Source organism: Heterocephalus glaber, unplaced genomic scaffold, assembly GCF_053883595.1.
Source record: "Heterocephalus glaber isolate CG9 unplaced genomic scaffold, H.glaber_assembly_v1.0 deba00001481, whole genome shotgun sequence".
In the NCBI taxonomy this organism is placed as follows: Eukaryota; Metazoa; Chordata; class Mammalia; order Rodentia; family Bathyergidae; genus Heterocephalus; species Heterocephalus glaber.
Window position 1 is genome coordinate 37,880,100 of NW_028258317.1, and position 144,179 is coordinate 38,024,278.

The 144,179-nt window shown below is 39.8% G+C and overlaps 2 long non-coding RNA genes across 2 annotated transcripts; one reads left to right on the forward strand and one right to left on the reverse strand.

Moving 5' to 3' along the window:
- Positions 1-5,654: 5,654 nt before the first annotated feature.
- LOC110347756 (uncharacterized) lies at positions 5,655-84,675 on the forward strand. Its single transcript, XR_002392549.2, has 4 exons — positions 5,655-7,177; positions 67,812-67,980; positions 81,478-81,589; positions 82,051-84,675. It is a non-coding gene; the product is annotated as an uncharacterized LOC110347756 (long non-coding RNA).
- On the reverse strand, positions 51,089-54,114 carry LOC110347757 (uncharacterized). The gene is made up of 3 exons (XR_002392550.2): positions 53,788-54,114; positions 52,958-53,208; positions 51,089-51,277 (listed from the first exon to the last, which is right to left on the reverse strand). It is a non-coding gene; the product is annotated as an uncharacterized LOC110347757 (long non-coding RNA).
- Positions 84,676-144,179: the final 59,504 nt, after the last annotated feature.

Here is a 144,179-nt window from a genome sequence, read left to right on the forward strand (position 1 = left end):
CCCAAGTAATCATTGAAGGTAATTATTCGTGATGCTTATGTTTGTGCCATAGTTTAAAACTTTTTATTTACTTACTTTAAAAGCTGTATCTTCTTTATTCCAACAAGCATTGTCTAATGTGGTGTGGTCATTTTCCCCAAATTGTGTGTTCCTAGTCTTCTAATTAAATTTTAAAAAGAGAAAGAAGAATGATTATTAAAGTTTCTTTCTGAGATAATGTCAGAGAGTAATCTAGGGGGTATTAGCATATCCTTTTCAAAAGGCAGATGCTCTTTTGATTAGTAGCCTGATCACCAATGGTTGGCCAAGTTCCTACATTCAATGATCCAGCTGTTACGTCCCCAAAGTTTTAGAAAACTGTGATTTCTAAAGAGCTAATGTGCAAGGAAAACTGAGCTTGATAATACTGTTAACACTTTATCTAGAAAGCTGACCTGGAAGAATAGACCCACTGCCATTGTCAAATATTGAATTTTGTCACATAGAAGAATGATGTTAACTGCTAAGGCTCAAGTGAACACAACTAGGACTAGAGATCAAAACTTAAAAGAAGATGCATTTCCACTAAATATGAGAAAACTCATTTCTTGACTGAATATGAAATTAATGACAATACACCATGCCATTTTTTGACCAATCAAATTAAAGACCTCAAGGTCAAAATGGAAGTGTGCAGTGAGGAGCATCTGAATCGTTGGTTACACCAAATACATTCACCTGGCCAGGCAGATGTAGATTGTACACTGACACCAGTGAGGACAGCACATGATAAGAGAGCATCCATGTCTCAGAGTATCTCATGTAGACGTGAGAACTGTAGAAGAGCCTTAATTGTGAGGTGTTTAGTTGACTTTATTATGATGACAGGAGAAAAGAAACTACTTTTTTCACACACTGAATAGTCATGAAGAGGGCAGAGGGAGATGGCACTAACATTTAGTGATAGCTTTTGAAATGCTTGATGCTTTCCTGATTTTATTTTTCATAGCCATGCTGGAGAGGAGCTACCCACAGCAGTTAGACTAGGGAAGCCCGGGCTCAATAGTGTTTAGTAACCTGCTCAGAACCTCACAGTTACTCAGTGGCAGAAGTAGCATTTAAGTCAAGGTTTGCCAAAGCCTGGCTTATTACAGCTCTATTCTGGTTTTAGGACTTCACTTAGTGAAGAAAAACAATGGTGTGTGGTACTGCGGGTGGAACCCCAGGCCTTGTGCATGTTCAGCAGGTGCCCTGGAACTGAGATCCTGTCCCAATGCCCCTCCAGCCCCATTTTACATATCTGTTTCTTTATACAATATTTGTACTATATTTTTAAAAATTCATCATAAGTGGAAGTATGTCATGGGATGTGCCTGTTAATTAGCTACAGGGAAGCCTCCACAAGGTATATGCATTAAAAGCATCATGTTGTATGTGATAATTATATACAATTGTTATTTGTCAACTAAACTCATCAAAATGAGGGGAACCCTATGTACATATTTTGGGAAGTGATTTACTTAGTATCTAATCTGAGCACCAGGGAGACTTTTCAAAAGTGCTGATAGACATTGTGTACCAGGGAAGGCCCACCCATTAGATATATTTTCCAAGTGAGTCCATTCAAGACAAATGAATAATAGACCAATGTACATCTGCTCTCACATTAGCATTTGGTTGAGTCCTCACTCAACTTCTCACCTTGTATGAGCAGAAACAATCGCTATACTAACCATGTGTGCTGGGAGTGCTTGTGGGCAGTGCAAACCATACCCTCTTCGGTGGTCATGTCAAGGGGTCCCAGGTGTTTCCAAGTCCTGGCTCTGTTACTTCTCAGATGATGAGCTCAAGCAAGGCACCTGGGTATCTCCCTAAGGCAGTAGCAGGTTTTTCATGATGTGGATGGAATTAAATGAGATAATTCAAGTCATCTGCCTGCATCTTGTTTTTCCCTTCTTCTTTCCTCCCTTTCCTTTCTTCTTTTCACATTTGCTAATTTATGTCCTACTCCACATTGTGCTACATGCTGAGACTCAATAGTAAATTAGAGCTGTTTCTCCTTCAGAAACCAAGTTCAGTGAGAGACAGACTAAAACCACGCAAACAAACAAGATACACACTGTCAAGAGTGCTGTAAGAAAAACAGAAAGCAAAGAGTAAGGGCTCAACTTTAAAAAGGCCAGAGTTGCTATTAGTAATTATTATTTAAAGAATTTTTTTACTTTTTAAAAAAGCTTCCTATAGTGGAATTTTAAAAATATGCACAATCAGAGAGTGGTCATATAGTATAACTTAGACATAACCAGAAACAACACAGGACCACCTATGTTTTGCTGATCCCCATTTCTAATTCCCCATCTTCCTGGAGCTAGAGCAGTTTGTCAGATACCTGGGATACCTCAGATATGCTATCAAAATCTGTCAGTACGTCAGTGCATATTTATCAGTGATAAACCCAGTAAGCCAATGCTTTTGATAGCACTTAAAAGAATTGCTAGGGGTCGGAGCTAAAACGCATCCATGCATTGTCTGTGCACTAGGACCTCGTCTCTGTCTCCACACTACCTGATACTACTGTTAACCTGGCCTTGCCTTAGCCTCCTGAGGGTCACGTGAGTTAATTCTTGGAAAATGCGTAGACAAATGTCAGAATATCGTGAGTATACAATAAATACGGATTGTTACAGATCTTAGAGTATGACAGGAACCTGAAAATTTGTCCCAAATTCCTCTTCAGGAATATCCCAAATTATATATAATGAATTTTTGAGTATTCAGTGTCCTAAAATGGAAGATAATGGAGGCTTCTTACAAATCAGAGTTCTAAACCTCTCTGGAATTGTAGGCATTCAGAAGAGATTATTAGAGAGTAAGAAAGTGGGTCCAACTTTTCTTTTTGGTAGGAAGAAGAATTACCTTTTGAATTCTAGAATTCTATAATTAAATTTTTATGAAGTATTTTATTCTGTGAGGGTCTCACAAAACTAGGCGACATCCCAATCATTGTGAGTTAAAAGCTGATCTTAACTTGATTCCTACTGAAATTGCCCGAATAATGTATCCCTGACTTCCACCTTCACTGAGCTCCCTGTGTATCGGGAACTTCCAAGAGTCTAGAGATGCGAATCTGACCCAGCTCACAGTCTCACTTAAGCAACACAATGAACCCACCCTGCCATGTCACACAGAACTGAAAGAGCCTAGGAAGGCAGAAACTTCTGTTGGAACCATTCAACCTGGGCAATGGAGAGGGGATATAAGGGCAGGTGGCCTGATGGAAGTGTCCAGGATTTGGCCTTTAAGATAAGCCGGTCTTTAAGAACAGGCAATGTTTTGGCATCTAGGGGGAAGGGAAGGCTGTTACAGAGTGGTAGAAAGCAATGCATGGCCACAGAGAGAGTGTCCTGTGTTCAGGGAGACTGAACCGCTGTCTGTGGACATCTCTGCTAGACGCTCAAGGTACAGGAACAGAGTGGACAGGCAAGTATCTGGGAAACCTCAGACTCCAGGGCTGTTTTACTGAGTTTTTAGAGCAGTTGTAGCTATATACTAAAATTTGAACTCAGGGCCTCAGAATGTGAGGAACAAGCCCAGGTTTGGGAAAGTGGAGGAAATCATAATTTAGAAAAGTAAAGAAATTGCCTGGCATAATGTATGCAGCACTCAAGCTTCACTGCCCTTGACACAGTGACTTTGTCCCCTTCTTGCCTCTCAGTGGTGAGTTTCATCGACAACACTGTTTTGGGCCGGGGATTTAGCTCAGTGATTTCGCTGCCTACTGCCCAATCACAAGGACCCGAGTTCGATCCCTGGTACCAAAACAAAAAACAAAACAAAACAAAAAACAACACTGTTTTCCAAGTTATGAGTTTTTAGATTCATTGGAAGTCCACGAAAGGTAGAAATGAGGGGATCCACAAACTACTTCCATAAGCTCTAATAAAGTATGCACTGACTGTATAGTTAGCACTAATTTTCTCATCAAAGCCACAGGACCGAAACGTTAGTTATAACTCTTTTCAGTGAGTCTGTTACCATTAGGAAAGGCTTCCTCTTATGGCAGGGAAGTTATGGTGGGGGCTTTGTAGGAAGAGTCTCTAGTTTGAGGATCAACAGTCACCTACTCATAAGCTATGTGATTTGGGACAATTTGTCTCTTTAAGCTTTACTTGCCTCAGTTAACTAATAGATTAATTTTATATCTGCATCTTATCTTTATAAGCACAGTGTGGCCTCCCTGTAGCAATTAGAAATGCTGTCAGGTGAACCATAATTCTGTAGCTGGCTATCAGCTTCACTGGCCACCATTGGCCCTGTCTATCTGGGGTCCCCGGTGAGGTGACTAAGGAAGCTTCTAGCATTCACATGGCAGTGTTCTCAGCAATCCAGCTGACCACTCTGTTTTCAAGCTTCTGCTTTCAAGCTTCTTTCAGTTGGCCTGCTTTTGGCAGTGCTTTGCTGAGAAGATTTCCTGAGGCTGGCTGCCTGTCTCCATCTTGCAGAGGCCAGAGGGAAGCACTCCCAGTGCCATTTCCCACCCAGCTCATTCATCAACTTCAGAACTTCAAAAGATGTGCTCTGCCTAAGTTTGCTGTTTTCTATAGCTGACACATATACAAATGTAGGCAGAGCACACTTCCCGTGCTTCGCCTGGCTTTGGAATCCCTAATGGAGACTCAGTGGCTCTGTGCTTTTAGCCTAGACTGCCTAAGAGAACTGATGCAAACACTAAGCAAAGAGGTGGTAGATATGTATGTCACTTAGTGTTCCAATCCTGTGGCAGGTCTGAGAATGACCTCAGAGTTAGTGGTGTGCCCTAAGTGGCCTTTTCACATGCGATAAGTCCCTTTTGAAAAAGGATTTCATTTTTCTGCTCTTTAATTGAGTGGACTCAGGATTATAGAATCATTGACAACACATATCCAGCACTGTTTCTTGTCCAGTGCTGGACAAACAAAAAATAATTCTCTTTGGATAACTGCCTGTGTACTTTACTGTTCATATGCACTTTCTGACGTTCAGAGCTGGAAAAACATAAAAAAGTCAGGAAATCTCTCCTGAACAAGCTTTCTTGGGCAGATTTTTGGCAGATAATGCTTCCTGTTACATAGGAAAGGCTTTTAAGCTTAGCTTCATTTATAGCACTTTGGCTTGCCTAGCGTCTAAGCTATGAATTTTGTTTGCTTGCTTGTAACAGATACTAAAAAGCAACACAATCTCAACAACAAAATAGTGACTTGAAGACATTAAGGGCTTATTTTCTGTCATATAGTAATTTATGTTTCTAGGATTTCCTGGAGACCAATGTATATATGCTCAGCTTCCCATATTGAGTAATTACCTAATTTTTTCTTATCAGAATGGCTAGAAAGGAAAAACGAACAAAAAATAAAACATGGTGGTGTGGGGGGGAACCAAACCAAACTCCAGTCATTAACCTAGACAGAAAACAGAAATAAGATTTTTTTTTCTCATAAACATTTTGCTGCTCAAGGGCTGCCTTCCTAACCAGGTGCGGTCCTGTTTGGGTTAGCATTTAGGCCTTTTTTGTTTCTGGTATACTTGGCATATGCAAAGTGTTTTTAAAAATATTTGCAGATTGAAAGTAAAAAGAAAGAAAAATAGAATGAAAGAATGGAAGAGGAGAGAGGGATGAAAGAAGGAAGGAAGGAAAGGAGGAGGCAGGGAGGGAGGGAAGGAAGGAAGGAAAGGAAGGAAGGAAGGAAACTTGTGTTGAATTAAAGCCAGAATTCACTTGCACTGTACAAATGAGTCCTGTCCATTCCAAGGGAGAAACCCTCACAGGCAGCCCCGGATTCTGCTGAGATGGCCAAGGAGCAGCCCTGTGTCCTCCCACTCCTATCCAGCTCCTCATCCTCATCGAGATTTTTGTCCACAAACTTCATCCTCCTGTCCTGTCTTGTCCACCAACACCACTACCACTGGCATAAGTTCCTCCCAGGCCAGGCCCATCTATCACTGTATCTGCCATCCTGGTGCTCGCAGCAGGCTCTGGCACACGACAAAGGGAAGGAAAAAAGATGTTTGATGGCCTGAGCCTCAGCAGGAAGGAATGAGACTGAGACTGGAGGGGATGCGGGCCAGTCTCAAGTACTGCAGGCTCATGAGGCAAAATGCGAAGTTACTCCAACACTTAATTAGCTATTTTTATTAAGTATCCAAGCCTCATTCATTTAATGGGTGTTTTATTCCTTTTATCTTAAGAAAGATGGCAGAAGTTTGTGTCTTTTGGCTTTGATCTCATTATTTCTGGGTTTTGTTACTTAATAAGGCAGAAGTTTAAATTAACATCATTCTCCATTGCCTGTTTTGGGGTTAGCTGTACAGTATGGAGTGATTTTTGGCAATTTTTCAATGAAGGGAAGAAAAGGAAAGCTCTGTTTGGGAGCAGTAGGGGGGAAGGAGGGAAAGCCATTTACCTGAGCCCCTGGGGCCACATCTGCTTCCCAGAAAAGATCCTAGAATCAAATCAAGTCACCTGACCCTGGCGGGGCCCTGCTCGGGGTCACGTAGAAGGAAGACTGGGCCTTCAGTTGTCGAGGGAGGCAGAGAGCAGGGCTGCAGGCTGTGTTCACGGCCGTTTCTGCACTGGGGCCTCCCACACTCTACAGCTGGGCTCAAACACATTGTTAGGCTGAACAAAAGCCACCTCTGCAGGTCCCCCTTCAGACTTGGCATCACCCAGGCTACGATATGAGGTTCATGCCAACAGGATGTGCATTTCTTTCTTCCTTTCTTTTTTCCTCCTCTATTTATTCACTGCAGGGATGGCTTGATGGTTTACAGAACACCGTAACACTTACTTGCTGCACGTTTGGATCACTTCAGCCAAAGGTTTGTTGCTATATTAATTGGCTTCAGAGAAAACATTGCTTTCATTTAAACTGTTTGAATACCTCTTCTTGAATCATATGCTTGAGTCAAGTGTTATTAATTCAAGAATCAAAATGCCTTTTGTCCATATCAGATAAACGTTGCCATAGCGAGTGAAGCATAAACAGATCAGTTCGAGCCACAGCAGCAGATAGAACCCTATGGACAAAAGGGCCTTGCTCTGCCTCAGCAGAAGCCCTGCTGCCTCGCTCAGCACTATCTAGCAGGCCTGCAGTCAGACTTCAAACCACGCACTGAAGACCTGCCATCCCCCAGCCCAGAGAGAAAGAAGCCTTCATCACGGGTGGGTTTTATCGCATGTGAGCAGTCAGTGGAACATCTGGCTTTAATACTGATAGAAACTGTAGGATGTTGGCTCTTCTCTGGCTTTGAATATTTTCCATCCTCTGTATCAGCACTTGTTGTCAGTGATTTGATGAAGTTAAATCGACTGCAATTGATTCTTTGAGCAAAGAAAGATTCCAGTGTGCTTACTTCCTGGCCTGTCCTTTTTTAGCATACATGGTAGGTCTGCAGTATGATGTAAGTCAGGGTCCCCAGACTTTAAGAATGAACAGGAATGAACAGAGACTTTTTCCAAAGCCTCCTCTGGGTGAGCATGTGCACCCTCTTATTTAACAATCAAACGATCAGTGACATGCACTTTAGCTGCACTGGTGACTTCACCCAACCAGTACCCAGGAGGGAAGGGGGTGTCAGGGAATCACGACTGAAATGGGCTTGCGGCCCTGCTGATCCCAGCATTCCTGGAGGCTCTGGTGGCCTCTCTGGCCTCTCCCTGTGCACTTGGTGCTGCCTGGCACATGGAGATCGTGGCCCAGAAAATGACAGTCCCCGAGTGGGGCCAGATTGAACCCTCTCCTCCTCACATCCTGAAAAAGGGCAGCATTTAGGTGAATTAAAGGAACAGGGATTGGGGGGCCCTGGGCTCAGCTCTGCAGGCCAAGCATCCAGCTAGCGCTCTGTGTGGCAATCCAGGCCTGTGAGAGCTCAGAAGCCACAGGCCCGGCTCTGAGCCGCAGTTGGGCACTTCTGGCAGGCAGGGCATTTGGGTGCTCATCTTGTATTTGTTAATGAAGACGCCCTCGTGATGTGTCAGGGGGGGAAATGGAAACGGGGATTGTAAATGTAACAGTGACAGGAAAATAGCCCTAGGAAGGACCAAATTATTTTCATGTGGGGCAAGTCTTTCTGCTGTGATTCACCCACGTGTCAATGTGCCATTCACGTACCAAGCGTTCCCTCTGGCAGCTGTGGGTGGATTTCCAAGGAGCAGGGTCATCTGAGGAGTGACCTCATCCCAACTGCCATCTAGAAAGCAAGGGGTCACACATGCAGGTTATCAGAGTTCCAAGGTGGCAGAGCCCACAGTCCCCCCGCGAAGCCCCTGTATCTCAGAGACAGCTGCAGAAGTTCCCCATGGGGGAAAATTTCCCAGCCAAGCAGCCCCGTGAGGCTGCAGCCAGGCCCAGCTCCCTGGCCCAAGTTTGAGATGCACTCCTTGCTGCATCTGATGGGCTGTCTGGCCAGTTAAAATTCCCTGGTCAAATTCCACTAGTCGGTTAAGCTGTCATGTGTTAAATATCTACCACATTCCTGGTACCAGTCTGTGTCTTGAGGCACAGGGAAGTGCAGGGTCTGGCATACAGACTGTCACATAAACAGATTCATCACATTGCAGTGGCACCTGCTGTGGCAGAAGAGACAGAGGCACTGTGAGATCACCAAGAATGCCAGGTGAGCAGGAAGGAGGAAGGTTTGGGAGGGCCCTAGAGAGGCCTTTATGACTTTATGCTTAAAGGATGGCTAGGGTTTTTGTTGTTGGCTTGGGTTTGGTTTGGTTTGCTTTGGCACTGTGGATTAGATTCAGGGTCCCTCCATTGCTAGGTGAGTGTCTTACCACTGAGCTGCATCACCAGCCCTGTTCTATTTTATTTATTTTATTTTGAGACAGGATCTTGCTAAGTTGCCTAGCCTGGCCTCAAAGTCATCATCCTCCAGAAGTGGTTAAGATTTTGATGGGAAGAACTGGAAGGGATTTTCATTCCATGTTCAGAAAGAGTTTGAGGAATATCACCAGTCCTGGAACTCCCCATTCATAAACATTTGTCTTTTGAAGTAAGAAATTCAAGTCTGTTCTCCTTCCAAGTATTTCTCCAAGAGCTAACCCAAAGAAATGGAAATTTATTATCCTGGAAGTTTCTTCTTATTCTATATAGTGAACTTCATTTCTCTGCCTTGGAGAAGAAGCAAATTTAAAAATTATAGCAAGATAGATTTTGCATGTATGAATAAAAGGTGCAATTCCAGTGCAATAACACACATAAAGAACAATCAAAAGTCAGCAAGAAATTAGGATGAAGGAAAGAAAGTAAAAACAATTAAGAGGCTGGAGCAGTGAAATATAAGACTAGAACAACGAGTTTTAGAAAGTTGAATTTTGAAGTGTTTAGTAAAAATTTTATTCAAATAAAGCCTTAGATGGAAGAGCAACAGAGAAGAGAGGCCTGGTGGGTCCTATTGCCTCCAACCTCACCCCAGCAACACACACACACACACACACACACACACAAACGGGCACTGAAGGGCTGGGCTGCAATGCCCTGGTTCCCCATCAGTCTCCACGTCAGTGGTTGAGCTGGAGTTACTTTTCCACTGTTTTCCTCCTAACTACGCTGGACATGCACCGTCACCCTCCCTACTTACATACACTGGTCCTCTGAACATGTCCAGCCATAGTAGCACTGCCTACACAATTCATTTCCCATGTTCTGTCCCAGTCGAGTCCTTCCCCATACTTTGTGTCATACTTAGAATGTCATATTGCCTTGATATTTAGTACAAGTGAAGGGTAGTCTAACGTTTCATAATGTTTCATAAGCCTGACAATTCTGCCACAAAGCGTTTGGGTGGCTTCTTGTTACTGAATGTTTGTGTCCCTGCAAAGTGCATGGGCTGAAGCTCGAACCCCAGTATTAGGAGCCTTTAGAGGTAATTGGGTTTAGATGAGCTCATAGGGTGAGGCCCCAACATGGGATTAGTGCCTTAAGACAGCTAGGCCAGTGAGGACACACCCAGAGGGTCACCATCTGTGACCTAGGGAGACTGCTCACCAGGAGCCAGCAGTGCTGACACCCTGTCCAGAACTGTGGGAAACAAAGGCCTGTTCCTTAAGCTGCCCAGTGTGTGTGATTTTGTTACAGCAGCCCAAACTTAGAAATCCCACAGTGTTTTATTCTCTTTGAGCTCATAATTTACATTTAAAAAAGGAGACTCTGTACTTCAATGCAGTCTCTTTAAGCCCCTTCCTTCCTTTCTCCCTCCTTTTTTTTTTTGTTTGTTTCCTTCTTTCCCTAGGGATAGAACATTGAACTATATCACCAGCCTCCCAGCCCCATTTTTATTGTTTATTTTGAGACACAATCTAGCTTAGTTGCTAAATTGCCCAGGAAAGGCTCAAACTTGTGATCCTTCTGCCTCAGCCTCCAGAGTAGCTGGGATTTCAGAGAATATCACCATACTCAGCTCTATCTAGGATGTATTAACCCAGCCTCTCCAAACTAATTTTTGAGACAAACTTCCCTTTCATCATTCTACCGACTACTTAATCTAATACTGGGGTTTGGGCTTCAGCCCATACATTTTGCAGGGACACAAACATTCAACCCTTAAAAAGGAGTCACCCAAATGCTTTATGGCAGAATTACCAGGCTTATGAAACATTAGACTATCTCATGGGATTCCAGATTTCTGCAGAATCCACCAGATGATTACTGAGCTTGAGATTCTTTGATAATCTAAGGACTAAGCCTTGAGCTTGGTACCTGGATTACTCTCTTGTTGTTTCCATCTGAAAACTGGGAATTTACTCTGACTCATTCTTTCATAAAGAAATTCAAGAAATAGTATACTTTTATCAATTCAAGGGAGATGTGCTCTGTAATATCCAGAGCATCTTATTTTCCTAAATTTGGTTGGACATTTATATGTAATCATTATAACGTTCATTTGATACTCTTCAAGAAACTAGCTGAGTATTGCTTGGTGTCTATTTGACAGTAAAATACACTTTTTAAAAAATCAGTCAGCCAGAATAAAGGGAGATGGAATTTTATTTAGTTATTAAAATTTCCTGTCAAATCTTTAATGGCAGAAACATCTCAAAATGGTCCAAAGTTTTGTTTGGCCCCAAAGCAAATCACTCAGACACTTTTTCAAACATTAGGCTGAGATATTGCCTGGATACCTTAGAAAATAAATTCCTTATGAGGGCACAAAGGTGGAAAAACATGGAAAAGACATTCCCTCTCAAATCCTGACACAAGCATTTTCTAGGGAGCTGAGATTTGTGAGAAGAAAAAAAAAAAAAGGAATTTAGCAGGTTTTGGCAACTTAGTCACCAAAAGCATAGACCAGAGTAAAGTTGTTCTTTTACAGGTTAAAACAGAAGTTCTGTGCATGTGTAAAGTTCCTAGATTGCTCCACGTTTTATCAAATGCTGGAAGTTAGAGATAATCTTCCTGATATCTGTGCCTCCATAGGGTCCCATAATTTAATCTCGTTAGTGGCACCATTTGCTGGTAACCACAGCCAGCCACTGTGGGCAGGGGTTTCAAACATATGGCCTGTGCATTGCACTTCCAGCCCTTCCCTCCATGAATTATTCTTATATTGGATGCCGACCTAGGAAAGCATGAATCCTGGTGTATGCTGCCAGCCGGTTTCCAGCCAGCCTCCCTGCTCCCCTCTGCCTATATCCCCAATCCCTTCACTCTGCTAGGCCAGAATCCCACACCAAGGACCTGCAGAGAACCAAGCAAAGTGGCACAGGAGAAGGTGGGCTGCCCTTTCTGCCTGCACGGTCACCTCACTGCCCAGTGTGTATGGGCCTGAGCCCGGCCAGCCGTTGTGTTCAGCTTCTCCAGGGCAGATCTCTGCAGGGCTGCTGTTAGAGTCACATGGTGACCTGCAGATCTAAGGGAAAAAACAGATGTCCCAATAAATTTTTGTCAAAACATAATTACCTCGGGATTAGAAAACCACATGGGGGCGGGGAGGGAGAGGAACAGATGTATTACCTTCAAATATGTAATCATCATTCTGCAGAAGTTTAAATAATCAAGAGGTTTAAATGATGGCAGCCAAGTGTCTCCTCTCCTCCCCCTGCAGCCTCCCCTTCTGGTCCCTCCTTCACCTCCTGCTCTGGATGGGCTGGAAGCCCCTCCCGTTCAGGTTACACTGATGGTGCTCTGAGCAGGAGGGGAGCTTGTTGCACAAACGTATCATCGTGAGTGCTTTTTCATAAATAAATCTCAGCAAATATGACAGGCTATCTTTCCCTCAGGAACCCGGCCAAGTCTTTTCTTCCTCTCTAGCCGACAAATATGATAAACTATGAATCTTCCCGGTAACCATAAAAGATTCTTATTTTCATGATTTGAACTGTTAGGTGCAGGTCAAAGCAGTACATCAAAGTGAAGTTCTTGTAGGGAAAAGCCTTTTTCTGTTTTCACATTAGGTCACATGGGAGGGGTGCCAGGGGCAGACCAGGGAGTCCCTGGGTTAGCTCTTGGCTGGCTGTCATAGCCTCTTAAGGTGAGATACTAATCTCCTTGAAGTGCTCACCCATGGTCCAAAGTGAAGGGATAAACTGAGTGGGAAGGTGGAAGGTCCAAGATGTGCAAGTTTCAAGGAGATCCTGCTGCTGCAGCTCTTCCGGTGTGTCCCCTTGGGCAGAGGCTGAGAGGGCGAACTGCTCTCCAGTCTGTCATGGAAGTGTGGGCTGAGAAACCCATCACACACTTAGATTATAGAAATCCAAGTTATAGTTGTAAGACTTTTACTAATCTAGAAAATGGTTATTGCCTGGCAGTGTGTAAGTTGATACTTAAAATAGTTACCAGTTAGCAAGGGCCTACTCCTTGTCCAGGTCTGTGCCAAGTACTATCTGATCCTCTTGCAGGGACCAGAAGGGAGGCATTGTAATCCCAGTTTAGTGATGTGGTAATTAAGGCTTAAATAGATTGAACAACTTGCTATAGTCAAGGCACTAGTAAGTGATAGGGTTCAAACTTAAATCCATGTGTAAATGTTTCAGAAGACTTCATTTATCTATTGACTTGTTATTCCTTGGGAATCTTTTACTTTGCATACAACATAACTGAATATATTCTGAAAATGAGAGTGGTAAGCCAACAACAAGAACCACCATGAAATACCATCCCAGCGATGGTATATACATTTGCTGCATGAAGAAGTCATTTAGAATACAGATATTATGATTCCCTTTGCTGATCATGGACTCTTTACAGGCTAGGTTCATGGTATCTCACAGTGTTAGCCCATTATAGTTGGCCTAGAGCTAACTACACATCCTTAGACATGAAAGAGTTAAAAAATAAAATGGGCATCAAGGCAATAAGCAGGAGTGGATTGATTCCAGTTGCTTCTGGTGATATCTAGGAAAGGGAGTGGGGCAGGAAACAGCCCTCGGAAAGGGCTTCTGTGAAACAGGGGTGTCTTCCTGGCAACAGCCATTTCCTACCAAACTAAAGAGAAGTTTATAAAATTTCCTACTCTGCAGCAGCTAAGGAGGTACTTTTGCAGCGAGAGCTAATAATCACTTTCACCCTAGAAGAAATGATGCCTTAGGAAGATCCTGTATGGTGTGTACTGAGAAACCAGCAGATAGAAATCTCATGTGGAAGTCCCAGCAGTTGTAGTTGGCGAAACTGAGGACTCTGCATTGGTTACTACCCTGCTTTTTACAAACAGTGAGTCTAGCAAGAGACCTTGATGATGACAGGTTATTCTGAGGGCAAAACCACCCATCAAGATAGAAAAAAAGACAGCAGAGGACAGAATCAAAATGAAAAATTTCCACCTATTCTAGGTTCAGCTGAATCCTAGCAAGATGATGTTTGATAAAACAACAAATTGCCACTGGAGTAGCTGTGTACATGTGTATATACTATTTCCTTAAGAATTTATTAATTTGTTCCCTGGCATTACAAGTTGCAGAGGGAAAAGAAAAGTAAAACCTGTCACAATACTCAACACAGATAAAATTCGCCTCTACCCAAACACTAGCTAGCTCCAGCATATTGGTTAATTTCTTACAGTGCCCAGCCATGGGCTGCAAATTACAGTACATTGCAAAGTTAGATAAAAAGTATGCAAATAGTGTGAAATTTCATAAGAATGATGCTGGAGGCCAGGTGTGGTGGCTGGTGCACACCTGTTATCCCAGCACCCTGGGAGCTGAGGCAGGAGGATCACAAATCGGAGCTCAGCCTAGGCAACTTAGTAACTTAATGAGACACTGTTTCAAAATAAAATGTATAATAAAATAAAATAAAATAGGGCTGGGGATGTAGCTCACTGAGTTCGGTCTCCAGTACCTCCAAAAATAACTACCTAACTAAAGAAAAGTAACATGAAAAAACTGTTGGAGAATCACTCTAATCACAGTGTTTGAGCACCAAACACCTTTAGAGCTCTTGGAGCTCTTCTCTCTGTCTTAGAGAGATCTATTTGCAATTCAGATGTCTTATGTTAGGGAGTGAACATTTGTGTCCCCTCCCCTTGGTATCTAGGGTGAGAATTGTGGACCATAATGAGTTTGATATAAAGCCATGAGCATGGAGCTCCCATGATCCTATTAGTGTCCTGATGCCAAAAGGAAAACAGACTAGAGTTAGACTTTACTTTGTCGTGCGAAGACACAGCAAGGAGATGTCTACCTGTCCCCCAAGGGGAAAGGCCTCAGCAGACACCCACCCCTCTGGCATGGCGATCTCAGCCTTCTTGTACGCAGAACTATGAGAATGACATTCCTGTGGTTGAAGCCACCCAGGCTATGGTATTTTGTTATGGAAGCCCAAGCTATCACACTTTGGGTGAAGAAGAATTTAATCTGATGGTCTGCAGCTCCTTTAATTTTTATTTCCTTTTCATGTTTGGAACAATATCAACAGTCCAGTCCCTCTCTTGTTAAGAACTACTATCTCGGGGATGGGGATGTTGAACAGTACTATAGGGCCTGAGTGTGGAGAGGAACATTCTAGGTCAGAATTCAATCCAACTCTAGTTCATGTTGGTTTAGTACCTCAAACAGAAGTTTAGTTTATATAGAGAATTCATCAAAGGCTAATGTGTAGCCCGTCTGCTACTTTCCTGTAGAATTCCTTAGGTGAAACCTCACAAAGTCCAGATTTTAGTCCCAGGATGCAAACAAGGAGAATTTCATCTACAAGTTATGCTGTTGGCCTTACATTTAAGAAACAGAATAAAGTCTGCCAGCTAATTGTGAAACTTCTCTAAAAATTTCTGAACGTCTTTTCTAAAACAACATTAACCCTCCTTTTTTTCTTAGAGGTAACAAAGTTAAAAGTGAAAGGACACATACTTACACATATATTTTGTTCTAGATTGCTAGAGAAGTTTTAAAATTTGGGCAGGAAAGGTAAGGGCCATTAAAAAATATGCTGTGTGCAATTTTCCCCTTTAAAACATTTTCTTTAAATCATTTCCCTCCCCCCTAAAACATACACTCTTCTTTGATTTAATTTGCAGAATCTGATTTTTGGTGTTCTTGTAAATTTGTACAAATTAGACACACACACACACATGCTCCCCCCACCCCCAAACTGACTGTGCTTTCCTCATAAGTTCACTCTTGGGAGGACAGTTTTATTTCAAGAGGCTTTGGGAGTTTTGTTTGTTGCTTCTTTATTAGAAATGAATAAATAAATATTAGAGATCCTGACAAGTGTACTAAAACTGTTGTCTTTGGATTTTAATTAATAGTTTAGGGAACATTTCTTTGATTATTAGGAAGAGCAATAAGAGTAAATGACAGTGGCATTTCTAAAGTTTCTAAAATGGCTGTACTCAGAAATATCCGGTAGCTGCTGACTGTTGGGCACCTTTTATCACCATTTCTTCCTAACAGATTGAGAATTCACTGGTCCTTTGTTCACTCACTAGTGCACAGGAAGATCAAAGGCTTGAGCCTGTCTTAAACCCTTGTTGGACCGTTGCCTGGGGAGGGAAACTCAAGAAGGGAATGTTTCAGTGTGTTCAGAATGCAAATGGCATTGCCATCTATGTCAAGGTAAGTCTAGAGGACAGAAAACTATTAGGCAAACTTCCCTTGGCCAGTACCAAAAAGGATATTCTGCCACATTTGCCATTGAAGTTTAATTCATTTTGGAATTTTAAGGACTAGTTTAATGGCATGAAACAGGCACCATGCTGTAAGGGCTGATATGTATTTGTTTTGCTGTTTTTGGGTATTAACATCTTGGTCATAATGCCAGCCTAACTATCTATTTATATCAACACCATAGCAGTCTTTTAAATTTTGATTTTATGATGCCAATAAAGAGGATATTTGGAAAATGACAAAAACCTTACCCTGCAATGTTTTTTAGATAGAACTTATTGAACACACACAAGCACCACAAAATGAATAAGATATACAGCAGATTGTAATAATGATTTTCAGTGTCTTCCATAATGTGGATGACCACTCTCAGGTCCTTGTGTCTCTTGATCTCCAATGTCCATATGTTCTTTGGCCTTTATTAAAAAATGATAGTTTTATGTCTGCTGTCACTAAAGCCTATACTCTGTGCAGAGTAGTTCAAATGTTTTCTACAGAATTTGAGCTTCTCTGACAAAACTACTATTATTCTTGATAGTACATGGTAGGATTTTACTACCCTACTCAGTCCCCTTATGGTCTCATGGGACAATTTAACTAATTATAGCTAATGAAGTGTGAGTAAGACCAGAAAGTGTCTGTGAAGTCCAGAGTGTTGAGCTCCTAGTTGGACCTTTCCACTTGCTCTTCTTTGGTACAGTGCATGGGAGCCTGTGTTGATGTGGAGGAAGCAAGATGAAGGTGTGGAGCCAGCACATGAACATGCCTGTCCTAAAGAGATCCCAAGATCTGTGGCACATTTTGGATAAACAAGAGATAGATCCTTGTTTCAAGACACTAAGATCTTTGTGGGTTGTGTGTTACCACAGAATAACTTGCCCTGTCCTGACTGATATAAATTCTCTCGAATATGCTCTGCAAAATGGCGTCCCTTCTATTGTTAGCTAACATTATCTCTTTAATTTGAGAGCCTTGCTTCTTTCTAGGGACTACTTTCTTTCATGTATATTTGCTTGCACTTTAGGTACTTGGGTGTGAAGCAGATTAAGAGCCTTGCTTTTTGAGATCCTGCTTGAAATTTAATTTCTTTTAATCACCAGGGCTCTACCTGGGTAATGCCATTTGACATTCCCTAGATGGATATTAACTTATTATTATTAAGCCTCCTTATGCCAGATGTCATGTGAGCTACAAAGATTCATTTCTTCAGAGAATAGTATGATTATTGTAGATGAATACTATTATTGTTTACAGTTGTACCTTGGTTCATGAACTTAATTTGTTCTATGATTTTGGAAAAGATGGTCATGTTTGTGTTTGTGTGGGAAAGATGGCCATGGTCATGTTTGTCACCTGATGTAGAGTTTGCAAACAAACAAAAAATTTTGTTAAGCACTTCTGTTTGCATACCAAATTGTCTGCAGACAAAAGCATTCATGAACCAAGGTACTATTGTATATCTAAAATATCCTCCAAAGCCTCATAAGCTCCCAAGTGGGGCTTTTGGGAGTTACTACAACATGGATGTGAAATACTGGATCAGCCCACTGATTGGATTAGCATAGATCTGGGTGTAGATAAATGGATTTACTGAGGACAGAAGACTCATCCTGGGTGTGAGTTGCCCCAACCAATAGGCTTGTAGCCTGGGTGGAATAAAAAGGGAAAGGATGCCTCCTTGTTCCTGCTTCCTATCTGCCATGCCACAGACTGTTTCTCCTCTGCCAGGTTTCCCTGTAGTGCAGCCAGTTGACTATGAACTGGAACCTCTAAAAACTGTGGGCTAAAATAAACCTTTCATCCTTTAACTTTGGGCATCTGGTATTTTGTCCCAGAAATGAGAAAAGTAACTGAAACAAACACCGATTTATAGATTTCAGCCCCTCCTACACCTTTTTATAGTCTAATATTCAGTTATTCTGTTTCTCTTTGGACATTCTCAGTGCTTGAAGATTTGTATATGCATAATATATGTTCATCAAATGGTTATGGCTATTGCCTTATGTCATTAACTTATGTCATGCTAAGTTTAGAAATGAAGATTCTAACCCTTAACATTAATAAGATAATGTTAATAGGCCTCATGGTTTTAAGGAAAGAAATTTGTATTTGCAAGATGAGAGGCTGCTATTGACAGCAGCAGCACCACAACAAAACAGCAGACTACTCATTCTCCAATAGTTCATTTATATGCAATATCTTGACTGAACTAACAAAAATTAAGGTTTTTATTACCATCATTTAATAGAAGAGCAAACTGAAGTTTGGAGTTTGGAAGTAGTTTGATCTTAGCAAAATAGAACTAAAAAACTGTATCTTTTGGTTGAGTCTTTCTTATATTTGTTTTCCATATTAAAACTTTTATAAGTTACTTCTTCAGATATAAGCAATGAGGTGCTAATAGAATTTTTCAGATGTAATTTATATTTTAGAACTTCTGTATTAGGATAAGCTGGCAACTCACCACTATACTGAAATGAATTATAGTTCTGCATATTGAGATTCTGCCTTCTCTTCTCTCTCTTCCACAATCCCCAGCCCTTGTGCTTGTCCATTTTTCTAGAAGGTAAGACTGTAGCATTGTTTTTCATGAAATGCTGCGTAAAGAAATTTTGGTTTGACTCTAATCCCTCTGGAGAAAAGAGGAGGTGAGGCCATTTGTAAAGCAGCCATCCCCATGAAACAGATTGAAGGGACCTCCCCAACATCTCTAATTAAACAGTGAATCAAATGCATTAATATTCAAGAAGAAATAAGGAAAATAATTTAACAATGGGGACTGATATAGTGGTTCAAGAGATATTTTTGTTTTTAGAAAAATGAGTAACAGGTCTATATTAGACATACCTGATACTCTTTCTTCTATTGAGAAAGGGATGAATAATAAAATTTTATAGGAAATCTCATGGTAAAGGAGACTAATTCCAATACAACTGATACATATATTTTTTATTTTATTCTTACCAGACAATAGACCTTTTTTATTATGTCATTAACTTATCCTTCAAATGCTCAATTCTCCATTTTCTGTTATTCAGGTATACATATGATACAGAACTTGAAATGTCACAAAAATATTAACATTAGTAGTGGTAGTGTTACCAATTTCTGACTGAATTCAAGCTGAATTCTTTCCCCTCAGAATCATGGAACCAATAAATGAGACTCAATGCAGATTAAATGGTGAAGGAAGGATTATTTTTGGCCAAAAAATAGAAGAAGCCCAAAGACAGTGCTCACGTGTCAGCTTCTCTCTTGTTGGAATTTGGAAGTTGGTAGATAAATGAAAGGGAAGGACCAGTTATTAGAAGGGAGGAATATTCCGTGTCTTTTCTAGAAAAGGGTGGCAATTTTCCAGGAATTTGGGTGCCATTTCTTTTTCTCCTTATGGTTCTTTCTTGTGGTAGTCGTGATGATTGTGAATGGCCATTGCCCTGGGACATGAGAATTTCAATATATTAATGTGTTACAATGGGGTGACAAGGTGCTCAGGGATGATCATCAGCTCATCTCCAATGACCATTACATCCTTTGCAGGTGACACTGGCCTTGTTTGGTTTTATTCAACCTTATTTTAGAAACCCTATAGGTGATTAACTTTCTTATTTCTAGGATGCAGAAAGCACAGTTAATGTATCATGTAATCCATTTTTACAGAAAAAGTATGGTTGTTAGTCTTGGGATAAACAGTTTGCTCCTTGTAAACTTCGATGGCAGTAATGGAGAGTGGAGAGATGAGTTTTTTTCCACTTTCAAAGTTGTTTTTGTATTTCATAGTTACCCTTGTCTGTGAGATCCCAATAATTACAGTATTACTGGGTGGGATCAAGGGAGATGTGGGTTCTAGATCAAACTCTGTTCCTACCTGACTGCGAGACCTACACATGCGCAATCAGTTATTCTAGGTCTTAGCTTCCTCCCCTGTAAAGGGAAACATTTCAACTAGATTATCTCTAGGTCTCTTCTAGCACTGATATTTGATTCCTTCAACACTCAATGCATCTCATGACAACATCTGGAATTGATTCAGCAAGGAAAGTGCAATCATACCATTCACCCCCACTCCCTTTAGCCTCAAACTACCGTAACTTTTCATAGTCACAGAATATCCCTTCTCAGATTATACCATAAATTCAGAAGATTACACTGAGTTTCTCTGTAACTTTTTTCTAATGGGCTAAAGGAAATTACTCCAAATGAATTGGCATGCTCACACACAACCAATCTGTGAAATCAAGGGACTTCGCACAATCTATTTTTCTTAAAAAGTGTCTCTAAAGGGCCCGTAGTCTACTAAGGCCATCTACATAATTTCACTTGTTTACAAGGAAAAGAAAGCCTGCTTCTCCCTTAAGTCTAGATGGAGAGTAACTTAAATGTTGTAAAGTGAATGTCATTTAGATGAATTGCTCAAAATATTATCCTATAATGTTATAAAGGGTATATTTTGGCCCAAACTATGGAAAGTCTCAGAGATGATGTTTCTTTGATAGTATTTAGAATTGTTTTCAATTTTAAATTTTGAGATAAATATGTATTTACTGGGAATTGCCAAGAAAGGTAGAGAAAAAAACAAATGTCATAGTCAATCTTTGTGTTGGGCCCAACCAAGGAGCAGACATAACTACATACAAGAACAGAGAGCGATTAAAAATACACTTTAGGGCACCCAATATAGTCTGACAGGTAACCACTTTCAAAAGAGAAAAATAATATGAAAAACAAAGAGAGAAAAGGAATAATAAACAATTTAATCCAAAAGAATAAAATAAATAAGCAGAAAAGAAATACAAAATAGATAGAAAAAGAAAACAAAGAGACACAGAGTCAAATCCAAACAAAAGGGTTAAACTTCAGGTGCCAGTTAACCTTAACTTTGAACTTGACTCTTGGAGAGTGATTGGGCCATGGTGCTGCAATGGTCATCCGTGGATTAATCCACTGTTATTCATACCTGAATGTGCTGCTAGAAGCAAGGTTCAGATGGAGAAAGTGGGTCACTGGGGATGTGTTTCTGGAGGACACAGAAATTGCTGTTATCTTCCCCTGTGCTCAGCTTTCCCTTCATCATGAAGCAAGAAGGAAGCTTTTCTCTGCCATGTCCTTCTGCCATGACATATCTGCCTTGGAGCATGGACAGAACCTTCTGAAATCATGAGCCAAAAATAAACCTCTCCTTTAACTTGCTGGTATCAGATAGTTTGTCCCAGAGATGGCAAAGCTAACATACCCTAATTTATAATAAAGATTGTGCTTAAGGGTTTTAAAAAGGCAATTTCATCTTATTCTGATTTTTCATCCTTCTGTATCAGTTTTTCAAACCTAGATATTTCTTTCTTCAAATTCAAGAGATCCTCTCCTAGTTCTTCTTGGAATTTCCTGTGCTTGGTAATCTATATGATGGGGCTGGGAAATGGGAAGAGAGCAGCAGTTTGCAACCATCTATGACACTTCCTGAGTGAACATGGAAAAAATTTTTTCACTTCCTCAGGCTTCTACCTTTGTCTAAAAAATAAATCCCCTGGAATCTATTTTCTCCAAGCTTCCTTTAGGCTTAGCCTCCCTTTTACCATAGGCTCTGTGTTTATACCATGGGACTGTTTATCATAATCTCTCATATTTTGAATACAGTTGAGAAGAAGTGCCAAGAAAATTTAGCTTCATATGCCATCCTTCTCTGACCACACATTGTGTACCCACAATGCCTCAACTACAAGAAATAAAGATGAATTGTGGGCCCAGGAATGGGCAGAAAGTGATAATAGAGGGTGAAGAGGTCAGTGGATGAAGGTTCAGGAGAGCCAGAGTAAAGATCTGACTGCTTTTACCTCCATGGTATTGGGCTAGACACATAAATTCTTGGATCTGTAAAAGTTCTTAGAAAATGATCTTGGAAACATTTTATAGAGGTCATAAAGAAATGAAAAACGATAGTGATAAATAAACTGTTTAGGGCAAATGATGTCTTTGGTTTCTATGGTTGGGATATGTTCTGAACGTGTTTTCCAGAGGTTGATATGCCCGAAGCTTGGTTCCCAGGGTGGTGGTGTTGAGGTGGTAGAACCTTGGAGAAGTGGGCCTGAGTGGCAAGTACTTCAGCCATGTGGGCACTGCCCTCAGTGGGGATTAGTGCAGGGGTCTCGACTCTGGATCGGTGCTCTTGAGAATGGGTGTCTTGGCTTGCTGCCTGGTTTCCAAGTGATCTCTTCTGTATGTGGGGTCAACCAGAGCCAAAGGGAAGTCAACACCATGTGCTTGAATCTCCAAAACACTCAGCTAAATAAAACTTGTTTCACTAAACAAATACCTAGCCTCTGGTATTTTGTTATAACAACACAAAACAGACTAACATATAATTAAAATAGAATACATGGAACAGATTTTAAAATATTTGGAACCTATAGAAAGGGCAAAGAACAAGGACATAAATTCTACAGAGATTTTACAAATCAGTAAGAAATAGACAACTGTACTTGTATAAAATGGATAATGACATGACTAGGCACTGTATTACTAGCTCCCTACTTTAGGACAACCTTACAATTAGAAATGTCCAGTGAGGACTTTGTGTCCATCAATAACTATTTTTTTTCTGTTGCCTCTAAGTTCAATTCCCCTTAGTACAAAAAAGTCTGGTTGCTATCGTATTTTATTTTTAGAAGCTAACTTGATGTATAATTGACAATGAAAGTAGGTTCAAGAGGTGTGGATTAAAGACTACCCTTGCTCTGTGATTTTAGATACTCCATTTAATTCTACCTGTTAACTTAGAAAATGGGGATGATATCTGCTTAGTTTTTCTGACCAAAGATAGTGATAAATAAAAAGTGCTGGGTGAGAATTTAGAGCCACAGTATTACTGCTATTGAAATATTTTGTAAAACAAACTATAAAGAGATGTGATTTGCACCAAAATGGAAATAGAGATAAGAATGGAATACTTGTTTTCTGTTCATCAGTGACATTGTTCTAAGACCCTAACTCTGTCAGTGAGATATGAGACACCACCAAAGTGATGGGGAAATTGTTATGTTTTTTTCTCCTCTGGCTATTTCCACATACTTGATATAAATGTCTGATACTCTACTGAGTACGCAGGATCTTTAGGTTATATCAATAATCTATGATACTGCCCTTCTGGTAAAAACTTAGAGGAATAAAAGTAAAAGTTTCCATCACTCTTCCAAATTCAATTTCTTTCTCCTTGGATGAGAATTTGTAGTACATCTTTCTCAAATCTTTACATAAATATATGTGTCTTTTTTTTTCCATGAAATAATTATAGTGTACTTGTATTCTGCAACTTGTTTTTTTTTGTTGTTCACAAATCTAGCAGATCTTTTAAAGATAATAAATAAAACCCTACTTTATTATTTTAAATTGTTGTGTATACTCCATAGAATAGATATAGCACTAACGGCTGTTGAAGATACTTCAAATGATTGACAGATATGAGGTTTTGGGTTTCCATAACTATGGGAAAGTGTTTTTATAGGAGAGATTTCTAAGAAGGCATTGATCAAGCAAATAATTATTGTATGTAATTAGATAAACATTGCTAAATTACTTTCTAAAGTTTGAGTTTAGGCTTTATAAATTCTACTCTCATTAATAAAACATGAAATACCTTCCCCCTCACAAAATTTAAATTTTGGTAAATCTAATGAGTAAGAAAATAAGTCATAGATTAACGGTAAAGTAGAACACATTTTCATATGTGCTTTCATCCTTGCATTTCTTTTCTGTGAATTGCCTGTTGATATCCTTCTTTAGTTTTCTATTATTTAGTATTTTTCTTATTGATTTGTAACATCTTTTATTTATTAAATTCTTTTATTGGTACATTGTAGGTATACAATACAATTACATTTCTCATTGGGAATTGTACCTTTATATAATGCATCTTGGTTCTTATTTTTTCCCCATTCCTAGCCCTCCCTTCATGCCCTCCACCCTTCCCTATTTACAAAGACTTTATTTCCATTTCTTCCATTTCTCAGCATTTTTCCTTTCCCTTCTTTCCTTTCCCCTGCCCCTCCCACTACCCCTACCCCTTTGGACCTTTTCTTCCTATTTTGCATCATCAATTATTCATTCTAATCATTGGTACATTTTAAGTATACAATATAATGACATTCATCATTGGAAATTTGCACCTTTACATAGTCTCTCTTGGTTCTTATTTTTCATCCTTGCCCAGCCCTCCCTTCAACCCCTCCATTCCTCCCTATTTACAAGGATTTTGTTCCTATTTTTCCATTTTCTCATATTAATCCCATTCCCTTCTATCCTTTCCCCTAGCCCTCCCACTTCCTTCCCCTTTGCCCCTTTTCTTCCTATTTCACATTACCTATTATACATTTAGTCCTTATTTACACTTTCAGTTTCTCACACCAGAGAAACTATTCAGTATTTACACATCTGTGTCTTATTTATTTCACTTAAGAGTATCGCCTCAGTGTGCATCCACTTAGCTATAAATGTCTCTAATTTCTCATTTTTGATGGCTGAGTAGTACTCCATTTTATAAAAAAACCACATTTTCTTTATCCAGTCTCCAGTTGATGGGCATTTGGGCTGTTTCCAAGTTTTAGCTATTACAAACTGTGCTGCTATGAACATGGGCACACATATATAACTGTGGTATGATTCTTTTAATTCTTTGGGGAAGATCCCAAGAAGTGGAATAGTGGAGTCAAATGGGACTTCCAGTCCTAGTTCTTTGAGGTATCTCCATACTGATTTCCACAGTGGTTGCACCAGTCTACACTCCCACCAGCAGTGGAGCAGGGTTCCTCTTTCCTCACAGCCCCACCAGCATTTGTTATTGGTTGATTTCATGATAGCAGCCATTCTTTCTGGAGTGAAGTGAAATCTCAGTGTTGTTTTCATTTGCATCTCTCGAATGACCAGTGATGTTGAACCTTTCTTCATGTATTTATTTGCTATTTCTACTTCTTTGTCTAAGAAGTGTTTGTTCATTTCAGATGCCCATTTTCAGATTGAGTCTTTAAATTTGGGAGGTCTGATCTTTTTAAGTTCTTTGTAGATTGGAGATAGTAGGCCTTTGTCTGAGGAAGAGCAGGTGAAGATTTTTTCCCACATTGTGGGTTGTCTCTTCATACTGCTGGTGGTTTCTCTTGCTGTGCAGAAGCTTTTAATAAGAAGAGATCCCACTTGTTGATTGTTTGTGCTAGTTCATGGGCAACTGAGGTTTTGTTCATAAAATCTTTTCCTACACCGATGTCCTCAAGGGTTCTACCTAACCTCTGTTCCAACTGGTTCCGAGTTTCTGTTTTACTATTTAGATCTTTAATCCATTTTGATTTTAGTTTAGTGCATGGTGAGAGATATAGGTCTAGTTTGAATCTTTGGGAAGTTGAAGCCCAATTTTTCCAGCACCATTTATTAAAGAGGCTATCTTTCCTCCAGTGAGGGTGTTTGGCTCCTTTATCGAAGATGAGATGGCCGAGTGTGTCTGGCATTGTTTCTGCATCTTCTAATCTGTTCCACTGGTCGTCAGGTCTGTTTCTTTGCCAGTACCATGCTGTTTTTATCACAGTAGCTTTGCAGTAGAGTTGCAGGTTGGGGATTGTGATACCCCCTGCCATGTCTCTGTTACCTAGAATTGCTTTTGCTATTCTGGGTCTCTTCTTGTTCCAAATGAATTTTTGGATTGTTTTCTCAAGGTCCATGAAGTATGCTGCTGGGATCTCAACTGGACAACAGAACAACCCCAGAGCTCATACAAGGGAGGAAATTATAAAGATCAGAGGAGAAATCAATGCAATGGAGACTAAGAGAACAATACAAAAAAATCAATGAAGCCAAGAGTTGGTTCTTTGAAAGAATCAACAAAATTGACAAACCCTTAGCCAACCTCATCAGAAAAAGGAAAGAAAAGGCCCAAATCCATGCAATTAGGAATGAAAAGAGTGAAATTACAACAGACTCAGCAGAAATACAGACGATCATCAATGCCTACTTCCAGAACCTATGCTCCAATAAGATGGACAACACAGAAGAAATGGACAGATTCCTAGATATGTATGAGTTACCAAAGTTGAACGAACGGGACCTAAAAATTCTGAACAACCCAATATCAACCAATGAAATTGAAAAGGTAATTAAAAACTTATCAACTAAGAAAATCCAGGGCCCTGATGGCTTCACTGCTGAATTCTACAAGACATTTAGAGAGAAACTGCTGCCACTACTGTTTAAACTCTTCAATGAAATTGAAAGGGAAGCAATACTCCCAAATTCATTCCTGGAACCAAGCATCACCTTGATCCCCAAAGCAGAGAAAGACCCAACTGAAAAAGAGAACTATAGGCCAATCTTGCTAATGAACATAGATGCAAAAATCCTTAATAAGATAATGGCAAACAGAATGCAGAAGATCATCAAGAAGATCATACACCCTGATCAAGTGGGATTCATCCCAGGGATGCAGGGATGGTTCAATATATGAAAATCAATCAATGTAATACACTATATCAATAGAGCCAAAGACAAAAACCATATGATTATCTCCATGGACGCAGAAATAGCATTTGACAAAATCCAACATGCATTTATGATAAAAACCCTCCAAAAAATTGGAATAGATGGTCTCTACCTCAAACTGATAGAAGCCATCTATGAAAAACCAACAGCCAGTATCATACTAAATGGTGAAAAACTGAAATCCTTCACACTCAAATCAGGAACAAGACAAAGATGTCCACTATCACCACTCTTGTTCAATATAGTTCTGGAAACATTAGCCAAGGCAATTAGACAAGAGAAAGAAATAAAAGGAATAAAGATAGGAAATGAAGAAGTCAAATTGTCATTATTTGCAGATGACATAATACTCTCTACAGAAGACCCCAAGAACTCCACCAAAAGTCTTCTAGACTTAATAACCAAATTCAGTCAAGTACCTGGTTACAAGGTCAACACACAAAAATCAATAGCTTTCCTCTACACGAATGACAGACTCACTGAGAGAGAAATAGGGCAAATAATTCCTTTCACAATAGCATCCAAAAAACTGAAATACCTAGGAATCACCCTAACGAAAGAAATCAAAGGCCTCTTCTCTGAAAACTATGGCACTCTGAAAAGAGAGATTGAAGATGCTACCAGAAAATGGACAGACATCCCCTGCTCCTGGGTAGGAAGGATTAATAGAGTGAAAATGGCCATACTTCCAAAACTGCTATATAGATTTAATGCAATTCCAATTGTAACATCTCTTTACATGGACCTTTACCTTTAATCCTTTATATATGTTGCAAATATTTTTCTTACCTCTTACATGTATTTTAATTTATTGTCATAAAATGTTTCATTTTCATTATTTATTCTTTACTTTGTAACTTCTATAATATGTTTCCTATATGCTTTTGTGACATATTTATTTTTTTTACATTAAGATTTATTTTAGTCATGTAGAATTTATTTTGAGATATGATAAGGCTTAGGAGTACAATTAAATTTTTTCCCAAACAGATGGCCAATAAATAGCAAATTATTTCAACATGATTTTGTTTACTAATTTAGTCATCTACATTGTTGTGAAATATGCCATTTTTCTGTATCAAATTTCCACTGATACTTGGATCTTGCTCTGGAATTCTATTTCATTTAATTAATTTAATTGTGTAATCTTGTATTGTCATGCAGCTTTAATTATGTATTATTCCTTCTCAAAATTTTGTAAAGTTACTTTTTCCCTAAATTTAATAATTTTAGTCATTAAATTATTACTTTTTAAAGTTTCTCTTTAAACCTATTAATTTTTTTAGAATTGTTGAAATAGATTTTCCTGAGGTTGAACTATGCTTGCATGTCTGAGAAGATTTTATCTGACTGTAGTTGTTTCCTTACAATGCTAGATGTTTGTATACTCGAACATTTTTTCAGCTAAGCACATAAGTAAGAATAATCCCTAATTGGAGTAGATTCTTCCATTTTTTTCTCTACATGTTTATATTTGATGAGTCGTATCTGCTCTTTGTATTGAGGAGAAACTTTCTATCTTTGCCCACACTCTGGAAACATTTATCCAACGTAGAAATGTTCTCTCCCTTTGAAAGTTACGAGGACTGTACAATCACATATCTGGACTAAGTCTAATATCAGAGATAGATTTTTATTTTTGTAGGGATTTTGATCATGTTTCAGTAACTCCATTTAAATAAGTTTGCTTGATTTTTAAAGTTTTTATGTTTAGTGTGTAAATGCTGATATCATGGCTTCATTAGCAAGAGCATCTCCTCCAAATCCCACTGTGTTCTTAGCATTTCCTCACCAATCATGTTGCAGGTAGGGCCCAATATAGGATGCTGTGGAGTAAAATTAATAGTCTAGACTTCATTTTCCCCATCTCATTTTCATTTATTGTCACTTGATTTACTACTACTGCAGCTTTCAAAATAGTCAGATTTTTTTCTTGACTTGGCAGTGAAGAATTTTTAATATTAGTATATATTTTTTAGATTAGTATATATTTATATTTTTAGTATTAATATATAAAAATGTAAATTTTACTTCTCTACTTTAGCAAACAATTATTTGCCACAAATTAATAATAGTATTGATTACAAATTAAAATAGTTAAAAATGACAAACTGTAGCAAGGCTTAGTGGCACAAGACTGTGATTCCCAGGTGAGGCTGAGGATAATCTGGCCTATTGTCCCTCCAAAACAACCTGTAAAACTAAATACATCTCTTTATTTCAGAAATTCTTATATATTTTGTGTTTTTCTGAACTAACATGAAAATGCCAATGTTATCATGTGACCTACCACGTGTGGCCCGGTATGAAGGTTTAACAACTCCACTAATCTGTCTACGCCCCATTTGAAAAGACATATGGCCGATCGTGACCTTGCACCGAGGCCAAGTGTAAATCCTTGTGTTCACGTTCTGTTCTTCTTATGGTTCAGTAACAACGTGTTTGTAGATTGGCACACATGTGTGGATCAGCACCGCAGTACTGTTCTCGGTTACCTTAACTACCATGGAGTCAAAATTCTCACCCACATCTATGCACATCTTTTGCTTTCTCAGTGAGATACTTTGGGATTCCTTTGAGCATTGGTCTCTGCAGTGGCTAGCTTATTTCCTTAGCTGTTTTCAAACACAGAGGCTTGAAATCACACCCTTCACAAAAGGCTCAGTCCTATTGTACCTTTCTCATGGGGGTGAGATGTCATCAGATAGCCTCAGGTGAACATTTGACAGCTTGCATTGTTTCCTGGATAATATGAGGTGGCAGTGATAACTCATTTCCTTTTCCCTGAGTCCGAAGGCAAAGATCCTCTCCATCTACTCTTTGCTCAAACTGGGTTCTAGTCCCTTGACTCACCCTAAGGGAGATGTCAGAGAGAGCCTGACAGAAGGCAGAGCGCCTTCCTTCCAGTGACACTTAGTTACGTCTCTTTAACAGTTTCTTTACTGTAACAACTTTGAAGTGATTCCTTCTTCAACACCCATCTATAGGCCTTGCCCTCCTGCAGTTCTTCCTCTCTCTTCTTACGCTGACCATTTTGCAAAGCTAAGACCATTCTGTAAAAAAATTTTTAAAAAGTAGGTTCAATGTAAATAATTCCAATTAAATCTCAAAATTTTTATTTTCACATTTGGCAGAAACTACTCCTAGAATATATTATAGATATTTATCTTGTCTGGTAAAATTCTAAAAATATATTTAAGAGAATGAAATGCAGCAAACCAAAGTAAAGTCAAGTCAAGTCGCCCTATTTCATAATGGTAACCACCAGGAGTTACAGGCTGTAGGCATATAATGTACACCATTTTAAAAATGGTGTACTTTGTTTCTCTTCTTTTGGGGCAATCAGAGAAGTAATGAATATTACTGACAAAGTAGAGGATATTAAGAGATAAAAAGAAAAAAAAGTTAATTTATCCTAAATTTACCAACCAGAGAAAATCACTTGCTGTATAACCTGCTAGAAATTATGCATGTTCATTCTGCATATGTGTCTGTATTTATATTTTTGTTTTTTGTGCTGGAGACCAAACCTAGGGCCTTCCACATGTAAGGCAGGCATTCTACCACTGAGCATTTTTCCCTGGCCTGTGTGTTTACTTTTAATCTGCATTTTTGCTTCCCATTGCAAACATTTCCCTGACAAGCCTCATACTGGCTCCAGTGCTCTGCATTCTATCATGTGAGTCATTACATTATATATAGTCATGCTCCCATTATTGGATATTTATGTTGTTTCCCACTTTTCATGACTTATACATGATGTGACAAAAATAATTGGAGGAATTTTGTTTCAAATGTTTGGTGCTAATTATATTATAATGATACCATAGATCCATATGAAACAAAGCTCCACTAATACTATTAAGAACCTTGGGGCCGGGGATTTAGCTCAGTGGTTTCACCGTCTGCTACGCAAGTACAAGGACCCAAGTTCGATCTCTGGTACCAAAAAAAAAAACCAAAAAAAACCCCCCAAAAAACCCCAAAGAACCTTGAATCATGAGGTCAGTGATGTAATTCATTTCACTTTATGCTTTATAAGTTCCATTTTATGACAAAAGCCCCAAATACCCAAATTATAAGCCATTTTTTGCAATTAGAACCTTAAAATGAGTTTGAAGTTGACAAACCTATGGCCCTAGCTACTCCTGCCTTCAACTGTCTACCCTATATACTCTTACTGTATATCATATTGCCTGGTTTAATTTATATTATCATGTTTTTCTTCTTAGATCTGAGTTCAAAGCAAGGGTTCTATATACCTAAAGCAATTTAGCAAACAAATAATTGAATGTGTACTTTGAGGGGATACGGGAATGATCAGGGGGACAGAGCTAGTATTTATGGAGTCCTTCCTCTGTGTCAGAGTTTCTGCTCATTCCGCAGTCTTCACAACACCTCTGCAGAGCTGATGTTCTGGGTGAGGAAACTGCGGGCTGGAGTCGTGTGACTTAACTGAGGTGAAGCAGAGGCCTAGAAGCCAAGGCTTTGGTCTCCCCTCACTGTGGCCACGCGCAGTCCCCATCCTCAACAGAGGCCTTTGTCTGCAAACTTTTGTCTCTTGCCTGTTTACCCTTCTAGTTTTCAGAGGAAATGCAGGTGAACATTGTTCCCAGGTATCACAGAAATTAAAACATTTATAAGGGAAATATAATTGTGTGGACAGAAATTTTGTAATGATGTATCACTACAAGCTAGGATTTTCCAAGGATTACAAACTGATTCTAAAAATTATCTAAACACATTCTATCATCAGTTATATAATGATAAGTATTAAGAAAAAAAAGAATCTCCTAGTCTATATCCCCCAAACAGATGAATGGATAAAGAAAATGTGGTCTCTATACACGGTAGAGTGCTACTCTGCCATAAAGAAAGATGAATTTGAGGCATTCATAGGGAAATGGATGCAACTTGACATCATAATATTAAGTGAAATAAGTCAGACCCACAAGCATAAATATCTTATGAATTCTGAGAAACTAAAAATATGTATATGGAAAAAAATATGTATATGAAGAACAAAATAGAAGATAGATAAAGAGGAAGTAGTGAGATCTTTTTCAGATGCATATGGGAACAAGATGAAGGGAAGGGGAGGGAAGGGAGGGAAAAAGGATGGAAAAAATAAGGATTGAAGGGAAAAATGATGAAAATAGAACTGTTCCAAATGAGAAGGGGACCAAGAATTGGAATGAGTAGGGAGAGAGGGGAGGGGTAGGGGATTTTTTTAAAAAAGAGGATGAATTATGATGTATAATGTACATGTACCAACTCCCCATGATAAACATAGTCAAGTACTGTTAACATGTACTAATAAAAACATTTGAAAAGAAAAAGAAAATTGAGTTACCTTCTTCCAACATTGCATAAGAGTAGGGCTGAGGTGAGGAGGGTGAGAACTACTCGGCAATGCTGGGGTTATTTCAAAGGGTTAGTTCATTGTAATAAGCTGGGTAATACCTTTAGGACACAATGGTGCACTCATTCCAGCAATTTTGCCACAGCAACTGTGCATAAATGTGGGCACAGTACCAACAGATCTTCGTGGTTCAGAACCCCCTGGCTGGCTTTGCCGTACAGGAAGTCAGCAAGAGTCCCTGCTGAGCCTCCCTGAAGGAGAATGACTCCGGGGTCAGTTGTTCCCTTTATTTTCATTTCTTCCCCTTTTTGGACCTTCCTGCTTAAAGGAAATGGCAGTGGTTACCTTGGAGAAGAGAAGGTTTTCTAGCCAGATAACAGCCTGTTCAAATTCTACTTGAAGAGCACAACACAATCGTGAAACACTTTTTTTTTTCAATTTAACTCTAGCGCTCAGAAGTGATGTCACTAAGTGAGAGTATTAGATAGACAAGCTTTGTCTCAAAGGAGGGAAAAATGTATCCAAGGCTAATGGTGAGAAGGGGTCACAGCTGGAAGTTTGAATTTCATGTTCTCCTCTTAATAATTGTATGAATTTGGGCAAATTTTTTAACCTGCCTTACTGTAGGTCATTCATCTAGGCAGAAGTAAAAAATATTTGTCCTGCCTACTACTAAGGGTTGTTAATGATGATGAAATTAAATAATATATGTGAAAGCTGCGACATGTTAAGTGCGTGTGCAGTTGTTATTGCTATAGATGATATTGTTTTTAGCTTCATAAGGGTTGATATGAACTGGTACTTGGTTACAGCCTGTTTCTGTTCCCATAGCAAAGTGATGTGGTTTGGGAGCCCTGCGCTTGTAGGCTGGCATGTTATGTGAACCTGTTGAAAAATGATGACTGATAATCAAAAAGAGGAATGTGAGAAATTCGTGGGCTGCTCACCTCCAGCCTAGACACACCACTCCCACCAATCGGCCAGGTTTTCTCTGAAACTGCACCCCATATTTGTCAACAAGAGTTTGTATGCTCACAAAAGAAGAAAAGAAAGGGGGTTCCTCAGATTTTTACTAACATTCAAAACAGACACATATCAAAAAATTGAAAGCAATGATGATGAGAAAGTGTGTCTTGGCTGGACTGTACTTCTGGGGAGCTGGGCACAGTGGAGAGGCAGGCAGTGTGTGTTTGGGCTTAGAGGGAAGGAGAGCACAGGCCCAGCCACCCGGTCTTGGTTAGGTAGAGGGCAGAAACAAAGGTGGTTTGGCCTCATTTATTTTCTGGCTCCTCACCTGAGAGCTGGCCAGGGCAGTTGGTGCAGAACTCTTTCCTTGAAGCTGTCTTTTAAATCCCATGGAGTAAGAGTACAACTTGTCCAGGGAGCAGATGAGCTCCTGGGCATGAAAGTCCCTGAAGGCAGAGAAGGCTGGGTGGCTGTCTCAGGCTGCTCCAGGCCAGGGAGGTTGCATGTGGTGGAACTGGTGTGTGGGGAGACAGGGACTGGCCGAAGTGGAGCTAGAGAGGGGAACGGAGGCTGGGAAGCCTTGATAGGCATGGGAAGGCATTTGAACATGCGCTTGGAGCAAGGAGGAACCCCCATGGATTGTTAATCAAGGAGAAACATGGCCATCTGTGCCACTTCGCCACCCTGCCCTGGCTTCAGGAGACTCATGATAAGAGGAAAGCAAGGCCAGCTTCGGGAGCAAGGGTCTGCGTGGTAGCCTTCAACCTGGCTGCACGTGGAACTGCCCGAGGAATTGAAAAAGTTTCCCCATCAAGACTTTGGTATAATTGATTTGGGATGTGCCTGGGCTTTGGACTTTTTAAAGGATTCCCAGGGGATTTTCCTACGTAGCCAAGTCTGAGAATCACTGATTTAAGAGGTGCAGAGTGGCTGACTGGAGGGCAGGTCGTCAGGCCCAGCTGGGTGGGACTGCTCCAGTGCTTCTTGAAACCAATTTTTCTTTATAGGTGGTTAGGAAGTCAAGTCTGGGACTCGATGGCCAACTATGGGTGGGATCTCAGGAGTCTGTGAGGGGCTGGAGCCTGGCTCCTCGGTGCCAAGCCTTAGACTTTCACTCATGGGAAGCCACGGAGTCTGGAAAACAAATTGATGAGTGACAACTGGAAGGTGTGAATGTGGGGGTGACATAATGTGCTGAGAGCATAAGTCATTTCTGAATTAGCATTCACATACAACCACTTAACGGACACACACACACACACACACACACGCACACACTCCAACCATCGTGTCTGAGTTTGGCTTTAATTTTCTTCTTCAAAGTGATTGGGATTGGACAGAAACACTCTAAATAAACTGTATTGCAAGTTTTATATTTAGCCTGACCAAACTATGGCTAATTTGTGAACAACCAAAACAACAACAACCCCAAAGCAGCATTATTTTGAACTTCAAAAAGGATTTATTCAGTTTCTCTCTTTTGTTTTTCCATGCATTGTTTTTCACTGAGAGCACAATGCCATACCACACACTCCACATTTCCCTCGTTTCTATTTAGCTGTGCTAAGAATTGCTCAGTGCGAGAACACTGAGAACATTCCAGCACGTCCAAATACCTTGGAGTTAACCCCTCCGTGATCAGAGGGGCTCCCGGCCTCTCTGCAGTCCCTATGCTGGGAGCCGAGTTGTTCCCACAGCCCCTCCTGTCTGCTGAGATGATACCGCCTGGAGTTAAATGGAGTTTGCAGTTTCAAAAGACAGGGCATAGTTTGTTGCAAGAGGCTCCTGAAGAAGCACATGGGAGTCTGAAATGGTGTGCAACATTTGAGAAGGAGGGAGTGCATGCTCAGAGAGCCTCAGAAACCCAGCTTTGGGCTTGGAATCAGGACAAAGACTCTACTGAGGTTTCTATGATTCTCTTCAACTTATAAGCCTTCCTGTTGAAGTTCCCGACAGTACCTTTGACAGCATGTTATTATCTTACAATAAAATCTGTCCCCTAGTCCCCAGTCCTGCTGCTTTTCCCAGTTTCTAAGGTGTAGAGCAGTTAACTCTGGGCAGATGGATAGTTAAAAAGTAGATTCTAGAAGTTCCTGGTGACTCCACTGTCTCAGGGGCTAGGTTGGGATCAAACACACTAATTTTCTGTTCTTATTTTCACTGAGTTGAATTAACAACAGCAAGAGAATGCCTCCAGGTTTACAGTTGTGTGGCTTATTGTGTATATGTCCTATAAAACTGAAAACCATATGGAGAATTCTGCTTTCTTGCCTTTGTGTGTGTGTGTACCAGGAAGTAGTAAAATGTTTTGAGATGCTATTAAGTCCTTAAGTTACAAAATCAAGATTCCACCTTAAAAATTTTCCACACTGTACGTGGTTGCATAGCCCGGGGTGCTGACTGCCTGCCAAATATCTATCAGGGAGTGATTTATGATATATGATATGGTCCCCGGCCCAAGTGGAGTCTGCGTAGCTGAAACAAGAGAAGGGGGAGGCCTTGCTCTCTGGAAACCACCAGGACTGGTTTCTGTTTGGCTTTTCCGAGAGAACATGCAGTGCAAAACATGCCACACTTTAAAGCACCAAAACTTATATAAGAAACAAAATACAATTCAGCTTAAAAAAAACCCCTCAATTTCTCTTTGCTGTTTGTTAACGATTGTTTTCACATTGAATGGCTATTGTTCTTTTTCCTCCATCTCCCTCCTGGTTGCTGCTCATCTCATGGCTCTGAAATAGAATCGAACAGCTCAGTTCTGGCAATTAAAATATTTTAAAATGAAATCTCAACTCAATGTTTTAAATATTTCATGTGCTTTCCATTCTACTATGACTAAGAATTTATTGTGATATCTGGTGTTTTCTGCTCTGCAAATGTTTCCTTTGCAGCTGGGAAGAAGTACATCTCCCATATGGCTTTTAGGACACTTTGCAATATGCGTTGATAAAGCAAATGGACCAAAAAAGGAAGAATAAAAAAGCAACCCTTTTTCTTTCATATCAAAATCTGTTTGGCTTGAAACTTGACCCTCTCGATAGCTGCGACACAAAGGGCAGTGTGATGCGCTGGCTTTCAAAAGCACTGCTAGTGATATTGCTACAGGTTGTTTCATTGCTTGTCTGTCAATGCTGAGATTTTTTTTTTTATTGGCACAAAAGTTTGTTGCTTTTTTTCTCACTGTGAAAGAAAGCTATGCTCACTGAAGTGAATTCAGAATGCATAGAAGAATATATGAAAAGATAATGTGTAATAACTCTTGTGCATTTCTAAGATACTTTATATCATTATTTTTCCATGTTATGAGGAATTTTTTGAAACAATGATTTCTAAAGCTCCTATAATTTATAACAGCACAATGTGCTTAACTATTTCCTTACCATGAGACATTTATCAAATACACAGTTCCATTTTAATGGGAATATTATTATAAATAACAATGTGATAAACAGCCCTGCACATGGTCCCTTGGCATGGATGTTTCTCTTTACTTCATTAGGGTAGTATTCCATAATTGGTGGTACAAGGCCCAAACTTATAAATATATTTTCATAATCTTGTTACATATTTTCATATAGGCAAGAAGTCTATGCTACCACTATATGCTGAACATATGTGAGCTTATATTCTTTTGTACACTGCTAACTGCTATTTATTTTTTAATCTTTACCAAATCAGTACATGTAAAGTAGTAAAATTAGTTCTGATTGGCATTATTTAAATTATTTAAAAAAATAACATTTTCCTCTTGTAAATAACCCCTTAATTCTGAACTTTTACTGGCTTGGTTTAATAAACTTTCCCACACTTCACATTCTATGTGACAGAAATTCATTCTGAAAACTCTGAGAGTATACATCTCCTTACACTGACCTAGGCATGAGCTCTCTTCTAGAGCAGCTATGCACTGCACAGAAATCTGGCCAGAACGGATCCCCAAACTTGGACTCTCTTAAATACACACAACAGTGTGACTCCAGATCTGCCACAGGTGTGCCACAGGCATGCCCCGGCTGCTGCTCTTCTACAAGCCTTGTGAATGTCCTGCTTTTTGATGGCATTCCTCCCAGGTATGTGTTAAGTTCCAAAGGGAATTGGGATGTGCTGCTTTTTGTTCTAGATTCTGCTCATGGACTTGTAAGTTACCTAACATACGATTTGTAAAATGTCAGTGCATTTTGGATTGCCCTTATCTGCCTTCCCTCAATGTTTGTCCTACTGAAGCCTCTGTACCTTGCTTTCATGCAGCAGGATTATTGCTAGCTTGTCCCTAACACTTGGTTGAGAGCTTGTAAGTGGTAGTTGGAGCCACTTCAAAGCCAGTCCTAGAAATTCCTCTTCAATTCCTCCTGGTTTTCTATTTTGAGATATTATTTATTGAGCACTTATTAGGCACATTTCACCACATGATTTTATTTACACTTCATTACATTCCAATAGAGTATGGATAGTGATCCAATTTTACAGGCAAAATAACCTTAGAAAGTTAGGTCAGCTACACAGACACACAGAGACTATGAACAGAAGCTGATAAATGCACAAAGGTTTTAAATTCCTGTTTAGGAATTTTAGAGAGGCTATCGCATAGACATGACAAGGCTCCTTGAGTAAATTATTGAGTGAATCAGAAAGACAGCCTAGTGATCTTTAATTAGTCACATGCGGAAGAATGTGCATGTTACCTCCTCCTTGAAGAACATGCATCATAGTGTTACAGTCATTTTTTAAACTTTCCTGGTTCACATGTAAGCATCATCGAGAGCTTCAAACAGTATTCAGACCACACAGAGATCCTGAAAGGATTACAGACACCTACCGGGTGACTTCACACTATTGGATTCCCCCTTTGGTTCAGTGCCTTGATTTTCTACCTTTATATGTCTGCAAATTATGGGTTTTGTGGCTCAGTAGGGAAGTATTCACCCACCGAACAGCCTGTTTAGGTGTGCCTACAAAAACAGAAGTTGATCATTTATAGGAGTAGAGGGCCACATATGATAAAGGTGTTTTAAGGTCGTGCTTTAGTGTCCACTCTAAGAAAACTGCATTTTTAACTTCCCTGGCGCACAGGGTTTTAAAGATCAGGCTTCTCACCTCCCCAGCTTTTGCCAGCACAGACGATCTGTTGCTATTTTCGAATACAAGTAGGCCTTATTAGGCATGAAAAGCACTGCCCAAGGGTTTTCCCCCCCTTTCTCATTTTGGTGTTTGGATTGTCAACGGATGTCTTGAGCTTTGAGACTTGGCAAGGCAGTGCCTTCAAACAAACATCCTGTGGACAAAATTGTCTGGCCCGGCACTCGGTGTTCCAGGGTGATTGACAGGAAGCAGCATGTGCTGTGTGTGAGGCGGATGGACACTGCGAGGTCCCGGCTTCTAGCTCCCCCAAACAATAGCCAGGCCCATGGGAGCCTCCCGAGCTCTTTTTCCCATCTGCTGCAGTAGAAGCTTAAATACTCGGTGGTGGCAGTGAGGAAGGAAGTGCGTTGGGCAGAAGGTGGAAAGAATTCTGCTACTTACCCCAGCAATTGCAAGCAGCAAATCAGAACTTTTTGCTAATGCTTCCACTTAAGGGACAGGAGCAGTAGATGGTGAAGATCTGGGAGGGCAGCTTGGATTAAACAATGGCTGGAGCGAGGCTTTCCAAGAAATTGTTACTGGTCAAAGCCAACGGTGCTCCTTTCATGGCCTAGGACTTGAGGAGGCGAGTTTGGTAGAAGGAAGGGAAATGAAATTTAAAAATTTCCAGCCATGGGCCAGGAGTTTGTACACAGTCTTGCATTTGGTCTTATTGTATGTCTTTTAGTCAGGCATTATATTATTGCTTACTTCTGGAGGTAAAACTGAGGCTCAGAAGTGCTAAATAAAATTGTCCAGCACGACAAAATTAGACCAGGGAGCAACTGGCATTTGAGTTCCAGGGTTTTGGGCCATTAAACCCTTCAGCTACATACAAATGCCAACTTCTGGCCCCTCATGGACTTTATAGCTTTTCTCACTCCCCCAAGTAGGATCAATCCCTTCTTGACACTGAAGTCTTATAGCAATTTGCATCTACTTTTGTTAAAATTATCGTGGTGTTTTTTAGAGCAGAATATACTTAGTTACCACTGATCCTTGAGTGACAATATCACCTTAAAATTTATACCTGTCTTTTGATGATTTGATGAGGCCACATAGATTAGTAATTACTGTGTTAGATTTCAATCCTTCTAGATGAATGCAGTGGTGCATGCCTATAATCCCAGCACACAGGAGGCTGAAGCAGGAGGATTACCATAAATTCCAGGCCAGCCTGAGCTATGTAGCTCAAGGCCAGCTTAAACTATGAACTACATAGAGAGACTTTGTTCCAAAAAACCAAAAAAGAAAAAAAAGATTTCAATCTCAACAGATTACATCTATTTACTCATCTATCTCTGAAGTTGCTAGTAGGTCCCTTACCGGATTTACTAAATTAATACAAGAATGAGGAGAGATCTTGAAGGACCCAAGGGAAAGGGTGCTCTAGCCAATCCCTCCCTTTCTTCCACACACACACACACACACACACACACACACACACACACATTAAATGTCATTTTCGGTTTATTAAGCCTTTGCTCTTAACTTCAAAAGAAGATGAAAGTTCTTCATTTCATACACTCTTAGGATGGCTGAGAAAGGAGGGGAAATGGGAAGAAAGTAGTGGAGGTAATGACCATGCAGAATCATCCTATGAATCAAAATATGTATCAATGCACATGAGGCTTCAGGGGCCATGGCCCTGCCCATGGATGTCCCACCTGAGTTTTTGCCTTCCAAGGAGCTTGTGATTGGGAGAAGCCCAGGAGCTCAAGGACCAGGGGCAGAGGTGCCATCCTGAGATGCTAAAAATCCTCCATCTGTGTGCTTTGGGGGTCACAGAGGTAGATTCATCCATACATTCATGTGCAACACGAATACTTTATGAACCACAGACTATCTGCCCCTCGTCCTCCCTTCTCCCTCTCTTAACTTCCTGTGATGTGCTACTTGGGTCAGTCATAGGACCCCAACTGGAGGAGCTGTTACTTTGTTATTTGGAATGGTAATGATGCATATAGAGTTTTAGACCTTTGCCTTCTCAATATTTCTGTTCGAGAATAAAATCAGAAGTCCATTCTTTGGATTAAAACTTTACATACCTGGTTCTGAGTTCCCTTCTCAGCCTTTCAGACCCTGTCTTCTGCCTTAGGCTGTCTGGTCTCCTGTATCCTTTTGTTCACACAGTTACATCCACCAGAGCTGAGTACTCCCCATCCCCCACTGACCTGAATCTGTCGCCTTAGGAAGGCTACTCCAGTTGGGATGATTTCCCTCCCTCTCAATTCACAGCACTATTAGCTCATTTAGCAATAAATCCTGTGTGGGTTGTAAGAAAGTTTGTTTGTTATATTGTATTGTTGCAGAACTCACACTATCACTTTACTTTCCCACTTTATACTCTACTTTGTCCTGCCAGGATGTTGGGGTGTATGTGTGTGTGTATTTATTAGTACTGTATGCTTTTGGGATACATGATAAATACATTCATCCTGGGGAATTGGTACATATACATATTGTATTTTGACCTTTTTTACTTCCCTTCCCTTGCCATATTTTGGTCACCACTGGGCATTTGAAAGACTCTATCATCTGGAAAAATCATGTCTTTAATAAATTCTTGTTTATTTATTGAAGAGTTCAGCTTCATTGCTTAAACTAACAGATGAGGGGCTATGAAGTGAAGAACTGATATCTATTAATAAGAGACCACTTATCAAGCACAAGGATAAAACTTTTATGATACGATCTTATTTAATCTTTCACAGATGTGCTAAAATGATTATTTTATAGCCATTTTACCGATGAAGTTTCCCTTAGTTTTGTGCTGTTTGCATTGGGTTATGTAACAGTTTGCATCAAAGATTGGTTATCATTTTCCCATAGAAATGTAGTCATTGAAACATTTATGAAATAAGTGTCCATTGAGTACCTTCAAGGAAGTAAGAAACAATAAGAAACAGCAGATCTACCCAGCTCCTGTTTTGTTGGTAGTTTAGGTGAATAGAAAAATACTAGGTACAAACCAAACAATAACCCCTACCCCCTCCAAATACAAACTTACATCTGTGTGAAGTGCTAGGATACAGATAGAGATCCATATGTCAAGAGTATGCATAAAAGGGTATTTGACTTTCTCAGGGAAAGAAGGAAAGATTTTTCTCATTGAAGTGATATTGAGCTGGATATGTCAAACGTGTAAGGTAATCAAATGAAGAAGAAGGGAGGACCATACACACTCCAAAACAGACCAGCAAGGGCAAGGTTCCCATAGAAGGAAGGAGCATAGAAGGAAAGAGTAAGACTAAAAGATTCCCATGTGGCCATGTGTGCGTGTGTGTGTGTGTGTGTGTGTGTGTGTGTGTGAAATGGAGAGAGAGAGAGAGAGAGAGAGAGAGAGAGAGAGAGGACGCAAGAGGCTTTTTGTTTGTTTTTTGCCTTTGTTTTACAAACACTGGATCCATTCAAGGGTTTTCATCCTGTGAATGATGCGGTTCCTTTGGCTGCAACGTGCAGAGCAGATGGGGAACTGGCCAGGGTGGACCAGGGCAGCCAGGCAGGAGGCTGTGGCAGCAGTCTCGGTGACCCACAGAAGTAGTTGGGTAGTGTGAGCAGGGTTGGGAGTGGGGTGGAGGAAAGGTCTAATGGGAAGGACTTGGGGGAGGGGTAGAGAGGTTAAGAAGAGCAAAGTGACATGAGTAATGTTAGAATTTTTGCCTGCAAACCTTGTTAGATGCTAGAGCCACCATCTGTACAGGGAGAGCTGTGAGAGGTGACCAGATTTGAGGTAAAAGTTGATAACACCGAACTTGGATGGATTGCAGTCTCTTTTCGATATATAAAGTGAGATGTTAATCTAGATCCATAGGTATGGAGTTTAAATGAGAGATCTTTGGGAGAGGTAGAAATTCATGAGGCTCTTTGTGGGCTCTGATGAAAGCTATGGACACTGATCAAGTGGCCAACAAAGAATGGGCAGCAGGGAGTGGTGCTGCTCCGCAGCTGTGGCATTGAGCACACCACATAGATGATGCTCAGTCCCTCGCCTGAGGGGCTTTCCCTCAAGTCCTTGGACTTTGACTCACCAGATTCTACAGCCCACACAGTGTTTCAGTTTCATCACTCTCTGGGAAAGCAGAGGCTAAATCGAGTGGGAGCCCATGCTGTAATTTTTGACCTTTAAGTTATTTTTTTTAAGCTTTGTTTTCTAAAACATGTGGTTTCCTGCCACTGTTTTGGCACATTTGTTGTTGAGGTTGAGAAATTGTGGTGAATATTATATTTGGCAATTCCCCTCATTACCTTACAGTGTTTGTAAAAGCTTAGGAGGAGCACACTTCTTCCTCCACAGAGGGGAGGAAAGGCCCGGAGAGTTGAGTGAGATCCCCAGAGACCCAGATAAGACCAGGATCTAGGGCATCTCAGTTCCTGAAGGGCTTTCCGTGCCTCAGAAACATGCTATCCGTGTCTTTGCAGTATTTGCTTCCCCACCAGACTGAGAAGAGTGGCAGGCAAAGGAGCAGGCACTGCTGTCCCACGAGACCCGATCTGCCTGGCTCTAGGTTGGATCCTGGTCATTGTCATTATGAGCAGCACCAGGAACAGCAGGATTGATCGTCATATTTGCAAACTGAGAATAGTGAAGTTGACAAGAACGAGTCACCTCCATTGCAATGGCATATTATTCGTGGAAGTGGGGAAAGAGCCACAGCAGGACTCATTTTACAGACCTTGAGAGGACCCAATTCCAAAAGCAATCACTGACCTAACGAAGCTTTCAGGAATGAGTGACTCTTCAAAGCACTTCATATTCAAAGGACACATGATTTTCAAAAGTTACTAATTTGAATACCTAGAATTTCCGTGTGGTCTACCACATGGAAATCTTCTAAGATTCAACACAGTGGCGAGGAGACCCCACTGCACACTGTCCCCCAAAGCCCAGTTTCTCTCCCCTGGGAAGACAATGGTTGTCAGCATTTTTATTTATTTCTCCAGAGATAGTCGATGTTTATCTGCTATATTTATACAAAGAGTGCCTTTTACTTTGTCTCTTCACTAGGATGAGATTCCGTATTTGTGTATATGAATTTCTTTTTCTCTTTAATGGTTTCAGAATATGGCATTGCAAATATCCCCTAACTTATTGGATCAGTTTCCTGATAATAGATATTTAAGTTGTTTCCAATATTTGGTTATCAAAGTAGTGTTGAGTAGTAGTGTTATCCTTGTATAATCTTCTTAATAGGTATATGAATATATCTATAAGAGAGATTTCTGGATTTGTAATTGATGGATCAGAGGGTGTGTATGTATTTGCAATTTTGATAGATATTAGAAATAATCTAATGTTTAACCAATTATTACTCTCATGAAAAATGTGTGAGAGTGCTTGTTTCCCTCAACCATTTGTTGAATTATCATTTTTTAATTTCATTAAAGTATGAAATGTGGGACCCCCCCGCTCCGTCCTACGCTCTGCATGGTGAGACCAACCAGCGCAAGCTGAGGATCCAGGCAGCGTGAACCAACGCCCCCCCCCCCCCCCCGTTCTGGGACCCCAGCGTGGCTTGGAGGCCCCACTCCATCCCTGTGCTTGCAGGGCCCGGTCCCCCCCCCCCCCACTATCCTTGTTGCCCTGCCCCGCCTCTGACCTACTAGCTCTTCTGCTACCTGGTTCCACACTACAGAGGCACAGGGAATCATTAAGGCCCTTGTCCTGAGCGCCACAAGGTAGAGCAGAAGTGAGCAACAGAAAGAGGGCCTCTCTCAGGCTCCTCAATGAAAACTGAAGTCCAGTGGACAAGTGAAGAGAATCTCCGCAATAAAGGCACACCAGACCACTGTACTTGGTAAGTTGGAGGGATCATCACCTCCCATCGGAACCTGCTCTATCTTCAGGGGAAGGGCAACTGGAACCTGCAGTAGAACCTTGCAGAGTTCAACCCTGCAGGAGGACAGGGAGCTCAACTTGTGACTTGCAACCAGAAATCTGCCTGAATCTCACAGGTCTGCTACTGGTTTGCTGTGACTCATTGACTTGTATTTGCACACGGCTGCCCACATTGTCTACTGTGACAGCAGAGACATGCTGTAAAGGAGACCCTTTATTTTTATTTTTTGTTACTTACAAAAAAGAAAAAAAAAATCTCTTATTTTTAATTCTTAATTTTTATTTTTTCTACTCTTTTCAAATTTTTATTTTTCTCTTCTTTCTTTTCTCTTTTCTTTCTCTCTCTCTCTCACTTGTTCTCTCACTGTCCCACATTGCTCTTCATCTCCCTTTTTGTTCCTTTCTAGACCAAATTTGGATTTATCCTTCATTTTTCTTTTCTTGATTATCATTAGTTTTAAAGGAAAGTAAATACAGTATCTAGCCTCCCTACTGCTGTTAGGTTTTTCTGTTCACATCTTTGTTCTTCCATTCTGCCTTTTCCTCTTGCCTTCAACAGTTTCTTAGAGTTTGTGTGATTTTCCTGTGTCTTCTGGCCTCACCGCTAATCTTTCCTGATCCTTCTACCTCTGTCCCTCCCTCCCCAACTCCTCCTAACTCCCCATCCTGAAGGGTCAAGTTGCTATATAGAAGAGTTTATTCACTATAAACATATGTTGGGTTGGTCCTCGATTTTTATTTAATTCACACAGTTAAATGTGATAGATTAATAACTACCACAAATTGTCATTTTATAAGCTGTGCTTGATGCTATGGTGCTGCTGATTGTATTATTTGGGCTAAGATGTTGTGATTGCCTTCCTGGTATAGTGAAAATGAGATAGCCTGAGTCATTAGAGTCTCAAAACCTAAAGACCAGCTATATCTGGAAGACACCTCTGAAAAGCAATCATTCCACAAGGGTACTAAACACAAGCAACAAAGATACCTACAATAAGCAATTTTGAAATATCAACCCTGGAATTAAACCAAGGACAGTACCAAAAACAAAAATGAGAAGACATTTAAGTAAGGCACAAACTCAGACTTCCACCCCACAAAAAGCAAATCCTGGGGGAAATGAGGTGGAAAACCTGATAACCAACCATGTGGACACCCTGAACTGATAGCACAGAAAATAACAAAACAGATGAATGAAGCTCTAGAAAAATTCAAAACAGAAATAACCTCCCAGATAACTACAGAGATAGTGAGCAGAGTGAAAGACACAATTAGAGGCTCTAGAACAGAAACAGATAAAAAAAATAGATGAGCTCAGAAACATGCTGGAAGCCATGAATGCCCAGCTTAAGAAAGAAATGGAAACCATGATCACCCAACATAAGAAAGAAATGGAATCCATGAAACAGATTCAAACAGATATTCAGGAGATTAAAAACTCCATTGAAAGCATGCAGAGCCAATTAAGAGAATCCGAAGATAGAATATCAGATATAGAAGACAGGATTGTGGTGAAGGACCTTGAAAACAGAGATTTCTTAAAAATAGTAAGGGACCATGAGAAATCAATCTAGCAGCTGCTAGATGATGCAAAGAAGAATAACATAAGACTGATAGGAGTCCATGAAAAAACAGGAGAAAATTCAATTGACATAAAAAAGCTGTTCACAGAAGTAATAGTAGAGGGGCCATGGATTTAGCTCAGTGGTTCCACCACCTGCCTTGTAAGTGGAAGGACCTGAGTTCCATCCCTGATACCTGCCCCCCCCCAAAAAAGAAGAAGTAATAGTAGAAAACTTCCCAGACAAAGGCAGAGAATTGGAAATATAGATAAGTGAGGCACATAGAACTCTAACTAGCCGTGATTAAAAAAAAATCTACACCTAGACATATAATAGTCAAGATCCCAGAAACCCAACAGAAGAATAAAATCCTACAGGAAGTTAGAGAAAAGAAAGGAATCACCTACAAAGGAAAGTCCATCAGAATCACAGCAGACTTCTCAAAACAAACCCTCAAATCAAGGAGAGACTGGAGTGAAGTATTTCAAGCCCTAAAAGAAAATAACTTCCAAGCTAGATTGTTGTATCCTGCAAAATTATCTTTCAAAATCAATGGGGGAAATCAGATACTTCCATGAAAAAAACACCTGAGAGATTTCATGAACACCAAACCACACTTGAAACAATTATAAGCAATGTCTTAGAAAAAGACAACGAAGGTCACAACTCCATGAGGCCCAACAGAGGGAAACCACCAGGCAAGGTAAGAAACTAAAGGGACAGGGGGAAAAAATAAGAAATAAAAGAGCCAACAATAGTAAAACATCACGACAAGGATGAGTCAGTATCAATCAATTATAACTATCAATGTTAATGGCCTTAATTCACCAATCAAAAGAAATAGACTGACGGAATGGATTAAGAAGCAAAATCCAGCAATATGCTGTATACAAAAAACACACCTAACTCAAAAAGAAATTCATAGACTGAAAGCAAAAGGATGGAAAACAGTTCTCCATGCCACAGGAACCCAGAAAAAGAGCAGGAGTAGCAATCCTATTTGCAGACCAAGTAGATTTCAAACCAAAATTAATTAAGAGAGACAAAGATGGTCACTACACCTTTGTGAAGGGAATAATCCAAGAGAAAGAGATGACAATCCTAAATATATATGCACCAAATATGAATGCCCCCAACTATACAAAACAAATATTAATGGACATGAAAAACCAAATAAGCACTAATACAATTGTGGGAGACCTCAATACCTCACTATCACAAATAGACAGATCATCTAGACAAAAAATTAACAACAAAATTCTATAACTGAACCAAGCTATTGAACAAATGGATTTAGTAGATGTTTACAGAGTGTTTCACCCCACAAAATTAGAATAAACATTCTTTTCAGTGGCACACAGGTCATTCTTTAAAATAGACCACATACATAATAGCTCATATGACATGTCTAAGTAAATGTAAAAGAATTGAAGTTACCCCATGTATATTATCAGACCATAGTGCAATAAAATTGGAGATCAATAACATAAGAAACCGCAAAACTCCCACAAACACATGGAAATTGACCAACACCCTCCTGAACAGCCAATGGGTCACAGAGGAAATTAAAGAAGAAATTAGACAATTTCTACAAGTATATGATAATGCCAGTACAAGATACAGGAATCATGGGATACAATGTAAGCAGTTCTATGTGGGAAATTCATAGCAGTGAATGCCCATATTACAAAAACAGACAGAACTCAGATAAATAACCTAATGCAGAACCTCAGGCTTCTAGAAAAAGAAGAGCACAACAAACCCAAAACTCATACAAGAGAGGAGATTATAAAGATCAGAGCAGAAATCAATGCAATGGAGACTAAGGGAATGGTACAAAAAAAATCAATGAATCAGAGTTGGTTTTTTTAAAGAATAATTAAAATCAATAAACCTTTAGCCAACTTTATCAAAAAAAGGAAAGTAAAGCCTCAAATCCATGCAATTAAGAATGAAAAAGGTGAAGTCACAACAGACCCAGCAGAAATCCAGAGGATCATCAATACCTGCTTTGAGAACCTGTACTCTAATAAAATGGAAAACACAGAAGAAATGGACAGATTCCTAGATACATATGAATTGCCAAAGTTAAATGAAGAAGATATAGAAGTTCTAAACACCCCAATTACAATGAGTTAAATTGAAAATGTAATTAAAAATTTACTAACTAAGAAAACCCCAGGTCCTGATGGCTTCATTGCTGAATTCTACAAGACATTTAAAGAAGAACTATTGCTATTACTCTTTAAACTCATCAAGGAAATTGAAAGGGAAACAAGGCTTCCAAATTCATTCCTGAAAGCAAGTGTTACTTTGATTCCAAAACCAGGGAAAGACCCAACCCAAAAAGAGAATTACAGACCAATCTCCCTAATGAACACAGATGCAAAAATCCTCAACAAGACACTGGCAAACAGAATACAGAGGGTCATCAAGAAGATCATACACCCTGACCAAGTCGGATTTATCCCAGGGATGCAAGGATGGTTCAACATTCAAAAATCAATAAGTGTAATACACTATATTAACAGAGTCAAGGACAAAAACCATATGATCACCTCAACAGATGCAGAAAAGGCATTTGACAAAATCCAACACACATTCATGATAAAAACGCTACAGAAAATTGGAGTAGAAGGTCTTTATCTCAACCTGATTGAGGCTATTTATAAAAATCCAACAGCCAACATCATACTAAATGGTCAAAAACTGAAAACTTTCACACTAAAATCAGGAACAAGACAAGGATGCCCACTATCACCATTCCTGTTCAATATAGTTCTGGAAACATTAGCCACAGTAATTAGAAAAGAGAAAGAAATAAAAGGAAAAAAGACAGGAAAGGAAGAAATTAAACTGTCATTATTTGCTGATGATATGATATTTTACATAGAAGACCCAAAAAACTCGGTCAAAAGTCTTCTAGACCTAATTGACAGATTCAGTAGAGTAGCTGGATATAAGGTCAACACTCAAAAAACAATAGCCTTTTTATACACAAATAGCAGACTCATTGAGAGAGAAATTAGGGAAGCAATTCCTTTTACAATAGCATCCAAAAAACCCCAAAAAGGAATATCTAGGAATCAACCTAACAAAGGAAGCAAAAGACCTCTACACTGAAAACTACAGCACTTTGAAAAAGGAGATCGAGGAGGATATAAGAAAATGGAAAGACATCCCTTGTTCCTGGGTAGGAAGAACCAATTTAGTGAAAATGGCCATACTTCCAAAACCACTATATAGATTTAATGCAATGCTGATTGAAATTCCAACGATGTACTTCACAAAACTAGAGAATCCAAAAATTCATTTGGAACTAGAAGAGACCTAGAATAGCAAAAACAATTCTAGGCAACAGAGATATGGCTGGGGGTATCACAATCCCCAACTTGAAACTATACTACAAAGGTATTGTGATAAAACACCATGGTATTGGCAAAGAAACAGACACAAGGATCAGTGGAATAGATCAGAAGATGCAGAAGCAACTCTGGACATACTCAGCCACCTCATCTTTGACAAAGGATCCAACCACCCTCATTGGAGGAAAGATAGCCTATTTAATAAATGGTGTTGGAAAAACTGGATTTCAACCTGCCAAAGATTAATACTAGACCCATACCTATCACCATGCACTAAACTAAGATCAAAGTGGATTAAAAATCTAAATATTAAGGCAGGAACACTAAACTTGTTGGAAGATAAGTTAGGCAGAACTCTTGAAGATATTAGTATAGGAAAAGACTTTATGAACAAAACCTCAGTGGCACGGGAACTTGCACAAAGAATCAACAACTGGGATCTCATCTTATTAAAAAGCGTCTGCACTGCAAGAGAAATCACCAACAGAGCTAAGAGACAACCTACAATGTGGGAAAAAATTTTTAGCAGCTGTACCTCAAAGGGCTACTATCTAGAATATATAAAGAATTGAAAAAAATCAGACCCCCAAATTCAAAGACCCAGTTCAAAAATGGGCCTCTGAAATGAACAGACATTTCTCAGACAAAGAAGTAAAAGCAGCAAATAAACATATGAAAAAATGTTCAGCATCACTGGTCATGGGAGAGATGCAGATGAAAACAACACTGAGATTCCACCTCACCCAAAGAGAATGGCTGCTATCGAGAAATCAACCAATAACAAATGCTGACAGGGTTGTGGGGAGAAAGGAACCCTTCTCCGTTGTTGGTGGGAGTGCAGACTGGTGCAGCCACTGTGGAAATCAGTATGGAGATACCTCAAAGAACTAGGGCTTGAAGTCCCATTTGACTCAGCTATTCCCCTGCTGAGGATCTTCCCCAAAGAACTGAAGGACTCATACCACAGCGATGTACGTGCACCCATGCTTATAGCGGCACAGTTTGTAATAGCTAAAGCTTGGAGACAGCCCAAGTACCCATCAACTGGGAACTGGATAAAGAAGATGTGGTATTTTTATAAAATGGAGTACTACTCAGCCATAAAGAATGAGAAACTACAGACATTTATAGCTAAATGGATGCATATTGAGGCCATACTCTTAAGTGAAATAAATAGGACACACATGTGTAAATACCGAATAGTTTCTCTAGTGTGAGAAACTGAAAGTGTAAATAAAGATTAAAATGATTAAAATGAATAATTGATAATTTGAAATAGGAAAAGGTCCAAAGGTGTACAGGTGGTGGGAAGGGAAGGGGAAAGGGAAGAAGGGAAAGCAAAAATTATGAGAAAAGAAAAAAAAATGGAAATGAAATCTATGTAAATAGGGAAGGGTGGAGGGGGTGAAGGGTGCACAGGTAATGGGGAAAAAAATAAAACCAAGATATATCACGTACAGGTACAAGCACCCAATGATAAATGTAAACATATTGTATACCTACAATGTACCAATAAAAGAATTTAAAAAAATAAAGTGTGAAATGCTTTCAGAGATATTAAAACCTTGGGATTTGTCTCAAGTCTTTTATATTCAGGAACGAAGAAGCTTCTGGATTCTGCTCTTATAGCTAGTCAGAGAAACTTAAGAATTTTTAGTGCCTTCTTTGGCAAATGACCTAACCTTCATGGGACAACATGAGGAGAAAGGAACAAAGTTTAGGGAGATATTTGACTGAAAACTTGATGTGGTATGAAATTAGCCCAGCAATACCTGGGAGAAGGCCCTTCCAAGCAGAGACTGTGGGCAGAGCAAACAGCCCCAGGTGAGATCGTGCCAGGGATTTCCAGTGTGGCTGCTGTGGGGAGAGAGAAGGGAGGAAGAGCCTGGTGGGTCCTTCACTCCCTGAGATTGGAGTAGGGGAGCATGTAGGATTTTGAGCAGAGCAGAGCCACGATCTGATGTCGATTTGGGAAAGTGTGACTTTGAATGTTGTGTTGAATAAGAAAGATGACAGGATTCCCTGAGGAATTGGCACATACAATTCAAAGATAGATAGGATTTAAGAATGATTCCAAGATTTTTGGCATGCATTGACATCTGCTGACATGGTGAAGTTCATGGATATTGCACAACTTGGAGAGGAGACTAGAAGTCAACTTTTAATCATGCTATATTAGCAATATATATTGGATATCTAATATGGGTGTCAACTAGGCATGTCTGTGTCCATGGATAAATGAACCTGTAGCCAGAGGAGAGACCCAAGGAAGGAGGAAAAGTAAGAGATTTACATATTTACCTCATTTAATATTCACATTAACAGGAAATGCTATCTTCAGTTTACAAATCAGAAAACAAGCTCAGTGTAGCTTGCTTTGATTGCTATTCACCCGGAGCCCACCACTTGGCATGGACTCTTGCTTTGCACAACTTCTGCATTCCAGGAGTTTTCTAGTCCCTTTGTCCTAATGAAGTTGGGATCTGGTGGTTACACCTGGGGACATGATAGATGTTGGTAAGAACACAGAAAGAGTGTGTACTGTAGTGTAAGATCCCCAAGGCATGAACCCCTCCAGAGATGACATCCCACACTTAGGCTCTTCCTGCAAGTGCTGTTGCACTTCATCAGATAACCCTTGAACTGGTCTGTTTTGGAGGGTAAGACCCAGCTTTTCCTCCTCCAACTGTGCTCTGCTGGTTTCATTAGCCTCATAATAAAGGCAGATTTTCAGCTTGTTTCTGGTATCTCAAGTTAGTCTATTCTGCTGTGGTTATGTTGTTGGTTGTGTCACAGGTAACTCACTTCCTCTGTGCTCTGGTTCTCCTGCCACAGGCTGCAGCCATGGTGAAGCAGGAGGAAGGAGCTGTGTGGCTTTAAAGCAGCTCACAACCATGGATAAAGTTCCAGCACTTTCTAAAGTACCTCAGTATCTCATGTTTTATATTCTTAATTTAATGTTTGAGTTTTTTTGTTTATCTTTTGTGAATTAGGTTTTGAGAGACTACTGGAAAAAAACTCTTTGGTGATTAAGGATTTGGGTTTTGAAGTCAAATAACTCCACCAGAGTTTAACTTTCTGACATTGGGAAAGTTATGTAAGTCTCAGTTTTCGCAGTTTTATAGTGATATAAGAGCAGAATTTGCTTCACAGAATTGAGGAGAGTATGAAAAGAGATAATAAATATAGTCTTGGTACTGTTACTTGCATGAGTGACAATCAAGCAATAGTTATTATGAGTCTTAAGCTTAAGTATTAAACTATTAAGTATTAAGATAAAATAAAAAATAATTTAGAAAAGCTATATCATTTATACTATATATGTTATATATACAAGTTATATGAGAGATTTTTTGTATGTTATGTCTCTATAGGTTACATATATATAGGTTTATAAGAGTTATATTTGCCAAAATATTGTAATTTAAATGAAAACTATGTCACATAGAAGAGTAGCATGTAAAAACATTTTAGGGGCAGCATTTTTTGAATAAAATTTCAAATCTTTTCAATTTATGAAATATATAAATAATATTAAAGTGCTTTTTAAACATAAAAGTAGTTTTAAAGTTTAAATGCACACAATTATTAAAAATTGAATTAATAACAGCACAACCTTGTTTGGATAATTATAAAATCTTCACTCAGGTGCCACAGAACAGTCCTATATTGGTTTCTTCAGCATATAGTTTATAGCTCTATTTTATTTTGGGTACACTGTATCAAGAAATCCTGATTCATATATTTAGTTGCAGATAGTAACTTTTTAAAAACTTGCCTTCCATTTCTTTAAATATGCTTCAAATAAAGCAAAGTAAAAGCCTGAAAAGAGAGTAGCAGGGAAATTTTGTTTTAAAGTAGAGTCATAATTATGTAAGTAGAGGAGTTATTCACATTTCTTGTCATTTAAAAAAGATCTAAACTTCACTAGGTACTAAACCATTTATACATGGTATATATGAAATTTTTTATTTAATCAGGAATGTAAAACTTTGCTTTTCTTTAACTGGACTGATTTTGTATTTTAATCCACCTGTTACTCCAGCTTGAGGTAAAATTCAGGTAGTTCAAAGTCTTTTTTTCCATTTTATGAAATTATAACCATATCTCTAAGAATTTATGTAGTGTCCACACAGGAAGGGGAAAGAGACATCTGGTCTACCATGGCCAACCAACCATTCATTTTGTTGCCCCTAAGATATGAGTGATCTTGTCTGGCTGGTGGTTGCTTGTTCACTGAAATCATTTACTTCTAGGGCTGGCTGTAAGGCCCCTCTAGGGTTGACTTTTTTCCTTTGACTTCCCTTCTGTTCCTCTTCTTCATATCATCCTGAGATTTTTTTATGTTATGCAGGAAACAATTTGTTGTTTATAAATGTGAATGATAAATGTGATGGTAGTGAATGTTCCTCCAAAACTCACCACATCTGGAAGGATAAAATTCAAGTTTATTCTCACAACATAAAGAATATAGCTTCTGACAACTTTCTTGATGATTCCTACCATGTTTTCTACCATGAGCTACCTACACAGACCTTTTTTTTTAATGAACTTGCCAAACTCTCCCTTAAATAAGTCTCCATGTGTGGAACATTCAGTCCTCTGATCTTTGCATAGCTGCCATCTCATCAACAACCAGGTTGAAGTGTCACAGTGGCCTTTTCAAACTGTCTGCATTGAAATAGTCAAAGCTCACTGCCCTACTAAAGTTGTGCTATTTGTTTACCCTGCTTTATTTTATATCTTTCTTCTACAAATGTTTGTTGAATGTCACATATGCACTGTCTTGGGCAATAGAACAGTAGAATAAGAGAAATCTATATCTCCAACATATGGGCATCAAATTCTAGTTAAGGAGACAGGCAGTAAATATATACTAAGTAGGTAGTTTTCAGGTAGTGGTAAGTGTTACAGACAAAAATAATGCAAAGAATACGAACTAGAAAGTACTGGGGTGAGGTGAGAGATTGCAGTTTTAGACAGTGGTTAGGGAAGGCCTTCCTTACCAGGCAAAGACATGAAGCAAGTGAGAGAAACCTGCTCCCTGGGGAGAGGAGGCAGAGATGTCCCACGCGAGGACGCCAGGCAGCAGCACACCTTGTGTGTTTGAGCACAGCCAGGAGTCGCGGGGGCTGTCGTGCAGTGAGCAAGGGCAGTCCCAGACGATGAGTTCAGAGGACAGCTCTTGAGGTCACCTCAGGGTGACCTGATAAATGTTCTGCACGTGGGGACTTATTTAAGGATGAGTTTAGTGAGCTCACAAAAAAGGACTGTGTAGGAAGCTCATGGCAGAAAGCATGGTGGGACTCGACAAGCGAGTCGTCAGGAGCTATTATGACGTGAGAATAAACGTGTCTCTGAATTGGTGAGACACTATTGAAAGATTTTAAGAGAAATGAACTGACTTAGCTTCAGAAGGGTCACGTTGACTTCGGGGTTGAGAGCAGACTGTAAGGGAAAGATTGGATGAAAGAAAAGTAAGTGGGACACTCCTGCAGTACTGGAAGTGAAACATGATGGTGACCAGGATGGAACAGGGCAGGGGACGTGGTGAGGCTGCATTTAGAGAGGATATGTGAGGGGTGAAATGAGTCCAAAGAAAAAAGCTGAGCCACTGGGAGAATAGAGCTAGGGTAGGCTGAAGATTGTTATGGTTAGGTGATTTGGGGCACATTGTGGATAAGATTGATCTGAATAAGAGCTTGATACAACAGTTTAGGGTTCAGTGTGTGTGTGTGTGTGTGTGTGTGTGTGTGTGTGTGTGGTGAATTTGAAAATGTTTAAAATTAATTTTAATTTGAAATGAATTTAAATTGATTGATAATTAAAATGCCTCAAATATTTTTTGCTCAATTTTAATTTTTATTAGTATATGTTTGTGGTACTGAATGCTCACATTCCTTATGGGGAGTTAGTACATGTATATAACATATCTCAGATCTTTTTTCATTCCTTTCCCCTCCTCTCCTTTCCCTCTCCCTTAAAATAATTTTTAAAATATATTCTGAAATGAATTAGAACTATATCTTTGGAAAAACTCTGAGATATAGCTGTGAAACTTGCATGGATCTCAGCTTTAAACAAACTGTGGAAATCCATATAGAGATACTTCAAAAAAATTAGATTAGAAGTTCCATTTGACCCAGCTATTCCCCTGTTGGGTACCTTCCCAAAAGAATTAAAAGAATCATACCACAGCAATATATGTGCATCCATTTATAGTGGCACAGATTGTAATAGCTAAAACTTGGAAACAGCCCAATTGCCCATCAACTGGAGACTGGATAAAGAAAACGTGTTTTTTTTTTTAAATAAAATGGAGTACTACTCAGCCATAAAGAATGAGAAATTAGAGACATTTATAGCTAAATGGATGAACATTGAGGCCATACTCTTCAGTGAAATAAATAGGACACACGTGTGTAAATACCAAATAGTTTCTCTGGTGTGAGGAACTGAAAGTGTAAATAAGGATCAAAATGTAAAATAGCTAATGTGAAATAGGAAGATAAGGCCCAAAAGGGAAGGGGAAGTGGGAGGGTTAGGGGAAAGAAAAGAAAGAAAAGAAATAAGTATGAGAAAAGGAAACAAAGTCTTTGTAAATAGGGAGGGGTTGAAGGGAGGGCAGGGGAATGGGGAAAAAATAAGAACCAAGATGTATCATGTAAAAATACAAGTTCCCAATGATGAAAGTCATCATACTGTATACCTGAAATGTACTGATAAACTTAATGAATTAAAAAAAATTAAAAGAAAAAAATTCAGCATGCTGTTAACAGAAAGAGAAACTATTTGCTACAACCTTCACAGCCAGTGTTTTTTGGTGTGATATGGCAAGAAGAAATGATCTGGTTTATGAGTCCAAGCCATGGTGGGGCCCATTAAGTGGTGTATATTTCTGTTCTCTACTGTTGGGTCTGTTTCTCAGAAGAGTATTTGGGTTTGTTCTCATAGTGTCGAACACCTGATATGAACCATCAACAGGTGCTCCTGAGGGAATGTTTGCTGTGGGACAGATCACTCATTCCCTTCCAGGGCCATATTGGCACAACCCAATGGAGGGATTTTGTGTGATGTGAAAGTTGTCATGATGTATTTTTAAAAGATAGTGTCACTGACACACATCCACTAAAATAAATGAACCTTTTCATCTTGAGTGACTCACATTTTGAAAACAGCAACACCACATGCCAGTGATGACCTACGAAGCAGGGCTGGGTTGGGTGGGAATGTACACAGCAGGAGATGGCAGGGGACAGGCCTTTTCACAGTTTGTAGCTAAGCAGTACAGAGGCTATGGGCACAAACTAGATTGTTACCAGTCTGAGTTGCAATTCAACCTCTGCTGTTTAGGTGGGACTTAATCTGTCCAAACTCAAGTATTGAAGCAAAAGATATGATAGGGAAGAATTAGAACTCTGTTGTGAGGAACTTGTGAGCTCACACTTGTAGAATACTTAGAATAGCACCTTGCACATAGCCAGCTATCAATGAATCATGGTTATTACAATTGATGAAACTTTTCAAACTAAAATGTTTGGCATTTTGCAATGTCTGAAGGTGAAATGGACTCAGCAATCTCTCTTGTAATTTTTTTATGACCATTTTAAAAAGTAACACTTTGTTTTCCCCCAGAAATCCCCTTCAACATTATTTTCCTGTTTTCTGAATGCGGTTTTATAAGAAATGGGCTGGACTTAGCAGATTCAGAGAAGGCGTCCTGTGAAAGTGAATCTTCTTTTGAGCAGAGATGATTTCAGATTGTCATCTGCTCTTAATTGGCGAGCAAGTCTGACACCCTACCCTTGGATTTGAGCTGGCACAGACAGCCCTAGTGAAAATGAGCCTCCCGATCATTAAATCTTAGCTAAAACCTCCCACTGCACACTCAAACACTTGACACACACATTTCATCTTTCCAGGCTGTTTTTTGGACATCGTAAGCATTTCTGTAATACTTGTCTAAGTTGACTGCTTTTCATTAGTGGATCCTTACACCGCCTGGTGTGAAAGGTGAAAATGATAGTCCATATTTTATAGACAAGGAAATTGAGGTACAAGTCAGCCTAGTGTGGTTTGGACAAGGGCACCAGAAAATGAAGCCCTGGAACTCATAACTGAATCCCGAGTGTCTCACTCTTTAGTCATGGTTGACTTTATCAAGAAGTTCTCCAGGGAGGATTCAGTGCATTCAAATGAAACACAACAGTGAGGGCCTCTTCTCTGCTAAGAATGAAAAATACTTCCTATAGTCATGATATGGTAGCCAGAGAAATCATTCCACCTCCACATTTGAACAAGTCACACTTTTGGTGTAAAGTCTTATTCTAGTTCTCCATGGATATCTCCCAGGATAAAGTCCATTTTGGTCCCAGGGTCGGTATGGCCTGCTCAGTGCTCCTCAGGTTCCCACAGCCTCACCTCCTCCTGTCTGTACTCCAGCCATGCTGAAGACTCCGCACTGTCTGCTTGTGCTTAGTACATAGAAGAGCTATGCTCTACTTTATTCCCTCTCCTTAGGTATGCCTATTTCCTAACAGTTCTCTCAAGATTTCTCAAGGATGTTTTAATTTGTTGTTCTGTACATTCTTATAGTACATGAAATTTTGACTACTGGCCTTACTAAAATTGTGCCTTAAATCAGTCTTTCCATGAGCCTGTTATCTCCTTGAAGACAAGGTTATACCAATTTCATTGTAGATCCCCATTTCTCAGCACAATGCCTGCCAACAGTAGGGATACAAGAAATATTTTTGGATTGTATGAATAAGCAATGTGCCTTATAATTTGACATTATCCATTTCACACAATTGTAAAATTACTTTCTTTGTGTCTGATGCTGTGATTAAATACTAGAGGTAAAATAGGTTATGGTTGGAAGCTTTAGCAGTGGAATTGCTGGCCACTGGCAGATGGGAAGAAAAGTGAGTTATGAACCTTAGCTGTACAGATGTCTTGGTTGAAGATACGCCTCACTCTAGTCTCTTTATCTTTAATGCGCATAATCAACATGACATACAGTGATCCAAACTGGCACAACATTGATAGCGAAAGTGGGCACTGTTGACAGTTATATTTCCAGCAGAGTGAGTGTGTGGTAACTCTGGGTGTATGGATTACCCTAGTATGATGTTAGTCCTGAGCTAAATCCCTGGTTTAACTGGGCCATCCAACAGGCTCCAAGCTGCTGCTGGGTGAAAAGTCTCGCACTGACCTTAACTGAAAGTGCTAAGGCACCTGTAGCAGTCACTTTGCAACCTGTGGCTTGACACTCCTTTTCCTGAAGTAGCTCTAAGCTAGTGGTACTTGGACCTCAGTGACAGTAGCAGGTGAGAGAGGCAGTTCAGCAGTAGTTCAGTTGCTCAGTGAAAGTTTTGGCACCTGTATTTGAACATGAAGAATGCTGACCAGGGAGCTGAAAGATTTCCAGATCAACTGAATTGCTCAAAGTTGCCAAGCTGGCCTGAGAACCTTCTTCTGTGAGCGAGATAGGAAAGATAGTTGAAAACACTCCTTAGCTGGAAAATGCAATTTAAGCTTACGTTTAAAACAGCAATGATTAAAGCATGACTTCTGCGGAGCCCTTCGGTGTTGCTGAACGCACAGCTGTGCCGAGTACTTAGCTGTGTAGAGGGTGATTAGTTTTCAAAAGCAGGAGAGTTGCCCCTGATCACTGCAGTGTCAGTCTCAGCCTTGGCCAGAGTTTGGGAGGTGAAAGAGGAGGACTTACGTGTTAGTAATAAAGGTGAAAATCCCTGACACCTAGAAGGTGTTGAAATTCTGGTTAGCTTGCTTATCTTGTTCTGGCACATGCCATGCCCTATATTAAATGGAAGATGACATGTTCATGTTACTAAAATTCTTTCTTTCCTAGTATGTTTTCTCCAAGTTTATGTCCATCACTTATGTCTAGAGAATGTAATAACTTGTAGCTATTTGTAGCTAACAAATTCTTTGAGAGAATAAAATAGAAATTGCTCCCCTAATGCTCTTGGGTTGGAATTAGGAATCCTCTTGTCTTAACGAAAGTTTAGCAAGTGGTTAATCTTTTAATATGTCACACAGCCATGCATGAAGATGGCAAAAACAAGAAACACATCAAAAAAAATTTTATGAAGCTGATTGAAATTGACCCCACCCTGGAATTTCAGCTTGGTATCCAATCTTAACCTTTATCTAGTTTTATACGGGTGTTTTTTCAGTGCTGACTTATAAGATTATGTTCTTAATTCCCTAGTTCAAATTTCTAAATCAGAGGCATAATAATGCTTTTGCACTAGATTCTGAATAACAACAAAACCAAACCAAACCAAATAACAACAAAACCAAACCAAATGAAAAGGCAGTTGCCACACAAGTCAACTACATTAACTACATGCTGTTAGCTTTTGGAGAAAAATAGCATATTGTATGCAAAAAAGAAGGTGACCCAGGTTGATATAAAGAGCTGAAAATGATAGGGTATCTTTGTGTATAATATAATTAGGAAACAAATTGTGGTTTATGCACATTATCACTCTTGGCTACACAAAAGCAGGTGTGTCAGATGCAGAAGGACTGGGGTTTGGAAAAGGTCCTGGTGGGTTTGGGGGGAGCAATCGCCCTTCTGATGTCACAGAAGAAAACAGTGCTAGTCACAAGTGCGTTCCTGCCTGCTATCACACTGCCTGGCCTCCTGGCACAGCTCCCTTGTCTATTGGTTGTGTGGCTTTGGGTAAGACATTTAATGTCCTAACTTCACTTTCCTACCTTTAAAATAATAATAATAAAAATACCTCCCGTGTATGTATTTGGTGAGTACTGATTGAGATCACTTACAAAAGCATATTAAGTATTTGACAAATATTAAATTAAAATGTAATACATATTATAATCATTAGAAACCTGGTTATTTAACATTATGGCTACAATTTTTATTTTAGGATATGCTTGAGAATATGCTCCACTGCTATGAATGTTTGCATTACAGGGTTAGGGTTCAATAAGAACATTCAGACCTACAGCATTGCCTTCATGGATTAAGGAGCTCCTAAAACAAGATGCACTGAAAGCTCCACTGTCCCAATTATGCCATGAGCCCTTGTCCTCCTTCTCAACTTGGGGCTGTCCTGGCAGCTCAGGGAGCCAAGGGGATCGCAGTCCTGCTGGGACCAGGGACCTGATCACAGCATCAGGAATGCATCTTGTAAATCTTGGACACACTTCGTTGCTGTGTGGCTTTTTGAAAAGTAATTTTTCCTTTTCTGTGTCTTTATTTTAAGGCAAAAATAAATAAAGGGGCCAGGTTAAATGTCACAAGTTGTGAATATTAAGTTTCCTCAAGAAACTCTCTATTTGCATGGTGAATTGGCACCAAGAACTCTCACCAGACTCTAAGAACATCTCGTCCTCTTTTGCAGTCTCATTCTGTTCTTTGCCGTCCAATAAATTAACCACAAGAATACTTGTCAGCTCCTGCCTGCATTCCTTCTCTATTCTGCTCCTCCAGCCTTCCGCCAGCTCCCTGCACCACAATATTTCTGTTTGAAATATCACAAGCCATGGGCTGAATGGAGATGGAAGGAGACTCACTCTTCTGATAACTTGCTGGCATCTTGGTGCTGTCAGTGATTTTCTTGATGCACATTTTATAAAGATGCGGCAATAATAGGCCCACTTGAGCTGCTTCATATGATTATGGTAAGGACAAAAATAAAGTATCAGATAGGCAAGTGTTTTTAAATGTTCTTATCATTTTGGGGGTTATCTATTTACTGTTAAATACATTTACATACCGTTTCGTCTTGTTGCAAAACTAAGAAATAAAGTACATTTGATATTATGTTTTTTTCTGAAATAGTAGAGCCAAATCGACCCAATTCTCTTTAATTTTTTGAAAAATAGTATTCATAGTTTTGGAACAGTATTAGATCCACAGCAAATTTAGTAGAAGGTACAGACATTTAAAAAAGGTATTAGGCAAAAATATGACAAGAGTATTTCCCAAAGTATACACTTACCAAGAAGTGTAATATTCTTCCCTTGCTAAGCTAATATTGGATGTTGTTGATGCTGTTTGGTTCTGGTAAGTGAAGACCGAAGAGCTGGGCTGGAGGCTTCTTATACTCCCCTGTGGGCAGCAGAGAGCAACTGGTGAAGTGTGTGTAAGTATCCTCTGCATGGCTGTGACTCTGGCCCGTCCCTCACCTGTACAACACTGGAGAATGTAAGAATATTTCACTTACCCCATGTTGATGAGGAGCCAGAATACATATTGGTGAATAATTATAAATGTATTCACTAGAAAATAGGAGTCCAAGGCTATTTGTCATAGGAATGTATCATTAGAAAGAGACTAGAGTTTTTTCTTTCTCCTTTCTCCTAAATAGGAGTTTCTTCAATATCCCCCTGACACAAAGTAGAATGAAGTCATTAGAGAATGATTTAAAAATCAAAAACAGCCATAATAAGATTCCTTATGATGAGTCAGGGATTGTACTATATATACTAGCTCATTTAAATGTCATGGAAACTCTATGAAGTCAGTCTTATGGGCCCTGTTGTGGTTTATATCCAGATGTCCCCAAGAGTCTCATGTATTCATAAGTAGACCTTTTGGAAGGTGATTAGATTATGGGCCTGACAGCTATTAGGTGTCGGGGAGTCTGCTAGGAAGAGGTGGAAACTGTGGGTGTGACCTGGGAGGGAACTCTGCCCTTCCCAGCTCCTTGCCTGACCCCGCTCCACTCCTGATCTTCTGGGTGATGAGCAGCTACTCCTCTGCCATGCCCCTGTATCATATCATTTGGCCTTGGAGCCAGGCCACTTTGGATGGAACCCTCTACAAATTTGGAACCAGAATAAACCCCTCTTCCTTAAAATTGTGGGTGTCAGGTATTATGTCCTAGTGACAAGGAAAGTAACTAAGAGAGGCCACATTTTATTGAGAAAGAAACTGAGGCTTAGAGAGATCAAGTAATTTCTGAATACAGTGAAGCATCCTGGTAGAAAGATTTTTCCACATATTTTATCTTACCGAGTCCTGGGAAAATCAAATAACCTCTTCCTCTACTTATAGGACAGGAGACATTTCAGTATTCTATCATATGCACGGCACACATTTGCTTATTTCCTTGGCAAGTCCTCCTCTTTGATAACAAAGCTCTTAGGCTTTGCGCTAAATATTTTCCACACCTTTTCACATGTAAGGTTACAATAATGCACTGAGGTGGGATGATTAGTCCCATTGTTCCAGGAGACACTTGAGGCATAGTGGGGTGAACTGCTTGCCCAAATGCACGCAAACAGGCATCTCTCTGATTCCCCAGCTTGTGGACATCTCTGCATATCATGCAGATATCAAGCTGCCTCTTCCTTGGAAGAAGTTATGGTTTGTGTTTTGATGTCCCCCAAAAGCCTCATGCAGATGCGGGGGGGCTTGCTTTTTCAGAGGGAGTTGAATCTGAATGTGTGATGCCGGGGTTAAGGGCGTGTGATTACTAAACCACTACATGTGAGTGATTGGTTTTGCCCTGCCCTAACCCTGGTAGTCTGGATGGGATAAAAGAGGCAGAAAGACTTGGTGAAGGCCCCTTGTTGCTACTGAGTGGGCACCATGTTGTTGCTCCTCTGGGATGCCTCTGCCCTCCCTGCCTTGGAGCCAGCCAACTATGGACTGAAACCTCTGTGAACTGTTAGCCAAATAGATCCCTTCCCCTTCAACTTTGGATGTCGGGTTTTTTGTCTCATCAACGAGAGAAAAGTAACAAACACAGAGGAGTAGTCTCCTCAGAAATTTAGTCATTTTTGCTGAGAGTATTTACCCTTGGAAGCGTCATTTTATCTTTAATTTCACTATGAGGGGCACCGTGGGTTGCACAAGACTTTCAGCAGGAGGGTTCATCTTGTCCGCTGGCCATGTTCGAAACCTTTCTCTGAGACGCTATCATGACAGTGTCTTAGGGATTCTTTTCTTCTTAAATATTGTCTTTTATTTCTGATTCATGCCAGGAAACAGAGAATATCCAAATAAGCAGGCCCAAAGTACACTAGAAGGACTTTAGGTTCCGGTTTCTGATTGGACTCACAGGTGACAGTTTAGGTTGCTCTCCCTGCACATTGTTTTTTTAATCATTTACCCTAACCCAGGTATCTTTGGCAACTAGATTTTAGTAACTTCCTCAAGGCAGCGTGTGGTTCAGAAAACAAGTAGGCAGTTCCACATCCTCTGTGGACCATTGTGAGCTACACAACCAGAGTTGCAGTCAGACCCCATTAGGACAGAGGCTGGGTACCAGGAGGAGTGCAGAGAGGCTCCTGGCTTTCCATTGTGCTGGAATTTAACTGGAACGACTGAACACAATTTCATTTTAAAATCCCCCCACCCCCGTCACCTCATTAACACCTCCAATGAAAGACAGCTGTGATACTGTTAACTCTTTGCTTGCACATTCTTGAAAGTGCTATTGGCTGGGATCTGTGGTCCTTGTGAGAAGATACCCTGCTGTCACCAATCTGGGTATCTGTAGCTTAAAATGAGGGTTTTCCAAGACCCATATTTATACCCCAATAGTGTGCCATTCCATAGAGTGAGATACGTACTTCTGCCAGGTTTTGCATATTTTGAGCTACTAGTCCATAAGCTGCAGAATGTTGTTTTTTTTTTTCTTTTGGGAACTTGGCTGGCTCAAATTCTTTTTGGAAATAAAATGAGAGCGTATGTGAACATTCATTAATTTATTCACTCATTCATTTACTCACTCACACATTTAATAAATCACATTGGATGAGTGCCTATAATATGCCAGGCAACATGTCAACATCAGGCAATAAAAGAGAATAAGACATCATCCCTTCCCTCAAGGAGTTTACTATTTAATGTGGTTTAAAATAATTATTCCAATATAATATGATAAGATAATGATAAAACTTACTGTGGGAACAAAAAAGAAAAGGGAGTAAAACATAGACTAATGGAGGTCAGGGAAGACAGAAGAGAAACTCTAAGCTATTTTGAAAAATTAGTGGGAGTTAGCTATATGCAGAAGAGCTGAGATGGGAAAACAATATGTATAAAATTAATAGATAATGATTTTGAAATGATATTAAAGATCAGCTTGGTGCACAGTACAGTGAGTATTGGTATAGTGGATGCTGTAGTATATAGACCTTTCTTTTCAGGATGAAACACTGACCCTTCCAGTTACTGGGAGCACTGATGGCTATAAGAACTCAGCTGAACTTCCTTTGCAAATTTCTTCAACCAAATGGAGCTCCCTTGTCCAAGATCATGTTCCCTCCCCTAGGACAGTAACGCATCCAAAATGCAGAGGTATAAAACCTAGTCCCCTGATTTTAAGGTGGACAATTCTAATTGTGCATTCCACTTCAAGAGCTTCTAGTAAGATCTTCTGATGCCTCTGCCTCAACTTCCACAGTTCAACATGCTCCTCTATTTTTGCTTTCCACACCCTTCATAGCTGATATGCCCTGGCAGAGGCTGCAAAAGGATCAGCAAGCTCTAAGAAGTTGGTATGCTCAAGTGGAACTACTCTATAAGGTTGCAAGACCTGTTAGTTGCACGTGTTGATCAGGAGGGCCTGGTGGTCACTTCATCTACCTAAGTGGTCAGGAATATGCTGGCGAAGCAGGCTCCAGCATTACTGCAAAACTCAGTTACAGCTGGTGGCAGGAAATGCAGTTAGAAAACTGGGTTGACAATGAGGGTGACAGAATTCCAGGAGATAGAGGCCAGGTGGTGACAGTTGACTATCAGAAGCAAGGATATTATTTATAATGAATGGTAAGGTTGGGTGCAAGCTTGGCTGGGGGGCCAGGGAGAAAGTTAGTGGGAGAGAGTGTCCCTTGGGCAAAACAGATGGGGCAAGAGCCACACAATCAAAAAATCTCAAGCCACACAATGGAAAGAAAACAAAGACAGGTGATCGAAAGGTTGAACACAGTCAGCCTTCAGCCTACTCTCTAGACCTGAGATCATTTTCGGACTGGGAGTCTTAAAAGAAATGCCAAATCTCCAACAGAAACTGAAAGAGGGGAGAAAGACTAACCTTGGTTCATTCGTGGGTCAGCTCAGTGTGTGGGTACAAGTCAAAAGTAGATTACAGCTGCATTTCAGAACTGATCAGGGGAACTTATCCTTTCAGTGGGTAGAGCTTCTAGGGATTTACCTGGCCAACTGCTCTAGGGTATTGGTGAATGCCTTTGTTGGTTGATCAGAGACCTAGAAAAAGAAATATTGGATGTGGTACAAAATGATCTGGAATTAGAAGTGTATGTACAGACCTGTAGGAATGAGTATAAAAGATATCCACTTACCACATGTTAAGCATCCATTGAGGAAAAGGAATAAGCAATAAAATAGACTTTGTCAGTTGATATCAGCCAGCTTTTCTTACCAGCCACCCTGGGTTGACACAATAGATGCATCAGTGGAGTAGGCATATTGGCTTTTTGCTGACCCAATAGCATGGACTCCCACTCACCAAGGCTGATCTAGCTACTTCTTCTGGCTAAAGCCAATGTGTCAACAGCCTAGATCAACGCTCAACTGCTCACATTGTACAACTCTTCGAGGAGATCAGTCACTATGTTGATTACGTTGGAATCCTTCTGCCTTGGAAGAAGCAACCACTCAACTTGACAGGAATCATCATATATGTAGTTACAAGTTTGATTTAGGAAAAGTCTTTGCCATTATTAGAGTGCTTGGAAAACTGACAAAGAATTCTATATTATATTAAGGGACATTTTCAGTAAAGAAAGTGTAGCAGTGTGACTAGGATTATCAGATCCACTCATCCAGTCACCACACTTGGAACTGGTAACCTGATAGACCTACAGATGGGTCTAGTGCAAAGAATGATGGCACAACATCCCACAGGATGTGGTATCTACTCTGCATCAATGTTGATTAAATATTTTGTTCACAATAGAAATAATATATTAGTCTTGGGATAGAGGAGTAGTAGAAATGTGTTTGCTTTCTTTTGTAAGCTTCTTCAAGGAAAGCGACCGACCAGACCCACAGCTTGAGTCTTCAAGAACGTATTACCTGAGGCAGTGGGTCTGGAAAGTGGGAGGGCTTGAGTGCAGTGGACGCTGCTGTGGTAGGACCAGACCCCCTCTGGGACTGAGGCGCTCATTCCCCCACTGGACATGGTGACGGCGCTCAGGTCTCAGCCGAGCATCTCTCGGGACTGTTCATCAGCCACTCGTGTTCCTCTCTCCTCTCCAAGGGGAAACTGCATGCAATGACGGCTCCATGCAAAGGTAAATGTATCTTGGTTTCTTGCCTCAATGACCCTAAAATGTCATTTTAAAGCCAGTGTCTCCTCTAGGATTGTTTGTGGCTTCTTTAACCACTGCATGGTTCACATTCTCCCTCTGCCAAATTCTGTTGCTGTTATCCGTAATATCCATTATAATATAGGGAACACGCTCCAGTAAACCTTATGCACGTGCATGTACATCTCAGAGACCAATTCCTAGGGAGCCCAACCTCTGGAAGAAGAGTGTGTGGTATGTGGGGTGAAAGCTAATTATTGTATCTAATACCTAAATGCGATACAGTTTCAGGAAACAAAAACGGAGGGTTAGGCTGGGAGATACCTTTGTCCCCAGCCAAGGACTCAGTTTCTTCTGATGTCACTAATCCATTTCTCTCTCATTGGATGGTGGAAGCTGTTTTCCCACGATGCTCTACCCCATGATTAGGGTCAAAGCACGGAGCTTATCTTACCGATTTAAAACTCTGAATTGGAAGGCCTTATCATTTCAGTTTGTGCTTGGAGAAGACAGTCCTAGCTACAGGGGATACTGAGAAATGTGCTCTCTAATTTACATCCCATCTGTATCAGTCATCTTTCTGTTGCTGGGACAAAATACCTGACATAAATAAGTTAAAGGAGGAAATGTTCATTTTGGTTGAGTTTTGGGGTTTTCAGTCACAGTCGGCTGGTTCTCAGGCAGAAACATTACGGCAGAAGGGCAGGAGAGAGGAAGGCTTTTCACCTGATGACAGCCAAGAAGCAGAGTAAGTGAGAAAAAGCAGAGAAGAAGGAGCCAGAAATAGCCTTCAGAGGCATCTCCCGGTGACCAGCTTCCTCCGCCTGGGCCCCACCTTCTAACACCCCACCACTCTATAAGCTCGAGAATGAAATAATCTACGGATGAAGTTGATACCTCAGGATACTAGCACTCCTCTCGGTCTTGCTTCTGAGCAGTGCTACACTGGGGATGGAGCCCTCAGTACGAGTCTCCGGGAGACCCTTCATATTTACACCATGACACCCTTTTAACTCTGTTATTGTAGAAGAACGTATTTTGTTGGACAACCCTTCCAGCATAAGGTAAGAAACAGAGTAGAACACAGGGATTATTTCATGTACAGAGTGTTAAAAAGATGCCTGAAGATTGTAGGTAGTGAACAGTTTGCAAGGGAGAAGTGTGTTGCGAGATTAGCCAAGCAGTTCCTCATGTGGGAGCACTATTTTTCTCTCTCAGTATCTTTTATAACAGGTGGGATCTGTAGTCTGAAAGTCATCTGTGTCCCCACTTTGTCCTCGTGAGGAGGGAAGACCAGAGGGAAAGATGAAGTTGCTCTGTCAGAAAACTGTGAATGAGTTGTTCCCAACTCTTGTTTGAAAGAAGAATTACCAGAGCATTTTCCTCCTCATTCCCTGGGACGCAGGGGCGGGGCCCAGGTGTGAGGCTTTATAATGATGAAGAGCAGAATGCCGCCTAGTACAGGAGGGGCGGAGCGGAAAGGAGCTCGGGCTCCTGTGGGCCTAGAGAGAGACCTGAGTGTGGCCCAACCCTGGTTCTGCTTCTCCATTTATAACTTTCCCCATTGCTTGGTTTCTTTGGCATTAATCTCTAGTCTGAGATGCTTGACAAAATATCCTAAAACTTTCTCTTCAGTTTCATAACTTCATTTGACTTGAAAAGTTCTTAAAACTGAAGTTTGGAGCCAGCCAGAGTTAAAGCTCAAGAAATGTTGCTTGTACTTCATGAAGTTTTATTTTTATTTTAGCAGAGTAAATGATGGGCTGAGCCTCAGTCTACAGAGGAAAACTTCTCCTCAATGTGACAAGAGCAGCGGCAACAATCAGCTGGGGGTGCTTTCTGTGGCCTTGGACAGACTGTCTCATCGGATGGGCTTCCTTTCTGTCCACCTGTTCAGATGCTGATTGCACAGAATGGTGAGTGAAGGGGAAAGTCCAGGAGAAAGTCTCCGGACCTCCGATGGCCTCCTGATCTCTGTCTCATATCATGAAAGTCCAGAGATACAAGTTCACCATAGGACATCTAACATGATGCTATCCTCATGATATTTTGATATGCACCAGACAGGAATTAGGGATTGGCCACATAAATTGGTACTCTACACTGAGGTCGAGTTTGCTCAGTAGGGCACATGCTCAGTTTCCTGCAGCTGCCTTAGAAGTGAGAGGCACATTTCCACTCCGGCCTGGCTCAGAGAGAAAGGAAGAGGTTCCTGACTGACTGCAGCGGCTTAGAGGACGGGGTGAGTGGCTGGGGGCAAGCGAAGTGGAAATTCACCAAAATGCAGAGTTTCTATTGGTAAAAATAACCACGTGGCTTCCTGCATCCACTTGAGACCCTTCATTTTGTACACTTAAAAAAAATTAAGTTGCACCTACTGGCAGCTCAGCTCTGAGTGACTTTAATAAAGCCACGCTGTCAGCTGAAAGGCAAGATACACATTTGTGATTAGAATCGATGGGCAGCAAAAAGCATGCACACACTGGCAATACTGAGATGGCAAATCCTTCCTTTTCAGATATTTATGAAAGGGCGCTTTACTTATAAAGTTCAGTTTTCCCCAGATTAGTGGTCACGTCAGCACTTAACATGCTAGCAGGGGGAAGGAATCAGTATCATGTTTGTCTTTAATGTGGGAGACACAGGACACCTGGCCTTCTTCTCTTCATACTGGGACACCATGCGAGAGTGCACTGAGGCACAATACAGCACTTATTCTGAATTGCAATCCATCTGCACTCTACAGTAGGAAGACAAAAGAGGATTGTTAGCTCTTAAAGGCACCTTGACACAGTCATACCGTTGGACCCTTTTATTAATTGCCCATCTGCTAAGTGAGAGCTCTCTGACACAGGTTGGTGCAGAACTCTTAAAGCCCTTAGTCTGCTTCCTATTGGTTCCACATGTGTTTGTGTTTGTTCTCAGTAGGCAGAGATTCCAGAGAGAAAATGAACCGCTGCAGATCGATTCCACTATCAGTCATGCAGAAGACATGGGGAAGCGTGCCATTTGATTCTGATCTAGTTTTAACCCTTGTGAGGCAGCTGCCCTGGCTCTCTCGGCTTTCGTTTGCTTGCCTTCCTGAAAACTCAGATGCTAATGGCAGGAGAATAGAAACATGATGTTTTCAAGTTAGAAAATACAGCATTTCCCCTTTAAGTTCTTCAGTCTTTAAAACCTTCCCATCTCTGTCTGGGACAGAGCAATAGGAAAGTGAGAGGGCATTAATGTGGTGGCACGCGTGAGTATGTGTGTGTGTGCACGTGTGTGCGCGTGTGAGCGTGTGCGTGCGCGCTTGCTGCTGTGAAAAGATAGGCTTTGTTTATGCAGCCAATGATAGTTCTCAACAAAAGTCCACTGACAGGGCTGGCAGCCTGGGCCTGCACTGATGAAAGACAGACCAAGCTGGCTCAAGGGTTTGCTTAGGTGATAGTTCTCCCCAGGATGATTTGTCTTTATCTTTTCCTTTTTACTTTGTTTTAAGGAGACTCAATGAGATTGAGTTAAGGATGTGATGTCTATTTTGGCCTTGGCTTTGCAATTTCTGCATTTAGCCTGGATTATGTTACAGCCAACTTGATGCTGGGGTATTTTTCTATGCACAGTTTGAAGAGAGAAACAGGAAAGGTGTGGCTGCCTTCTTAGTCTCATTATCATGGACTCAGGGTTTCTGGATTTGGAGGTAGTGGGTGTGAGTGTGTGTGTATGAGAGAGAGAGAGCGAGAGCGAGAGAGAGAGAGAGAGAGAGAGAGAGAGAGCACCAAGCCAAGCACCCCTTCCTCTTTCCTCCTTTTTTACTTCCTTTTTCAACACTGGGGACTGACCCCGTACTTGCTTGGCAAGTGCTCTACACCTGAGCTACATTCCTCTTCTTCTTGAGTATGCCTTTTATTTTGTCCATAAGGATATTTGATGTCCCTGTTTTATTTCCTGAAGCTCCAGGAACCTGGAGGAGAGGAGTGAGCCCTGGCCCTTTCATACAGTAGAGAACCTAAGCCCAGGAATAATTTAGCACATCTTTCTCGGAGGGCCCTAGAATCTCATTTTCTGCCCTATGCCCCTGGTTAAGACTTTGAGCCTTGCTTTGCTCATGGAAACAGGCCTGTCTGACTCCTATTCTCCTTTCTTTGAAAAGGAGCATGATATCTATTGGGAGGGACTCTTGCTGTTGGAAGCAATAGAAAAAGGGGTCCAGATTAGTTTATATAAAAGATGGTTTATGGGTTCTCATAGATGTGCAGGGTAGGGGTAGGGCTGGCTTTGGTTGTGACTGAATTCAGGGACTCAAATCTTACCCACCTTCGATCCATCTCTGATCCTGTTCTGGTCTTCCTCAGCTCTGGCTTCATTCTCAGACTTCATACGGTGTTGGGATGGCTGTATTTGTCCTTCTGAGTTCATGCTTGTGTGTGAGAAGGGCTTTCTCCTCGTGGACCCCCAATCATCCCAGTGGGCCTAGTTTAGGGTACTTTTCAGGGACTACCATGAGCTGATCTCCATGGCCAGGTGAATGAAGTTCTCTGATAAAAACTGAAGCCAACCTGTTCCTAACACCGGAGTAGAAGTCAGTCTGTACTCCATGGGCTAAAGTGTGGGAGAGTTTATATCTAGGAGAATATGGGCCATATTGTCAAAAGAAGTAAGAAATAGAGGCTGCCTATCCAAAATATATCCACTGCCACAGACTTAGAAGTTTAAAAGAAACGAATAGTAACCTGATCAATAAAATAATGTGTGTGTGTGTGTGTGTGTGTGTGTGTGTGTGTGTTTGTAAGGACACTGGCCAAACACATTGCTTTTAGAGTCAGATGTCCTAGGCTCAAATCCTAATTCTAGAAGTTACTTGTTATTTTGGCTTTTTGACAAGTTACTTAAAATTTTTGAATGATTTACATTTATCTTATAAAGATTTCTAAAGGAATACATGAGCACTTTATTAGTGAAGTCATTTCTCTATTCTTGTTTACCCTTGTCACAAATAAAAATAGTATTTCAGTACACTTAAATAATTGCTCAAAAATATTTGATGTACTCTTGATAGTATCTTGAGAAGTGTCCAAATTTCTACTTTCCCAAATTACCTTCTGTGTTTCAGAAGGAGAAGCGGCTTTTCCTTAGCAGATACATTTTGTCTACCGTCACAGATCCTTTTGGAAGAATTAAGTGTCGCTGAAGTGTGCCCGGAATGATGTGTATGTGTGAAGGATGAGATGATTTGTCTGTTTGGTGAAAACATCTTTTGCTGCATTAAGCTAAGTCCATGCCACAGGAATCTATTAGTCTACACAATTCTCACCTTCCCAAATGTTTCCACAGCTGGGATGCACAGTCTCGTTCCGAGACAAATGTGTGCACCACATTGACAGTCTGAAATTCAATCTTCAAACATCACTTGATTAGAACGAACATTATAGTGCATTGTAATTCTTTTCGCTTAAACAGCAGCCAATAAATTTATACCACAAACTATTCCCCACCCCAATAGCATATTCAAGAAGGTTTTGGTTAATGTCAAGTTAACCAGTTGACATCTAAATATTTACCAAAATCCTTTAAGTGCCCAGAGCTTGTAGAGTACCCTAATATCTGTAAGGCTGGTGCATATACACCTCACACAGCAAGTCAGCCACATACTTTGTGGTGAGTAGGAGCACATTTCTGATTTGTTTTTTCTAAATGCTTCAGCAGGAATCCCTTTATTCCAAGTACCATATCCTCTAAGTAATCATCTCTGTTAAGCAACTTGGACAGTGCTTGGCATGTAGGAAGAGTTCAAACACCATGCACTATATTAAATTGATTGTCATTATTATTACTTAAAGTATCAAACAGTACCCTTGGTAATGTTAATTCTGTTGGGCTCTTTACTTTTCTAATCTGAGAAGTGGGTGGATCTTACCCACAAACTACTCAGGCAAACTCACTGAAGCAAAAGGTTCGAGTACACTAATGACTATTCCTGAAAAGTAATCTGGAATAAATTCACTTCTTTTGTGGGTGTTCACAAACTTCCAGCCCATGTCATCTTTATATACTTCCTCTATTCTGCCTCTTAGCAAAGGGTGGACCTTGCCAAATGGAGACTGCTCCCCTCCACATCCCTGCTGAGGACACCTTGGTCTGCCTGGTCAGCTCTACTTTTCCTCTTTCGACAGAGGATGTATCATTGTCCAATGCAACTCATCATTTATTACTGATTATATTTATTGTTCTTTGTTGCCATCTCCCTTCCAGGATAGGAGTGCTACGAAGTCAAGGTCCTTGTCTCTTTTGTTGACATCTGGGACACCATATCTTTCTATTGCAAATGACACATTTTTTCTGAATAAATTATAAAGATTTACAGTATTTCTGGGATCAAAGCAACTCTATTCCAAGTATAAGAAGAAACGAAATTTTGATGGTGACCAATCTTTCCTTATGACCATACTATGTCTACTGTGAATCTTATCTTTGCTGGTTTTGGGGATGGTTCACTCTTCTGACTTGGTACTTGTATTGGGACACAGAATGAAAAGAGAAGACTGAACCAATTTCCATGATTCTGAACACCCTCATTGTGCTGGTTAGGGGTAGGAACTAAATACATAAAGGAGGAAAAACGGTAAAACAACTTCTATCACCCAGGCTCAGAACTTTTAAAATTTTTAAATATAATCTCTATCTCTTATACCCAAGCAGACAATAAATCCTTTGCTCCTTCTTTTCCTGTATCGTTCTTACTACAATTTCCAGTGTTTGTGCAGAGATGAAAGTGACAGGACTCCAAAATAATGCTAGCCTCATCAAGGTAACAGTTAAAATTTTCTGCCATAAGAATAATGCAAAGGTAGGAGGATTGGCATGCTAGCACCATGGGGCATCAGACATCTTTGAGCTCTACTATGTCTAATATGTAGCCATTCTCTTCCTCACTCAAGGTGGTGGCTGAGTGTGAGCTCAGCCTTGTGCTCCAGGATGGAAGCAGAATGAAAGGACAATGAGAAGAGGAACAGAATAAGCTCACTGTGACACAACTGGTGTATTTTAATGCCCTGCACTTATAGGTTGGCAAATCTAGCCTTTATTCTGGATAGCCATATGGTCAGGATGTTTTGGAAGTTTTTTGTTTTATTTTTACTAAGAATGGAGAAAAGAATGGGCATTAGGCAGGCAATTATCATTCTCAGCCCAAACTCCCTTTATGATACTAAATAAGCCTGGAGTATTACAATCATTAAGAGATGTAACTTTGTTTTCTAGAATTTCAGAACACCAATTTAATTGTTTAAAACAGTCTTCACGTCATTCCACAGTGCAAATATTTTAGATAGTTCCCAGTCAATGATGGGAAAAATTCCAACCCCATTACTCTAGCATTTCAGGAGTTACATTATATGTTCAAGAGCATCAGCCTTAGAAACTCCTGCACACAAGAGTTGTGATGTCCGTGGTTCTCTGAGTTGGCTGGGTGGGGCCGATTCAGCCGTCACATGGGCTTACTCATGCTGCTGCCATCAAAAGGAGAGATGGCTGAGCTGGGAAGTACCCGCTGGGCTCACTCAGAGCTGGCAGTGTCTGTTGGCTGTAGCAGCTCAGTTCTGCTCCACATGGTGTTTCATCTTCCAGAAGGTGAGGCCAGCTGCTTTGTATTGTGGTCTCAGATAAGTGTTTCAAGTTGACAAAACCAAAGTTGCAAGATCTTGTAAATCCCAGCCTTGGAGGTTGAATTATGTCACTTCTGCCACATTTTGGTCACATGTGTAGTCCTTTGGGGGTAAGGAAGGTGCAGAAAAAGTTGGGGAAAACAGTCCAACCTTCTTTTTTGGGAGGAGTGGCAAAGGCATGTGGAAAAGGGAAATATTTTTGCAGTTCCTTGCATATTCCCATTAAAACTCACGTTGAGATAGGAGTACAGTCCTGTATAATCTCAGCTACTTAGGAAGATGTGGCAAGAGGGCTGAAAGTTACATGGATTTCAGTAATTTTTGCATTGACTTAGAGTTATTTGATATTAGTAGTCTTTATCTCTTAGTGTATAGGGCCACTTATGCTGTAAACCCCTAAAGGTTTGTGAACATAGGGTAGCATGGTAAAGTAGGAAGGGTTTCAGAAGGTTAATTACCTGACTCGAAATTTACTCTTTAATACTTATTAGTTCTGCAATATGAGCCAGTCACCTAACTTTCCTGAACCTTAGTTTCACAGCCATTATGATGGTAAAATTTGGATCCCATTTATGACATTATTGTAAGGATCAGTTACTAGTATAGATAAAATTATTTTTGAAGTATTATAAAATACCATCTAAATATTTTCCCATTGTGTTATGTTTAATGAATAATCATTAAACAGATGTTAATAAATACAAAACATTAGAAATTAGATCTTGTGAGTTTATTTGGGTAGGAACATGGATATTGTTTTACTTCTTATTTTTTTTTTTTTTTTTTTTGGTACCAGGGAATTGAACTTGGGACCTTGTGCTTGCAAGATGGATATTGTTTTAATTTATCTTAAACAAAAGGAAACCAGAATGTCATGTTTTGGCAATATCAATATGTTGGGCTCAAGTTGAATGACTCTATCACATCCAATTAGAATTCCCATTTTCCATATAGTTTAGCAAGACAGAAGACATGAAAGATCTGATGTTATCATAAAGTAGTTTTTATTACAGAGTTCTATATAGAGGAAATATTTTGCAGAAGTCTGAATTTTCGTCAGTTGTTCCAGAATTTAGATGTCAGTGTGGTTACAACTGCATTAATGCTTAGCACCTCAGAAAGAAACCTTGTTTTGCATACTGCACTGCATAGCAGGCTTTCATCATAGGTCTAATCTAGTAGAAGTCGATTGGATCAGAATAAGGTTAGGCTTGCAAAAATATAATTTAACCAGGACTTTTGCAAAGCTATCCATGCAGACCCACAGTTGCTTGTTTGTATTGTTTTAAACATTTCCAGGGGTAGAGAGTTATAATTTTCAGTGTCCATCACACTAATCCTCAAGAAAGTTGTCTTGCTATTGAGCACCAAGCTCTCACTGTAACATATAGCATTATTTTAGTGTTTTGTTCTAAATGGGGATCGTGTATAGCTGGTTAATATCATTTTATGACAATTTTTGTACATTTGAATTCAGCTAAGTTGTGCCTCTTTTTTTTGTTCTCTCTCCCCTCAGCTTTCTTAATCTTCCAAGAGAAGTCCTGTTTATCTTTCCAAAAATCAGTTTTGTGATAATTTTCAGGGTTCAGAAAATTCAGGGCTCAAGTTGGACAGAAGCCTCAAATAACCTCTAGCCAGTGTTCCTAATGATATTACTTCTTGGGTTCCCTTTGTGATTCTGATTGTAATATATCCTGGCACCATATATTTTATTGTTGATTCAAATTCATGTCGTGGACTATCACACATTTCTTTCTCTAAATATTAGCTCTTTAATATCTTCACATATTTTAGAAATAACGCATGCTCATTCTTTGATATTTGGAATATGTAAACCAGAGCAAAAGAATAAAAACAATAAAATCATATATAATCCCTCCATTCAGGGAGGTGCCTCCACCCAGATTTTGTCCCCATAGTCTTCAGGGTCAAATGGGATGCTTCCTTCTCCATCTCTGGTAGAGACATGGTCTTTTGATCAGAGTCCTTGCTTTGTTCCACAGGAGACTCTTTATGATCTGTGACAGCCATGATTCATAGAAGAGTGGACCTACAAAAATTTGAGGATAATTATGAACAAAAATATACTAAATCCTATAAATATTGGAAATTAATATTATTTCTACTAATATATACTGAGGGATCTCATAAGCACTAAATAAGGATATATATATATATATGGATGTATATATATATGTAAATAAGGATATATATCTATATTTCCATATATATACACAATTCTTGGCAATGTGTCTGGAACATGGTAAGAGCTGAATAAATATTAACTGTAATTATTCTAGTTGCACTAGCTATTATAATTCTTATTGCTGTCATTGTCGTCTGTTTTTGTCATCATCATCATTTAACGCTTCCTGTAGGCTGGGCCTGGTCCTACAGTCTGGGACATTGTAATGGGTCCTTGTTTTCTAAGACCTCTCACTTTGGCAAGAGTCTCAGAAGTGTAATTTTATGATTGAAGTTTCCAGAAAATCAAAACAAAATCCCAAACAAAACTATGAGCGCCATATCCTTCCTAAAACACCTACATACAGGCTCAGCTAACCAGAGTACATCAAGTTTGTTGTTGTTTTTAAAGTACTCTTTGATCATTCTTTGCCATCTACAATAATTTGTCTACTTTATAGTTCACAATCTCTCATATCATCAGTGTTAAATATTTTCATGAAAGTGAAAGAAAAGAAAGTGTTTTAATGTCATCTGTAATCAGTTTTTTCACTGAATCATCTGAAAGGAGAGATTTCTCTTATGCACTTACTTTTGATGACTATAAGAAATGATCCCATGACTCTCATGGCCTTTACAATTTAGGATTTGTTTTTAATACAACATCAAAACAAATTATTGGTCTTGCCAAAGCAGTGCAAAGAATTGATCAAGCTCTTTGGTAACTTTGCATTGTCTCTTTGATTTCTCCCACATGACTCAGTAGACCTCTTTTGAGAACTACCTTTCTTCCTTTCTCTTTTTCTTTCTTTCTTGTACTGAGAATTGAACCCAGAGCTTCACACATGTTAAGCACACTCTCTCCAATGGAGCTATAACCCCAGCACCAAGAATTTCCTTTCATTTAAACCATTTCTATTCTTATAGGGATTGAAACTTTAGAGGCATTGATGGAAATGTGGAGTAGTCTACTCTCTATCCTTCCTCCAATTCAATTATGTCAGCTATCGCATAGTGCACATTAGGAGACTTCATTAATGGAGGAAGGGTCTCGATCCTCAGGGAAGCAGTTGAAGCACTAAAATGAACCCTAGATCCATTTATCGTAAACTCTTCTCTTGTTTTCACTCTCCCTCACTCGTCCTCTTGGTGCATGGGTATGCAGTAAATGGGGTTCCCAATAAGACAATGGGTTGAAGAATGATTGGGTGGGTGAGTAGAGAGTAGGTAAAAATTAAATGTACCTAATTCACTTTGTATATATTGTTAATTATGTACATACATGTTTATTGTTCTTTTTAGTCCTCATGAATTTAGAAAAGATTTTGTAGAGCAGAATTTAGAACGTCATTTTGTAAATCAGAAAATTTGGGTGGAAGAATATGACTAAGTTACCGAAGTTGCACAGCCACAGAGAGGAAGACTCGGAGTCTTGCAGTTCTCTTTCCTCCAGAAGGCTGTTACTCTGGGAAGTGTAACTCCAATCTTACTGGGCTTTGCATTTCCTAGTGTGGTGGCTTGTGCATAGAAGGTGTGAAGAAATTGTGAGAGAAGTAGTTGTGAAGAAAGAATAGGAGAAAACACTTTGAAAGATATTCCTGGATGAAGAGTCCTGGGAATTGAGAAATCCAATCCCATGGTGGGTGGGAAAGTCCACAGTAATTACATCCGGGAGTGTGAAGAACGTGTTGTGTGCTTTCTTTCTCTGCCGAAGGAGACGATTGTTTACATTATGGGAGATTGTTCCGGTCTGTACCAAAGAGCTTGTTAAGGGTGACAGACAGGTTTGTTGCTCGAATGTGCACTCCAAATTAGATGAATGGTGAAATTATGAAGCAATCAAATGGCAAAGCTTTTAGCAGACTACAGTACATTGCCCTTTTTGGCTACCCCTAGGCCTGTTAGCATAAAAGAGGCTATAAAGATAAAGTGCACAATATTATTCAAGTCTCAGAGTTCAACAAACATGGGCAGCCGGCATTTTATGGCAAGTGTAGTCAGGATTGCTTGAAGCCACTTGCCCGCCTCCGCCCCCATGCTGGGCGGGACCTTCTTCTTTTTCTTTTCTCCAGGCTGATATTAGGCAAACTAGGATGAGACAGAGAAGCCAGAAACACCTGGCTTATCCGAAGGTTCTGCCTCTGCCCTCTTCACAGCCCCCAGAGGGGAAAGAAGGGGCATAAAAAACTTTCTGGCTCAGAGGATTGAGGGAGTGAAAGGGAAAGATTTTCAGGAGATCAGATTGGAGAGGCTCATTAGCCTAGGAGAAGCTGGAGCTTGGAGTGAGAGAAGGAAAGGCAGGGTGGTTCATGGCCAGGGCTGGTGCACTCTGCAGAAGGAGTCTTCTCGCCCTGCAGGGTAGGAAAGCTCTGTTCACTGCACTCTGCACTCTTGGCGTTGGGGGAGGAGCTGAGGCTGAAGCACCCAAAGGAGACCTGAGTGGCTGTTGGTCCAAGCCTTGGATTTTAGAGACCAGAGATGGAAGTGACTGCCTGACATTGCCGGACTAGTTTAGGTTCGGTTCTGTGCAGCTCATTTCCTGAGTGGGAGGATGAGCAGTGTGCGCACACTCATGTACTGTCTTCAGGAGGAGGAGAAGAGCACATGAGGTGGGAAAGACTGAAGATGTATCACTTGCACGTGCCAAGTCCTGGTGATGACTATGTCCTACAGATGTGCACTAATAAAAATAAAAATGTAAAAACTCTTCAACGGGAAGTAACTCGGAAGCCCAATATGGAAAAGCTAAGAATGCAGAGGTGCTCTGGGTGAAGCTGGTAGTTGGCAGGGGTGGGCAGGTCTGGAATCTCAACTCCCACCCTCTAGACTGTGAATTCTAGAAAACAGGCTTCCCCAGCCCCAGAGACCCGGATGACACAGCAACACCAGAAAATTGATATTTAACATTTTTTTCTTTAACTTCCAATCCACTACTAGTTACTTATTTTTTTCTAAGTCATCTCATCTTCCCTAGTTGAAGTACTCTTGTTATTGATGCTGTTTCTGCAGAGATCGGCAGATGATGGTGCCAGTGGAGATGGGGTCTTTCCATGCTAGCATTCTGCAGTTCTGTATAGTTTCTTATTCAAGCCAACATTCACTGAAAAATTATGTATGTATGGCTTAGATGTGGAGGTTCTGAAGGCCATGACCCATGACTAGGATTTTTTGCACCATTCTTCCTTTTACAGATCACTTATAATCCCAAACCATGTGCAGGCCCTTTTGTTCTTTCATGATCTGTTGGTATCCTACTATTTCTCCCACCCCAACCACCTTATAAATCTGGCCTGTGGCTACTGGGGGTCTGTTTTATAGGGCTTATTAGAATAACAGTCAAACACCTTCCAAGGCGCCAGGTCTTGGCAGCATAGGAAGTCTAACAATTTGCAGTTCCAGTCACAGTCTTCCCCACGGCCCCATTTGGACAGCAGAGACAGGTAGACCCTATACTAGACTATCCGGGACAATGAAGAATTCAGCCCCTCACAGAGATGTGCAGTGCACATTAACGTCGAAGTTCAGGAGGGTTAGTGACATCTGTTGTGTTGTAAAGTCTCCCCCCCCGCCCCATTCCCTTGCTTCAATTTCATAAATCCACTTGTAGAACATGCTTTGGAATTTGATAAGCCCCATGGAAGTGTGGGAGACTATGGCCGAGATACTGATGTTTCAGGCCTAGTAACCTCCTTCACCCCATTACTGAGAGAGGACAGGAATTCTGATTATAGTTCAACTTAGCGTTTGTTCCCATGAAACACTGATGCATTTATAAAACTGTGTGATTTCTCTGGCAAAACAAAAAAACAAAACCAAACCCAGCTGCTATTTTTAGGGAGATTTTTTAAAAATGAAAGGTCTATGAAAGTAAACCTACCCAGCCAGGAAGACTATACGTGAGCTTTCCAAATCTGTCCACTAAAGTAGGAATTTGAAAGCCCCACCACAAATTGCTTTTCACTTCAGCCAGGATGCTTATTATGATCCCCTGGCTCCACTCTGCTCTCCTATTACTTACACATGAGTTTAGTTACCCTGTATTTTAATTACATGTGTAGAGAGAGTTTTATGTTCTCTTTTCTGACTACTCATAAACTTCACAGAATCCCCCCAAACTATATTATTCTTAAAATAGCCTTCACCTCCTATCCTTGTAGCGATACCAAATGACATTCTCTTGACCCAGCCATGACTTGTATTAAGCGCATTTGGATACTAGCAGGCACACGCTTCAAAACCTCAAAGCAGAAAAAACCCCCAAACTCCAACAAAACCTCAAAGCAGTGTAGTTTGAGATAAGCCTATCCCTGCTCTTGGAGCTCTTTATGTGATCAGTAACAGGCCCAAGCTGGATTTCTGTGGCATCCTTTGAACTCATCACTTCAATGGTATTTGAGTCACAACTAGGGGGGCTGGGTAGTGATGTTTTCCTTATTAGTTGGGAGGAAAAAAACCAAGCATTTCACACACACCCATCCCCAGGTATGTCTCCTCTGTGTTCTGTGCCATCATTTTGTGGCTTGAGAACCACAGGATGTATCTTTTGTAATTATGTAGAGTTGTGGTTTCAGCTGACTTCAAAGGCCAGTCACAGTGTTAAATGTCACACAAAACTGCACACTGAAAAGCACTGTGTAAAGAAATGCTCCATGTTTTACAGCGATGTGGTACTGCTATGATTACCTCTTTCCCCCTTTTTGCTCAAGATTATTTGACTGCAATGGGAAGCAGTGTAAATCAGTCACTGCCCACATAATTACTGCTCCAGTTTTCCTCCTGCTCTCTTAAAAACACAGAAGAATATCATCCCTCTCACAGATTGTTGATAAATCAGACACTAACCACAATATTTTGTGTGACATGGCCATAAAATATGAGTCCTGAATGCTTTCCTTCCTGAAATTTCACTAATTATAACATTATTCACCAATATGATGTGTTTAAAAAAAAATTCACATAAACAGACCAGCTAAAAGACTGTTTTAATAAAAGAGTAATATCACATTCCTGTATTTTTTTAGAAAGCAAGTATTATTGACCTAGCTAAGTATCATTGGTGGGTAAGGGGCTGGAGTTCTATGTTTCAGAGTTCTCAGTGTTTCTTTAATTTTTTGTGGCTCTCTAGGGGGTGAACATAATGGTATATACCTCAGTCAACCTGGAAGTCATAATGAAATAATTTTAAACTGTTGGTCGATGGGTGAATCGTGGCATTTATCTTTATGTCATTACACAATTGGATAGACAGAGAGGAACTCACTGGGTCCTACTGACCTTTGTGCTCGCTAAGGCCAGACCGGTGGGCTTGCGAACTCCTCTCCTTCACCCCAAGTCCCCAATCTTGAAAACATGTTTGATTTTTGTATATGAGTTGGTGAAGTTTTCAAATTCCTGGGTATTCAACTGTAATTCTTATTGATGAAATGTCTTTGGAGAAAAGGAACTCAGAATGAAAACAGATGTTATAAAGTTCATGTGTTTGACAATAATCTTTTTTAAAAATAACAATAAAACCCACAGCTGAACGTCAGGGAGGCTCCTATCAGAGTTTCTGATGAAAAACACTTGCATTTTCCCTGGCAGGGGGCAGAAGTGCTGATGACACCACCCTGTGATGAGCTGACTTATGGCCTCGGTTCAGCAGCCGGCGTTCTACCTTCCTTTCTCCCTAGGATTTGCGGAAAGCCTCAGCTAAGTAAGTAGAGGGCCTCCAGGTGTGCCTGTGAGTGTGTAGAGTGGAGCGGCCAGGATCTGGCAGGAGAGAGACCTCTGCCCCACGCCTGGCCTGACAGTGTCTCGGGCTGTGATTTCTGGGTCACAGCCTAGAGCCCTTCCAGAGCACTTTCCTCTTGTGGTTGCTGGGCTTCTAATTTTGGTTTCTAATTGTACAAGCCAAGTTACCACAAGACCACAACTGCAAGGTGGCACTTGGAAGAAAGGAAATAAGTCTGTCGGATCCCGCCCCTTCCTGTGAGACGGATTAAATGACTATATTATATGTTAATCACAGACTTATAACTTGGAAAGGAATGTACAGGCCACGTATGCAATTTTCCCTGCCCTTTAACCCAAATACTTAAATTTCATACACAAGAAGTATTTCAAAGAATCAAAATGCGGTTCATGCAATTTCTTAGAGCCTTGCTTTCTTTGCAGAAGGGAAGACTAGAAAATACGTGAGATCTCTTTAGCTGGAAGATGTGGTGGTTCCTTGGTTGGACTTGAGAAAACCTCCCTGAATTTGGGAAGAGGATAAAGGGTAGAAAGGGAAAAGCTGTAATGGATGCGAAAGCAGAGAAACTCTGAAATAATATCTAACTGGAGCTAATTACAAAGAAACCTGAAACTTGGGAGAAGTAGGACTGTTTCTTTGCCTCAAAAATGGTGGGGGAGGGTGTGTTCAACCTTTGGGCTGTATTACGATAAACATTATTAAAAATACAGAAATAAAGCTTCATTACTTGTATACATGAACTATATTATGTATTTTATTTGAAACCCAAGCCAATTCCTTTTCACTCAGCATGGCCAAAGCAAGCCACATGCATTCACCCTGTGGGCTGCAGTTTGAACACCTGGCTGAACCTGAATTATGTTTTTGAGCAATGGAGATTAAAAATATTTTATAATGCTTAAGTTGAAGTATACATAGAACTCTGCTACAGCAAAATTTTTCTTTTGTTTAGTATTTTCACAAATTTCTTTTAAAAAAGACTAAAAGTACACAAGACATATGGCTTGTTCCAGATACAGTAGGTGACTGGAGGCCACATCTTGGACTTACTTCAGTGATGATGAAATGCTTGAGTTATGGGAATAGATTGGTAAGGCTGTTATAAAATGTATAAAAGAGTTCTGCATGCAGTATTTTTTCCTGCTGTCTATCCTAAGATGAGGGTATATAAGAAAACAGATACTTCCCATGCCTAGTTTTAGGTACCACTTTTGGCTCTGTACCCTATGAAAGCAATTAGGCAAAATGGGATGCAGATAGATCCTTAACTCAGGGAGAGAATAAGAGAATAAGGCAAAATGAGAGAATAAGGCAAAATGGGATGCAGATCCTTAACTCAGGGATCACTGAGAGGCTTAAAATGCTCTAGTTAACTTTCACGAAAATTAAAATATGTTGTTTCTTTACTCATGGGGCAGATTTGCCTGAACTAAGATATTCCTTTGTTTTTCTCCTTCATTCTTTAAATATCTGCCCAATACTGTATCTTGATGCAAATTCGATGGAACAGACTGACATGTATGTAGTCCCAGGGGTTTTGTGTAAGTGAAGATTTTTGGTCATCTGTCATGTGTAGTTTCTAAATTCAGAGCTTTACTGCTACCATTTTGTTTATTATTCACAACAATTTATTAGACAGGTATGCTTTCCATGGATGAAAAAACTGAGGCTCAGAGAATTTATGTAACTTTTTCAAGGTTACTTGGACACTAGAGTTTGATCAAAATGCACAAGAATCTAAAATCTTTCGGCTTCCCACACTACTCATCAGAGCAGAGAAAATTCGAGAAAGACTATGAATCTGAGGTCAACATTTTTAAGGTGTTGAAGACATTTTGAGACAAATCTTTAACTTTTACTTGAAGGTATAGAAATCTAGTTACAGTTAGGCACCTGAGAATTTTTTTCTCCTGAAATAGTTTCTTCAGTGGCCTGATAAACAAAACCAAATAAATGAATATAATCTTGTTCTTCTAGACTGGTGCTCCAGAGTGTTTTTAGTACATTGACTATCATATATAAGGCTGTAAAATGTTAAGAGGAATAAACAATTAAAAGCCATAACATTTACTTTCTTAACCTGTGGTTAAAAATCATCAACATTAGCACCACAACAAAAACCTTCAAAATCTTGATTAATATCACCAGAGGAATAGATTTTGACTTGTGTGTGTGTGTACTCTTTTTTGTTTTAAGTAAGGAAAAAAAGTATTAAAATTTGAATGCATAAGAATTGCACCTTATGTTTGAGGTTCTGCACCACAAAGCAGGCATGGAGGGAACAGAGGAAATAATACATTGGGAGGTGCTGAAATGTCACTGATCTTCAAAGGGACTCTGTTGTATGTTAGGAGGCCAAGCTTTTGCTGAGATAGCTCCTCCAGTTGCTGATAAATCCAGGAAATAGGAAGAAACAGGGACTCTATCTGTTTCACAGCGTGACTTAGAACCATAAGCAGTTGTAGCTAGAAGGAATTCTCCTAGCCAACTCTCTCATTTCAGAGATAAGGTCTGGAGAGGTGCAGTAACTTTTCCAAAGTAATACAGTTAATGGAAGAGCTGGGAGTAGATGCCAGAACTAATGAAGCCTCAGTTCAGTGTTCATTTGGATTATCATGGTGGTAGGAATCCAAGAAAGAGGAAGTTTGGAGAAGGAATGAGAGCAGCCTGTGATTTGAGAGCCGATCTAAAACAGATGCAACTGAACTAACAAATTTATAACAAGTTTCAGTGCAGCTAAATTAGAAGGGGCTAAGTCATTAACCTTGAAAAGTGAAATTTATAAGCATTGACTAATCTTGACCTTGAGCCAGTCATATCTTTCCATTTTCTAGCGTCTGAAGAACATGCTCACAGATGCAGGCACACAAGCGCACACAGCACCCCTTCAGCCTTCTCTCTGTGAGAACCAGTTCGAGACACACTGCAGGAAGTGTTGCTGATAAGATTTCTTAATAGGCCCCGTGGTGTTTTTTTTTTTTAAACAAAAAAGAGTTTGGTGTAATCAGTCATTGCATAAAATATGAAGTAATTCATAAGGAGGAGAGCATGCCTACAAATTAGAACTCGGTCACAGGTTAATTGTCTCCTATAGCTTGGAAATACAAACCATCTGCTTTCCCAGAGGCAGTGTGCAGGAGCGCCTCCCCGCTACTGTATGAGCTCCTTCCTTCTGGACACATAGGACCACTGTGCGTCTCTCCTCTTCCCATGGTAGTCTGGACCCCACGACTTGCTTTGGGCAATGAAGTGAAAGAGGGAACGATGCGCTCCTCTCTGGACCACCGAAGAGCCAGGGTGTGAGTTTCCATGTCCCCCTTCCTGCTGTATGACCCAGTCATTGCTCCATGAACCCAGAGCCCAGCCGAGATGACAGAGCAGGGTTTCGGCCATTCTGTTGTGGTCGCACAGAGCGAGAAGGTTTTGTTGTTTTTTAGGCACTCAGGCTTGGGCATTGTTTGCACAGCATGTGTTGTTGGGTAGTTCCTTTAAAAATGGCTCACCAAATGAAAGTATTCCAGGTCCTTCTTGTTTTGAACAAAGAATTGGACAAGATAAGCCAAAAACAGTGTCAAAAGTTTATTTGAAAAAGGAGAGGTGAAGGGATAAGGGAAAAACGGGTTTTGCAGAGCGAACTTGGGCTGAACAAAAGAGGAAAAGAGAAAAAGAGCAAAAATAAAAGTGCGCCCTGCACCTGGGAGACCCAGGATGGGCTACCATGAAGAGTCATGATAGCGGGCTCCTCCTGGCACCTGTGTCCTTGTATGCAGTCCACATCTCGTGGGAACTGTGAGGAGTTCTACTTGCAGCATCCTGGGATCCTGTAATCAACAGGTCCTGCCCACTTCTCCTCCAGCCAACACTGCCACGTCCTACCTACCTCCTCTATCAATATTGTAGACAATTTTGGCTAGGAGGGTATTCCTGATGGGTCCAGACTTTCCACTAGCATGTTTCCTCTAAATATCTAATCATTAATGGAAGTTTGCTTGTATTTGTTGGAAAATAGGGAAAGGCAAATAATTGGTTGTCTCACTGTGCTGGAGAAAAATTGAGTAATCATACTAACTTCTTCTATTTGGATGGTGCTATACATTTAAAGATTTTTCTTAGAGATAGCTCTTCATCTTCACCATTCACCTGTGAGAGATATGTTGGAAGATATCACTTTTCTTTTTTAGATAGGAAAACTAAGACTTAGAGATTAAATGACACACCTTTCACAGGGAAGGTGGCAAGAGGACTGAGCTGCATTCACTGTGGTGTTTTGCCTCTGGGCTTCAAATAGGCTGAGAATTTTTTTCAGTTAATTCTCTTTGTGGGGTGATGGAGGTTTAGGGGAAGGAACTAGCCTTCCCCCTTGGGGGAAGGCAAGTGAATTTTATATAACTCTGTTGTGAAGGAGAGTCATTACATACTGGCTATTTGACTAGTAGTGTGAGTCCAATAAAATAGAACACTCATATGGTAAGTTGAGCAAAGCAACATTATTACTCACATGTAAGCAATGAGAGGTGACAGAAACCAGAGTTTACAGGAAGATGGTCTTGTAGGGGTGATAACACTGCCCAGGGAAGATACTGTCTCATCTTTGTGTGCCTGGGTTTTATGCCCTTCTGCAAACTTGGGTGGCTGTGCTAGTGTTGCCGGATGTCCTGTGCAGGCAGCGATGGAAGCAGAGCTGGGTCTCTCTAGGCAGCTCCCCCTTATCTCAGTGTGCTGCACTCCTAACACATTCTGTGGTTATGCTGAAGACTACAAGTGATAAAAGGGAAGAGCTGGGCCATGCAAGGCCATCCAGGAATCTGCCCTGCACTCATCTCTTCTTGCCTACCATAATGATTAACATATGGGAGGACTCAATAAATATGACTATGGTTTCCCTTTTCATAAGAGCCATATCCCTTCTCTCCTGTTCTGTCTTATTTACTACTTCACCACTTAGTTCCTACCCCACATCAAATATGGTTGGAATTCCTCATAAAATGGACAGATTATTATCCCACAATTAAAATGAAGACTCTGCAATTAACCACAGTGTGTAAAGTTCACCCAAATGTGTGAGTCAGAGCTGTGGTTGGTCCTCTCTAGTATCACCCCGTAATGGTCTCTGTCTCTTTGTATTCCCTTGTATCATCCTCTCCTCTTGAGTGTTTGCTGGGCTTGTGGACTTGATCCTAACAAACAGAACATGGCAGAACTGATGGAGTGTTATTTTCAAGATGATTTATCCATGGCTCTGGCTTCTATATTCTGGCTTCTACTCTCTGCCTCCCCTTTCTCAGACTATGGGCTGCCTTTTCATGAGGACCCTGAAGCAATGTACAGAGAGTGCCACAAGGCAAGAAACTGTGGCCTGGCAGCCGGAACATAAGTTTGAAAATGGGTTCTTCAGACGCAGTTAAACTTTGTTAAGACTGGAGCCCTGGGTGACAGACAGCTCTACTGACAACCTCATGAAGGCCCCTAAGCCAGAGGCACCCAGACAAACTGTGCTCAGGCTTTTAACCCACATAAACTCTGAGGCTGTCAGTGTTTGCTTTGAACCAGTAAATTTTGGGGCAGCATGTAATGTGGTAGTTGATAACCAACGTAACAACAAAACTTATTTTAAGAGGAGCTTTTTTTTTGGTACTAGGGATCGAACTTGGGACCTTACACTTAACAAAGCAGGCAGCGGAACAACTGAACTAGATCCCTGGCCCAAGAGCAGCTTTTAATGTGTGAGGACCCTAGGCAGGCTCTGGAAGGGAAGGAGCCCCAAAGGAGTGTAGGTGCCTACTACTCACTTTACTTGAATATTTTATACTAATTCTTCAGTTTGTCCAAACATAAAAGTGAGGATATTTTGAAATGTGGAGACAATGAGAGCTGAGCCAGCCTAGCCAGTTCTTTCACTTTATGAAAGAGAAAATGAAGACCTGGAGAAGAAACCTCAAAGTGTTCCCAGTTACAAAGCAGCCTAGTCAGAGGGCATGAAGCCCAGGTTCTTTAATACCTAGTCCAGCACTCTGCCGCTTGTACCATGCTACATCCTTCTTCATGGCTGAAGAAAGAAGAGTCTAAGATTAACCACTGTAGTTCCACAACATTTTTATTTAAAAGTTCACCATATTTTTCATTTTAATAAATGTCAAAAACTGACTGTCAATGATATTTTCCTGTAGTTTGTATAGAAGGCAGTCATTCATTCCTGATTCTGTATTGGGCACCTGTTATGTGGTCTTGGGGTTAAGAGATGGTAGAAATATTTGCTGGAGATTCCAAAAGGAGCAGCTCATCTTCTGGTTTGTTTTATCTCTGGTATTCTGTCATTAATAAATACATTTATTCCCAAAGACATGAGTCATTTAAAGACTTAATTATTCGATTTTGATGTTGATCCAAAGCTTTAAAAAAAAGTGAGACATTTTCCTAACACATTTTGTGAGCCTTGCTATACTGGAAATAAAGTAGCATGGGTTTCTGAAACTGAAAGTCACAGGAACAGAGCTGGCTTGGTGTGCATTAGTTAAGACTCTTTGAGCAAGGCACTTAATGCTGAGCTTCCTATTACACATATGTAAAAATTCAGGATAATAATGATACCATTTACCTGTGGAAAGTGCTTTGTAAGCTAACAAATACCTTCAGCTCCCTTATACCCCGATAATAAGATTCTCCAAAGCAGAGAAGAGATGTGGATCCATTTCTAATCTTTGGTAGTCTCCAGCAGTATGCATAACACTTAGTAGGTACTCACTGACTGTCTGTGGAAAAAATGCTGCTTAATAGTGACAATCTCTGAGTATTTGGTATGCTCTGAACAGCATCTTCAATATTTCACATGTATGAGCTATGATTCCCCATACTGATTCCAGAAGATGAATGCTAACACTATCACTGTTATCAAGATGAGGAAACCGAGGTACATAGATAAATTGAGCCTCTTGCACAGTCACACAGGAAGAGCTGAAATTTAAACCCACATAATCTGGCTGCCTGCCAAGATTTACTGTTTCTCCATAAGACCTGTGTATTGATTCAATATTTTGTATTGGGAATGTAGGCAAGAAAGAACTGGTTTTCTTATGTTGAATTAATATGTATCTCTTTTAAATGAATTTTCACCCAATAGCCAACAAAACAAAAGGACAAAAATAAACATTCTCTAGAATGAAACAGAACAGAGACAGTACCCAAACAGGTCAAGCTGATCAAAATTGTATTGAGCTGTCTTCAGTTGAACCCTCTGTCCCTTGACACTGGGTCATGATGAAGCACAGCAGGGATAGCTGGAGGCCAGCAGCAGCTGTGCTTCGTTAGCTGTGTGTGGAGATTATTTGCGCGAGCCAGTGGGCTTTGGCTGAATCTTTGGGCTGTGGTCTGTCTTGGGTCACACTGAAGATATAAGGACGAGGGATGACTAAATTGAAAGGCTGGGAAAAATCGTTCTAATAGGCAAACTGTGGAGCAATTTGGAAAAGTTTGAAGAGTGGGAAAGAGAGATGAAGACATTAGCCTTTTGGAATGCAACTTACACTGGCAATGCTGTCTTAATCTTTGTCCCCATGAGGTGGGCAGTGCAAAACACTTCCTCCAGATCCGAATGCTGAGGAAGCTCAGAGCGGTGCAAAGCCAGTGTCCTCAGCCCGGCCATGTGGCACATACCTGTAATCCCAGCAATGAGGGAGGCTGAGGCAGGGGGATCTTCATTTCCAGTAACACTTGGGTAATTTAGCAAGAACTTGTCTCAAGATAAAAAGTAAAAAGGTCTGGGGATGTAGCTTAGTGCAAAAGCCCTGGATGCAGACTCCAATAACACACACACACACACACACACACACACAGACACACACTACACAGCACATGAAAAAGACAAAATAAAAAACATACAAAACCAAACCAAACCCAAACAAAAAGACCCAGTCTCCTTTTCTTCCAGCCTGCACACCTCCTCCCACTGCACTGCTAGTGCATTCTGCCTCTACCAGGGGTCTTGCTAACTGTTCCCACTAACCTGGCAAGTGAGGTGTGAGGAACTACTGGCAAGTCAGAGGACTACCACAAACACAGCCAAGTAACAATGCTATTGTGCTGAGAGAAGGAGAAGGAACAAAGGGACTGAAAGAAAGAGGTAACAACCTACAGAAATCACAGACTAAGTCAGGGAAAATCCTTTAAGCTTTTGACAAAGTGTAAAAAGAAGAAAACAGTACTCCCAAGGTGTGAATTTTCCAGAGGATGGGTTTCTGATTCTAATAATCCTATTAAAAAGCAGAAGAAAACTCCAGGAAACCTCAAATACCCTTTTTAAAAAGATGATTACTTTTATTTTGTCTTTTGTCATTCCCTCTCAATTTCCTTTCTTCGTTCATGGTCACTGGTTTAATTTTGACTTTTCTGCCCTATTCCTTAAGAAGTAGCTTTTCCAAGATCAAATTGCCCAAGACATTTAGGTCAGTGGTCACCAAATGCTGATCCATGGACTAGACAGGCCCAGGAGGTATTGTCAGTGCTCCTGTGCAGAGAGAAAAACTGGAATAACCCGGTGAGTTCAACACTAAATGCATCCAGTTGTGGCTATCTTTTATTCTGAGAGTACCTTCTTGCTCATTTAGGGGCTCAGCATTTCTCATTTATATGAAATGATTGTGAGAGTAGTTGATTCATGCTAAATGTTTTTCAAAGAATTTAAATGGTTTGTGAAATCATGAATTTGAGAGACATGCTTAGTCCACTGGAAAGATGGAAAATAGCAAAGACTCAGAAAGCCCTGTTAGTGGAGAAGTTGCTGGCTTTTTTTTTTTCAGTACTGGAGATTGAACCCAAGGCCTTCACAATGATCCATATCTCCAGCCCTTCACTATTTTAAAATTTCAATAGAGGATCTTGCTAAAGTTCATCCCAGGCTGGGCAAAACTTGCATTCTACTTCTTCTTCAGCCTAAATGTTAGTAGTGACACCCAAGTTTAGTTTTTATGGACAAATAACTCCTGCATTTTTACCTGTGGGGTGGTATCAGCTCTGAACAAAAATTACTGAAGGCCCAAGTGGAATTCCCTGGGGCATTTATGCCTACTCCCACCACGAATGCACAGTTATGGCCCAGTTTCTGCCACTCAGCATTTGCTACATTATCATACTATAATATAAATAAAATAAGGATAGACATATACACTGGGAAGTGTCGATTTTCTCATAATGTATAGAGCAATTAGTCCAAGTTTATCACTTTTTAATGTTCATAACTAGTTAGCAGTCTTTATTTTCAGATTTCCTTTTGCTTTGAGTACTACCTTAATGGAATCCACCATTTTTTCTCTTGTACCCTACTGTGTCGTTTATGGACTGGGAGAAGCCAGACTACGTAAAACATTTGGTACAGTGTCTGGGACACAGTAGCTGCTGAACACATGTCATTGGATGACTAGATGGATGGTTATTGTTCAGTAGCAAATATGTTCTACCTGGAAATGTCTAAAGTAAGCCTGGGTACATGTAAGAGAAAGAGTTCAGACTTACTGTTATTCATCAACACACCTCTCTCTAACACCAAGAGGTAGATTTTTTAAAAATTAAGTTTATTGGTACATTTTAAGTACACATAATGATCACATCCATTATAGGAAATTTGTAACTGTACATGATATATCTTGGTTCTTATTTTTTCCAATTCCCTTTCCCTCCCTTCAACCCCTCCACCTCTCCTTATTTACAAAAGCAGTGTTTCCAATTTTTTCTTCTTTTCTCATTTTTTCTTTCCTTTCCCCCACCGCCTTCCCTAGTTCCCATTCCCCTTTGAATATTTTCTTCCTATTTCACAATATGTACTATACATTTTTGTCCTTGTTTACATGTTCACTTTCTCACACAAGAAAATGTGGTATTTACACATGTGTGTCAGATTTATTTCGCTTAAGAGTATGGTCTCAATGAGCATCCATTTAGCTATAAATGTCTCAAGTTTCTCTTTCTTTATGGCTGAGCAGTACTCCATTTTATAAAAAAACTACATCTTCTTTATCCAGTCTCCACTTGATGGGCATTTGGGCTGTTTCCAAGATTTAGCTATTACAAACTGTGCCGCTATAAACATGGGTGCACGTATGTTGCTGTGGTATGATTCTTTTAATTCTTTGGGGAAGATCCCTAGCAGGGGAAAGATACCCAGGTCAAATGCAACTGCTAGTTTTAGTTTTTTGAAGAATCTTCACATTGATTTCCATACTGGAAACAAACTTAAAGGGGTTAAATTGTTCACTCACCATCCCCTGGTGAGAAGTGTAGCGGCCTGGGTTCTGGACCTATTTACTTACTCGCACACTTTTACTATTTATTATGTATGTTTGTGTCTTGAAGAGCACATTGATCTTCTTTTTATTTACAGCTTGTTTACCTCTCATAAAATGGCATTCTTATATTCATTTTATAACATTCTATATGCTTTTGTTCCTTTCAGCTGCATTTATTGGCCTATTTGACCAAAAACAGTTTTTGTGCTTTGCAGTGTATTTGCAACTTATCTACTGACATCTCAACTTCTTGGTATAAAACTAAAAGAAAGTTTTCTTCTCAGTTCTCCAGTGTGCTGGGGAGCAGCCCCTTGAATCACACCTTCAACAGATTTTATAAATTTCAACCAATTTTGTCATTAGGGCAATCTCATTCTGACATTTGAGGTTCAGTTTAGCTGTTTTGAAGCTTTGCTCTGTAACTCTGCCTCTTCTCTCCTGCCAGGATAGAGGAGGGCTATTCATCACAGTGCGGACAGTCAGGGATGGAGAAGGTGCACCCGCTCTTATCCACACCCCGAAGTGATGGTGCACTCTAGTCATCTGGGGATAGTCAGGGGTGGTGTCTGTTGTCCTGTCTTCTCAAGTTTGTTCTGGCTTGTGCAACACATTGTAGTGTCACTCTACCCTTTCCCCTTCTCCATTCCTCCCTCCTGTTAACTGAGTGGAAGGTGAAAAGGGAAGGCCTACTCGCCTTGGTGAGGTTGGTCAAGCATCATCATTAGCCGATGTCTGAAGCTCTTCCTCTTTTGTGTGCTGAGCCTGTGGCTCCTCAAAAAGTTTTGCAGATGGTTTCCACTGTACAGTTCCCTGACCTGGGAACTTTGATTCCAGCTTATTCTCCTCCATATCATATCCATTCTTGCTCCCAGAAATCCACTGCCTAACAGCATCCTCTCCCAGGAAGAAGCACCGTGCAACCTTCAGTGAAGAAGGGAAGCATTAGCAGTGCTCAGCAATGAATGAGGAGCTCCTACAGACATCTGATTCCTCCACCTTCTCAGTTTCCTCAGTGGGGGATAGAGGAATGTCTGATGTAGGGCTGGTTCTGGTGGCAGCTGGTACACAACCTCTTGAAGCTAGAGTATGGGACAATGTACTGTGGACTTCTCAAAGTAGATCTTAACTAAAACCTAGAGCAAGTAGAAAAGCCCTACAGACACTGCATTACATAGTGATGACAGAGAGTAACTTCTTTGTCCATGGCAGCCCCACCCATATGATGATACCAGCTGTGTGGTCACAGTGACATTCAGTATGTTCAGTTAAGCTCTGATTCACCGTTATACATTTATTTTCCTCTATCGAAAGATTTTAGCTGTAACTTGGAAATGGAGTGGGCTTCTTCCTTCCTGATTATCTTGTCAACTGACAAGAAACTGTCTTTTGTTGGAGCCACTTCAACCAATGTACACTATTTCTCAAGGAAATAGGAAAAAATGTAGTAGATCAAATAACTTCCCTTATTTCTCAACCCTCTCAGTCAGCACAGCCTATTTTCTTTTTCATATTACTCTAAAAGTAAATTAAAAATTCCTTAAAGGGCTGGAGCCACGTGCTACTTGTCTTTGTATTTCTAGTATTGAACACAATGTCTGACACCATGTAGTCATTAACAAAGATTTGTTCAGTGGTTATATTTCTTTTTGTACCATATGCAGTGCCTGCCATGATGCGTTGTATGTATGAAGAGCATAAACATTTTTTTCTTATAATGTGTAGTCCCTTTGCTTCCTTTTTCAGGTTACTTTACATGAAAGGTTCATTTAAAGAATGAGCCATTTAGTTTGGACACATTTCTCAAAACTTTGTTGTCTTTGCAATAGTGCCAGAACAAGTGATCATGGGAAGAGTCTTAAATAAGACTCAGAAAATGATCTATGCACCCCAGTTCCTTTTAGAGTCCCCTTGGATGCAAAGTTTATGCCTGTCCAGCCACTGGAACCTTTATTGTTAACTTTCTAAGCACGCATGTTCCCCTCCTGCTGCCCTTCTCCACCTCGGCTTTGAGCACTCCCAGGTAGGCGAATGCTGGTCAGGAGTCACTGCAGGCAGTCAGCTTGGCTCATAAACGTGGAAAGGACAAAATGTGTTCCCTGAAGCTTTGCAGCATTGCCAGGAAATGGGCTGCCTGCAATGCTGCACTTCCATGGATCTGGAAATTCTGCCGAGTTTGGGCTGACTCCAGAAAACAAGTTTAAAAGTGTTCAGGGAAAGGAGGAATTAAAGCGGGCCATTAGTTGGAGACACCAGCACTCCTGCTGAGCCCGAGTCCTCGCTGGCCACTTGGCAGTGAGTGTTGCTGGAGTATGTGTTGTGTACTGTGGCAGTGAAGTTTGCTTTCCTAAGGAGCAGGGCTTTGCTGAAACTTTCCTTCCCACATCTTTCATATTTCAGAAATCGAGTAGCACCCTTGGGAAGGACGGTGTGTGTGTGTGTGTGTGTGTGTGTGTGTGTGTGTGTGTGTGTGGTGTAGTTACTGCTTCCTGCTTGAAGAGAACAAGGCTTAGAGTAGTCTAAACTCAACTCCTCTCAGAAGAGCATTTTACCTTAATCATCTTAGCACCCAGCCTCGCCCAGATGTCCAGAGTAAGTGAATGAGGAATGGTGTCTTCCATTCCTGTGTCATTAAAGGCAGGATCCAAGTTCCCCAGTAAGTCCCCTGGGTGTCTGAGCTATGCATAGGACCTCAGGGGACATGAATGATGGAACTCAGGGCCTGCTTTCTTTGCTTGTGTTGCTGAGAGAACACCTTCTTATTCTAAATGCAGGAAGGAGTTTTCTGGTTTGTGTAAAAGATCTAAAGTGAGTTTTCAAGTCATACAACTGAGCTGTCATACTAAGAAAATGGAACTTTGGCTTGAACTGCTTAGAGTTGAGTTATTTCTTTTTTGTGGTTTTTTCTCTGCTGCTGAGCTTCAAGAACTGCGAGATCCACGGGTCTGAGTCTGAGGGCAGCACCTAGGCCAGCCAGTGGCTTAAAGAAGACAAAGCAAGACACCCTGGAAGAAACAGGAATTGTGCATTGTTGGTGGTTTTATGTCTTGATGTCTTAGAAACCTCCCCAGCAGACTAGAAGGGAATTTAGTCATTGGTGGAGTAAACAGAGAAGTAACTAGAGCTTCAGATCTACTTTACATGTATTTGATCACTTTCCCCATAATGTGCTTGGGGGGGTGGTTCGGGGGTTTTCTTCCTTCCTGCAGTGTCCTAAGAGGCTCCCACCATGAAGGTCTCAGGGAATTAATCTTTGTAAAACTTTTAGTGCACATGTGTTGTGACTGTCATTTTGCCTAATCACCACCAGTATACAATTTAACACAGAGGCCAAAATTGATATTTTAAGAAACTGATACTTTTTGGTAGATTGGGAGGCTGGAAAACTGACTAGTTGAATCCTTAAAGTTTTCTGACAAATTATAGGTGCCTGTGAAAATTATGATTTCAATCTTGTTACTTTCACAATGGAACCATTCGGGGCTCTGATTTCCTAGGTTCATTTTAGATTATAGTATATTCATTCTCCATATGAATTTTAACAGAATTTGAATGTATTGGTTAATGTTTTTGAAATCTCAACTTGAAAGGCCATAAATGTCTTTTCAAGTGCACATCTCTGTGTGCCTCTTCTGCTTTGAGCACTGGTTATGAAATTGAACCTGGGATTAGACTGTAAAATGTCAGCAAATGGGTTAGAGTCTTCTGGAGCACATTCTTGCACTGTAAGCGCTTCACTACTCGTCTCTATATTATAAAAAACAAAGGAGGAGGGAAGGAACTGGCCCAGATCACCTAGGCAAAGCAATTTTCTATGAACATTGCTGTCCCAATGCACAACAGGAAACTTATTGAAAACCTAGCGGGTTGGAGAAAAACAGTAGCTAGCTCAACAGAATGTTGAGAGGAGACAGGGAAAGAACGAATAGGGCACAAAATTACTGGAAGAGTACTGAGTTTACCCCTCCATAAGAAAACCTTTCCGGAAAGCCATGCCTGGAAGAGCCTACAGCTCTCCAGAGGGAGATCCCATGCACATATGTGTGAGTACACACACACACACACACACACACACTCCTGTACACAGACATCTGGCCCTGGGATTGCAGATAAACTGACACTAACCTTGGCATCACTACAGAAGTAATATTTTTACCAGGATGAACTGTGTTGAACAATTTCTCCAATGCATTAGCTATGCTTTAACTTTGGACAGGCAGGTTTTTCTTCTTTTTAACCCAGTATAATGCATAGGTTTTCTGATTGGATCAAGGAAAGGAAAATATTACTTGTGCACTCATAAAATATAAAATCAATCCAATATCTATATCGAGACTATATTTATTAAATAGGCAGGCCTATCTTTTATGGGTTCCACTGGCTTGTCAAATTTTGGAACTCAGAATATCTGTAGAAATAGAAATTAAAAAGTCAGTATATTGCATTGGACAGTTATAAATTATTATTCTGCCAAATCTGTGGTTCACAGAATAGACTAGGGATTAAAGTACATATGAAATTGCTACTTTAACTTTCATTAGAATTCTTTTGGAAGATCTGTAAGTAATTTTGTATTTGCCCATAGGGTTGCAATAAATAGAAAAATGATAAATTTTTGAACACCTACTCACCAGACACTATACTCAGTGATTTCACAATATTAGTTGGAGCAGTAGTTCTGAGTGTGCCTGGATATATTTATCAACTTAACTTGGGCACTTTGAGAAATCTAAATTCTTAGCTGCCTTCCAGGTCTATGAATTAGAAACTCTGGAGAGTGGCTATAGGAATCTGCATTCTAATAAACTCTCCAGGTGAGGCTGAGGCATGAGAACTTATGACTTCATAGTAGGTGATAACTACACTAACTGTTGTCGTAGGATAGACTACTCTGTTACAACAAAAAGGTTTAATAAAGATAGTATCCTATGTAAGTCTTGCCACAACAAAAGAGGATGAATCATCACACCTACGTGACTGTGAGAATACTAGGATTTAAAGAGTAGGTTAAATGCATAGAGCTAGGACTCTTTTCTAAGCCAATCTGTCTTCAAAGACTATGTCTTTTCCCGCTAGTCTTTAGGATCAACAACTATTACGCTTCTAGATAGATAAATTTGTTTTAAAATGCTTTACAAAGACTTTTAGATCTGGAGGTACTAAGATCATACTATTAGTCTTCAATTTAGAGAAACTGTTTCATAAATTTGTTATCTGAACTCAGCCAATGACTTGGAATCATTTTCTTTTCTCTTTTGGCACTGTGGATTGAACCCAGACCCTTCACACTGAGCTCCAGCCCCAGCCTTTTGAGTTCTTATTTTGAGAAAGTTCTCACTGAGTCTCTAAGTTACCCAGACTTGGCTCTAACTTGTGATCCTCATGTCTCAGCCTCCCAGAAGACTGAGATTACAGGTGTGCATCACCACACCCTGTTGATTTAGAATCTTAATTCTCCCAATTAGTAGGAGAATAATGGTGCAGCTCATCAGACTGCATCTCGGTGGGGGGGGGGAGAAGGAGGAGGAGAGGAGGAGGGTGGGGAGAAGTTGTTTCCAGGGAACTTAGAGCTACACATAGCACTAAATTATTCTGTTGTGTTCTACTAAGTACGTAACAACCTGGAGAGTTATGTAAAACTAAAATTTTCTCAATGAGACACACTTCAAATATACTGGATAAATCTTAGAATAAAATATTACAACTTTAATTAAAATAAAAATAACATTACTGTGATGTAAACCATGTCCTCCAATGCAGTGAATTTGCCAGAGAGCAATAGGAGAACTCTCCAGAAAGCACACGTCATGGAACAGTTCTTTCTATGGCTTAGAAGAAGGCTTTGGGATTATACGTTTCAAAGGTACAATGAAAAACTTATTATTACTATTTTTGGTCCAGGAATTTCAATAGTAAAGGTGTTTTATAACAAGTATGTAACTATGAAGCCTTAACATCACTGGCTGTATCCAACATTTCATTACATTGAATTTTTCCTAAAATAATAGCCTTTATTTTCCAAATGTAGCTGTCATTAACACAGACTCGTTCATATATAGCTAATCAACAGCTTAGCCATTTATTGCTTTAAAAAGCGCAACACTCTTCAAACTAGATACTAAGCTGTATATGCCCTCTTTTATTCTACCTTAATATTAACACAAGTCAAAAGTGACCTTTGTTAACAATATGGTTACTTTTAAAAATTAATTGTATTAAAATCAATTAGAGAAAAACTTGTGTTGCAGGAAAAATGCACAAATATATTTATGATTAGAATCTGTGCTGCTGGAGTGCCACATATCTGTGTGTTAAGACTTCAGTTATACGTAAGATGCCTCTTGAGCTTTTAGAAGCATAGAAAATAAACATGGATGTTCAGATTTTCTGAGCTTTTCTGATAGAAGAAGTTTAGCTTTTTAAACATTCAAAGAGAAAGTATTTTTAGAAGGCAGAGAGAAAGAAGATATTGAAGGACAGAAATTGCGAATCCAAGTGCTTGCTGGGAAGGGGATAAAGTGAAAGATAATGAAGTGCACCGGGGACCGTGGCAAAGCTCAGAGCGCCTGTCCACCCAAGGGCACTTTGCATCTTCGCCCCGTGGACATGGACCCTGCGGAGTTCCACCCTGGGCTCACTAGATTCCTTGACATGTGACCATCTATGTGAAATCTAACTTTCGAATGTTCATGCAAAGCTTTTTATAACAAAGTAATCTCTAACATGCAAACCAAATAAAGCTCATCTGTGGGCTGGATTTGGCTCATGTGCTGCCAATTTGATTTGTACTTTCTGAGAAATCCGTGTGGGTTGCCTGTGAGTAGGGAAGATAGGGCAGTAATAGTGATAGAATTACATTTACCAAATTGGTTAAATAGCTTTGGGTTACTGGAAGAAAAGTGACATGACCTTGAGCTCCATTATTATTTTAGGAAGAATGGGCACATACAAATTCCAAGTCAACACTCTCACGATAGTGTATATACTCTCATGAGCTGTGAAAAGATGAATCAGGGTATTCTTTACTACTTTGGCTGGCTAATAAAGTCATGTCAGTTGTCTATGTATTATTAAAAATGAACTCCCAAAAGCTTAACTGAAGTTTGAGATATTTTAATTGGTTTCAAGTAATATTGTAACTGTAGTTGTAACCACAGCTTCACATTTACAAACTGAATTGCCCCCTAGGCATTCTAGGGGCATGCATTCACCATAAAAAGTGAAATAAGGACAAAATGACCTTTTAATTTTCACTCTGCTGGGCAGACCAACATAATTCAGTTGTGGCAGTATTGTGTTTCTTGTGGTTGGTGCGGTCCCTTTTGTTCATAAACATAAAAACCATTTCACATCATCTCTCTTTGATTGTCTCATAAATGTAAATCAAATGGGGGAAAAGCTATAAAACAAACACAAATACCCACTAGATGGGCTAAGAAATAATGGGCTGGAATCATTCCTTAAGGTACTTAAGTACAGTGCTTTCCATAACAGACATACCTCCCTTTAGTCAATAGATGGATTCTTGAAAAGTTACTTATAAATCAATTTTGCAAAAACAAAATCACATTTTAAATGCATTAGACGAGTTTGCCATTTAAAGGAATGCTAGAATGAATCTTTTTGAAAAGCAAAATAAAAATCTTTTTTAAAAAATGAAATCTCAATTCTAATATACTTCAGCTCCATATTCGTGGAGCCACTGAATAAATTTGTCTTAGCTGTGGAATTCATCTTGATTACTTCCCTAGCACGCTACACCTGCAGACCTCAAATCCATTTGTAAGCCACGTGTATGGACTGTTGCTCTCAGGTTTAACTGAGATGTACACGTCAAACACAGAAATCATTTGTAAACCAAATGAATTTATAGGCAGGAAAGGATCTCTGGGTCAAGGGTCATGTGTCAGGCAGGGGTAAGTAGGACTTATGTAGGAGAGAAGAGTAACTTTTTTCTTTTTTATTTATTAGTAGTGCTTGGAGTACACGCATTTTACAATCATCTTGGGCAGTTGGCACAGGTACATAATATAGCTTGTTTCCTTTTTTTTTTTTAGTCCCCTTCCCTCTGCCTTCCCTTTTACCTCCTCTAATTCCTCTTTACTCTTTCATTTTTGTTGATATTATTAATCTTGGTTCATGTTTATGGCATATAATGTCCACATTCACTGAGGTTATTAGGATTCTGAACATGGCATAACTTCACTCTACCTATTTCCCCATCCCTTCCCTCTCTCCTTTCACGCTTAGTCCCTTGGATACTCTCCCATCTGCAAGAGATCCATTCCCTTGTCTGCTTCTATCCTTCCTTTATTTTTCTCTTAGTCTGTACTTTGCATTACTCAAATGAGAGATACCATAACTTTTATTTCCATTTCAGATTCCTGGCTGAGGTCTCTATTCCAAAAGACAGATTAACAAGAAAAGAGCACACAAACTTATTTAATATAAGTTTTATGTGACACAGGAACCTTCATAAGGAAACAAAGATCCAAAGAATCAGGCAAACGTATGCATTTTTATGCTATTTGATGAAGTAGACAGTTGTAGAGAAGTATGACTAGATAACAAAGTTGTGAGCTAGTGATAAACTGGGGGAGGTTAGCAAGCCCTATTTGTTCAGGCTGTTTTGTGTCCCTGTGTCTTAGGAGCAAAGGATTCCTTACCTCTGGGCATAGGGTAGATACCTCTCTTCTCATGATCTTATGATCTTCTTCAGAGGAAGGGATAAGAATCCCTTCTGAGTTTCAAAGCCTGCTTCATCCTTCAGGACAGAATAGAAGGGCATGAGAGAATCAGAGAGGACTTCCTAATTATGTGGTTCTTCTCAAATGCCAAGTGACATGTTTTGGGTTGGGTGTCCTGAACTCCATCAGCTATTTGAGTACTAGTAAAATGGTTCTTATGGTCTTATGGTTTGTGTCTACTTGTCCTCCTAAAGCCTCATGTGGTCATGGGTGGGGTTTTTTGGAGATGGCAGAATCTAGAGTGTATGATGCTGGGATTAAGGGTGTGCTTCTGGGGTTCAGGGTGGACTGCCCTGGGTTTGGGTGGCACCTCAAAGGGTGAGTAGCCTGGATGAAATATAAAGGCAGGATTGGTTGCTGCTGCTTCCCTTGCTGCTGCTGCTGCTGCTTGCTGCTTTGCTGCCTTCTGCCTGCCTTGCCTGGATTTTCTCCTCTGTGATGCCCCTGTGCCATACTTCCCTGCCTTGAACTGAAACCTCTACGAATCATGAGCTAAATAAACCTTTCCTCCTTTAACTTCGGGTGTCAGGTATTTTGTGTCAATAAGAAAAATAACTAAGACAATGATCTTTAATCTTTATTTCACATTTTGTAGGAATTAAAAAATCAGATCAAAAAATCATGCTCATCTCCATCTAAGCACCTGCTTACTTATATACTATTTTAATTTTGTGCCATCATAAACTGTTATGAACCTCAACCTATTTCTCAATTTCTACAAAGTAGCACATATAAAACACATGTAGGTTGATAGGACAGGAGGGTGGGATGTGGACAAAGGGAATGATTTCATTTCAGCAACAAAGCATATTAAATTGAACATTAGATATCAATATCTTTAAAATGGTCTAGCATACCCATTTCCTGGGAATTTTCAATGTATTCTGTAAACTCTCTCAGCATCAAACCACTTAGTAGCTGCTTTTATCCCTCTGCTGATTTCTTCTCATTATTCCCTCTCTTTCAAGAGGAAAGAAAAAAGTCTTGCCCAGGCAGAGTGAAATGTTGTTTTTTCTTGCCTTAAAACCTGTGATGTTCTCAGGTCTCATCTTCAAATCCAAGCAGATCATCAAAACAAAGACAATTCCTCATTGAAATTTTTCAAATAATAAAGACTTCATCTCCTTGTAACAAGCAGCAAAAATATGCCAGTCAGATTGATTTACATACAATGAATAAACCCTTAGAAATTATCACTGGGTCAGAGGGGAGCCTTTGAGAACATAAGAGCAGAAAAAGAGGATGACTGCCAAAGGACAGAACAAGGCCCTGGTATGCAGTCAGAAGCTGAGTCTGCTGTCCTCTGGTGTTTTCTTGTTTTTTGAGACAACACATCTCCTATTTCATAGTCTATGCTTGCACTTTGTCATTTCATTCTGGGCGCAGGCGATTCCTACTTCTTTATATGCGTGGGTGTGTCACAGTTCCCAAACTTACAGAAGCTGGTTATAGACACCTTCAGAGATTTTTGAGTATTTTCAATTCCCTTCCCAATTCTCTGCAGACAGAATCTGCTTGAGAGCCTTGGGTCTGACACCTGTGAAGCATGAGGGACAGAGTGCCACTTAGTAAACCAGAAGGGGTCTGTGAGCACCACCAAGGGGAGAGAAGGCACAGTTTACTTTTTAAAGATGAGCTCGATTCACTCCCCAAACAGAAGTTAATTGCAGACCCAAATCCTAAATAATTACAATACGCTTGATCTCCAGGTATTATTCTATTGTGATGCTGCTGCAAGGTATCCAATAAAATCCAGAGCACAGCTGCATGCTTAGGGTGAGGTCCTGAAAGAAGGCAAAACAAGAGAAAAATAACCTTGATTTCCACTATTACATCACACAAGGTGGAGCATCATTAAAGGAAAGAAATTGAAAATAAGGCCAAGCAACAATACAGTGTAGGACAGTAAGGAACTGGGGTGCACACAAAAATTAACTGAGTCTTTAACTGTGAGGACCCCAGGGACTCCCCTCTTCCACATATTCCATGTGTCTCTGAGGACCATGGCTCAAGGCCAACTCAAAAGAAAGAAAAGATATCTGGGGAGGGGTAGGTTTCGGAGGCCTCATGAATTTCTGGAGCTGTTTTCTATCCTCTGTAGAACTGCAAGGGGAAACAAGCTTTGGTTGGGAGTAAGAAGACATTTCTTTATAGCACTTAAGCATTTCACAAAACAACCAAAATTGTACATCTCATGGGGGTTTTTTGTTTTATTTTTTGTACCGGGGATTGAACTTATGACCTTGTGCTTGAGAGGTGGGTGTGGTGCCACTGAGCTAAATCCCCAGCCCTACCTATTTTGTGTTTTTAAAACCAAAAGCCAATCTTTTTCTGGACACCATAGAGGTGAAGGTGCATCATGAATACTTTGCAGGTTCCTTCCCTCCAGTCCTTTTCTGAGTTGGCATTAAGTCCCTCTTTTCCCAAATGAAGTTGACAAATCTCAAATCTCAAATTTTGGAGACAAAAATTCACAAATCTCTCCTGGAGCTCTCCTTTTGTTGATTTTTTGGGGTAATGTTTATAAGTTCCTAACAAAGCACATTAATTTTTGTGGCAAACAAAGGCCAGGGAACCCTAAAAAATAAAATAGTTCTCATTGTATTCCATTGGGTTTTCTGCCTAGACAATTCGAGCTTGAATGTTCTTTGGGCTCAGGTCACATGAAGACATTTTCATCACCTCATTGTTCAAAGCACCTGGCTCCGGAACCTGGAGGGGGAACAATTGCTGAGTGATAAATGCCGTAAGCACTGGCTGGCCTTGCCTAATTATACAGCTGTCGTGGTGCACCGGGCAATTTTTCTTTCCAAAGTCTCCTCCCCTTTGCTTGGCTTCAAACCACATAGTAAAGAGAAGAATCCACAAACCTGCATTAGGGCTTTTAGTGCAACCACAATGCAATCAAAGTATCAGGCTGCAGGAGTGGCAGAAACCATTTCCAGAGTGTGGTTGACCTGTATGTTTCACTCTGGTTGTCATGTGGGTCAGAGGAGGCTGCTGCTTGGTTGGGCCATGTGTAAAACTGGGGATGACTCAGGCTCCATTTCTAGCTCGTTCTCATGTCTTCAGTTCTAATTTTATTCTCTGGCTCCTATAAGTGGGCAGAAAGAAGTCTGTGAACCCATCATGAAGTTGAGGTGGGATGATGGGGTTCAGTTTTCTGGGATGTTGTCCAGATCAGTGCAAAGCTAGATAGGATCAAAGTTTAAGGCAGTGCAAATTAGTGGGAGAGCAATGATGGCTTCGGCACAAATTTAACCTGTGCTCCAGAACTGTATCTTTGGAAATCATTTTAGACAACTTTTGGTGCCGATTGGAGAATAAAATGTCACAGCAATCAGTGAAAAAGTCATATGGATATATTAAACTATGAGGTTCAAGTTTACTAGAATTTGTTACTCTGGCCAAAAATGACCAGAAGTTAGCAAACAGTCTTTACAGTTTCTGGTATCTTCTGCATTTCCACTGAATAGTATATATATATATTTATTAAAATCATACATAAAATGGACTCGTGCCAGCTATGGACACTCCTCTCAGAGATTTGCAGAAGGTAAGACCGGTGACAGTGTTTGCCTCTCACAGGGGTTTCAAAGGGCTCCAAAGATGACCTGGGGTTAAGATCCAACACAGTATCACATATGTATTCTATTTTCTTATATACATTACTTTATTCTGCATATAATAAACTCTTTGTGAACATTTAGTGTTTAGTGGATGGCAATGTGTTTTATGAAAGTGATGATGTCAACAGAAATTCTGTTACAAAAAGATCCATTCCACATAAACTAATTTTCATCACTGTGCTGGAGTATTGCTCAGGCCCAGATGCTATTGAGTTGTAAACAATGGTCCTAACTGAGAGTTGAGCTTGACAGATATTCTGTAACACATCATATGTACATGCACAGACTGGATGGACAGAAGGTTAGACTTCCTGCGGAATCAATATATTTTTTCACAGCTTCTGTTTATCTTTATATTATTTGATTTTACTTTGTGGTTTTATCTCATGAGAAGTCAAGGCCTGTACATTTTAGAGGAGTCACATATCCCCCCTCTAAAATTTTTTTCTATCCTTTAAAAACTTTTAAAAAATAGAATCCATTTAGCTTCCTAAGAACTGTAAGGAATTTTGCTGATTCCTCCAGTGTTCCCAGGTTCTCTTGCACCTTAGGGAAGCCACTTTATTAAGTGTTGGCCAATGAGATAAAAGTAAAACTGAGTGTGTTCTTAGAAACTGTCCTGTCAAGTGATATGTGCACAGCCCCTTATTCCTTCTGCCATTCTCTTACCTGGGACACAGATGCTATGAGTGGAGTCCTGGTAACCACTTTAGGTCATGAGTACAAATGCCACCTTCTAGGGATGACCAAGCACTTACTTGAAAGATGCCACTTCATCAGCTCTGGGTGTCCAGCACTGGTGTCTCCATGTGAGGGAAAGTAAGGTTTTATCTCATTTAATTAGCCTTGTTTTGTGTTTCTGTAACGTGCAACTGAACCTACTTCTAATTGCTTGCTTCTTACTGTCGGGTTCGTGCTAACGTTAATATTTAGATACTCTTTTGTGGAAAAGACCTAGAAAAATGTCAAACTTGTAAAAAAAAAAAAAGGTGTTAATTAGCACTGACAGCTAGAAAATAGAACTATTCAAATATGAGGAACCCTGAGGAATTCCTGCTGGATCCAGTGAAGGTCAAAACGAAAGCTTTCCGAGGTGGAATACGTCTGTGAGACTTCTTGGCTTCACGAGGAGTCAGTGGACAGAACCCCGGGACAGGGCTCTGAGAGAAACAGATGGGAGAGGGCAGCGGTTTGGGATGAAGAGGAAGGAGATTTGGGGCCGCTTTCCCAGTCCTCCGCAGAACCGGGTGGCTGGGCGGGCTGCGGAAAGGTCTCTGAGGCCCTGTGGCAGTGGCTCTGGAAAAGTCATTTCCTGAGGTCCAAGCGACCTTAATCGATGCAGCAGGGAGCCCCCTGGCAAAGTGCTACCAGAACCCACAGATGTGGGCTGTGACCCTGGAAGCCGGAGCCTGTGGTGGGGCCACAGGGGGCGCTGTGGTCCTGGGCTGAGGCGGCAGCGCTGCTCTGCAGGCCGCTCAGGGATTGCAGGCTGTGGGAGCCCAGGCCCACCAGCCAGCGGAGGATGGTCTGCACACGGATGGTCAGGGAGATTATTCTCGCCCCCGGATAAAAAGCTGCCGCACAGCTGGGCTAGCCCGGACCACAGGTTTTCAGACCATGTAGAAGAAGTCCTTCGTGGTGACTCCCTTGTGGGAACCCCTTCTGGGTTTCCAGAGGCCTCTGCTGTTCCCGTGGCCTTGAGCTGCTGGCCTTGAGATGCTCAAGCCCAGCACTTGAAATCCTAAGATTTCCTCAAGCCACAAGCCCTGAAGAATCTCCACCCTGTTCTCTCCACCCTATTCCTGAGGGAAACGCTGGTCCTGAGTAGATTTTTCGCCCGCACGTCTATGGGGTGGGTGTCGAGTCCTCTGAATAATTCTGGATCATAAAGAAATGAGCACATGGTATAAAGAATCTGAAGAAAAACATTTTGATTGTGTGCCTTTTAGTGTTCCTGTATTACAGTTAAATTTTTTTTGTCAAAGTATTATATTTAGTTCTAGTTTCCTTCAGAACTGTGAGAAATAAATGTGTGTTGAGTCCCCTAGCTCAGTGATTGAGCCCAGCGGCCTAAACTGAGGATAGTTACAACCACACTTTTATCAATACTCAGTATTTACAGCATTATGATTGTGTAGATAACATACAATCAGATGAGTCACATCTCTATCATTTTCTAGGTTCGTACAGTCTTATTTTGGCTAGAGCTGAAGATTTGCCTCCTTTGTGTTTATTTGCTTATTTTCTATGTATCTATACATACTTGATTGGCAACCTCTCCAAATGAAAGTAAATCTCATTACATCCAAAAGTTCTGATCCTAGGCTCCCAGAGGCCTCTGTCCTGTCTGCCATGGAACTAGTTCTCTCTAGTCCTGTACAGTTGTCATCCTGGGCTGTCCAGCTGACATTTTCCTAGTGCTTCTTCGGTTTCTCTCTGTGTGGAACCTCCAGTCTCCTGATTTCCACTCGCTGTCCTTTCTGTTCTACTCCTTGGTCTTAATGGAGCATGTGTGGGAGTGGCTTTCTGTACAAAGAGCATGGGAGCAGCATGTCTGAGATCCTGACTGCCTGCAGTGGCGCTTGTTCTATTTCCAAATTTCATTTAGAATTGGGCTGGAATCAGCGCTCTGACATGGAAATCATCTCCCACAGAATGTGAATGATCCTTTATCACTAAGCTCCTAGTTTCACTCTGTCGAATGCCACTCTAATTCTCAATCTTTCCCAAGTGAGCTGCTATTTTCTTGGGCTCTTCTCTTCCATCTCTGCCATTCTGAAATTTCACAGTGAGAGTCCTGGTTGTGTGTTTATACATTGTCCTGGACACTTGGGTTTTTGTAATCCAGCAACCCATTTCCTTTAGATGTGGCAAATTTTACTGTACTATTTCTTTTATAATTTCTTATTCTTCATCATTTAAGGATTTTCCTCATTTTGGAATTCCTATAACTTGGATATTAAATCTCCTGCATCCTTTCTCTGGTTTTATTAACTTTACCACCAGTATTCCATCCTTTCTTGTGTGCCTGGTGTATTTTCTGGAGATTTCCTTGGTCATCTTCCTTTCTTTCATAACATCTTTATTTAATTGTTCTCTGAAAGTTCCTTTTAAAAATAGCAACATGTTATTATTTCAAGATGCAAAAATCTCTGATTACTTTGAGACTATTAATACTGTTATTTAAAAAATGTTTTTTGAAATTTTTCTGCTCACTGTATTGTCTTTGTTTCCTCCAAGTGTGTCTTACTTGTTTATTTTGGCTGCCTTTCCTATTAGGGGCTTTTCTCAAACTCATGGTGAGCCTTGGCTATGTGTTCATATTTAAAATGGAGCCTGTGTCTACCTGCTGGTGGCCTCCAAATGTTAAGATCTGAAGGCCTTTTTAGGTGAGTCATTTCCAATCTCATTATAGGTAGTAGGGGTATCAGAGGTCTGTATGTTTTCTTGCCTGTATCCCCAAACCCACTTTCCACATATGTACCTCATGTTTGCCCGCAGCTGTGTCTGGCCCATGTCTCAGCATTCTCACTCTGTTTGTCTCTGCAGTTTCCCTGAGGAGAGCCTTTAAATTTAGGGTGGAGTCTTGGTCGGATAAATGTGGTATCAGTGGAAATCCTTTTAAAGATCCTCAACTATTTCTCCTGTTTCTAACCTTCCCTGGAAGCTCTGCTTTTAGAAGTACCTGGGATAATGCATTTATAATTTTCTGGGCCTGGGTGGCACAGATTATCCCACTGGCTCATTTTGTTTGTTCTCCAGGTTTAGGGTTCAGCTTTTCAGGTACACACACGCATGCATGCACAACTAAGGTTATACCACTCATAGACAAAGCCAGATTTAAAAAATATTATTGAAGGAAGCAGAAATATAGTTATACACTATTTTATGTTCTTATGAGTATTGGAAAAACATGGGTTCTATAAAATGAAACCTGGAACATGAGATATAATACAATAAACAGATTGGAAATTGGAACTGGTTGAACAGGCAGGCAGAAATTCAAAATGAGTTTAACTTAAAAAGAACTTTTTACATTTTACTTTTAAACATTGAAGAACAGAGTTTAAAATGCAATTGGAATAGAAGTAACACTACAGTAAATCAAATTAAGTATACAGAATATAGCCTGATAAAAATCTTGCCAAATGCAGAGACAATCAGACCTGAGGTAAGTCATGTGGAAGATATGTTACTGGAGATTGTGCTTATAGAGAGTGAGTGTTACTGAAGGGGATGTCAGAAAACAGAGAGGGAAACAATATTCAGAAAATTAAATGACACTTGGCTGAGCTAAAGAATGAAGTGCTGGCTTTGCAAACTGAATGAGCTCAACAAATCCCCCAAATATTAATAAAGTAACTCAACAAATAGATGTATGCAATGAATACACACCTTCAATAATCTAAAAGTTCAAGGGGAAAAAAATCTAACATGCATTTGGTCTGGAAAGACTAGTCATCTGCAAAAGAAAAGAAAAACCAACAAACATCCAACTCCAACTTTTTCCCTGTAATAAGAAACATCAAAAATCTACGAAAAGACTGCCTTACTGTTTTAAATGGTTTAAAGGATTATAAGCAAAGATTCCTATACTATGGCTAGGTTTTATTCACATAAAAAGTAATAGGAACATTTTATTGGAAATATAGGGTATCCCAGTGTATAAAATATAGGTAAACATTCTTTAATAAATATATGCAAAATTTTCATAGTAACTACGAGATGAATACACACACTACACAAACACACACACATATAAGAATGAGAAAGTAATAAAATATGGAAAGATGAGGGTTATAACTGTAAAAACAAAAATATTAATAATTGTAAGTTAAGAAAATTAAAATGTTAGTAATTCTCAAAATACGCATATTTTAAAGTAAAGATAATTATTTGAAGGTAAGAAACAAGACCTCGTATCTTAGACTATATTACAAAAGCTGGGAGAAGAAAGAAGTAAAAGTTATAATTTTTAAAATGTGGCAGTGGGAAAGGAATGAGCTTCCCATGCCTCAGGAAACAGTGAAGAAGGCAGCTTAGGGATCCCAAGACACTAAAACTTGTTACAGCCGTGTTTACCCCCATCCAACTCCATGTCCACTGATTCAGTGCCCCTGGCCAAGGCCATTGCCCAAACTCCGAGCCTGCTTTATGCCTTGTTTCCCCTCAGTATGGCACAGCAGTGGCACTGAGCAACCAAATGACCTGATCATGGAGGAAGCCAATTCCCAGGGAGAGAAGGTAAGCCTCCAGGGAGAAACAAGAGCCTGGGAGCATGAGTACTAGCCTCAAGAAAACACGGAATTATTGCAAACTGCAAAAACCAGTGTTGGGTTTTATCCTGAAAGTGACCCTTTCCACATGGCAGGCTAGAGTTGGAGAAGAAATCCAGTGCAGCACCTACCATATTTGACAGGGTTTAATTAGGAGCCATTTTGGGGAGGGGTTAACTGTTTATGACTGAGCCACCGAACAACTACAGAATAACTTCACCTAAGAGTTTCCAGTGTTATACCACAGTGAGCAAGTGAGGGAAAGCTGCAAGAGATCATCATGGAGAGGGTGAAGGCTAGACATAGACACCCCCGAGAAGTTGAAGCTCAGGCCTGGAATGATACAGATCCCACCTCTGTGGGGAGAAGCCAGGCCCATGTGTGTGACTTTCAGAGGTGACTGGGTCTGAAAGTGCCAGCATAAAGTCCAGTGGTCTATTTGAAACCCCACCATGCTGACTATGTCCAGCACAGAGCTCAGGGGGCTGACTGCTTTCCCTCATGAGGAAGTAGATGCCTCAGCTTCTACAATTGGCACTGCCTAGAATGTACTGTGAGGAGGGGGAGAGGCTTACACACTCACAGGCCAAAAAGCTAGGCAGAGAAAACTGACTTGCTGAATTTCAAGACCACAGATCCTGGAAAGAAGCCACTCATTCAAAAATACCGAAGGATTTTTTTTTTGGACTCATTTTTTTCTTTATTTGTTTTTGTGGAATGTGTCTTCTTCCCTTTTTGTCTCTTAAATTTTAAATTTTTTCTTTTTTATTCATTTTTTTCCCTCTATTTTTGCTTTTTTCCCCTTGTTTGTTCTTTTCTGATGCTTTGATTTAATTGTATTAATTTTTTTTACTCCTTAGTAGGATTTTTTTTATCTCACCTTTATCTCCTTCTCATCTTTCATTGCTTACTTTTTCAAATTTTTCTTCTTTTATTCTCCCAATCCACACTCCTTGTGTCTTCACTAGTAAAACCATTACCCTTTATTAATTTTTAGGTCATTAACTCTATGCTATCACTACTAATAGTGTTAGTGGAGGTAGAGGTGTTACATCTAATAAATATGTACTATACATCAATATTTAGTTTTAGTGTTTATACTATAATTATAATTCTCTTTTCTATGGTTAAGGGTAGCACATTATTGGTTCTTATGCCACGTCAATATCCAGTTTTTCTTTGATGCTATTTTTGTTGCTGCTCTTACTTTTTTTTTTGGTGCCAGGGATAGAACTGGGATCCTTGAGCTTGTGCAGCAGGCAGCAAAACCACTGAGCTAAATCCCCGGCCCGATGATCTTACTATTATTGCCAGGGTGGCATAGTTGTTGCTATTACTTGGTTTTCTCTGTATGTCAATATCTGGATTGCCTTTGTGTCATTAACAAAATTGATCCCTTCCCAGGGAATAATAATTACACTGCATTGTTCCCTCTAAAATTAAAGAAGGTGGTTGGATCTTGAGACAGAGGCAAAGACCCATAGTTAGGCAAGCCCAGAGTACATCACTGAAAAGCAGACACTAACTAAAGAGGTCTTCAAACTAGCAACAAAATCTTTCCACTATAATCAATCTATAAACTGTATGTGTATATATATATATGTATAAATATATATATATATATATATATATATACACACACACACACAGTGGACCCTTGACTTACAAACTCTGATTGTTCTTGAGGGCTGGTTATAACTCAAATCAATCAACTGAAGGCTCAGTTCCCTTCACACAGCTTTCAAAGTCTCTCTCCTGTATACAGGCAGATCTCAGTGTCCTTAGAGAGACATTTGCATAGGATTTCTCAACCTCACATAGGAAAGAATGTTGTAATGTTCCTTCTAGAAGTCTTTAAGGGTTAAATCTGTATCTGAGACAACTGAAAGCACAAGCAGCTGGCATTTAGGTCATAACTCAAGAATTTGGTTGTAACCTAAAGCTAAGATTCTAGTCATAACCCAAGTTGTCAGGCCAGTCATAATTCAAGGGTCCACTGTATATGGACAAGGCAACAAACTGCCTCCCCAAACTCCCAACCCCTCAAAGCTGATCCATGGGGCATTGAGCAGGAGGAAATAAAAAACCACACAGCCAAATTATTCAAATGAGTAACAGAGGAGATAAAAAAAGAGATCAGTAAAGTGTTAATGAGTTCAAATAAAATAAAATTAAATAGATAATGGACCTAATAAACAGATGATCACCGAATCTACAGAAAACACTAATAAAAAAAGTAGCTGAGCTAAGCAAAATGATACAAAACATGAATGTCCAATTTTGAAAAGAATGAGTTGAAACAGAAATTCAGGAGATAAGAAATCATATTGAAAGTATGGGCAACAGAATTGACCAATGTGACAACGAAGTGTCAGAATCAGAAGACCAGGTTGTTGCGGTGACCAATTACTCAGAGATATCTTTAAAATAAGAAGAGAACATGAAAATTGGATTCAACAGCTGCTAGATGACACAAAGAAGACTAATATAAGATTAATTGGAATTTGTGGAAAATTAGAAGACAGCACAAATGACACAAAAAACCCATTTACTTAAATAATAGAAGAAAACTTCAAATATGGAAAAAGAATTCAACATATAGATAAGTGAGGCATTTAGAACCCCAAAAAGCCATAATCTGTAAAGAATTTCACCACAACACATCATAGTCAAAATCCCAGGAGTCCAACATAAGAACAGAATTTTAAAAGCTGTTAGAGAAAATCAATGAATCATTTATGAATGAAAACCCATTCAAATTACAGCAGACTTCTCAACACAACCCCCTCCCCCAAAATCTTCCAACCCAGACCTATATATCCTGCAAAACTATCTTTCAAAATCGATGAAGCAATAAGAAACTTTCCATGACAAAGAGCATCTTAAGAAATTCATGAATATCAAGCCAGCACTGTACAAAAAAAATTTGCAGGATATCTTAGAAAGAGATAATGAAGCCAGCAATTCCAAAAAATCTAATCTGAATTCCCCAATCAAAAGACACAGATCTGCAGAATGGATCAAGAAACAAGACCCAATGATATGTTGTACACAACAAACTCATTTACTCCAAAAAGAAATTCATACCTAAAACTCAAAGGATGGAAAATAATACTCCCTTCAACGGGAGTCCTAAACCAAGCAAGAGTAGCTATCTTATTTTCAGTGAGTTTAAAGCCAAAACTAACCAGCATAGGCAAAGAACGTCACTACATATTGGTTAAGGGAACAGTTCAACAGGAAGAGATAATAACTATAAAAATATATGCACCAAACATTGGCCCACTCAATTGCATAAAAAAAACACTACTGGACCAAAAAAATGTCAGGTAAATATCAACTCAGTTGATATTTGGGGGGATCTCAATACCCCATTTTTACAAATAGATCAACAGGTCAAAAAATCAATGAAGAATTATCAGAATTGAAACAAATGGACTTTCAACTCAACAACAACAGAATATACATTCTCTTCAGCAGCATCATGCTAGCCCATAAAGCATGCTTAAGTAAATGCAAAAAATTGAAATTATTCTATGTGTATTATCAGATCATACTGCAATGAAACTAGAAAGCAATGGCAAAAGCACAGACATTAAGGAAAAACACATGGAAATTAAACAATACACTCTTGAATAATCAGTGGGTTACAGAAGAAATCAAGGAAAAAACTGGTTCCTAGAATCCAATGATAATGCTAGTACAATATACCAGCACCCATGTGACACAATGAAAGCAGTCTTAAGGAGAGGAGTTTATGGTTGTGAATGTTCACATCAGAAAAAACAGACTGAGTCCAAGTAAGCAACCTAATGATGCACCTTAGTGTCCTAGTACAACAAGAACAATTCAAATTCAAAGGTAGAATAAGGAAGAAAATTATAAAGATCAGAACAAACATTAATGAAATTGGAACTTAAAAGAAAGGAATCAATGAATCAAAAAGCTTTATTTCTTTAAGAATAAACAAGATTAAAAAAACCCAACCAATGTCGCAAAAAAGGGAAAGACTCAAATCAATTGCAGTTAGAAATGAGAAAGGTGAAAACACAACAGACAGTGCTGAAATCCAGAATATTATTAGTAACTACTTTGAAAATCTGTACTCCAATAAATTGGAGAATTCAGAAGATAGATTGCTAGGTACATATGAATTACCAAAAGTGAACCAAGAAGATTTAAAAACCTTGAATAATACATTAACAGTAATGAAAATGAAGTAAAATAAAGTAATAAAACTCCTGCCAACTAAGAAAAGCCCAAGACCTGATAGATTGACTGCTGGATTCTATAAGAAGAGCAAAATAAAAGATAGATGACAGTAAATAGTGAGAGAGATTTTTTTCAAAAAGGATGGGGACCAACAGATGGAGGACATGGAGAGAGACATGAGGTAAGGAGAAGGGGATAAAAATGAACTAAGATGTGTGATGTACTTGCACCAACTCCGCATGAAGAAGGTAATCATTATGTACTGCAAACTTGTACCATGCTTCCCTGAATATAAGACCTAATTGAAAAGACTTAACCAGAACCAGCCCTAGCTGGTTGTTACCATGGTGATGGTTAGTATCACGCAGGAGATTAGACCTCACTATTCTCTTTCTTGATGGCTACTCTGTAAGGGGAGGTAAGGCAAGGACAGGCTGATTGGTCCTGGAATTTATTTTTGTTAGGTCTTATTTTTGGAAAACACATTACTATTAAAATATAAAAATTGAAAAAAGGATACCAAATACAAATTTATATTGTAATTTTTTTCATCTAAGGAATCTATTTCTATCTAAAGTTAATTAGAGGCAAGTAAATTTTAGATGTGCTTGAAAAATGTAATGATCACTGAGAAGCTAAGTTTTTATAAATAACTAGAGAGGAGAAAAGGGAGACATAACTTTAATAAAACAGGAAATAAATTTTCAAGGATTGAAAAGCCGAAAGTATAAAACTGACAGAAGAAGAAAACTAGGAAACAAGAACTGTTGGGAAATTTTTCTTTTAAGAAAACGGATCACTTCAGAGTAATATAAATTGGTTAAACCTTGAGCACACACGGACAGAATTAAAACAGCACAAGTTTGACTAAGTAGTAGAGTTCTTACCTAGCATGTGCAAGCCTCTGGGGTAGATTGTTAGCACCGCAAAACAAATAAAAACAACGCAAACAAAAACAACAACAACAAAACAACCACCATAATACTCGTAATATTAAAGAAATTTAAAAAGATAAAACAATAAAAATTTGTGCAAAATTACCATGGGCAAGTTTAGATACAAGAGCAGAATTTATATCAAGTAATAACTATTAAATAGAGCAAAGAAAGCCAATGTGCATATCTGAAATTTCAACACACAGAAATTTTAATAGGTTCTGAACATATCTGAAAATAGATAATGCAAGAAATGTCAGAAAGACAAAAGAAAATGTTCAGACCCAATAAAACTTAGAATCTTTACTAGCATTCTCCTCTCCACTTGACACATAGACAGGCATAAATAATAAATATCCAAGTAGTACTACACTCGGCAGTATTGATCATATATTTAATTTGGCACTCTATAAGCAGGTAGATGGCATCCTTGTGGAGGTATCCCTCTAGCTGAGCAGTTTGCAATCTCAGAAAGTTTACTGTGGGCTTAGCAGACCATATTAATCTCACTTTAAAAAAGAGTCATTACTCAATCGGTACCTTCCTCATATGCTGAATCTTACCTTTTTTTGACTTTTAATTTTTACTCATTCAGGTCACCATTGAAGCCTGCCTAAAGGAAAGATGTATTGGATAATGAATCCAGGGTGTCATTCTCTAAAAAAAAAAAAAAAGAGAAGAAAACATACAAATCCTCAAGTATACAATAAAATAAAAAATGAATTAGTGACCCATAAGAATCTATTTATTGTTTAATTAAAAGTAAAGAAAATGTTATGCACAATGATTTGCACAAAAGAAACTATGTTAGAGCACCAGCTATTAAGTGTGAAGCTGAAACAAATGTTTGAAAATGGACTATTGTATACTATTTTATTTTATATTTATTTAATCAAATGGTATGTTGCCATTAAGAAATATATTATAGAAAAAAGAAATACAGAGTAATACTTAGTACTTAATGGAAAATGTTCAGTTTGTTATAAAGTGAAAAAAAGACTGTAGATGAACAACAGAGTATCATTTTGCATCTATAAAAATGTAAAAATATGTATAAAATGTATGAAAAATATACCAAATATTAAAAATTTATTTTTCTCTGACTATAATAGATTAGACCTATTTCAATTTTTCTTTATGCTTAGCTATATGTTCTAACTTAAATTATGAAAACATATAAGAAAAATTTTTAAATTTTTGATGTTTCCTTAGCAATGACTTTTGACTGCTCCTTGGCCCACTTTCCTTTTCCAGTTTGTGCAGAAAGCACAAATGAGAGAGGAGGCCTCCTGGCACCCTTGGGTGGGGCAGAGATGCTCACTGCCTCACTCTGGGATCCTTAGATTTTCTCTAGAGCATGTCATATATAGCTATCTGTGAGCAGGAGATTCATGCAAACCTGGGGGACCTGAGGTCAGCCACTGGGTGTGGCCATGCAGAGGTCCCAGACTGCTGAGCAGCAGGACAGTTGGTCTGCAGAGAGGACCTGTGAGAACAACAGTGGGTGGGGCTTCTGGGGTGCTCACTATGTGACAAGTATTCTTCTAAGCATGCTCTAGGAATTAACCCACGGCGGGCACTCTCATCTTCAGGGTAAAGACCACCATTGTCCTCATTTTGAGAAAAACAAGTCCTAGATTACCACCTGGACAGGAGTGCCTAAGGGAGAGAGGTGAGGGGCCATGTGGTCTTGTGGTCTCGGATAGACAGAAGAGAAGGGTGACTCCCTTCAGGCCTCTGGGCTTTGTGGATCTTTCTTCTAGCCACTCGAGGCCCCTTTGCATTTCCTACATCTGTCCCTAAGCAATTACTAAGACTCCTTAAGCTTTGTTCCTTGCTGTCCACAAACCTGAATGGATAAGTTTCTTGCAGTCTAACTCCCTGTGGCTAAGAAGGAGTGTATGCTTCTCGTGACTACATACAAAGCATCTTTTGATATCTTTGAATTCTTTTCATGTTGCCTTTGAATCCAGGCCAGCAAAGGGAATAAAATATTGTTGGAATTTATCATAAACAACCCTGAACAATAAGTGGCATCTATTCTCCCAATTCACAAATAGTTTTAGAAGTTATGTACTAAAAGTATGCCTATTAAAGAAAAAGTCCTTACTGAAAAACAACCCTTGTGAGACTTGGGAAATGTCTTCCTCCTCTTTACAAAATTCGTATTTATGTAAATGTTTACATAGAATCTCAAGGAGAGCTCACACATTTTAGTATGGCTACCGACTTCTGAATTCAAGGCTATTGCTTTAAAAATTTGCCATTCTTCCTAGCTTGCATATTTGTACAGTTTTGAGTTAGCTTTAGCTGAGAAGTCCCGGATGTTTTACTGCAGAATCTCCTATTCCTGCTCAGCCCATCTCTGGATGCAGGACAGGCAGAGGGGCCCGGGGAGCAGCCTGGGAAAGAACACAGAGACCAGACCAGAGTTTCCTGGTGAGTGGGACCAGCCACAAAACACTAATGGATGGTGATAGTTTCTTCTCTGAGAACTGTCTCTTGAATTTTTTTCTCAGCTTTTATGATGCAAGGAAATAGAGGGGTTTTTTTCATTTTGTTTTGTTTTAAGAAAGATATTCCTTCTGGAGGTCATTTGTTTCAGTGCAGTGTTTGACAAAATTATTGGAAAACTAGGTAGGATTGCCTGGAAGCACTAGGATGTGATTTTTCCCCTCCATAATTCTTTATTTTGATGTAGTATTAGCCATGTAAAACAGATGCATGGATATTTTTATGTAGAGGACGCAAAGAAAATTCAGTGGCCAAATATCCCGATGAAAAGAGAAGCCTTCCAGTAATCATTTGGATGTTTTGTCTACATGAGGGAAAATGTGGATGTTTCCAAATATTTGAGAAAATATTTGGGAACATCCAGATGTTTGGCCTCGTGCAGCTCAAATATCCAGATGTTTGACCAAATTTTCCCCTTTTTCAAGCGGATGTTTCTGCTTTAGCTAGACCCAGCCATGGTTAAAATAATTGCAAATTGTTAATTAGCATCATGGGAAATTATTTTGGGGAAAAATATGGCACACCAAAAGTGTGAAAGTTATAAACATTAATAATGAGCAAAAGAAGTTAGGTATTGTTCTGCTGACCAGTAAGCTGGACTCATTACTAATACAAATTGTGAGCAGTAATGATCTCTTGTGGAGGACCTAAAAATTAAGAATAACAAGCATAAATCGGTGGCTCTTATAGATTAAAAGGAAGCCAGTGGCATTTGCAGTGTTTAAAAAACTTGAAAGATGTGGAAAGGGACATCTTCTTTGAAATGAGTTGAACATTCTAAATTTCATGGAAAGGGGTTGAATAAGAGTTCAATTTCCTCCTCCTATTTTATTGGGCTCAGTCTAATGTGACCTTGCAATATCTCTGATTACAATGTGCTTAAACTTGTGGGAATCAGCCTAATAAAAATACTGCAAAGAGGTACAGGTCATCCCTCAGCTGTGGGCTGGCTGTATGGATTACCATGGTGCAAGAGTAGGAACCTCCAAAGTGAAGGCTCCATTTTGTATATGTCAGTAATGTGAATCTGAATGAAGGCATAACAAGAGAAGATGATGTGATCATTCTGATCAAGATTCTAAAAGCTGATTGTTAGCCAACTTCTTGTTGGCAAAAAAAAAAAAAAAAGGCAATGCCATAAATAAAATACCCACAGATAGACCTAGATATCTGTTATGCACCACTAAGAAAATGCTTTTATTTTAATTGATTGGTACTTAACAAAAGTTATATTCAGACAAAACTGTATGGTTGTAATTATTTTTTTAACCAGTTCACCACTACATTCCAGGGAATGTCAAGACATCCTACAGAGGTACCTGGTACGAGTTTGGCTTTGCAAGCCTGAAATTGTGCAAGAAATTAATCTCTTCTTTACTTACAAAAGCATAGATTTTTGGAAAGTAGTCTAGATGAGGCCTGGGATTCTATTGTAAAGTTAATCTTCAGAGAATGTGAGTTGAGTTGTACTTGGGAATAATACAGGCTGTCATTGTAGGAGGAGAATGGCTGTTGCAAAACCATGCTGATTTTCAAAAGAACTTCTCTAGATAATGTAGAAAAATGATGCCTTAAATTCCAAAGAAGAATTTAATATTTTAATTGCTTTCTGAATAATTACACTCTGGTTTAATTTGTGGATCTCATCAATTTCACAGATCAGAGCAAACTTTATCCAAATATGATCATTAAAAACGTAATTTTATAGTACCAGTGAGTTGCCCAACATTGGTTTTATTTTAAAACAAATAGAAAATATGACCACAGGGCAGAAAATGCATTCATGTGGGGTGGAGGAATAAATATAATTACAAATTGTGTGGAACCAAGGGTGGACAGAGCTAGCTGTAATTTTTTCTTCTGATAAGAACAATTGTTTTCACCTCTACACGGCAACTAATTGGAAAGGATGTCCTTAATGGGATGTCCAGAAGTGTGCAAGAAGAATGGGAAATGGTCAGTGTTCATTGGAGAAATCCTGAGCATTACTGGAAATACATACTACAGTAGAGAAGAGCATGTTAGACAGACGGCTGGAGTGAAGATCCTGATTCTGTCTCGTCCAGCTTTCTGATCTTATGAAAGACACAAAATTTCTCTTTGTTTCAGTTTCCTCATCTGCAAAATGGAAATTGTAATAGTACACAGAGTACAGATTTGTAGCCAGGATTAAATAAGGGCAACTTCAGAGCATCTTAGGTCAATACCTGCTCCTTCAAGTAACTTTGAATCCAAAGAACATGAACTAAAGTGCATTGAATCCAATAGTGCAAGATTTGAGATGCGAATGGGAATTGAAGAAGCCATATCATAAGACGCTGTGATCAGAAATAAAATGAGACATGTTTTGACACTTAATGATGTTCTGAAAGATTAGGTGACAGAAAGATGTACACATGTGTTTGAAAAAAATGTGGTGAGGAGATGGGGTGTTGGACAGGGGAGATCAATCTCAGCTTTCTATTAGAGATCTGTGGGCGGGAGGAAGATGAGAATTCACAGGGAAGGAACTGGCTGATATTATTATTATTTTTTGATGCAGAATTCCAGAAAACATAATCAGTGGCACCCATCCAGTTCCCATTTAGTAACCAAAGAACTAGCTGCAGCTGTTTTTTATGCCTGGTGGTGCCAGTTTGATAGTGTATAATCATATTTGCATAAAGATAAAAAGGAAGGTGTTATAGAACACAGTTAAGCCTATGGTTTCACCATGAATTAAAGGTAATTTCAGACTAATTAGGTATAATTTGTTAAGGAATTCTTCCCAGCAATGATGACTCTGATTTTGTAATTACAGGACAATGCTTACTGTGGCTTTCAAGGCAGGAGAAAGCACACCCGAGGGGGTCGTGTCCCACACTTGGCAGATCTAATGGTGCCACAAAAGACAGGTGTTTTGTCAGATTTCAGCCACACACTTTCACACCTGCAACACATTAACTACAGCAGCAATGTTAATGAAGACCAGGTGCCTGTTCTCCAACCTAAATGAGGAACTGGCATGGGTTTGCTGTTTGCTACCTGATGTCTACCCCATGGCTCCAAGCATGGTCTTCTGCTGGAAGGGGAGGCTGAGCGAGGTGAGCAGGACTGGGAATGATTTGCCTTGGACATTTTGAGTGGGGATTTAGAGGATTGAAACGTTGGTCCTTGCATTTTGACAGTGACCTCTTTACCCACCCATCAAATTCACTGTCAGTTCTCATCCTGAAATAGTGGAAAAACTCTTCCCCCGCAGAGTACCTGCAGGCTTTGTGTGTGTCAACCGTTTTGTGCAGTTTGGTCTCCGAGAGCTCTGAAAATAGCTGATCTGCACAGTCTACAAAATGGATTTCTGGAAAGTGCTGTGTTATCAGCTGGTACCAGGGCAAGTTTGATTGTAGCTACTTGAGTCTTTTCAGACTTGAAGGTTTGCCATTCCATCCGGAAATGAGTAATGGAGGCCTTGAACAGTCTTTTTTTTTTTCATTTTAATGAAACACAAGGTTTTCATTGTCTGGGTCTATATCATTTTAATGCTCTCTGCTGTGAAATAAAAACATTTTTCTTTTTCCTTTCAAATAAAAATCTTAGTGGCAAACTTTCCCCTCCTCTATTTTTTCCTTTTTTGTTTCGCCATTTTGAGCTGGAGTTGACAGCCCCTGCAATTTCTAGCAGTTGAGTGAAACGTTAATATTGTCTCAATAAAAAAATCCAGTAGGAATTGAAAGTGGGGCAGAGGATGAGCAGGTTCCCAACGGCAGGAGGATAGCTGTCAGACTCATTACTGGTGGCTTCCGGCCTTACGAAGACAGCCTCTACTCTGGGAGATGGAAGGAAGGACAAATATCAAAAGGTTGGGTGAAATATTTAAACTCCAGGTCCTAACTCAGTTCTAAATGCTGGAATCAGCATTTTAGCGTAACAGGTATAAATTTGGGAGTGAAAAGACCTTTCAAATCCAGACTCTTGATTCACTGAAGTGAAGGCATTAGCGCCCACAAATCACATCTCCATATATTGAACTTAAAACTGTGTGTGTGTGTATGCATGTATGTGTTACTGGACATTGAATCTGGGCTCTTTGCACTGAGGTATGTCCTCAGTGCTCCCCCCAGCACTTCTGTTTTCATTTTTGGACAGGGTCTTACCATGTTTCTAAGTTGCCCAGGTTGGGCTCAAACTCGAAATCTTCCTGCCTCAGCCTGTGGGTGTGTAGGAATTATAGGCATGCACAACTGTGCATGGTTACATTGAGACTTGTACTCTTGAGATGACCTTGTAGATCCAAATCATCCATTCCATGTCATTACGTAGTGCTCTTCAAGATATATTTGCACTGCATTAAAGAGAGTTTTTCACAAGCTACCTCAAAGGCATGAAAATGGCTGTGGGAGTCTTTCCTACTTCATGTTCCCTTAGCCACACACACAAAACACAGTTTTATTTTTTCAGTTTACTTTGTTGATTTGAGCCCATAGGAGATTCAATATGAAGAATGGTTGTAGCTGCCCAGGAGTATTTTGTTGGCCTCCTCCGAATCTGTGTAGTGGTGAGGGCATGGTGTGTGTGCAGTATTGATGTTTGCACCCATGAAACCATTCTTTGATGAAGTGAGTTCATAGATTTTCAGCTTCTCAAGAATGTTGCAAACTCTAAACACAAAGAACTATTTTCTGCTGGGCAAGTACTGTACTGGGTACCAATGCTGGGTCTGAACTCTAGACATAATGTAAGGCTATCATGCAATCATCCACTGAATTGAATTTTCTCAGCTGCTGTTGAATGTCGGTGAAACTAAAATTGTTTTTGCATTTTCTGCTAATAGCTGTTCAAATTTTTCCACAGGGATGGCAAATATCACTTATTAGAATTTTAGGGCACCTAAAAAAGTTCCATCTAGGACATAATACTTCTTTTCGTCAGACAGAACTATACAACTGGTTTAATTTGCTGTGCCTTCCACCCCCTCCATGTGTGCATCCTCGTGATGGGTGTTTCTGTGTGTGTATATGTGTGTGTGTGTGTGTGATTGTGAATTTCAAGAAGTCTCAACACTAAATAGAGCAATCAATTAGAAAAGGCAAAAATTTCCATGACAGATCTCAGGGAATTAATGGATACTGCACAGAGAGGGTAACAGTTGAAGTGTCTGGAACGATAAGAAAGACAACAAAGATGAGGAAGCACACAGAGTGCATGTAACCCGGAAAGCTGAGATCTAAACCATACAGCTAGTGAAAGTTGCCTTCTCTCTGCCCTCTATGCTGCTCGCTCTTCCACAGAAGGTCCAATACCTGGCCATTGCTGCTTGGCAAATAACTTCTGCCAAGCAGACAGATTGACTTAACAAATACTTAGTAAATGCCAACTCTGGAAATGTGGAATGGTAATTAAGAAAAGAGTTAAAAATATTCAGTCTGTCTGGGTTCCAGTTCTAGATCTAACATTTAACACTACATGATCTTCGGCAAATTTCTCACCTTCCCTGTGCCTACTATGTGTTTTTCAAATATCAACTAAGGATAGCAATGACACCTGAAGGCTGTGTTGAAGGCTATATTAGTTAGTGAATGTTAAGTTCTTGGGGGCTCACATGTGGCAGGGACTCTAGGTATCTGACACTCTTCTAGGCTCAGCAGAAATGGGGAAACAAATACAACACAGCCCTAATGTTTTTTTGTCTTTTAATCTTATCAGGGGAAAACATTCAGATACTAGTGGTATAATTAATTTAAATTATGATCCATGTTATGGATGGAAAAGACCTTTCCAGGGCTGGGAGGCGAGGACTCTAGTGAGAAAGGGATTGTGGATGAAGGGAAGGAGAGTTTGGAGAGAGATCCAGGACTGGAATAGGCACAGGGGTGAGATGTGGGATTATAACCCTACATGTACAGTGGTGAGCTGGGGAATGCCTTGTGAAAGGTGCTGGCCTTTCGTCTAAGAATTTTGATGTGTTTGAAAAAGGCTTATTGAAGGGATAGCATGCACAGGTTATATTTTTTAATGCATCACTCAGCAGGCAGGTGGAGAAAGGGTTGAAGGGAAATAAAAGCAAATATGAAGATACTGGTCAGGATGTATTTATAGTGTGATATGAAAGAATCAACGCAGCTTTAAGTGGGATGTTGGCAGTGAAAGATAAAGAGAAGTGGATGAATTAGAGAAATATTTAGTAAGTAAAATCAAGAGGGCTTGATGGGTGATGCAGTTCTGACTAAATTTTATTGCGCTTTTCCTTCAAGATAGTAAAAGAAATTCAAAAGTGTCTATTTCCAGATCTTTTCTTCAGTCGATAGGTTCAGACCCATCTACTCTCAGGCCTCCTTTAGCCTCACATGGGACCCTCTGAGTGTTCCCATAGGTCTGCATGCCACTCCTATTATATATATGTATCTTTTCCTGTGGATTTCAGAAGGAAATTCACTTTGGGGTGTAAGACAAAGGCTCTATTCTTTCCTGTTGACAGTTTTAAAGAGCTTTCAAAGTTCTTGAGGTGTCTGGGGTTGAGATGGGTAAATTCTTACCTTTTCATTCCTTACTCAGAGGGAAGACAGCAAGCAATATTTTCAGATGGATGTGTTCTACAAACTTCCTATTTTTTTCCCCTGTCTCTTCAACACTGTGCAAGTGGTGACAGAGAATAACCAACTGTTATTTATTGTGTGTGTGATGTCTTTGCCCTTGTTCTCCCTTGGGGGTGGAAATGGTGACGAGCCAGGTATTTAGAATCTCTTGTATTTTTTTCTATAAACATTTCAGCATATTTAATCCTAATCCAGCCCTCCTAATTATTTGATTCTGGAGGATCTGTTGTTTTCCCGAAAGGAAAAACACTGTAGTTATAGCTATAAGAGGAACTCAGACTTACGTAGCATGCAGTAAAAGAGTGGTAACTCTAGATGTCTCTTAGAAAGGCAACCACCTACTAGGTATGTGCAGCACCTTTTGAGGACTAGATTCCCAGTTTCGAAAGAAGCCAAGGTACTGAACAAGCTTGTCTTTGCAGGATTCACCTGTCTTTGTTCTTCCTTATACCCTACAATCCTATACCCGCTGTGTTTCTATTTAGCACTGTCTATTCATAAATACTATTTCCTCCTCTTTGTTCCCCAGGCCACTTATTTTCTGCTCTTATGCCATTGCCTTGGGCCCTTCTCCTGGAGGTGATGAGCAAGAAATAAAAGAAAGGAATGCATGTATGTTGTGACTGGCTTTTTCTTCTTCTGTACATGGATCACCAGGGAACAGACTGGGGCAACCTTAGAGTGCACCTCAAATTGGCCGATAATCCAGCACCTGGGAAGCGCAGGAGAGGAAAAGTCTTTCTCGGTTTCCTCTGGATGATTTTCTTTTGGTGATACAAATGGTCAATATGCAGGGTTTTACATGGCTCAAAATCTGTCCCATTCCCCGCCCCCCCCCGCGCCGCCTTCCCTAAGTAAATAAGGCGAGGCCTTCGGGCTCCTGGCCCTCTCCCTGACCACGTTTCCAACACCCCTGAAGTCTGAATGGAGCTCTGCTGTCTCTCCAGTACCTAATTGCTTTTAATTATCCCACCACTGAAGCTGAACCATCCCTCACCCAGGTTACACCAAGGCACATGGCTCATAAGTTTTATTAGCCACCTTGTGTATCCCAGCCATGTGTGCAGCCACCTTTCCCAGCACGGGTAATCCATCAGCTGGTTATCCTCGCCCCTGTCAGGCAGGCCCAGGTGCTGAGAAAGGGGACCGAGTATTCTGGGTGTCAGGTATCATCACTCTGTTGAGTGCCATTGCCCCAGGAAGCCTGGAGCTGGGTAGACATTTGAATTTCAAATCTCAAGAGTGCACATGAATTGATTTTTTGAAATATCTTTTTAAAAAAGTCTATGAGAGTCATCAAATTTGACCAAACTGCAGGAACTTGGGATTCCCTAGATCTAGTACTCTTTCTCTGAGCTATGCATTCTCTGAATGTGCAGTGAAGTCACAGGTTCCAGTTTGAGCTGTCACTTGAACTCAGTAAATACTTATAAAATAAATGCAAAGCCCATATTTATCTGCAGGTTGCATAGCAAGAGGCCCTGTAAGTGGATGAGGCAGAAATCAATAAGATCCTAGACGTGTTTCCCTGTTTGGCATCTGAGATGTCATATGTTCTTTTATTCCTCAGTCTTTCAAAGTAGGTCTTGGAGAAGCGGGGGGAGAGTTAGTCAAAGGAGCTCAGTAGCTTATTTCTCTCTTTCTTTTTTGGTACCAGGCATCCAGCTCAGGACCTTGAGCTTGCAAGGCAGGCAGCACCACTGAGCTAAATTCCTGGCCCTCAGTGGTTTATTTCTCCATTCAGACTTATTCTGTGACTTTTTTCTTCTCTGGACTGATTACAAGGCAATCAGGATTATGCATCTGTTATCTGGGAAGCATGCTAGGTAAAGACACAATTGATAGTGACCTTTTTGATTAGATTGGCTAGTTGTCTTTGGTAATCCCAGATAATTACAGGAGTCCAGATATCCTAGAGGTTAGGTGGGATGGCTGTTAGAGGTCCCTGAAGGAATATTTCTTTTATTATTCTATTTTAGCATGTGTTTAAGTATTCTTTTCTATAGTTTGCAAGTGGTATTGATTATCATTCAGTAGTGATGAAAAGTTTCCATTAAAAATGTATGTGCAGTCTTAGTATCTCTTATCCAAAGTGCTTTGGGAACATAAATATTTCAGATTTTTCAGATTTGGAATATTTGTATATATATAATGATTTATCTTGGGGATGGGATTCATTTATATTTCATATACACCTTATACACGTAGCTGGGAAGTGATTTTATGTAGTATTTTTAATAATTTTGTGTATGAAACAAAGTTTTATGTTATGAAATTTTCCACTTGTTACATTTTGTTCTCTGTAAAAATGTTGCAAATTTTGAAGCATTTCAGATTTTTGATTTTTAGATTAGGGATTCTCAACTTGTATTTAAATAAGAAAAATGGATCATTGAAAGAAAACTGTTACTAATGAGACCATTAGTAGCTAGAACTGTGAAGCCAAGAAGGACAATACTTAGCATAAAAGATGGCCTTTGGGTAATTGTTAGGTTGGAAGGAGAGGACTTGAACAAGGGCTCCATGGAGTTGGGTGTAGGTGGAGGGGCACCTGCAGGTGGTGTGGGTGGGGATGAAGACCAGAGAGGCAACTCCTCCTGCCAACCTAGGATGTCTAATGGAGGCCACAGGAGGCTGATGTGTCCAGGCTTGACCTCTTGTGGAGGAGCAGTAGTTTCAGAGGTAGCAGAGCATGGTGCCACCGTTTGGGGGTGACAGAGATCTCCACTCTCCTAAACACCCTGCTCCTCTGAACACCTCCCCACCAGCCTTCTTAGCTCAGGGCCCCAGGTCTGTCCAGCTGGCTGCTTCCCCACCTTCTCCACGCTCCACCATCATTTCTCCCATTTCATTCCACCAAAGGTAGAGATTCTTCAGTGACCTGAGTACTTTAGGTAAAATGATCTGGACATAAAATTGCTTTGGGCTCTGGAGTGAAGGTCCTACCCTTTGGAAATAAGAGTCACTCTAATTTGCCCCTGTGTCCTTCCAAAAGTCACTGGAAGATGAAGGGGAAGTGGCAGTGGCATCTGAGAACCTGGGATTCCCTGAGGGACAACTACAGAGGTGTGCTCTGTCTTTGGGTCCCTGTGCATCTGTGGGCATGTGTGTGTCTGATCCTATGTGGGAGAGTGTGGTCGCATGCTTTTGTAAAAGGTGAAAAAGAATCTGGTGGGATAAAGACAGGATTGAAACAGAGATCAGTTAAATAGCCAGCCCCAGGGGTGTGGGGGAAGGACAAACTGGCACAGCTCCCTTCCAAATCAGTAAATGCAAATGGCAGCAGGAGGCTGACTTTTACTGTAACCATGTCAGCTGCAAGTTGTAACCTCATGCAGGTAATTATGACCCAGCATACCTCTGGGAGGCTCTTTCATGGACGGGCGCCTCCCTCTCCCTCTCTCCCCACCACTTCTCTCCTCAGTCTGTACCCCTGAAGGCTCATGTTGCAGGCTGCACTCTGGGATGAAATGCTTTAAAAACAATGGGTCTAGCAAGGCCAGAGTCAGTTCTATGCATTTGACTTTTTTTTTTTTTTTGGTAAAGTATGTTTTCTTGCGTTGGAGACTGAGATGGTCCAAACAGGCCCATTAAAAAAAAATTAGCTAAAATTTAGATGAACACAATCCATTATTTAAAAAGTGAAATATTAATCAGCATAACCTGGAATATTATAAAGCATCCCCTACTTTCCTTTTGGAAAAAATTTTGCAAGCAATTTTTTGTAAGACTTAGAAATTGAAAAAATAATTTTAAAAAAGTAGATCCGAACAGAAATATAATCCAGAAAATTCTGTGCACGGGACAAGAAAGAAACTTAAGTAATAGGTCTGAAAAGAATTTTAAAACCTGAGCTATTCTTTTCACTCCTTTTCCTGTGATAGTTTGTTAGGAAATTATTCATTTTGTGTGAGAATATAAAGTTTTTAGCTCAGTGAAAGACTGAGGAAATACAGGCCTTTCATACAGGCAGCACAGTCTGCGTGTGGCATGTGCAGTCCCACAGCTTCCATGTTCGGAAGGGCCTGCTTCCTGGTTTGAAGCACTTCTGCCACCATCCTGAAGCCCTCGATAATTTAAACAAAGGGCCCTGAATTTTCCTTTTGCATGTTAGGGACTCCTTACTATATCTGGACACAGGAGAAGAAAGGATATAAATATCAAGTGGAGCCAATACATAACTTTGAATATCTTGATGTCTTCTGGGCTAATATTATTTCTGGAAACAGTCAAAACTGAGAATAAAGTGAAAATATTTGAAGGCTTACAACTCAAAACTGTGTAATTATCTCAGCTGTTTTTTGGTCCTCCAAATCATTAGTTCAAACATTATACACCAGATTTCCCATAGTTTGCTTTGTTTTCCATGTCCAAAGCCTTTTCATATTTTCCTATGTTACAGAACTGCTGAATATGACCAGCATAGTATTTTAAAATTACATAGAATTGAAAAGGCTAAAACATAGCCATGGTATCAAGAAGGTTTCTGTATGGGAAATGATACATATGGTATTAAAAAAACAAAAAAAGCACTATAATACCAACTCAAAAGAAAAAAAAGAGAAATATATGGAGACACAACAAAATGTTTTAGGAGAACAGAGGAAGGAAAATAATTCTGATTGGGAGGATGAGGCAAGGCATCAAAGAAGATCTTTAGGCATAAACGTATCTATAACTTAAATGCATAGAAAAGAGATGAAAGGATATTCTGAGAGCAAGGAATGGCTGAAAGAGAGGGGAGAACGATGTCATGCTCAGGCAGCAATGGCTAGAGCAGGGTGATATGGCTGTGTCTAGCTGTCCCCCAGAGCCTCATGCAGTCATAGGTGGGGCTTTCTCAGAGGTGACTGAATCTAGAGTGTGTGTGATTGATTCCTGGTGCAATGCTGGGATTAAGGGTGCTAGGATTAAGGGTGGGTGATTACTAAATCAGTGCATGGATTGGATTGGCATTGCCCTGATCCTGGTAGCCTAGATATGGTATAAGGGACAGAAAGGGATTTGTCTTGTCCCTTGCTTGCTTTTCCTATCTTCTGCTCTGCCATGAACTGTTTCTCCTCTGCGATGCCCCTCTGCCAAGACACCCTGCCTTGGAGCCAGCCAATTATGGGCTGAAACCTTTACAAACTGTTAAATAAACCTTTCCCCCTTTAACTTTAGGTGTTGAGTATCGTCTCAGCAATGAGAAAAGTAACTAAGACACAGTGTAACTAGTGTATGAGGCAGACAGGAAGGGGATGACATTAGAAAGGAAGTTGAGCCCAGGTTGTGGTGTGGGCAGGTTTCTTTAGTGGTAAGTGCTAATGGGCCCAGAGGTAATGGAACAGCAGAAATGTTCATGTAGGTATATTTACTTTACACAGAAAAGCAATGAGCTATAGAGATTGTAATTTTAATATTTCCAGATAACTGAAGTCATGAACCAAAAGAGACCAAGAAGAGAATGCAAACATCCCAACACCAGCAGGGCTTAGTGCATGCATTAATATAATACCAGGGCAAGCCCTCCCTGTGGCCTTACTGGGAGAAAGAGAAGGAGGAAGAACATAAGCACTTATATTGGTCTTCACAGAGATTCAACTTGGGACTCTTCTACATGTAAACAAACCTCAAGGAATGTCCTTCATCATTTCTATTATCAGTCACCTATTTTTCTGTGTCCTGAAGTTTACAGGAAAGAATTCACTGCTGTTATACTTAGATTACTGCCACCTTCCCTTTTACATGGATGCATTCGGCCTTACATTTATTTTCACAATGAACGATCATTTCAGAGAGTATTTATGATGTGGAGTGTCTCCATCCTGGATCTTAGTGCTTTTTGCTGCAGTATGAGGGGACCCTGTTTCTTAGGGAGACCAAGATGGTCAATACTGTAACTTAAATTTGCTAGGCTAGTACAGGAATATAGCCAGAATAGGGTTTTTTGGACATTGTTTTGCTTTTAGTTTTATGGAAATAAGTTTCACTGTACACTTTGACAATAAGACTTCAAATTTTTAAAAATCTCCTTTTCAAATTTTGGATGCAGAATTTACTATTTTCTTAGGATTACTTGGAAAAGAATGAGAAGGGTTCTGTTTTTCTTGTGAAACTTATTCCAGGAGATGAATTACTTTTCCATGCTATGAACTCAAGTGAAAAGTGAGATGCAATATCATCAGTGACATGATGGCTCATTTGGGGATGTCCAGTTCAGAAAATTTCCTGTGTTATGTTTTGGGCCAAAAACTATTGAAGTAAGATGAGTTCAAAAATGTAATATCTGCTATGAAAATGTCAACTATTAATATTGCATTCAGCAGCTTATATATTGATTTGAATTTCACCCAGGTTTACATACTTAATTCTGCTACATTTAATCATTTTACTTTAATAAGTTGTTTTTAATTTTTAACTTGTGGTTTCTAGTTGATTAAACAGTTTAATAAACATACAGATGTTAAACTGAAGTATTTGATACTATGGGTCAGTTTTTAAAATATTTTTGGTAACTTAGTTTGTTATAGAATCATGAACTGAATACGTTTTGTCTGATTTGCTCTATTATTGCATTCCATACTCATATTTATTTGTATTTTTGTACTTTATGAACAATTTAAGATTAAGTTGGGGACATTTTCTCTGTCTTATCTCTAAGTACTATAGTTTGTGTTACACAAGAGCAAGGACATTCTCCTCAGTCACAGCATTATTACAGAAAATTTAACATTGATACGATACTGTTATAACTCATGTGTTCTCTATTGTCTCGATCACATCCTTTATAATAATTTGTTTCTGGGATCAGCTTCCAACCTAGGGTCACATTGGATATTTGTATCTCTGTGATCTTCTTCAATTTGAACTGGTTGCTCAGTTTTTCTTTGTTTCTCTTGGCCTTGTCACTTTTTAAGATTTCAGTCCAGCTGTTTGTAGAATGCCTCTCAACCAGAGTTTTCTCAAGTTTTTTATGATTAGTTTTAGGCGATGCTGAACTACTACAGAAGTGGTAAGTAATGTTTTATCTTTCTCCTACCCTCCTATCAGGATCAGAACATCCATCAAATTCTCAGTGTTGGTGGTGATAACTTCATCACTGGTTAAGGTGGTATCTAACAACTCTCTCTGCTCTAAATTTATCATTTTACCCTTTTAAGGGATATGTGAGATGCTTTAAACCCTATAAATATCCTGTTCTTCATCAAACTTTCCCCATCTGTTGGTGAGTTTCTAACTCCATTGTTCTATGTACTGAGTGACACTGTACTATACAGAGGAAATTTTTCCTTTTCCACCTTTGTGGTAGATTAACTGATGGTCACCTTGAGTAGGAGCAACCAGCTGACCCGAGCCAGTGGTTTTGGGCATGGAGGCCCACCCAAGGATTGTTGCCAGGAGCATAAAAGGAAAACAGGAGGGTAAGATTGCATGATGCTGATTTTCCTTGCAGGGGCCTTGCTGGAGAATCCCCGAGGCCTCGGCTGTGGTTCACCCATGGGGCTGCCAGAGACCCAAACAGCGTTCCACCTCCGCCCACCTGCCGCCCTCGGAGAGCAGAGGCTTCGGCTGCGGCTCTCTTGGGAGGAGCTCCTCTGGCCTTCCCTGGGCCTCACCTCTGACTCAGCAGACTCTCTCCTTCAGCACCAGCCCGGGGCTTTCAGCGCAGACCTCCAGTCTTCCATTGCGCCCTCCTCGGCCCCCTGATGAGGCCTCACAGGGACAGCACTGTGGGCCCCTGGCCCTCGCTGGATTCCTGGGAGCTCTGGTGTGCAGACAGGTCTCTTGCACTTTTCTGCATCTGACTTTTGGGTGAATATCATAAAATAACCCTATAAATTATATAATTACATAATTATTATAATTATAAATTATTCCTTTATAAACCCTGACAACAACCTTATATTTACTTTTAATTAATTTTCATATGTATGCTATTCAATATATTTTAATCTTTAAAATGATAATTATAAGGGCCAGGGATTTAGCTCAGTGGTTTCACCGCCTGCTGCGCAAGCTCAAGGATCCGAGTTCGGTCCCCCGTACCAAAAAAAAAAAAAAAAATTACGGTCTAAAATGATAATTATATATGGTTCAACCTACTACGTACAGGTTATGCTTTTTGATTGGAGACATTCTATATATGTATCATCATATCCATTTATATTTGTACTATTTTAAAAAATCATTGATAAATTCAAAATTGTAGCACTTTTTCCCTTACTGGGTAATTAGGTTCATGTCCATCAATAATTTCTCTTGTCAATATGGGAATCTTTACCCATTCTCTTTATCCACAAGAATACATTTCATTCAACATGTATTGAAACAGGTGCAATGTGGAACCTCAGCCTAGTCTATATTGAAGGCAGTGTGAGTTGTGGATGTATTCATATGAATGATTTCACTGGTCATGCAAATATTTTATTTTCATAAAATTTCTGTTTTGCTTTTAATAGAATTTTAGGGAAGAGAGAAATAATTTCAACTTATCTGGTAATAAATGCAGAATAAAACCTCCTTTAGCCAGTTTTTCTATACATTTATGGTAGATAGTTATCTTAGTAATGTTCTCATTGCTGAGACAGAGTACTCAACACTCACAGATTAAAGGAGGAGATGTTTATTTTGGCTCACAGTTTGTAGATATTTTAGTCCATAGTCAACTGGCTCCATAGCAGAACGGCATGTCAAAGGGGTGTGGCAGAGGAGCAACAGTCCTTGGCATGGCAGTGGAATCAGAGGGATCAAGGGAGAAGGAGGGAGATGGACTCTGTCAGGCCCCACTCCCAGTGACCCACCTCTTTAGACCAGGCTTCAACTCCTATCATCATATTTAGCTGTAAACTCGTCAGTGGACTGATCCATTCATGAGTCTCACACCCCCATGATCCAGTCACCTCTCCAAAGCCACACCTATGAGTGGATGAGGCTTTGGGGGGACATCTACATATAAGCCAGAATAATGGTTTTATTTTTTTATAGCAGCAAAAAGTATAAGTATGACCCTATGTTGGAAACTGAGCCAGGAAAAAAAATGAATAGAAAGCATTATACAGATCAAAATGATTGTCGCTTAATCAAATGCACTTAAAAATGCCATATACCTTTTGTTGTAGTTTCTACAACCTTAGATATTTAATATTTTAGAAGAATATAAATCACTTTTTGAAGATGCAACTTGTGGTCTTTTAAAATTAAGTATGTGATTTTCTAAGAGGTCTCACAGTTACATCTTTGGTAGCGAAGTTTATGTATTTAAGTTAAAATGAAGCTGAGGTTTAAAAACTTCAATTGAAATGAGAAGGCAATAGTACCCCTTCATCATTTTTATGAGAAATCACTGAGATCTTTGTAAAACATAGAGCTCAGAGCTTGACTCTCCACGTGTAAGATGTGAGGTTCTTATTACCATCACTCTAGTAATCACAAGTGTTTCCAATTTCTTTAGACAAAACCCAAAGTACTTTCTGTAGTTATATAAAGTGGACCTGACATTAATAACTGTGGCACAGAGTAGTTGAAAGAACATGGAGCTATGCTGTTTGGTGTATGAGTCCATTGGCCCCAATGGGTTTAAATTCCAGTTCCCATACTTATTAGCCAAGAGAGAGGTGAGTTTGCTAGTTTCTTAGCGCATACATCATTGAAAGGTGGAGCGTGAATGACAATATTACTTTCCCATGAAAGAATGCCTAAAATGGCTTAGCAAAGAAAAGATTGACAGCAAGAGAGCCTGGGGTGGATATTTTAAATGGAAGAAAAAGCCAAAAGAGGGTCCGTGTACTGCAGAGGTGAGGGGAGGAGCAGTAGAAGTTCCTTCTGAATGGCCGAGAGTGGTCCTGAATGCTTGTGAAGAGTTGATGCCCAAACAGAAGTGCTGTGCTCTTCTCAGCTGTTCGGTAGCAGGCTGGCTCCATTCAAAGAGACTGGTGACAATTAGAAACACTGAGGGCCTTCGAGTCCCACTTTCCTCAACTCTACAATGGACAAAATGTAGACAAAATTGCTGTCAGCACCTGAACCTCACACCTCTTGGGTCCTCAGAAACATTCCTCTCCCACACCTACTGCAAATCAGTAACCCAGCACGTTTCCTGACTCACTGCATTTCCTGACACCATGGATGTCTTTGTTGGACAAGCAGATGCACATCTGTGCTTCTCTGTGGGTCCAGTTGTTGCTGGCCCAGGCTGAGGGCAGTGTGCAGAGGAAGCAGTGACTCATGTCCCGGGGAAGAACTATGAAGGGGCAGCAGCAGCCCTGAGCAGAACCTGGGGGCACCTCAGCAGAGATTCGGAAGTGATTTGGCAGCAGCCTCACATCACAGGGAGATTTGGCAGCTGGAAAGGTCTTTGGAAAATTAAAAGATTCTTTGCAAGCTAGAAAGGTAGGGGTGTCTGACAGAGGAAAAGTATTAGAACTGTGGGAGAAAGGGATTGAAGGCAACAGACAGAACCAGGGAAGAGGAGCAGGGATGGAAACCGCTCTGGGGAGAAAGCATGGATGCTTGAAATCAATATGTTCAATCCATTAACTACTCCAGATAGTTTGTGGATTAATTCTAGTTAAAAACATGATAGGGGGAGGTGTCACATGCTTATAATCCCGGCACTCTGGGAGGCTAGGCCGGAGGATCTCAAGTTAGAGTCTTGTCTGGGCATCTTAGCAAGACTCTGTCTCAAAATAAGTAAATGAAACGAACTGGAGATATAGTTCATTGCAAAGGCCCTGGGTTAAATCCTCAGGACTGAAAAAAAAAAATCAGATACTTTAGGGTAAAGAGACATTTTATTTAAAGATCTAAGACATCAGTCTTAGCCTGACAAATGGAGCCAGACACTATCTATCAAATTACAGTTTTATATTAGCCTTTTCTATGACATAGAAATGTGTTTTACAAAAAAGTTTTCCTGATTTTGTCAGATTTCCATGTGATATTTAAATATTCTGAGACTTCTAACACATTATGATGTTCAACTTTTGAGATTTTATGATACATTTTTCAAAAATAAAAGAGTGACATGTATTGGGAAAACACTGACGTGCTTTTTTTCCCCCTCTGCTACAGGAGGGTATTGAACACAGACCTTCATAATAACCTACCTCCCCAGCCTTTTGTATTTTTTAGTTTTGAGATAAGGCATCATTAAGATATTAAGTTGCCCAGGCTGGGCTCAAACTTGTGATTCTCCTGGCTCAGCATCCCAGAGTGTGAGGGTTACTGGATATGTCATCACAGCCAGCTGAAAAGGTTGAGTTTGTTTTGCGAGCTGCAAGGTCTGGTTTTTACTGCTTGGGATATGACTAATTAGCTGTGAAATTGTGAATATGCTCTCTTTTGCAAAATCAGAAGATGATTATATTGAAGACTTTTTCAGCTGATATTGAAGATCTGCTCCTCCATGGTGAAGATTCATAGACAAATGTCATAATTATATTTATGTTGGAAGTCAGCCAGCTAGAGGGCTCTGCTCCCTTTGATATCTCCTGAGCAATTTGGGTTTGTTTTATTTTTTTTTTACAATAGTGGGTGTAACAGTTATTCTCTAGTCTTAGTTATCTTTTCAAATGAATTGGTAGCAACAGGTAATAGGCCTTATCAAACATCTGCAAGCACAGTGGGCCGAGGATAGAGGTAGCACACACACACACAATTATGTAACTGAACCTTTCCTCCACACTCTGTTTAAATACCTTAGGGAAATTTAGAAACTTAATTGAAATGAGTGCTAAATAACTGCCCTGTTTGTCTGTTAGTTTGTTCTATAATACAGTTTTAAAGGCAGATTATTTGTTTTGATGATATATTTATAAGAATATTACTAAAATATGAAAATTCAGAATTCCAGACATTGATGATCTCATTGTTTTCCTTTTCAACTGATTTTGAAAAAAATTTAAAATATCAATTAATATAGTAAAACAAGTGCTAAAAACAATTGTGCTTAGAGATTAGAATTTCTAGAACATATGCAGCATTAAGGTTTTTTTTTCATTGTGGCATTATTATAAGTTTCAACACTGTCTAAAACCTTGTAATACAGTGCATTAAATATATTTAACATGCTAATTTTAAATAATTAACTACATAAATGAAGTAACTATATGCCCCTTTGGTTTTTCAATGATTCTTACTCTCTCAATATTAACCTTTCTTCCATCTGAGCAATTATTTAACTAATGTTGTGTAACAGGGAATAAACTAGCTAAAAGAATTAAAGACTTGGCTTCCAATTGGACTCTATAGCTGTAAGCAAATCATGTAAATGCTTTGATTCTCCATTATTTCCGAAGCGGTGAGGTGGAATAAGATGTTCTGTGGCCCCTTCTATGCCATTCTGTAATTTCATTAGTCTTTGGCTATGGGTAAACTGGGCTGGGTTTCATGCTCTGTAAGGCAATTTAATCAATATGAAAGGCAATCTGGATAATTTATCTCAACACTGCTTTTATTCTTAATAGTACGGTGAAACTTCTTTCCCCTTTTTGTGTAGTTCTATAATTGCTTGAATTCTATCCAGGACCATTCTGCAGCAGGATTTCAGATTTAAAATTCCACATTACCTTATCACCTCTGCACTCCGCTGACTGCTAATCTTGATTCAAGGGCCTCTTTCTTTTTGAATCTAACAAATATTCCGAATCCATGAACTTATATGGAATTGGCAAGATCTGTGAAAATGAATGTCCCCATCCCACCGCAAGGGTCGGCTTGATTGTAGTGTGCGCATTTGTTTGTCGCATCTGAAATGTGTTGGGTCCTGTGTCAGTCCATGAGGTCTCATGTGGAGGACTCTACAGCTGGTTCTAAACCAGCTGTTTCTTCAGCTCTTTTTTAAAACCCCAGGGGAATTGCTTGGAACATACATAAAAATATTTCCCAGTAATTCCTAACAAGGGGCAATATTTAAAAAGAGCATGTGCTCAACATTCCCAGATGAGAGGAATAAAAGTGAATAATAAGGCAACTTTGATACTGCTGAGAAGCGTTTCTACTGTGCAATACACACAGCACAGAGTCTGTCATTGTAGCCATTTGTGGGTGTAACAGTCCCCTGGCACCGAGAATAAGCGCGCTGTTATGCAGTCATCTTCCTACCTCCAGAACATTTTCATTTTCCAAACTGAAACACTGTGGCTGTAAATAATAACTGCCCATTTCTCCTCCCTTTAACCGCTTACAACAACCATTTGTCTTTCTGTCTCTGTGAATTTGATGATTCTAGTACTTCATATAAATGGAACGGTACAAAATCTATCTTTGTTGTGACTGTTTTTTTTCACTTATCACAATATCTTTAAGGCTCATCCATGATATTCTGTGTACCTAAATTTTATTTCTTTCCAAGGTGACTATCTCAAATTAGCAATAGCTGGAGTAAGTGGAGAAAGGAAATGTTTATCTAACTAAACCTTTAAAACAAAAGTGAAATACATTACTGAAAATATTGGCAGCTTCATTTAGAAGCCTGTAAGTGATTAAAATACAGCTAATAAGTTTCCACTCAAATTCAGTAAGATAAATACATTATTCAACAACACAAAAAGGAATCACAGAAAGCAAGAAAGAATTCCTTATATCTCTAATAATACTGGCTTCAAATGCTACTAGCTATGTTTTTAGGACAGTGTTTTGAATAAAAAAATGTGCAGAGCTTTTTGCCTGGTGCTACCAATAAAAAATGTAAATCCAGTATGTTTATATGATAACTGTGTCAATGCTGTAACCAATTTTCTATATGTAGGTTGTCTAGGTTAGATGTTCAGAGCAATCTTCATATAAGAAGTTTTTTTTATTATGAAAGGAATGACAATATTAGAAAAATACTTTTTGCTGAGAATGAGTCAATAAGTTTAAATCTTTATTTTTGATATTCCAACAAAAAGCATTCAAAAACAACAAAACAATCAGCAAGATTATGACTTATTTTCTATTAACAAAATGCCAGTATTTCAAATCATAATCTCTTCAAGGATTTTCTTGTCATATTTTTAGTCCTTTACTTTTTCTATTCTTATTTTGTGTTATTATTTTTACCAGGTCTTGCTACCACTTCCCCAAGAGATCTAGGCCAAGTTAATTTTGCTAATAACGAAGAGGATTACATATAAACTGGTCTAGTCTCATTTGCTTATGGGTTGTTAATACTTATTCAAAGATAGACAAGTTGAACTTTCTCTTGATTTAAACTACACTATCTCTGATCACTTTTTACATTATTCTATTGATACTATCAATAATAAACAATGAGAACTTCAGTTCATTTAATATAAAAGCATATTCCAGTTTTATATTTTGCACAAATAATATAGTCAGGCTTGATTAATGAGACTGTATTGAAATTTGTACTTGGTTTCGGGCCACCACTTGAAACATGTTTGGTCAGTGTTGTTGATATGAATAATAAAGCTATCACTCTCTACTAATTCATGTCCACATAAAGATAGATAATTATGTGCTTGGGAACACAGGACTGCAGGCTATTTTTTGACTTTATTAAATATTAAATGGTAGAAGCAGAACAACTGAGAATTATCCATACAGATTTTTTCAAAATGAAAAGATTAACAAGCATAAAAATATGAAAATGTCATTTATTGTATTTGTTTTATATGAGCGATCCATCATACATACAATAAATACCATTATATTTTAATATAGAGTGAAAATGATCTTTTTTTCTGTATCCACAAACTTACCAGACATTTAAAACTTTCCTTCAAAATTTCCATTACAGGCTTTTCTAATGTAATACCTTCAGATATTGCCGATAGTGACTGTGGGTTTTCAAAATTATGTAATTAAGAAAACAAAAATATATTTTTTCCAATGTGCTTTTTAAAATTGTCTCAAGTCTCAATATGGAGAGGCAAAATAAAATACTGTATCTGGTTTTCTTTTCTCTGCTTTTATTGGCTATTACATTTCCTTGGCAGTCTCTTATCTTTACTTGGCTAGCATTCCTGAAATTTCTTAACTATAAAATCTGAATCTTCAACCTGCTTATTCATTCTGCAAAATTGTTTTAAATTTTTTTTTTACTTAATTTTACCCTGAACCTATTTTATCCTCTCTGAACTGAAAGCAAGTTATTCATCCTACTATGTAATGTTTTTTGTGTCCATACCCTTAAAGTTCCTAAGGAATCCGTACTGTTCTTGTCACAATTTTGTGTTCCCTTTGGTATCAGTGTTTATGTACTCAGAACTCTCTGACTTTCTAAAAATGAATTGCATGGAGGGTAAGAGAATTTACTGTATCTTTCTTATAAATCTCAGAACCCTATTGAGATGTATATTACTAAGAGTTATTTTAGATTCTTTGGGGACCCTGCTTAACCTCAGATCATTTTATCTCTTCTTCAAGCAGAAAGCCATATAGAAGCAGCCAAAATATGTATTGTGGTAAGACGTGATAATTTTTAAATTCATGGATGGGTGTATCTTGACAAAGAGTGATTTTTCTTTTCTTTTTTCTTTTTTTGCAGTTTTCCTCACTCTCAATATATTTGGTACCAAATACGAATTTTAAGCTTTAATAAATATACATCATGTATTGTATTTAAAGTCAAAGCTTTCCATATCTTTGGAAGAAAAGGGAAGGAAAGTAACATGTAGTATTTAATGGGAAGATAGGACATATTTTCATCACTGCTATAAAGCTGAACATTCATCCATCCATCCATCCATTCAACAAGTGCACATTGGGTTTCCAGTATATGTTGGGCTCTACCACAGGCATGGAGATTTAAAAATATTTATGACATTGTTTCTGTTTTTAAGAATCTCCTGGAAAAAAAGTGGGCAAGATTGACATGCATGTATGAATACAATACGATGTAATGTACCAAAAAATGGAGGAGATAAGGTTTTTTTAGAGCCATACTTTTCAGTCTACATAGTTTTGCTGGAAAGTTCTAGAATGTTGTTCTCTCTCAGTTCATTCAGGAATTGCCCTGACCAACCTCTGGCTTAAGAAAAATGATTTATGACCTTGTAAATTTATTATTTCAAGGCTCCCTGGAAACTACACAGATGTGGGGTTTGGGTACCGGCCTGTGGTACTGGGTTCTTGTCCGACCGTAGATGCCCTTATTCCTGCTCATCCTGTGGCCATCTCAGTCATGGGCTGTGTTGACACTGGCTCAAGCTCCAGGTCTGTGGCCCTTAGGCAAACCCTCACTTGGTTAGTCTTACTTTCTGGGTCAGAGATGATCACAAAGGTGATGATCTGTCATTTGAGAGGCTGTTACTGGAGCTGGAAAGACCTGCTTCACCTGTACTCTTACTCTTCATTCACTGAGGCCATTGGTTCTGGAGCACTTGCAGCCTTGTTCTTGTGCACTGGCTTCCACTGTGAGCAAGAGCTTCCATTGAGAGTGCTCTAGAAGTGGGCTGAGATATTACAGAGATGCAGATCCAGGGATTGGGTTCACTATTTGGTGTTCAGCAAAAGGTGGCACCATTGAAAACCCATTCTTTCTCTGTCATTTTGGTGGAGCTTTTCAAACTGAGCCATCTCCCTTCATGAAATGAAGGGAACCATTACCAGGGGCTCCTTAATCTAAAAGGCTGGGTGGATTTTGACTGAATGCATTCCCTTCAGTTCACTGAGCAGTAAGAAAAGATCAAATTTGATCTGATTTTTAAATTGTGTGAAGATCCCTTAAGAAAATTCCACCCTTGCTTTGAACCCTTCTGGTTATCTATCCTACCTTTTTGTTAAAGCCCAGTATCAAGTAGGGATAACTGAGGGGCAGCATCTTCAATGGACTGACACCATAGGAACATTTAAGTTTCAGAGAAAACTTAAATCTAACCATTACTTTTGGTCAGTAGAGATATGCTTTGACTACTCTGACATTATTTCTTTTTTTTCTTTAGGGATTATAAACCTAGAATGGTTTATAATGTTTGGAAGAGTCAGGAACCTTATATTCAGACTATGCCATTTTCATTCATATCCTTCCACACTGGTCCGAAAGATGTACACGTTAATTTAGGCTGTGAAAATTGTATGGAAGAAAACAGGAAATTTCAATATATAAGCAGACATTCAAAATCACACTAAGGATCAATTTCCTGTGATCTGAAGGAATCCTCTGATTATTAAACCTTTCCATGGAGGGTCTCTCAAGGGTGTTTTCTAGTTACAGTTGATTGTGATTTATACTCACACATCCATGTCTCCTGCACCAGAACTACTTTTTTCTAATTATTAGGATCTACCATTTGAGAAACCTCCTAAGTTTTCAGCAGAATTGATTTCAACCTAGGATTCATTCCAGAAGAACTATATACAACTGAGCCAGAAGAGATGACTGATGTAAATAAGTTTGACCTAAGAAAATGATAAGCTGATATCTCCTGAACTCTGATTTAATCTAATCTGGAGTTCTGTTCCAGATACCACTGTCCTTCTAACAATTCAGTGTGGCTATTGGCACGCCAAGTTCTTCCAAAGCCTCAAGGTGATCATGGCCTCTTCAAGTATGGATTTTTTTTGAGCTCTCCCCACTAGCATGAGCTGTGGACACATTTGTTGGTTTAAGCCTAGCAAGTAGAAGCACATGTACACAAACAGAGGTCAAATTATAATTCAGTTAGCAATAAGGAGCAATAGAAACATTTTTCTAATTGCCTTATATATAATTTGAAAGACAAATTTTTTCACACATAAGCTAGTGCCTAACCTATTTGTGTAGAGCTATGTATATAGAGCTATGCTTGTTCTTTTTATTCACCCTGTGCTCTCACAGCCACTTCCTTAGCTATACAATGACTAGTCAAAGATTTCATATCGGTGCACAAGACAGAGATTCTTTATTATCTTAGGGCCTGTCTAGAACTCCAGTTCCACTTGGTAGTAAGAAGAAAAAGAGAGCATGGTAATGCTTCAGTAACTTAAAATGAATAACTGCTTTGGAGTTCAACAAGTCATTTGTCCAGTGCAATTTAAGAAAAAAATTGGGGTGCTGTGTATTTGCTCTTTCCATTTATTTCATCCATTCCTTTCTGTATAATAACTAAGTAGATTGATATGTTGTTTTTTTGTTGATAATAACCACATTTGGCAATATGTAGTTGACCATTTAACTATTGGGTAAAGACAAATCTTTAAATTCCAGTCTTGCCTGTAAAGCAATAAAAGAAAATTCAAATTATTTGGAAGGCACTTGAACTTTTCTTTATCTATCAGTTTTTTATGTAAGAGAAGCATCATGGCAAGGGAGAAGACCAGACTTGGAGCCATAAATTCTCCCTTTGGGCCTTGATCTTTCTGGTTACTAACTAGGGAAAGCTTAGCCAAGCCACTGAACTATCTTTTGTATCAGTTTTTAGACTAGTTGTGAGGATTAAATGAGAGACGAACAGCAGCCAATATCCTGTGCATGCCTCGTGCTTATGCATGGTAAGTTACCAAATCTTCATTCTCCATCAGACAGGCACTCTTATATCCCTGTGTGTAGATGAGGAAACTGAGGCACAGAAAGTGAAGTAACTTAGGTAAAATCACACAACAGGAAGAAGAAGCAGGATTTGAATCCTGCATGTCCAGTTTTCAAGTGAGGAACTTTGTCACTAAGTTTTGTGTGACTATATAACTTATACTATGAGGCATGAAACAGATGCAGACTCTAGCTTGGCTGCTCTCACTGGGAAAATGAATAGAGAAAGTCTCCTCGTGCTTCTCTTCATCTTTTGTTTCCCTGACTACAGAACTGACTTTCTTGGATCTTTTTCTCCTGTATCAGTTTGAAAAAATGAGATCCTTCCCAAAGCAGGACCAAGTCACAGTGTGAATGGCTGTTAGATCTGTGGCCTTTTAGCAGACACCTCTCTTAACACTGCTCCATCTGGCCTTTGATGCACAGCCTTCAAAGGTTCTCTATCTCCATAGGCCGAGGCCCTGGGAAGTCTAGCTCCCTGGAGGGTGCTCTGCTCTTGCCTTGCTTCCAAGCCACTTTCTTGGAACTTGGCCTCTGTTACGGTTCGTAACCAGATGTACCCCAAAGCCTCATGCAGAATAAGGGGGGATTTGGGAAGTGATTTGATCAAAGGTGTGTGATGCTCATCAGTGGCCTAGTCCACCAATGACTTTATAACTAAATGTGAAGTCAGGAGGCAACCTCAGCTGGAGGAGGTGGGTCCCTGAGGGCATGGCCTGGAAGCATGTAATGCCCTCCCTTCTCTGTTGGTCTGTCTCTGCCCCCTGATTGCCTTGCTGTAAGCCTACCTCCTCTTCAAAGCCCCTCCACTGTGCCACCCTGCCTTGGAGTCTGTCAACTGTGGATTGAAACCTCTACAGACTATGAGCCAAAATAAACCTCTCCTCCTTTAAGCTGTGGGTGTCAGGTATTGTGTCCCAGTGTTGAGAAAGTACCTAAGACAGCCTCCTTCTCTCCAACTCTGAAGATTTACCAGCTTGTGTTCTTACTTACACCATCTTAAGGGTTGCATACTTGGATCCTAAGTTGGATACCCTAAAATGGAGGTGGTAGAATTTTCATGCTGTTCCTCTTAGGCAACTCACATAAAGTTATGAAATGGTGAGAACACAAATGTGAATGCAAAGATAACTTCTTTGACTCTCAGTTTGCTTATCTTTAAAATGGAATAATAATAATAATAATTAATAATAATAATTTGGCTTACACATACTGTACACATTTTTGGCAGGAGGCGGGCACTGGACTGTGCCCCTAGATTATCCATTTTTTCACTGCAACATTCTATGCTGTAGGTATAATAAATTATATAGGCTGGGAACCCAAACATGTGAAAGAATATACCAATTAGCTGAGGTGTCACAGACAGTAAATATTGAAGCTAGATTAAGTCTCTTTCATTACAGAGTTTACGTTCCTATCTTTTACTGAATATCAGTTGCTTTCTTTATGTGATATGCCCTAGCAGTGTTTTAAGATTCTTACAGAATTTAAATGACATAATGTACCTAGTGTACAGCCAAGTACATTTTCTTAGGAAATATAGGTTGCCTTTGCTCTGCCCCTTTCCCAAAAGCTTTGCAGTGATGGGAAAACCAGTCCTGGCAGGCAAGATAGGGCAGCTATTTTGGGCTGGGTGAGTGGGGTTGCAAGGGAGCTATTCTGTATCTCAAATCAAACCAGGCTGGCAGCTTTCAACTTTGACTATACATAGGCCCACTGGCCTCAGTGGTTATGTCTTTATTTAGAATCTCATGTCCCTTTTTGAACCTTGTAATATGAGAAAGAGTGAACAACTCAGGGAAAAGTGAAAGAGATGAATAGATTCAGTATATTTGCAAAAAATTCCTATAGGAATTGGGACTTTTTTTGAAGAGAAAATGAGGGATATAATTCTCTGACTATGTCAAAGATTATATTATCACTAGTGGTGAAATACTTTTCTGTGAAGGAGAAAAATTG